The sequence below is a fragment of the Cricetulus griseus genome, chromosome 5 (genome assembly GCF_003668045.3).
Source record: "Cricetulus griseus strain 17A/GY chromosome 5, alternate assembly CriGri-PICRH-1.0, whole genome shotgun sequence".
NCBI classification, from domain to species: domain Eukaryota; kingdom Metazoa; phylum Chordata; class Mammalia; order Rodentia; family Cricetidae; genus Cricetulus; species Cricetulus griseus.
This window is the reverse complement of record NC_048598.1, coordinates 88,576,760-88,720,938: the sequence shown is the minus strand read 5'-3', so window position 1 is coordinate 88,720,938 and position 144,179 is coordinate 88,576,760. Positions and strand designations below refer to the sequence as shown.

At 43.5% G+C, this 144,179-nt stretch overlaps 4 protein-coding genes and 1 long non-coding RNA gene across 11 annotated transcripts; 3 read left to right on the top strand and 2 right to left on the bottom strand.

The window, feature by feature from the left end:
* Positions 1-45,224: 45,224 nt before the first annotated feature.
* Positions 45,225-54,040, bottom strand: Cript (CXXC repeat containing interactor of PDZ3 domain). Its single transcript, XM_027417981.2, has 5 exons — positions 53,907-54,040; positions 51,047-51,112; positions 50,126-50,180; positions 46,727-46,830; positions 45,225-46,128 (listed from the first exon to the last, which is right to left on the bottom strand). Exons 1-5 carry the CDS (start codon positions 53,920-53,922, stop codon positions 46,064-46,066), a joined length of 306 nt encoding a protein of 101 aa, XP_027273782.1. The 5' UTR covers positions 53,923-54,040; the 3' UTR covers positions 45,225-46,063.
* Positions 54,041-54,109: 69 nt separating this feature from the next.
* On the top strand, positions 54,110-83,054 carry Pigf (phosphatidylinositol glycan anchor biosynthesis class F). 7 transcript variants are annotated; one of them, XR_004770292.1, is made up of 7 exons: positions 54,110-54,249; positions 55,859-56,107; positions 58,285-58,376; positions 59,696-59,812; positions 71,255-71,363; positions 80,822-80,909; positions 82,742-83,054. XR_004770292.1 is itself a non-coding variant. In XM_027417977.2 (6 exons), exons 2-6 carry the CDS (start codon positions 55,880-55,882, stop codon positions 82,853-82,855), a joined length of 660 nt encoding a protein of 219 aa, XP_027273778.1. In that variant the 5' UTR covers positions 54,110-54,249; positions 55,859-55,879; the 3' UTR covers positions 82,856-83,054. The 7 variants fall into 7 exon arrangements, 6 of the variants coding, with proteins under 6 accessions (XP_027273778.1, XP_035301489.1, XP_027273774.1 ...); XM_027417977.2 differs by lacking the exon at positions 80,822-80,909; XM_035445598.1 differs by having other exon boundaries at positions 80,822-83,054.
* Rhoq (ras homolog family member Q) lies at positions 80,209-117,628 on the bottom strand. Its single transcript, XM_027417980.2, has 5 exons — positions 117,288-117,628; positions 116,686-116,744; positions 85,705-85,869; positions 85,332-85,427; positions 80,209-83,409 (listed from the first exon to the last, which is right to left on the bottom strand). The coding sequence occupies exons 1-5, from the start codon at positions 117,427-117,429 to the stop codon at positions 83,254-83,256; spliced, it is 618 nt and encodes a 205-aa protein (XP_027273781.1). The 5' UTR covers positions 117,430-117,628; the 3' UTR covers positions 80,209-83,253.
* Positions 111,804-117,070, top strand: LOC118238894. Its single transcript, XR_004770293.1, has 3 exons — positions 111,804-113,548; positions 113,721-113,885; positions 114,368-117,070. It is a non-coding gene; the product is annotated as an uncharacterized LOC118238894 (long non-coding RNA).
* A 221-nt stretch (positions 117,629-117,849) lies between the features above and the next one.
* Atp6v1e2 (ATPase H+ transporting V1 subunit E2) lies at positions 117,850-135,211 on the top strand. Its single transcript, XM_027417979.2, has 2 exons — positions 117,850-119,667; positions 134,237-135,211. The coding sequence occupies exon 2, from the start codon at positions 134,334-134,336 to the stop codon at positions 135,012-135,014; it is 681 nt and encodes a 226-aa protein (XP_027273780.1). The 5' UTR covers positions 117,850-119,667; positions 134,237-134,333; the 3' UTR covers positions 135,015-135,211.
* Positions 135,212-144,179: the final 8,968 nt, after the last annotated feature.

Below are 144,179 nucleotides of genomic sequence, written 5' to 3'. Positions count from 1 at the left end.
TCCAGGCTTTTGTCCTGAATAAGTCTATGGGGGAGATCTTTATTCTTTACCCAAACTAGAAAAATCTGTCATTCCAAATGACAGAGCATGAGTATTCTCTTACCTCTTAGCAGGACCCCATATACATACATATATACATGTATACATGTATACATGTATACATACATACATACATACATACATACATACATATACATGTATATGTCTCGGGGATTCTGGGTCTTTGCCAGAACCTCTCTTCTCTAGTTATCATCAGAGGGGTGAACACAAAGTGACTGCACAGACTGGAACTTGCCCTGTGATGGGAATCCCACCAAATTTCCCTGTGCTTCTTGAGACATCTAATCCCAGGACTGGGGATGTAGCTCAGTGTTGCTGTAGTTTTCTTGTCCAGCCAGGTTCACCGCTTTAGCCCCAAATGAACACACTGAGAAGCTATATTAATTTTAAAACTATTGGCCAATGGCTAGGGCTTCTTATTGGCTAACTCTGTCTTAAATATTAACCCATTTCTATTAATCTATTTATTTCCATGTGGTCTAGGCTTACCAGAGAATGCCCGGACATGTTATTCCTTTCTGGTCTACATGGTGACTTTTTTTCATGCCTCTCTGCCTACCTTTCCCAGGATTCTCCTCATCTCCTAGCCTTGCCTAACTTCCTGCCTGTATCAGCCAAACAATGTTTTATTCATCAACCAATAAGAGAAACATATATACAGAAAGACATCCCCCATCAGCTCAGGGACAGAACACTTGTCTTGAATGCTCAAAGCCATGAGTTCCATCTCCGCCACCCCCAATCACACCTGCTGGACCACTAGTCGTTCCCAGAGCACTATCTGATGTCAGAGAAACAATTTAAGGTCACACACTCAACAAGAGGCCCAGGTCATAGGTCCCCTCCTGCTCTGGAGCCATGTATCTTTTAAGGTTGCTGATAAAATAAAATGAAATATCCACATTCAAATCTCCCATGTTGCTGCTGCTTTTGCTGATGGGGACAGGGATTTTGTAGCTTTAAGACTGTGCGCAGCAGCCAGGAACGGGCAGATGCTTTCTGAAAAATTCAGCGTCTAGGCCAGGGATGGCCAGCTCCTTTATCTCAGAAAGTGTTCATTTGACATCAGCTCTTTTTTTTTTTTTTTTAAGACATAAATAATCACCACCATGTTCTTCTGAGGCCATTTTTCCGCTGTAGCTTGTTCCATTCCTTAAATATTTTAGGAGGAAGTGTAATGTGCTTTTTATTGTGTTGTCTTTTTTTTTTTTTTTTTTTTTTTGTCCTTTCCTTTGTGGTTCAGAAAACCTGTACTCTTGATTCAGTCAAAAGAATCTTTGGATCATTTTGTTTTTTGTGCCAACACAGAACACCTGGATAACAAAGTAAATTGGTGCACAGAATCTTTCCTTGTCCTCTTTTCCACTGCATAATACTGTTTTTTGGTTTTTCTTTCTTTTTCTTTTTCTTTTTTCTTTTTTTTTTGTGTGGGTCTCCTCTAATTCAATGCCTCCAAAATATGGATTACCTGTAGTTTTCCATCTAACCTGAAATGTCCACAAAAATTATTTTCCAAGTAGAAACTACTATCCCAGTGGTGGTGGTTCATGCCTTTAGTCCCAGCACTTGGGAGGCAGAGGCAGAGGCAGAGGCAGGTGGATCCCTGTGAGTTTGAGGCCAGCTTGGTTAACAGATCGAGTTCTAGGATAGCCAAGGCTACATGGAGAAACAGAAACCCTGTCTCAAAAAAAAAAAAAAAACAAATAAAATTAAGCAAAAACCAAATAGACACTACTAAAAATAGTTACACAATTTATTTCTTAAACAGATTTTACTCATTTTTTTCTCCATCGAATAAGAAATAAAAAAAATGTCATGCAAAACTTTCAGAGCAATAGTTTGAATATAAAAATAGTATTTCTAGTCAGAGACATATACATACATACTGACAGACAGAAAAGGTGGGGGGAGAGAGTTGAAGATGGAAGCCATATGAGGTTTCTCTTATACAACTAGCAGTTTATCCTGCAACCAAAGCTGAAGAGTGAAGAAAATTCTAAAGGAAGGAAAAGGAATGCAGACAATTGAGAAAGGCAAATGACTACAGAAAATAATTATTTGTGTAAAATAACACCAATGTCTAGAATGATTCTTAATGAAATTACTTTCAAATTAAAGTTTTTTTTCAAATCAAATGAGTCTGAAAAAACTCATTACCCAAAAAAAGTTACAAGATTTTTTTTTTAAGTTCATTTTCAGCTAAGATTTCTGGAGCAAAGTTAGATAATTGGAAAGATAAAACAAAGCCAAGTGACACAATACATTCCATCATGGCTTTGCCACATTTGCCCATGTGAGACATAATGCTCCCAAAGGCATTACCTTGTCTTATGTGATCTACTTCCAAAGTGGAATGATTGCCTGGTCAACCGTATTGGTTGCTTGTTGCCAGGTAACAAGCATCCCCAAACTGGAAGCTGAAAACAGCATTCATCATTGTAGTTGGAGGTTCCTGTCCAGCCTGGTCCCACTGCCCAGAGAAAGTCCAGCATCCTATCTTCCCAACAGTTACATGGCATCTCCCTGGTGGCTTTTCTTTGCCTCCTCTCCCCGGAATTCTTAGAATCTCGTAGCCACCTATACTTCTTGCCTAGCGACCAGCCAATCAGTCTTTTATTCATCAACCAATAAGAGAAACATATATACAGAAGGACAGCCTCCTTCACATCATCATTCCTTTCTCCAGGTGCAGCTTGGCTGGCTTCTCTGCTTCACACTGAGGCTCTCTCAAGATTGCAATTCTGGTACTTGCTGGACTTCTGCGGTTATCGAAAGGCCCAGTTGGCTCAGGATCTGTGTCCCAGCACACTTATGCTTCAGTCCTCCACAGGCTTTTGGACCCAGGGCCCCAGTTCCTTGCTGATTGCTGGCCAGAGGTTGCCTCAGTTCCGTGCCATGTGCCACCAAGGCCTCTGTTCAGCCCCTACAATACTGCAGTTGGCATCTCTCCAAGCAAGTTTGGGAGAGAAAGCCAAGGCAGTGTGAAATGACGATGGGAAGTCACATTGGTTTGTAACCTAATCTAAGAATCGATGTCCCATCACCTTTTCGGTGTTTTATCTGTAGAATCAAGCCAGTCACACTCCAAAGGAGGGAGACTTCCAATAGTGTGGATATCAGGAAATAGAATCATTGGGAACCAATTGCAGGGCTCCTGCCACATCAACTTTAATTTCATAACATAGTCATCATAAGCGGATATTTTAAGTTTTAAAAATAATGTTTGGAGAAAAATGCTCCAAAAATCTGTGTGGCTCATAATCTATTATATCCATAGGTAAATTCCTTGTGTGTGTGTTTTTTTAACTTTGTATGATCCATTTGCTACTGAGAAGTCTAAATCATCTTGCCTGCAGGCAAACTATTCTAGTCAGTGAAGAAATAGTTATGTGGTCATCACTCAGAGGACAGGACCTTATCTGTCATGTTCTCTGTTGTACCCCCAGTGTCTACCTTGGGGTTTGGTACAACTGTACATACACTCAACAGAGAGATGATACCTGAGTGGCTTCAACTATATTTATTATATAGTTATTTATTATAGATCTACATCATGTATTGTGTACTTGATGAAACTCCTTTACAAAATGAGAAGCAAAAATATTTGCTTTTGTATCAAGAGCAGAAGGAAGACATCATTAGAACTTGAGGTTTTCAAATGCAGCCCCAAACTTGAATTTACCAGCTTGATAATGACTAGGGGTTTCCAGTAAAAGAAGTGATAACTCCATGTGATGGTTGTACTTGGTTGCCAATTTGACTGTATCTGTAACTAAAACCTAAGCAGCTGGGTACATCTGTGAAGGATTCTTCTTAATTAGGTTATTTGAAGTGGGAAGCTTCACCTTCAGTATCCTGACCGTTTGAGGTGGGAAGACCCACCTTTAATTCATACCGTTTGCTGTCTGCCTGCTTGCCCTTGCTATGGAGTCCATTCCTTCACTGGCATTAGAGCCTACTTCTTCAGGACTCTGGTCTTTACTGAAGGCAATCTGAGTCATCCAGCTCTTATATTCATTCTATCAGTTCTGTTCCTTTAGAGAAGCCTGGATAACACACTCCATTTTCTCATAAAGGCAGAATGGTTGTTTCTTCTGTAATAAATTTCACTTTTTGTGTCCTATCACCCATTCACTGAGATGCTGGTAAATGACCACAAATTTGAATAAAAAACAAAAACTAGAAATCAAAACAACACTGACAATAAAATGGTTGGCTTTTTAAAAACATACAAACAAAATACAGGTATTCTTTTAAAAATATAAAAGCATAGAAAATCCTCCCCGATTGAGTCCTTCCCCAGTCCTACATCACCTTCAAAGGTAACGAGTTTAGCAGTTTCTTAGGTAGCTTTCCGAATATTTTCACATGTAGATGTTGTCTTTTTCTTTTCACATTTGGTATGTAATAATGTGATACTTTACTCCTTTTATCTTTAATATGTTAGGAGGGCTGGGAATGCAACTTAGTGGTAGAATGCTTACCTAGCATATTCAAAGCCCAGGGGTCAGTCTCCATTACCACACACATAAATGGTATGTTTGCATAGCCGTGTAGACCTGCTCCAATTTCCATGGTGCCATAATATTCCATTGTATGGCGGTACCATAACTATTCAGTCCTCATCTAATAGCCATTGCCTCTACTCCCTCTGAATTCCTTAGCAATTATAATGGACACACTCACCTTTGTGCATTTGAATAGTCTTATCTTATTTTTTAATATTTTATGTGTACAGATGTTTTTGCTGCATTTGTGTGTGCACCACATGTGTCCCTGGTGCCCATGGAGGCCAGAAGAGGACACAAAACATCCTAGAACTTGAGTTACAGATGGTTGTGAACCTCCATTCAGGTGCTGGGAATCAAACCCTGATCCTCTAGAGGAGCAGCCAGTGCTCTTAACTGCTGATCCATCTCTCTAGCCCCTGGGTTTGTTTTATAGACAGATCCTTAGTCACAGACATGCTAGGCTAATGGATGTGTGTATTTAAAAGCCTCTTGGTGAATGAAATGAAGTATAAATGTATAAAAACCAAACACAGAGTTTAATGGGTTGTGAAGCAGCCCTAGCTCGAGAAACAGAACTGTCAACTGCACCCAAAGCTTTCTTTGTGGTCTGTGGTGATTATAACTATTTTCCTCGGCTCCAAAGTCACTATTTACTGGCTTTGGGAATCACTTCCTTCTATTGATTTTGTGGCTTTCCTGTCCAACTAACATTTTGAAAAAGGTTAGTTTCACTTTGCCAATTTAAAAAACAACAAAACAAAACAAAACAAAAAAAACCAACTTTGACGTCTTTAGAATCTTTTGGTGCCCACAGTTTCCCCTACAAACTTTCCCAAACAGTTGATCTGCTGAAGCCCCCAGAAACCAGAGTCAGAGCTACAGCTTCCTGCAGTCAGTATTAGCCTGTTCACTGGTCCTTGGTGTGGTTTAACATGCTTCCCTGTCCTCTGTATTTACTGCAAATTGAAAGCTTGATGAGATTCAGGTGTGATCCCATGGCATTGCCACGATGGCGGTCCACCAGGAAGCACATGGCAGCTGGTTGTCTCTCTGTGACTTAAGTAGATGTTGATGCTAACCTCCTAGGTCTGTTAATTCACTGTGCACCATGGACTATTCTCATCTGTTACTTTCTTAATTTATTTGCTAGAAGAATTCTGTAAGACGATGCATCTCTTCCGCTGTTGTTTGTTTAATCAGTGGTGCAGTTCTGCTAGGAAAGGCAAGGTAAATGCCCCGTTCGTTTACCGTATTTACAAGTTAACAGTGAATGAATGTCTCCTTTCACCACTTAAAGCTAACTTGGTCTATTATATCTTGAACTTTACATATATGCAAGTGTGAACCATGTGTTTGACGTATTTTATGGGTTGCAAACCACTTCCAGTTTGGTGTGTCTCGTGTGACTTCTGGTAGCCGCTTCCATGGGCTCTTGAATCCTTTTGAGATGACCCAGCATTCTTGACAGCTTCCTTACTATCTGATGTGACCCGGTTCAGGATCACCTTTCACATTTCACACCACAGACCTGGAATCTGTCATTTTCCCAACACTCCCTGGTTTCTTATGTGGGAAAACCTAGGTATTTCAAAACCTAAATTCAGACACAAAGTATGTAAATCCTGTTTTTAAAGATCAAATAACTCATCTAGGAGCGGTGGTGCATACCTTTAATTTTAGCATTTGGGAGGCAGGGGCAGGTGGAGCTCTGAATTCAAGGACAGCCTGATCTACAGAATGAGTTCCAGGATGCCCAGGACTGTTACACAGAGAAACTCTGTCACAAAAACAAACAAACAAAAAATAAAATAATTTGTTAGTTCATTCTGATATCCAATTCAAATTAAAACTACTAGGTTTTCACAAGTGGTTATATATTAAATGTTCCCTGTTAAATACTAAGTGTAGCCTTAGCGTTGCTATGTCTGGTTATTTTGGCTTTGTTTCTGACATGTCTGCAGAAAGATTCATGGGAACTCCCTGAATCTTACAAGTTGATAAGAGTCATTGTCCTTGTGCCTGACAGGTTTTCTGCATATAAAACTCTCAGCTCATGGTGTTTTCTTAAGACCCTGAAAACCGTTCCTCCTACTTATCTCAAACATTCTGAAACACCTGGAGCTGAGCTAATTTTCTTTCCCTGGCCCCAAGGTTCAGTCTTCGCAAGCGCCCCTAAAAGTTGCCAGCCATGTGAGCATGTCACAATTCATCATTCTAAGTCAATATCCTAGATGCAGGTTCTGTGTGCTTCCCGTTGCTTGTTTAGTTTTGATGCCAATGACTGAACTTGGGCCTTGCATATGTTCCGTAAGCAGATGCTCTTCCACTCAGCTACACCCCCAGCCCCCAAATATCTAATTTTTTTCACTTTAAAGTTTTTGTGTGTGGGTGTTTTGCCTGCACATTCTGTGCACCATGTGCATGCCTGGTGCCTTTGGAGGCCAGAAGAGAGCCAGATACCGTGGGACTGGAGCTATAGACAGCTGTGAGCTGCCACATAGGTGCTGGTAATTAAACCAATGTCCTCTGGAAGAACAGCTAGTGATGTTGACCACTGAGCCATATCTCCACCCGCCCTTCTCCATTCTTATTTTTGATTCAGTAAAGGTTCTTAGGTATTTTTAAAGAAATAGTGTGAACCCATACATAAAGGTTCATACCTATAATCTCAGCACCCTTAAGGCTGAAGCAGGAATATCGAAGCTTGGGCTACATAGTGAATTACAGGCTAGAGTGAGAGACCCTGCCTCAAAACAGCCAAGCATGAAAAGTGAGAAAGAGAGAGAGGAGAGAGAGAGGGAGGAGAGGAGAGAGAGGGAGGAGAGGAGAGAAAGGGAGGAAGAGAGAGAGAGTGGGAGAGAGAATATTTGTACTGCACTCTTTCTGTGTTTTTATTTTTTAGGGACTCCCATAGCTGTATATTAGATTTTCTCTTCTCATCAATAGTTGGTACTTTAAAAATAGATTTTTTAAAACTTATTTTTTGTTTATGTGTGTGATCCACCGGCAAGGGAGGACACCAATGGAAGGTGTCCGATAAGATGTCTTATAAAATATATAGATTTATGATAATTAAGACTGAGTTAGCAGATGAGAAATCCTAATCATTGGCCAAGCAGCATTTGTACATAATAGAAGTCTGTGTATTATTTTGTCCATCCACGCGGTGGGCAGAACTCAGGCGGATGGTGGAGACCGCCCATGTGGCGGTAGGGCTCGGGCGGTTTTTGGCAGAAAGATATATAGTAACATATGTGTATGTGTGAGTCTGCAGAGGGTAATATCATATGTGTTCAGAGACCTGAAGAGGGGATGCGATCACCCCTGGAGCTGAAGTTAACCAATAGTTGTTGTAAGCTGCCTAATGCAGGTACTGGGAATGGAATTTGGGTCCTCTGGAAGAGCAGCCAGTGCTCTTAACCTCAAAGTTACCTTTCCAGCCCTCTCTTGAATCTCTATTTTAATTTTTAAAAATTTCCTTTTCTTTTGCTTTATATGTACCTAACATGTTAGTTGTTGTGTTTATTTGCTCTTGTGTTCCTTCTTAGTTTTATTTCCTCCAATTCTTGAGTTCTTTCCCATCCTTCCTCATCCTTGGTAAGTTTTAAAATTGTGTTTATATTCTCCTTTTATGTGTGTGTGTGTAACTTCCCTAATGGTTTTCACTTCTATTTTGAAATGTTGGTTACAGTTTTGATCTTGTGTGAGGACTTCACCTTATTTAGTCCCCCATTCTCATCCCCAGTCTCTCTCTCTCTCTCTCTCTCTCTCTCTCTCTCTCTCTCAGATTTATTTATTATGTATACAGTGTTATGTCTGTATGTTTGCCTGAAGGCTAGAAGAGAGTGTCAGATCACTATAGATGGTTGTGAGTGACCATGTGGTTGCTGGGAATTGAACTCAGATCCTCTGGAAGAGCAGCCAGTGCTCTTAACCTCTGAGCCATCTCTCCAGCCCCCACATTCTCTTTTTATGAATGAGCTTTTATGCAACTCGACCCCCATCCTTTTCTTCTGTCTATTTCTATGTGAAACTCATTGTCTTGAACCTTTAGCAGAAGACATACTTTAGTTGAAAGGCTCTGAAGTCAGAAAAACTGACTTCAGAGGCTCCCTGCCCTGTCGTGTGTGTGTGTGTGTGTGTGTGTGTGTGTGTGTGTGTGTGTGTGTGTGTGTGTGTGTGTGTGTGCTTGAAGGCCTGAGGTTTCCTGGCTCTATTCTTTGCCCTGACTTCTCTTCCTTCATCTCTGCTGCCATAATCCAGTTTGGTTTTACTTCTGCTTCCCTAATGTGGAACGCTGGCCTCTGTTTCAGGAGTTCTTAGAGACTAGAGGTGGCTTCACCCCTCCATCATGCCTGTGGGCTCCATGCACTCACCACTAGAAAAACATCAACCCCCCTCCCCATCCAGCTACTGTTATCAAGTTGGTCCCCATGCTTCCCAGAGGCTGCCTTGGCCACTTGGGGGCTTTCCTGTTCCTGGTTCCATTAGACCCATCCTTCTTCCACTTTGCTTCTTCCTGCCAGGTGCAGATAATAGGCAGCTCTGTAAAGCTCCCCTTCTGCTAATGTTCATAAAGTATATATGTATATATGTGATTTATTTTTTTATTATTTGTGTATCTCTGTGCATGTATATGTACATGTGTGTGGGTGTCCATGGAGGCCCAAAGGTATCAGATTCCCCCTGAGCTGGAGTCACAGGTGGCCATGATCCCCTCTCCCCAACATGGGTGCTGGGAACTGAACTTGGGTCCTCTGCAAGAGCAGCAAATGCTCTCAGCTGCTAAACCATCTCTCCAGCCCCATGGGCTATATTTTTTATCATAAATTGTACCAAGAATTTTGGTCTTTCTTATTTAATTACTCTTTTTGTGAAGGACGCTAGGCAAATTTCAAATAATGCTTCCTCCTCTGCTGCCTTTCCAGAACATTCTTGGACTTTAAGAAGTTCATAGATGTTGCTAAATTTCTTGGAGGATGATATGTGCCTTGGTTACTGATCTATTGCTGTGAAGAGACATCATGACCAAAGCAACTTATAACCGGTTCCGGAATAACCACTCAGAGGCTTAATTTTAATCACTGTTTGACCTATTAGCTCAGACTTATTATTAACTAGTTCTTAAATCTAAATTAACCCATTTCTATAAGTCTATATTTTACCACGAGACTCATGGCTTGTTACCTCACACCTTGCTTCCCCAATGTCTGCTGGCATCTTTCTGACTCTGCTCTTCTTCCCCCTATATCTCTGCTTGAATTTCCTGCCTGGCTCTATTCTGCCTGGCTATTGGCCAAATCAGCTTCTTTATTAACCAATGGTAATAAAACAGTCACATGTACAGAATGACATCCCATATCTGGGGCTTGCTTCCAGTTCAGAATGTTAGTCCATTATCATCATAGCAGGGAACATGGCAGCAGGCAGGGGGCATGGTGCTGGAGTAGTAGTAATGGGCTTTGAATCCTCATAGCCCACCCTCAGTGACACACCTCTTCTAACAAGGCCACACCTCCTAATCCTTCCTAAACAGTCTATCACCTGGAAACCCAACATTCAAATATATGAACCAATGAGGGGCATTTTCAGTTTAATTTCAATTTAACAATATGCTACATGTGGACATTTTACTTAAACGAGTAAAGACTTTATTTCTAAACAGCAAAGGGAAATCGCTGAGCATTCCTGGAAGAAGTTATATAGCCTATGCATTCTGCTTTTGAACCAAAGTCTGGGAACAAGTATCCAAAGAGCGTGGTGAGTAAGGATGGTGGACTTTGGCAAACTCCAACAGGCTGCCCTGAGACAGTGCAGCTGGAGGACAGGGAGCATGCTGACTTTTGGAAACTCAGGCGGGAGACAGATGCCTATGAATCTTTCCATAAGCCATATTTGCAGCAGAAACTGCAGATTGCCGTAGGCCAAGTTTGAATCCAAACATGTTGGAGAAGTTTATTTGGGCATTTCTCAAACCACAGGTCACATGTCTGTGTTTTTTCAGACTCCTTAAGAAATCAAGTCATCTGAGAAGGACAATTGTTTGTATTTATCCCTCTATTCCAACAGGCTTCTCGCTAACAGTAAAGAACTTTGGACGTTTTTAGACTTTATATTTACTTTATCTGTATGCCATACAAATAAACCCAAGTCCTCTGAAACTAGCAATTGATTCAGAATCATCTTGTAGAAAAACAAAGCAGTCTGTATTTGACTTTTTCTTCCCAACTGGGGTGTGAATCAAGCCTAGTTGTTGACTAATTACATGCTTTAGAATATTAGATTCAACAGGCTTGTATGTTTGTGTTGACAGTGTTCTTGTGAATTTCATATTTCCTCCCAGCACACTGAATGTGATGCATGGCCGGATCATGTTGGAGTGGCTACCTACCTCTCCATACAGCCCTGTGTGCTGTGCCGGTCACTAGGAGCCCTAAGACAAACACTCAGGAAGTTGTCTTCTGGGACTTCTAGGCCAATGATGAACCTCCATACTAGATTAAGGTTCTGTAGAATTGATCAATTCAGTGGAAGATCAAAGGTCCTGTTGAGCACCCACTACCAGTTTTCCATATTAAGATTTTCTTAATGGAAATGTTGTATTTTACAAAGACCCACTAAAGAATAATGGAAATAGCTATTTCTAGAAATCAATAACTTAACTAAATCTATACCACTGTTAAAATTTATATGAATTTTACAAAATACTAGCCCGGAGACCATCTAAATTATTAATAATCCTCAAAGACTATTATTGCCTAAAAATCATACACTGTCCTATTCCTTCTAAGTCCATCACATGGTTTCTATCCCTTCATTTAAAAAAAATCCATAAAATTATCCAAGCTTCCACCTATCAGGCATCTACATGAAGTATGACCCAGAAGATGGTGGGCTGTTTCTCATGGAGTTATCAGAGTAAAGACCCCGGGCAATTACCATGTACTTTCTGTTCACAAGTACCATGGCAACTCATATAAAATACTGAAAGGTCTAGTTTCAGAGCAATTAATCCCTATGAAATACAAATCTCTCAACTGGCCTTTGTGAAGTAGGAAGTGTCACAAGGTGTATATATAAGTTCTTCACATAAAGACATTGTAATTGCCAGAATTTATTTAGCTTAAGAGACCTATCTGTTTCTCCATTGCATTGGTCATGCTTTAGCTGGGAAGGAGCAGGTGTTTTCTCTTTGCTGCATTTAAACATATGCAATGTGGAGGTGGGTGGGAAAGAACTTTAACAGGCTATAGTAAAAACTGGGATCTAGTGACGTAGTTGAACTAGGTTAAAGAAATGACTTCAGGGGAATGAGGAGAGAGTTTATTGTTTACTTCTTTGTAGGAAAAAGTGGATGACATGTTTTGGTTTGCTTGTTTTTATTTCAAGATGAGCAAGTGGAGTGTATACAGGAAACTGAACTCAGGGACGAGAAGGAAGCCGTAGACAAGGCTTCTTGAAGGAATGTGCCAGTTAGATGTTTGTTCAGTATTATATTTTGGTTTTGAAATAAGAAGCATCACATGGTATAAGAATATCTGGATAAAAACACAGACTGATAACAAAAGGTTGTGTGAGGTACTGAGGTCTAGAGATTTATGTCGACATTAAAATAAAGACATGGTAGCCTACATCGTAATGCTTATTACCTACTTTTCTAGCAACAAAACATCATTGAAATCATAAAAATCTAGAAATGGTCCAGAAAAGCCTCAGAAATGACCTGGGAACGAGATAGTTGCTGTAGGAGAAAGCATTATATGAGGAAGACCAAACACGAGAACTGTTCCATTCTTGGAAAATGTGCTGCTTATGTACTGTGCTATCAGGAATGGTTTACCAGATTACCCAGTGTGAAAACTGAAGGAAAGAGCCCTTGAACTTTGAAAGAAGTAATTTTAGAACACATAAAGACCTTCTACTTTACTCTTAAGTTATAAATACATGCTGCAGAGTTATAAATACACCTACCAACAAGCATCAGAGGCAAACAAAATACATGCTGTAGGGATGCGCTCTTAGAGGAATTAGAACTGGTTAGCATAGGTCTATGCTTTGTAGAGCTGACCATCTGATGGCCATGTTTATCTTCCCACCAGACATTTCTTCGTTTGTCTTTTCAGAGCAATCCTCTAAATGAACAAACCATTTAAGACATCATACAGGGGCACCCAAGCACAGCATTGATGGGAGATAGGCTTGGGGGCTTTGTTTGGTTTGTTGCATCCTTTTTTTATACTTTAGAGAAATACCGCCTTCCAAATATTGCTGTTGATCTAACCTCCTACTGCTTAAATTTGGATGAGTAAGGTATTTGAGGAATGCAAACAATTGTCATTAATAAATAAACACATGAGATGTTCTGCTATTAGCAATATGATGTTAACGCACGGGGTATGAGACTGGGTTGAAACTTCTGGGTTTTACTGCAGTTTGTGTTCCTGACCAGGAAGTGGCTCTTATTTTGTGTATGTGTGTGGGGTGGGTGGGTGGAGGTAAACATTCACAGATAAACAAGGCTGGACCAAGACAGCTGTCTTCCTAGGTGGATAAGGTATTGCTTCAAACTTTTGAAGTATATATTTATTATTTATTTAGAGTTAACTTGCTAAGTACAGGGAATGAAGATAGGATCGGTGTCTCCTCTGTTGGTTTGAACAGCTTGGGACTGCAGTTAACCACACGTTTAGCCTTCTTTGAAAGCAGGTGCCTGAAATTTCCTTGCTACTGAGAAGCTCACCGGGTTCCTCAGATGCCTCCTTTGACCACCCCGAGAAACCATGTGAGAGGTACCTAGAATGCTTACTTACCTCTACTTTATTAGCTTTAGCCTACAGGTTGATTTACTATGTGGTACACAGAATCAGTGGCTAGTATTTTTATAGAATGACAGCATAGTACCCCTCCCCTTCATTTAACTCTTACGCTAAAACAAAAAGGACAGTGAGAAAAATTAGTCTGTAAATTTGGGACCTGTTTTACTTACATTATTTGCAGAGCCCATGAATGGCCAGTCACTACATTGGTGCTCCATGAGGGTATGGCGGTATTTCTGTAACCACACCATCTAATCCAGTGAGGGCAGGTAGTGCTTGTAAAAAGGGCACCGAGGAAACTTAAAGACTATAATGCTGGTCCACTCTCTCATTATGTTCTTAGTGTTGTCCTTGAAGGTACTTTATGACCATTATATGCAATAAGCTCACACTCAATTCAAGCTCACACTCCTCAAGCTCACACTCAATTCAAGCTCACATTCCTCAAGCTCATACCCTTCAAGCTCACAGTCTTTCAGGCTCACAAAAGGAGAAAGCAACATCAGAAGGAGCTACTCATATCATGGCAGCCAACAACACAGGAAGTTCAGCTGTTCAAGCCCAACCATTCCAACTCCCCCTTCGGCACAGTTACATTGGATTAAGTTGTGCCATGTAAACTAGCCTGTGCTCAGCTGTTCCGGGTCTCTGGGGGAGACTAATTGTAGCAGCAACTGCATTATTGACAGTGTGCCTTGGAAGAAATAGTGTGGAGGTCAGTTCTGGAGTTGTAAATTCAAGTTTCAATGCTGTGTGCTTTTGAAGGAGCCATTTATCTTCCATATGTTTGATTTATTATTTCAAAATATTAAGTTCTTATCATATGCAAGATTATAGGGGACTGTAAGATACAGAAAACACTTATGTCTTCCTCGGGCTCACAGTTTACTCAGGAAGATAGAATTCACCTGCAGAACTCTAATCTGCAAGGCAGAACACAAAGAAGTCACAGTTGCTCATATATACTGTATCCTGAGCAAGATAAATGACTTCCTGCTGCAATAATCAGGAAGGCACTATAGAAGCCAGTTGAGCTCAGGATTAAAGGGTGATTAAATTTCATTAAGCAGAGGACTCGGGGAGGGTGACTCAAACAAGCGCCGGGCAGGGGCGAAGGTGCAGAGCTGGAGACTACAGTGCTATTCTGGTATGCTTAGACAGATGGCTTGTGTGGGTGGCCTGCTTCGTCCGTGTCATGGAGTGGGAACTTTACATCTTAGTTCTGGCACTAGAGGGCTAGAATAATGAAGATGCCGCAAAAGAACCCTAGAACGGAAATGAGGAGTCTAGACCTCGGCTTTGTCACCAGTTCTCTGGACTGTCTTGGTCCTATCACGAGGAAGCCAAATTGTCCTCCTCAGTGGTCTAGTGGAGGAAACTGACTGTCCCTACATGGTTTTAAGAGTTACGGGGACCGGTGAGCAACAAGAAGGAAAGGCAAAGGGGAAATGGCTGTGCTCTTCTACAGCCGGAAGCAGCTATAGAATGGTTATGCTGAGTCCCTGGATAGCCGCAGACAGGAACGTCTTTCTCTGGTGCTTAGTGATCAATTATGTAATGCTTCTTCAGAATGGGGCAGGGAAGCTTGGGGGAAGTGCAAATTATGATCGCCTGGGTTGACCATGCATCTGCCAGTCTCTGAGATGAAGGCATGCAAGCCAAGAGTCCAATAGCAAAGGGAAGACTCACTGTAGCGTCCTTAGAAAAGCCAGGGTTAAAAGCATCCTGAAAGTAAGAGATTGGGTAGGATCTGAGCCCCAGGGATATCCTCAGATAGCAAAGCCTTCTGGTGTGCCTGCAGTTCATCAGCTGGCCGGCCCTGCTGCTCTAGGGAACAGGAAGAAGCAGATCTTTCCTTGCCAGTAACTTACCTGGAGCCAAGCAACTTTGGCATCCAGTCTCCAGGCAGGATGGGTGTGCCTTCACCACAGCTTCCTGGATGAATGAATCTTGCTCTTTTCAACCTATTTCCTTTGCTCTTAGATTCCAGTGAGGAGTCTACCAGAACAAGCCCCATGTTTCCCAGACAAGACTTGGTAGCAATTTCTCCCTTGCCTACTCAGGCCAGGTTAGATGCCTGTTGAGACATTTCAAGTCCAGATCTCAGAGACAGTGGCTTCTTTTAGTATTTAAGCTCTGTGGCTAGGATCAGGCTACGAGGTGGGCAGATCCATCCATGTGGCACTGTCCCCCAGACCACAAGGATGAGCATCAGCTTTGGGGGGAGTTTTCCTTTACACTCCTCATCAAAATTATAATGTCTGTCAGCTCAGTGATGGGACGGAATGAGCCTGTTACCTCTAGCACAGTGAGCCTGTTACCCAGAAAATGTGGGCCAAATCCCTGGGACACAGGGCCTTCAGGACCCCACTTTCTGTCCTGAGTATGTGCCCAGGTATCTTCTTTATAAGCAAACACTTGACTCATCTAAGGTAGAGCTCTTGGGAAGATGTGGGGAAATGGAGATGGTGGCTATGGAACCTGGAGCTGGGCAGAGATATGTTTTTGAGACTGCAGATACCTATAGTCTCTGCTCATTAGGCAACATGATATGGTAATGATCTCAGGGGTCTGTTTGGTGATGATCTCAGGTGTCCATGGATCTTGAGCTCCTTCATCCAGCCTTGCAGGGGAAAGAGAGAAGGTGGGGAGTGAGGGATAGAAAGAATTAAAGCAAGAGAACATTCATCTGAGTCCCTTGAAAAAATTCAGGTGACACTGGGCCGTGATGGCGCATGCCTTTAATCCCAGCACTCAAGAGGCAGAGACAAGTGGATCTCTGTGAGTTTGTGACCAGCCTGGTCTACAAGAGGCTTTCCAGGACAGCCTCCAAAGCCACAGAGAAACCCTGTCTTGAAAAACCACACACACACACACACACACACACACACACACACACACACAATTCAGGTGATAAAAGGGACATCAGCTCAGGAAAATTATTATCTATATCAGTCTCCTGCTCTGCAAAGTAATATGAAGATGTCCTCCTTTAGATCTAAATGGGGAGAAACACCTGTTATGCCTTTGTGTACTTGCCACAACATTATTTCAGAAGGACTGGTGGGTGCTGGTGATGTGTTTCTGCTACCGCAAGTGGATGATTTTCAGAAGAGTACTGTGTGTAGTGTGTGAGAGTCTGTCCATGCTCTGTCATAGTAAAGGAAGATACAGGTTAGACGTTGGTTCTGACTGCAAGTAAACAGAAGCAGAGTTCAGCGTGGAACTTGACTGGTACTTCACATCACATCTGCTGTGATGGGCTAAGGGTTGGTTACAGCAGTGAATTGAAGAAGTTATTTGGAAGCCTAGTAGAGCCTTTGCCAAACCAGGTGAGGGGATGAGCCTCAAGGTTATAGATTTGTGTGGTGAGACATCCAGGAAGATTGGGGTAATAACTAGTTCTCTTGAGTAATAAGAGTACCCATGCTTTTGTGTGACTTCTGTACACATAGATTGAGGAATGTGTATATATGCCACCTAGATATGTCACTACATGTTTGCATGAGTTTGTTTACTTATGAGCTCTTTTGTATAATAATGTGTACAGTACACATCTATGCTAAATATTATTTGTTCTCAACATTGACTAAGATTTTAGGGAGCATGTTTTTGAGATTGGGGTCTTACCATATAGCCCAGGCTAGCCTCAAACTCACGAGTCGCCACTTCCAGCTTCCTGTTCATTGGGAGTGCAGGTGCACACCACCAAGCTCAGCTAGGAAACACACTGTGTTCTATCATTTGTAGGTCATAAGGCTCTGAGATACACAGTTGTCTGCCTTTATCTTTGGGGTATGTATTCCAATATCCCGAGTGGATACTTAAAACTGAAGGGAATATATATATATATATTCATAGTATGGAATGGGTGGAGTTGGCAATACATTTTATCACACTACTACGAACAATCCCAAGTGTAAGACAGTGTTTCTGGAAATTTCCATTTAATATTTCCAGGCCTCAGCTAACTATTGGTAACTGAACCATAGAAAGCAAAATGAAGGAAGGGGGAGACTGATAGTGTATAAGCCATCTCCATTCCTCAGCAAGTCAATTTTGGGGGAGTAATTAGATGTGTAATATTTTAATTCTCCACTATGCGTCTTTTTAAGATATGTCCAATGTCAATTCACAAAAACAGAGTTCAAAGGGGAGCAGAATGGAAATTAGGACGCTTGGGTACATCTGTTCCTGGATTTACCTTGTATTTGGCTACTAGATCAGATGGAATAATCTCTTTTAACAACTTTTCTCTTTCTAGATGACCCCAACCTGCTCTGTTCACTGGTTCAGCCTGTTTCCAACATGTATGGACTCCTTTCTTTGAAATTGCTGGCACATGGTGCTCTGTGATTGATTGTCTGCATTCTGATAAGATAGGCACTTTAGCATCAGGCCCTGTTGCTTCATACGCCAGGACTTATTTATGGGAGCAGGGAAGGTTTCTGTGCTAGCCCACCATAGTCACACAAGAGCAGAAGCTCTTCCTGCTTGCCTAGACCAGGTTCCTTGGAGAAGCTGCTATTAACTGAATGAAATTCAGTACTAGCCAGCCAAGCAGTGGTAAGAGGACCTTAGGCAAAATGGTCTTGGGCTACACAGTAGAGAATTCCACCACAGCTAGGGGACGCACAGGGCAGAAGGTACCTTGTTTCATTCATCTGCTCCTTCTCTTTGCTCTGTCACATACTCTCCCTGTACCCTCTTTCTGCCTCCTGCTTATTCCCTATAGCCTAGTCAGCAAGCCTTCATATCTGCCTTATATGTTTTACACAAGGCAGAACAAAACTAAACTAAACACTAAAAGGTATTGCAAAGTCCTGGCATTGCCCTGTAGTCTCTGTCGTTGACAGTGTCATTGTTAGATGATAAAGTTGGGAGGTTTGGGGGATAGTGATAAGCTGTCTATTAGAGAGTTTTGGAGTCCGATCTCTGAGTGTCACCATGTTATATAGTCCCAAAACACACACACACACACACACACACACACACACACACACACACACACACACAAGAAAAAAACAAAAAACAAAAAAAACCCCAAACCAAACCCCAAACCAAATTGGCTACATGTAGTAAAGAAGAGTTACTGTTTTTAATAGCTTGAAAAATGATATCCAGATGCTGAACACAAAGGAGGAGGCCCTTCCCTCTAGTTCTGAGTTGGCCACAGCGATCCTTAGCCTGGTCCCTCCCATCCTGACAGCTGCTCTGGGCCCTCTGGGAGGCTACCTTGGGAGACCGCCCGTGAGCTCCAACTGGCCCCAAACCCAAAGAAGGCAGGCAAACCATCTGGAATGCATTGTTCAGATGAGCCCTGCATTGCCCAGGCACCCTGACAGCTTCTTGGGTCCGTGTGAGGCTTGGATCTAATCCATCAAGCGCTCTCCAGACAGAGGCTTCCAGACATCTCTTTGACTCCTTTGAGAATCTGGGTTCCAACAGAGGTACAATTAGACCTGCTAGTCACTTCCAAGTTTGGCTTTCTCAGGGAAAGGACCAAGGTGTGCTCTGAGAGACACTCTCCAGCAGCTCTTGGCCTAGTAACAAATAAAGAAGGGGAATGGTTTTGGCAGGAGGCCTCTCTCCATTTCCTTTGTATTCCCACTGCAATATGCCAACCATCCATCCAGCTCTGACAACTGACACTTATTTGGAAAGAATAAAGAAAATAATCCTATTCCATGACACCTTGGGGAGCCTTTTAGAAGTGGCAGCCTGTCTTTCCACACCCTCTCTACACCATGCAAAGCCTGCTTGGAAGAAATGATGGGATAAAATCAGGGGTGGGGGAGCAGGGAAGGGCTGGGAAGGCATTTGGAATTATAGTTTTTTTTCTAGCACAAAAGATACTTTGTTGGTGTGGGGACAGTATTGAATTGCGCCTTTACCAAGCCCCCACTTTTCCCCTTTCCCTTGTTTCTACTCCTTATTCATGCCTTTGTTGGTAAGGAAAATGCATAGTTTCTCCTACATCTCTCATCAGTGAGCAGATTGCAAGGTAAGTGGGCTCAAGTTGAAGAGAACTTGTGTCTCAGGTCAGACCAGTTCCCTCAAATGGCCAGAGCGACAGTGTAGGCAGTCTTTCCCTGTGTGCTGGCAGGTGCTCCCCAAATAACCACACAGAGACTTAATATTAATTATAAATGCTTGGCTGATATGTTAGGTATAGATGGAGGTTTCTGTTCCATCTGGTCCTGCAGCCATTTAGCCCCAAATAAACACAGAGACTTACATTACTTATAAACTGTTTGGCCAATGGCTCAGGCTTCTCATTGGCTAGCTCTCACTTAACTATTAACCCATTTCTATTAACCTATGTATTTCCATGTGCTTACTGGAACATCCTATCTTTCCAGTAACTACATGGCATCTCCCTGGTGACTCTCTGCCCGCCTTTCTTTTCCCAGCATTCTCCTCATCTGGTAGCCCCACCTACACTTCCTGCCTGGCTACTGGCCAATCAGAGTTTTATTCATCAACTAATAAGAGAAACATATATTAACAGCATATAGAAGGACATCTCCCACCACTTAGTCTTGTATTTTAGCTAGCTCTTATAACTTAAAATTACCCATTTCTATTCATCTATGTGCTGACTTGAGGCTCATTTACCTCACCTATGGACTTCCCATATTGCTTTTGTGTCTGGCTCATGACTCCTGAGATTCTGCCCTTCTTCTCCCCAGCATTCTCTCTGCCCCCAAATCCTGCCCAGCTACGGGCAGTGTAAAGGAATATTCACACAGTGTAAAGGAATATTCCACATGACGGTGAATCTCAGAATTATCAGCATCATCTCAAAAGTTGCTTTTGAAGCTTCCAGTATGTTTTGCAAGCAGGGCATTGTTTCATGTCCTGGCCTGTAACATGCACCTATCAGTGCTCTCTTCCTGTGTCTCCCAGCACCACTGTTAAGTACTGCCCATCTTCTGATGTCCACCACCTGGCAGCACATGCCAGCCTAGAGCTGGGATGGAATGTTGTGAGCTGCATACAGCTCTCAGCAGATGTGAGTTGGAGCAGGTCACACTTCAGTATATTGTCCTGCTCTTCCACCTGCATGTCACCAACACAACAGCTGCATGGGAATATCAATATTTGGAGCAAGGTGGGAAGGTCAAGTTGTCTCACAGCAGACAAACTGAGCAGGGAAGTCCTCTAACTACCTTGGGGAAGGAGTCTCTTTGTGGCTACTTTCCCACCTCTGTGCCACTCAGACTACTCAAAACTTCCCCAGGACCCTCGCTTGTATTTTCTCCATCACCTCTAGTCATTAACCTGTTCTTTCTTTAAATTTTTAAGTATTCTTATTCTTATGAGGTGTGTGTGTGTGTGTGTGTGTGTGTGTGTGTGTGTGTGTGTGTGTACTTGCGGGTGTGTGCGATGTGTGTAAATGAGTGCAGGCATACATGTGCCAGAATGTGTGTGTGGAAGTCGGAGAGGGGGGTGTCTGAAACTTTCTCGAGTTGGTTCTTCCCTTCCACTGTAGTATTGAACTCAAATCATCAGGCTCAAGTGGCAAGCTCTTTTGTCTGCTAATCCATATTGCCAGCCCAACCATTTCTTAATACAGAATGATTTAGCTGTCTCTGTCTTGTTCTGGATCACTGTTTTCCAAATCAAGGGAGACATGCAAGGCATCACTGTCAATAGAGCTCGTTTACTCCTTTTCCACACCAAGGGGACCCACTTGAAGCTTTTGCCCTCTGTAGGAAGCCTTTGTGCCAGATCTTCCGGGCACAAAGAAATGGAGAATGTGGTGGTGATAAGGTTTGGAACCACTCCACTGCAGAAACCATTCCTGGAAGTGACAGTGACAGGTCGGCAGGCAGCTTAAGGCCAGTATCACCTTGGATGTCATGCCAGGTTGAGTCTGAGCTTTCCAGTTTGGTTGGCAGAGCATAGCCCAAGGGAATTAAGAGGCAGTTAGAGGCTCAGAAACCCTCTAGGCAGACAGATATCATGTAGAAGTTTGCTTGCCAGATGCAGAGCATAGCCAACAGGTTTGAGCGTAGGTGAATGTTCACCATCACCAGCCACTCCCCAGCCCCCTTCATCCAGCCCCCACATCATTCAGCCACCTCCCACCCCCACGGATGACCACTGGGAGTAGAATTCTAGCATCAAGAAAAGTGGTGCAATGAAGTGAAATGTCAGACACCAAGGGCAAAGCTTTCAGTGAACATGGGGGGGGTGTAGGAAGAGTTATAGCACTGGGCTTATGCGTGTCACTTGGCAGTCAATGCAGAGCCCTCAGATCTCCAGTTCACTAACTAACAAGGACAGCAGGGCAGTAAAATGGACACAAGGCTCTTCAGAGTGGACACACAGCTATGGCAACACTCTCGGCCTCTCAGCCCCGAGATAGTGGATAGTGAATGACGGACCAGAGTGGGCTATTTATGTGCTGAGCCACCAGAGCCAGCTATGTTGGACTAGGGCAGGCACAGGAAGAGGAGCCAACATATGAGACTGGCCATCCTCAGTCATAAAGGGTAACATTTATGATTAAAATAGCACCTGGCTATTTTGATTCTGGTCCGGTGCCAGCTTGAAGTGGTAGAAGAAATACCACAAGAGTCCAGGTGCTCTGAGCCGGGCTGGCTGAAGCCAGTTACCAGTTTGGGACCCCTAGGGGTCCATTTTCCTGTTAAACTCAGGAAGTTAAGCTAAACTGAAGGCTTTCAAAGCATCCTCCTGAAACTGGCAGTATTGTTGTCTCCTGGTGGCTTATGAGAAATGTAAGTTCTGAGTTCCATCAGATCAGAAACACTGAGAGTAAACCCCTGAAAACTGTGCTTCCACAAATCTGAAGGTGGCTGCGAGCCCAGCAATATCTGAGATGCAATGGCCTAACTAATTCTCAATCTGCATGCCCAGATGCCTCTGCATCTGCTAGAAGAGATGAAAGGCACCCACCCCGGCTCTTGCTCACACAGACGCCCCCAGAGCAGGCCTCAGCATACAGCCTTTCTCTTCAGTCTGTTGCTAAGTCAAGGCTGCCTCTGCAAGGGATGGATTGGTGCTCCAGCCAGCCAGTTAGAGAGGATACGACGTTCTTGTCTCCTTTACCTCCTGCCCAATTAGCCAAGGGTAAGTTAGGAAGATTTACTCTTTTCCACAAGCAAGGTCACAACCTGAGGTTGTCATAGAAGCTAGTTTCCATCCTGGCTTTCCTGAGGCTGGAACAGCGGATTGGCTAGCAGGCAGATGGCTCTGCCTGGTAGCAGGGATTTAATAGGCAAGGCAATGCAGGGAGGGAGGAGAACCAAAGGGGAAGAGTAGCTCTGCTAAGCCTGTTGCCTTCTGCTTAAAAAAAAATTATAGGTCTATTTATAACCTGTGTTGTTCCACAAAGGATTTCAGGCAGCTGCCTTCCTTGTTGGAAAATCCTTGATGCCAATACTTGGCATCTGATACCAAGGACTTCCTGGTCCTAATCAGGGGGCCAAGTCTTTGTTCATGCGGTCTCAACAGAGCACATAATGGGTACCCTAGGCTGTGTGTTTTAGGATATCCATCTTCCTGCACCTCCTTGCTTCCTGCCTGTCTCCATGGAGGATACAGCCAGCAGCATCTTGTCTGCCCTTGTTTCCAGTGGGCATATAACCTGCTCCTGTTTCCAGTGGGCATATCATTTGCAACCTGATAACTCCTGGTTTGCATCTTTTCCATCTGGGTTAAATAAGTTTAAGACTGTTTTGAGACTTGATTGTCAGAGCCCTGTAAATGAAGGGGATCCTCCAACTTTCCCCAGCTATCTCCATCAAAGGAAAATGCTACCTGCTCCATTTTGATTGGACTCAGCCCTGGAGATAGTTTGGATTTTGAGGGTTCCTTAAAATTAGATATATAAGCAACATGCCTGGTTCATAGTAAATGCCTAATAATCATTGCCTTAAATAAACAAAATAAACTCCAGTGACATGGAGTGATCTTGGGAAGTGATGGGCGGGGGAGGGGGAGCATTGATTCAATTAGGTTTGTCCCCTCACAGGGAAAATTGATGCCTTTGAGTATGAACTTCGAATTCTGATCTTGTTTTTTCCTTTTCACGGATCTCCTTAGCCTGGAGCTAAATTAAACAATTGAATTATTTGGGTTTTTTTCTCTTTCACAGTCAGTGATTTTAGTTCCTTGACAAATCTCCCCATAGGAGGCTTATATGAAAGGCTTATTGCCTTTATGGAGATGGCCACATGCATTGACACTGGCAGAGTATCTCTGTAAAGGGATGCCATATTCTGGCTCCCAGAGTCCTTGGTCCCTGGATTTCAGACACGCCAGGTATCTGACACATAATCTGTCCTCTTCGTGGTTTCACAGTCATTGCTTTGTCGATAGGTGCTCATCCCTGCCCTTGCTGCTTAACACAATATTCTTTTTTGGAATATGACTAACCATGACAAAAATGGACAGGCAAGAGCCAAGAGCAAAGGGTAGACAAGATGCTTCTGAAGATGGGAGGCTTAGCCTGCTAAGTGTCAAGACTCATTATTAGTAGCATTTGTGTGGTTTTTCTTCTGTTGAGCAGGTGGACAAAGACTTAAAAGGCAGGTGTAAACAAATACTGTTTTGTAAGCCAGGATTCATTGTTCTCTGTGTGTGATCTGGTACAGGCAAGAAGGAATACGATGATGAAAAGAACTGTATTAAGCAATGAAAATTATAACTTTGTTGTCAGTGCAGGGATAGACTAGCACACAGTAGAACAGAAGAGAGAATGTAGAATAAATTGCACTTGAACACTGGACACTAGAAATGGCTATAGGGGATGGTGGCTATAGGGGATGGTGGTTATTTTGAATGGTCCTAGAAAGCTAGTTTCCTTGAACATGGAAAACATAAAATGGATCTCTACCATATACAAAGAGGAAAGAGTATGAGAAAGTGTGTGTGTGTGTGTGTGTGTGTGTGTGTGTGTGTGTGTGTGTGTGTGTACATATATATGGCAAATTTGAAACTATTATTAAAACCTTTGTATGTTTATTCATTTATTGTTGGGAGGCATATGGTATGGCATGCATTTAATTGGGGGCTTGTTCCATTTTCAGAAGATCAGTCCATCATGATCATGGCAGGGAGAATGGCATTGGAGCAGTAGCTGAGAACTACATTCTATATTCCTGTTCATAAGCAGAGAGACTGGGCCCAGCATGGGCTTTTGAAACCTCAAAGCCCACCCCCAGTGACACTTCTCCAAGAAGGTCACAGCTCCTAATCCTTTTAATCCTTTCTAACCATTCCAGTCCCTGGTGACTAAGCCTTCAAATATATAAGCCTACAAGAGCCATTCTTACTCAAACCACCAGAAACATTATAAAGGATAAAGGAGACATCACATATTTCACTACTGTAGTCACCTCTAAGGGTAGAAAGGGTGAGGACCGAGACAGGGAGGTACCCATGGGGCTTCAGTTAACAGTAGAAACATTCTGTCCCTTCAGCTGGGTGGGATGGATTCAGAGGCGTTTAATTTTCTTCTGAGCTATGTATGTTAAATGTATATACATGTGCATATATAATCCATTTCATGCAGTATTTTTTTTTTTTGAAAATTTGTAAGGTAGTAACTAGAAAAGTGAGGTAAAATGAGAAGAGCACTTCCTGGCCTGGAGACCAACGGCTGGGGAGGACGGATGGGCTGGGGAGGAGCCATGGCCTCCGCTTCACCTTGCTACACTTGCTGCATTTTTTCATACCTGCTTCTCACCTGAATATCTAGGAAATAATGTCCTGCTTCCAAAGTTGTTAAAATTAAATACAGTTATATATAGTCTGTGGAGTCATGTGGTCTGCCAACAAATGCCTAGCAGTTATTCTCTTCTCTTCTCTATCTTGCCATTTAATTCAGTGCCTTATGGCTTATGCCTTTATAAGTCTGTGTACCGACCTCCTTGAAGTCCCTGACTCTAACTCTAGCTGACTGGGTCCTGCATAAAGACTTGGGGCCTATATTCTTCCACATGTCACCCTGCCTGGCCCCAGAATGCTTAGCTCATACTGTCTCCACAGTTCCTTACAAACTAGATGTTAATAAAAATAGAAATTAAGTTGCTATCATGGGATCTCTCATCAAATGCAACTGGGACTACACTAGCCCTACCTTGTCCAGTATCCCTAGAAGATACCAAAGATCAGAGACCTGTAAATAGTGCTTTCCCCAGTCAGTTCATGTGCATGATGGAGCTTAATCTTTACATTAGATACAATAAACTATTAATAACAATAAATAAATGAAAATAATTGTGATGTACTAGAATACAAGTTATAAATTTGCTTTTGAAATTTGTCCTCTAGCTGTTCAGGTTACAGCTGACAGTTGGGAACTAAAGTGAAGGAACCTAAGCCATAGATAAAGAGAGTTATGGTGATTGGAAAAGTCATTTGGAACAGTCATCGCTGCTAAAGACACCCCCTTCTCAAGGAGTAAAATGAAAACCAGACATACCTGCCTTCAAAGCTGCAGGCTGTGGCGATGCCTGCCCATAATCCCAGAACTCAAAGCTGAGGCAGGAACATCAAGAGTTTAAGACCTGCCCAGCCTGCACAGTACATCCCAGTGTGGACAGACAGACAAGCTGGTCCTTGACAGTCCCAGTGCAGAGGTTTCGGCCATTTGAGCCAGTGCATTTCCCTGCCGTGGTTTCTGTGAGTGAGATGGTGCAGTAACACAGTCCCTCTAGAAACTCAAGGTTGAAGAGCTTGCAACAGACATATTACCAGAATGACTTTGTCTTTCTGAGCATAGAGCCAAGCTGCATAGTGCTCTATAAATTTAGGGGAATCGCAGAGCTGCTTGGCTGGCTGCCGGAGGAGGCTTGGGGTGGGAACAAAGAGGCTAAGCAGTGAGATGCAGGATGCCAAAGAAAACTTGACCTAAGTTGTAACAGTGTCTCTAGGCATGCTTCATACATAAAAGCCTTCAACTGGGCTTGTCCTTTTTTGGTGTGTAGGGTGCAGGGGGGGGGGAGTATGGAGTGTGGAGTGGGGAGGCTCCGCAATAAGGGAGGGGCTCTCTGAAGTTGAGGACAGCAGATTTTTAGCTCCCCTCCTTAACCAGCTTCCCTGGATTCTCCCTCATCTGGTCCATGTTCTGAGGTCAGAAGCTAGTTCATGGCTATTTAAAAATCTTAACTTCCCTCTGCAGTGCTGGTGGGTACTTTTGGAATTAGAGTTTGAGTGTGATTTCCTAGGGCTGGTGAAAGCTTTACAAGTCCCTAGGAGATTCCATACATGTGTGTATGTGCATCTCTACATAAGTATGCATGTATGCATGCATGTGTTCAAAGATCTTTGACTTTCCAAGCCAGGCAAGCACATGCACAGGCACTGAAGTAAGCCAACGTCCCCACAATGTACGGTCCCTATAATATCAAGGTACTTACATGGTGCTGAGATTGTTTTATTTTTCACAAATATCTGGTATTCCCCATGCAGATCTCAGAGCATTCAGGGGAGGCCATGCAAGTCCAGTCTGCTTGTCACAGCAGGACCTGGGGACAACTCCTAACAAGTGTGGGCGCTTGCTGGAGTGCTGGCAGCCCTTGCTGAGGGAGTTCACAGGCTACACAGTGTGCAGGCATGCCATCCTCTGCTTATCCACAGCCTGGATTAGGAGAGCCGCTGCCCAACAGAAAAGCAAGGCACTGCTCTCTGGATGCCTGGCCAGCACCCACCATTTATTGCCTGTGGTGTTATTTGGGTTCTGAAGACATTTGGACTGGGCAGAAGGGAGTTTCTTCTTTTTCTTTTTTTCCTCTATTGGCACAGAATTGGTAGAACGCTCTAGAATATTTTCCAAGATGTTCAAATTATAGCCCAGCGAAGTTCTTGACTTTCCCCAAGTCATTTTGACCATTGCACAGGCTGCTACTTGCAGCTTATCTTTTTCCTTTTTAAGAACTGAAATATTAAAACTTTCTCATTAATTTTTACGCTAAATGAATACTAGCATCTTGCATCTCCGTTGTGTAGTTTAGAGACTTTGTTCAAGTTAGTTAATCTGTTTTTTTTTTTTAAATCTGTAAAACAGGGTAAATAACACCTTCCAGGATAACTGTGAGGGTAAGTAATGTGTGTGATACTCAAAAATAAAATAAAATAAAATAACCCACTTGGTCCTTACTTCTTCCTGCCCTCCCACCCCCACGCCTGGGTTTTTGAGACAGTGTTTCTCTGAGTAACTAGCTGTCCTTTGCAGACCAGGCACACCTCAGTCAGTGATCCACCTGCCCCTGCCTCCAGAGTGCTGGGATTAAAGGTGTGTACCATCATGCCCTGCTCCTTCCTGCCTTTTTAAGATCATCACAAACAAAAGAAAATTCCTGTTCCACTGACAAGCTAAGCTCAGATTCACATTGCAAAGCAGTGTAAATAGGAATGTCCTAGGCAGTTCAGGTAAAACAAGGACATTGCACAAGGTGTTGTGGGCAGGGCAGGACCCTGGAATGGGCATGAGGTTGGGAAGGGGTGTGAACTGACTGAAAGAAAAAGTCTCCAAAGAGGAGTTAAAAACTTTCCTCCCAGCTTAGAAAACAGTGCTGAGGGGCTGGAGAGATGGCTCAGAGGTTAAGAGCATTAACTGCTCTTCCAGGGGTCTTGAGTTCAATTCCCAGCAACTACATGATGGCTCACAACCATCTGTAATGGGATCTGGTGCCCTGTTCTGACATGCAAGCCAACATGCATATACATAATAAATAGAATAAATCTTTAAAACAAAAAACAGTGCTGAAGGAGAGGCCGGCAGAGACGGGGTTGACAGCGACTACTGAGAAGAGCAGCTCTCAGGTATGTAGTCAGGAGTCTCAGTAAGCAAGAATGACTGGCAACTTCCCAGTAGCCCAGAGATCCTGAAGGAGGACAAATGGGGCATTCAGCTTCAGGTCTCCATGGTAAGCGTGCCATAGCAGAAAGTCGTGTGGGTAGCATGTCTGCAGAGACAGTCTGCCCCTCTGCAGCCACACGAAGTAAGGAAGAACCCAAGAGTTCCAGAAGCCCCCTGGGAAGAAGGACTTGAGCAGTGATTTAAAACTGTCCTGGGCTCACTGCCCTTTTGGTTATAGCCCTGTGGCCAAAGGTGTTTGCAATGCAAAGAGGGCCTCTTGACTTGCTTTTTCACATACAGAGAACAGCAAAAGACAGTTTCAAGACATTTCCACATGGGGACTGGGGAGATGTCCCCATTGGGTAAGACTGTCTATTGTGCAGGCACGAAGACCTGAACTTGACACCCGGGGACCCATATAAAGGCCAGGTGCGACCCTGAATACCTATAGCCCCAGCACTGTTTCTACTGGCGGGGAGAAACAGGAGTTTCGCTAGGGCTCAGTGACCATCCAGTCTTGCCCCAGATGGCAAGCTCCAGGTTTAGTAAGAGACCCTGTCTCCAGAGGGTAAGGCAGAGGGTGAGAGAGTCCCCACATTGGCAGTAAGGGGATGTGCACTCCCACATACATGTGTATACACCCACATACATGTTTATACACTCACATACATGTGTATACACCCACATACAGCATAACACAGATGTTCAGTCTGGTGCTTTTGTAACAGTGATGGGCAGTAGGAAGGTCTCGTGACTATGGCTGCCCCACAGGTCCTATAGAACAAAATGGAATCTTACTTGAAAGGAATAGGTGTGAAGCTGGCTCAAGAGACAGACTGGAGTGGAAGCAGCCCTCAACTGCAAGGCTAACAGAACATACTCAGGCTCAGTTGTAGCCCTCTGTCTCTTCAGGCTCCCCTAGCAGAACCCAGAGGTCACACGGTGAGGATTCCTGGCTCTTCCGAGGCCACACTGGCCTGGAGAGACAATCCAGTTGGCATTTGGAGGGCTACACAACAATCTATCCCCTCACCTCCAAGGTGAGCTCCCTGCTTGTTTGGATGTATACCAGGCAGCTGCCATTCTGTAACTCTGAGATCCAAAAACCAAGCACTGAAATGCAAGGAACGCAGGCTGCAACCATCCCCCAGGTCCTCTACACAGATCAGGGGTCACCAGGCTTAGGCCAAAGCAGGAAGCGATACCCAGGTGGGGAGAAAATATTTGCCAGATACTGGCTGCTAGTGGTTTAAGGCAGAGAGCATCTAGGGATGACACACATATGAAATAAAAATTAAACCATGCAAGCTAGCCACCTAGCTGACCAGCTTAGGAGAGATAGTCTTTCTGAAGGCACAGCACCTCTGAGGTGAATTCCCTGGACCTGAGAGCACAGCCCCATCTCCAAAGAGGAAGGTGATTATAGATTGGCTGGACAATCATGGCAGAACTGATGTCCTTGTTCTGAAAGGGGGACTTTACTGTTTCTTCTTGGTAGCTAAAGTCCTGCTTGTACTTTCCAAAACGACAGACCAGCACCTACTCCCACCATGAAGAGTGTGGGGTGACTTCGCCAGGACCCCAGAGCTTTTGGAGACTAGCTTAACCACATCTCTTTTTTAAAAAAAATTAAATATTTGCTTATTAGTGTGCATGTATGTGTGTCCATAAAGGTCAGGGGAGGGTATTGCATGGATCTCCTGGAACTGGAACTACAAATGGTTGTGAGTGCCATGTGGATGCTGGGAATTGAACCTAGGTCCTCTGGAAGAGCAACCAGTGCTCAAAAACACTAAGCCATCTCTCCAGCCCCTTAATGGAATCTCTTATCAGGGAAAATCTGTCTTATCTAGCTTCATCTCTTATCTGGCCTCAAAGAGTCTGGCCAGTCCTCTTTGTTGGGGAGGCACCCTAGCTTAGGGTGGATGGGATGTCTTGAATAGTGGGGGCACAATCAGAAGTGGATCAGTTGAAGGCTTTGGTTGGTGAGCCTGGAGATAACAGTGTTTCAACTGGCATTAGGGGGTGCCATAGCAGAAACATGGCTCTAACTCAAACTCTCGAAGCTTCCTTAGGCAGCCCAGGCCTGGCCAGGCACAGTAGCTCTCCTATCTGGACTTGAAAGTGAGGAAGATGGCATGTGTCTTCTCTCCTATTCAAGCCCTGTCAATGAGCAACTAATCAACACTTAAAACCTCCTTCAGGCTTTCCCTTTAAAGGTCTACAAGGTCATGTATGTGAATGAGAAAAAAATGTTTCTTGCTTTTTGTGTTTTTATGATCTTTTGGTCTTTTCTAAAACCTTTCCCCAATTTCTCTGTCTCTCTGTGTCTGTCTGTCTCTGTGTGTCTCTGTCTCTGTCTCTCTCAGTCCTGACAGGCCTTGAACTCACTATCCTCTTGTCTCAATTCCTGAGTGCTGGGATTACAGCACCTGGCCTGGCCTCCCATACCTAAGTTCCTATGGTATTTCACATACCCAGCCCCATAAGACATTGCTAATTTGGTCATTTTATCGAACATCTGTGTATATATGTATGTGTATGGCACGCATACAAACCCAACATGCACTTACATTGTTAACATGTATATGAGGGTGTGTGTATGCTTATACATCTGTGTAGAGGCAAAAGTCTTTGAGACAGGGTCTCTTGCTGAACTTGGAGCTAGGCTGGTGGCCAGCAAGCTCCAGCAATCCACTTGTCTTTATCACCTGTGCTGGAGCTACAGGAATGCACATGCTCACTGTAAGCCTCTTGAGTCACACAAGTAGCTGGCCAGGCCTCTCCCTTGAGGATCTCTAACAGGTTCCACCTGCAGAATACTGGAACTCCCTATCTGCTGGACCCTGCCCCCACCTGGTAAAAAGCCCAATTTCTGGACATGAAATCCCACTCATCTTCACCCTGGAAAGCTCCAGCCTGAACAGTTCCACACACTTCCCAAGAAACTCTATAAGCTATGTATCCTGTTCAGTTTGCTGCTGTTTCTCACCCGAGTAGAGGCAACCACCATCTGGGTCCCCTCCCCCCCAATAAACCTCTTGTGTGAGGTTTGTTGTCCATTGTCACTTTGTGGTATTCCTTGACTCCCGGCTGCCAGGAGACCTTTCCATCCAAGCTGGAATGCTTACATTCATGCCTGGCTCTTTACACAGCTGCTGGGATCTGAACTCCGGTCTTCATGCTTGTACCGAAAGTGTCCTTACCCTCTAAGTCATCTTGCCACACTCACACACCCTTTTATTCAGAGACAGGGATTTGCCATAGCCCAGGCTGGCCTTGAACTTGTGGTCCACTTTCTTCAGTTTCCCAAATGCTGAGATTACAGGTCAGCCTGCTTCTGTACTGTCAGTTTTGTTTTTGATAGTTTTCAGATGCGTGTATTATCCCAATTGTGCAGTAGGTTACTTTGGATTTAAACACATTCCTAAGCACTTTGTGTACACTAGTTCATCTCATCTTCATAGCGGGTCTCTGGGGCAGATGCCATAATGTATGGTCCCTATTTTGCAGAGGGGAAGAGAAACATTAACAAATTCTCTTAAGATCTTGTAGGAGATGAGAGAGTTGTAGTTTCTCATCTATAAAATGGAATAACTAACAGCACCTGCTTCATAAGAGTGCCATAAGGAACACATGAGCTAATGTGTAGCATGAATAATAAAAACCCAGAGACAGATACTGAAGTTCAAACTGAAGATCAGAAAGGCAAAGCAACTGGCCACTAGTTCTTAACCTCTACCTCATACTGAAAGGGTGATCTTGTCTCCAGGAATCCTCAGAGTGCAATTCCTCCAGTTCCTGTCTCCTCCCACTTTATATTCCTCTCTCCACCCAGCCATCTCACTCTACCTTCCTAGTGCTGGGATTAAAGGCACAAGCTCTGTTTCTCTTTTAGACTGATTCACTCCCATGTAACCCAGGGTGACCTTGGACTCAGAGAGATCCATCTGCCTTTGTCTCCTGAGTCCTGGGATTAAAGGTGTGTGTGCCACCACTGCCCAGCTTCTATGGCTGTCTAGTGTGGCTGGCTCTGCATTCTGATCTCCAGTGGCTGTATTAGATCATAAACAATACATCAAAGCATAATGTGTATGAAGCACTCACATTGGTGACTGGAACACAAGCACTTCCTTAAATGACATTAGTGAATAAATGAATGAACACAAGCACTTCCTTAAATGACATTAGTGAATAAATGAATGAACACAAGCACTTCCTTAAATGACATTAGCGAATAAATGAATGAACACAAGCACTTCCTTAAATGACATTAGTGAATAAATGAATGGAACTCTTCATGGATAGAACCCCAGAGTAAATTCCCCGTTTTCTGCATCTCCTCTGCCAACTGTTCTGCTCTTTTTCTTCTGAGGTAAACTTGGTCAGGGATGGGGAGACTGACCTACAGAGGTCGTGGTCCAGCCAGGGCCACAATTAGTTTTCGTCTTGAGAATTCCATAGTGATATATCCTATATTCCACAGCCACTCTGCCGGTGTTGACTGATACAGTGAACATACTGTCTTAGGCATAGGGGATACTCCTCATCTATTACACGGATGAGGAAGAACAGGTGCAGAGTGGCCCAACCCTTCTCTATCTGAGCCTGCTGGGGCCTGAGACCAGTCAGTTCTGCCCACAAGGCCCAGAGTGGTAACTGGTATGCTAATTTAGAAAACTATTTTTTTTTAAAAAGAAAGAAACTCAGACACTGAATATAAACACACTCTTACTGAGAGACCTGTACCAACCTTGCTCCACCTGCTTTGAAGTGGTCTATGACTAAACCTTTGGATGGACCCCAGATCTCAGAGTCTGCCATGGCTTGACTTCAATAGGCCAGGTTGACCAGTTGTCTAGTTTGGCTGGGACCAAACTTTTGGAAGTCCTGTGTAACAGGAAACCCCTCAATCCTGCATTCTGCACAGAGATACTTCTATGCTGGGTGCTCAGCACACTTTGCATTTTCCTATAGATTTCCAGACAAACACTTTTTTTTTTTCAAATGGTCCCCATATCATAATAATTTTGGAAGCAACTCCAACACATTTTCAATTACAGGAACATAAGGAGGATCATGTGGGATATTTTCTGTTCTGGTGGGCAGAGCCCCAGGGATTATTCTCTGGAATCATGCCAGAGTTGTGTAACTAGTCACATCATCCGTTCTCCTCCCCGAGATGTGACCCACAGAGCTATGACTTCCCCCTTCACATTCTCCCTAAGCACCTTTTAAGGTCTGTTTTCTGCAGCATCATTCAGGAGAGAGAGAGAGAGAGAGAGAGAGAGAGAGAGAGAGAGAGAGAGAGAGAGAGATGTGTGTGGCCCTGAATGGTGGTGGGGGAGCAGTGTATGCAGAGGACAGAGCAAGGATGTCACAGGGAGAAAGATCCACAGTGACTCTTGTCTCTGATGGGTCATTTTAGGACCTTGTGCAAGTTTGTCTGCAAGACGATAACACTCTGCAAACTGAGCAATGACACGTGTGAAGCATTGTATGGAGAGGGGTGTGAGCAACATTAAATGACTACCCGAGGGGCCCAGCTCAAGACTCAGGTACCCCAGGACAGGCAGGGGCCTGAGCTCAAGGGGAGTTGGTATGTATGCCCAGAGAGATGCTGTTGAGTGGCTGCTGCATGTCTCACGTGGCCACTCTCTCCTCTTCCCACTCTCGACGTCACTCCCCGAGGCAAGCTTTATTATAGACCCACAGGCTCCCGCAAGCTTTATGTTTCTTTTTACAAGATGAATTTATTTTGGCAGTTATTTAAATTCAGTCTTCCTCATCTGATGACAATCTTTCTAAAGGCAGGAGACATGTCTATCTTGTTCACTCTGGAAGCTTCAGTGACCAAATGAAGGTCTGGTGCACAGCAGGCATTCACAAATGCTTTCTGAATGAAATAAACCAATCAAATGACCATTCATAGACACGGAGACCATAACGAACGCCTCGGCAGTGGTCAGCCACTAGATGGCGCAAATGCCCCAAACTATGCAGCAGGCTTTCTCAAACCCGAGTGATGGGTGGCAATGGTTCAGTTCCAAATCTGGAAGGGATTCTGCCGAATTGCTATCATTTGTCTTTACTGAGCGCCATGCTAGGCCGTTTTCAATGCTTACTATAGCTCTTACAGCCGCCACTGGGAAAGTTATCCCACTTTACAGGGAAGAAACAGATGTCCGGCAGTTTGAAGTAACTTGAGATACAGAGCCCGCAAGAGAGTAACACTACAAACCAGAATCTGTCAGCCTCCACATCCAAGTTCTTTCTAGTGTATGCTAGTGCTTCTAGTACGGTGGTCTCATAAAACAATAAAGTACTTCTCTCTATTAAAAAAAATTCTTCCAGACATTGGTGGAGCATGTCTTTAATCCCAGCACTTGGGAAGCAGAGGCAGGCTATTCTCTGTGAGTTGGAGGCTAGCCTGGTCTACATAGTGAGTTGCAGGACAGCTAGGGACCACACAGAGAAACCCTGTCTCAATAAATAAATAAATAAATAAATAAATAAATAAATAATCACAGGTGATTGTTGTTTTATCACAGACCCAATGTGAAGTCTCTGCATGGCCATTCGTTTCTAAAATGAGCATATAAGAGAGTGGAATTCAAGCCTGAAGAGACTCGTATCTCTTAGGCCAGACCTTTAAGTCTTGTGCTTGTGGGTGAGCTAAGCATAGTACTTGGAGAAAGGAGAAAAATAACCCTCCATGTATCAACCAACCATGAAGAGCTAGCTTGTAACTAAGCTTGTAACTAAGAAACTAAGCTTGTAACTGGTCTGACAGAAACGAAGATAACCTAAAGAGATACCGAGTCTCTCAATTCATCCGACTATTGAAACAGCAGATCCCAAGGCAATAGGAATTTGTTCAGGAATCTCATGGAATTTGCCCAGGACATCTCCAGAAGGGGACTATGACACAGTATGATGAGACTGATGATGGATCCGTGGTGGGTAGGGCCACTGGGGCTGCTTAAATATGCACATCTTTGGCCCTCTATTTAAACTTAGATCTCTTCAGACCCCCAAAGACAGACTTAAAGGACTCAATGGATTTCTTTGTCCCTCTTCCCAGGTGGCCACACTGAATAATTCCTTTTTCTGCTTTCCACTTATAATTTGGCTATGATAATTGGCTCACCGAGGACCTGACTTGGGGCACAAGGTGTGACACCCAAATTTTGAGAACAAGCTGACACACAGGGTTGAACAACCACGGAGCAGACCTCCTGAACAAAATCTGCCTTTTAACCAGCTCAGAGTGAGCCACACGTGTTTAAAGACTTCCAAGGACCTGTATTTCTATCTCCTTAACAACACTTTAAACTCATTTTGCTTTTGGATTTTTGCCTTGCTTCTAAAGGAGTTGTACTGTGTACCCTGGGCTCCTGCTCTTCTTCTCAAGGAACCCCATGGACACAGCTAATAGCTAAGTTCTCCATGGGCTGGCAAGCTATTAGCTAGAAGGAAAGCTGTTGCCCTGAAGTATTTTTGTATACTTTTATCTGAAAAAAAAAAGTTCAGGAAGCTGGGCCTTGAAAACTATCCAAAGTACTAACTTTTAATCACTAAAGGGACTTTCATATAGTCATTTTAATTGTGGAATACTGTAATTCCTTGGAGATAAATAAAAATATATGTTTTTTGACTCCTCAAGTCATCCCCTAGCTCCTATACTCCTCTTATTCATCATTCTGAATTCATAAAAGTCAAACCATGGAGTCCATGTTTACTGTGATGGAGGCAGATCTCCTAAGAAACAAGCACATCCAATGGAGCTGATTTGATGTCTCAATGAGAACAGACACTGCCTTTATGCCTACCTGTGGTTCATTTCTCCTTATCTACCTATGAACATTGTGTCAGCCCATTTGGATAGGCAGTGTGATCTAAGTTTAAAAAGCATCAAAAAACTCCAAACAGAAGAACACAATCTCTTAGCCAACAGGTCCCTGTGTTGCATCACTTCTCAGAGACTCAGTTTGCTATGTCTAAATAGGTGGATTTAGATGGTTGCTAAGGTCCCTTCTCTGGTCTAGTATCATATGTGCCTGGTTACCCAGGAGTAGGAGCATGGGTTGTTATTCATTATACCCAGAATATATATTCCCAAATAGAAATGGCCCACGCTTTCCACATTCCCAGATATAAAAGCTGAGAACTATGGTTACCATAGCAACTCACCTTCATGGAGTCATTTAGAAATTCAATTCTGGAAAGTAACAATATTATGTACCAGCACCTGCAAAGTTCCATAACATTTCCTCTACTTCCCTTCTTGCCCTGGGCTATGGTGCCAAGAATTGTCATAATCTGGAGAAGCAATCAAGAGTTCTCAAGCTGCTTTCTGGGCTGCTGGGACAGAAGGAGCTGACGGGGGTGGAAGGGAGGCCTCATCTTGGTTTACTAATTCTGCAGCCACCCTTCACAAACTCCAGCAAATATTTTGTGATGTTGCAAGGTGTTACGAGGAGTGAAAAGCAAGCTGTGATTCGGCTGGCGTGAAGACTTTGCAAACACGAAAGGGTGATGTGTTGCAAAGCAGACACTGTTACTTCTGGAGTCCACAAGAGCAGAACACTTCTAGAGCGGTTCTGACAGATGCCGCTGTCATGCACAGTGGATATTTTAACACAAGACCTATTTAAAATTATTTGGCCTAGTAGGTCTCACCCTATGGACCCTGGACCCTTGGAAGCTCTGGAGTTACTGCAAGGAATCTGCAAACTCTATGTGTGTTCTCTGTGCAGAGGGAATGAAAAATGTGCTTATTTATAAGAACTAGTTTTCAAATGTGCATGAGTATTAAAATGTCCAATATGCATAAATTAAAATAAACTCATTTGCAGTGTTACTATGTCTTAGCTGTATTTTTCAGTCAACTGATCATAAAGGCAGGGTCAACGTCATTGTTGAGCTTAAGGAAAAGATGTTATTTTGGGTGGAGTTGGCTTGAAATCTTTTTTTAAAAATAATTTATTTAACTTTATTTTATGTACATTGGTATGAAGGTGTTGGATGTCCTGGAGCTGGAGTTACAGTTCTGTAACTCCTGGAAAGGTAGGTGCTGGGAATTGAACCCTGGTTCTCTGGAAGAGCAGCCAGTGCTCTTAACCACTGAGCCATCTCTCCAACCCCATGCTGTTGACATCTTGATTGAGGGCAGACAAAAGGATTCCTTACCGTTAGGTGGGAACCTCTTCCTCAGCTATTGGCTTCATTTTCATGGCCTAAGTTGAAGAGTTTATTTACCACCGTCTTATAGAACATTAGCACCTCTTAGGAGGCCCTCAGTTGGCCAGTTGAGCACTTTTCCTCCATGGGAAATGTTATATCTGAACATAAGCTGTGAACAATGGATGCAATTCTTAGTCCACACATGCTTATGACAAACACAACTGAGGGACTAGGAGTTAGATAGCAGGCACCTTGAGAGGCAGACAGATAGGGAGAAGGACAATGACTAGGTAACAGAGAGCATGAACTTCCAAGGTGGCTGGCTTCTTCCTCATGACTCAAGACAAATCTAGCAGCATAAAACAAAAGACTCCTGCTTAAAATCAGGACCCCTGCTGATCAGCTGGCTCAACAAATTCAAGGCCTGATCAGGACATGTTCCATAACAGTTGTGAGCCAATCAGCCACCTTGTCTTTCTTCAAACTGACCAACCCTAAATTGGGGGAGGAAAACCCTTCAAAGACTTAAAAACAAACAAAGGAAAAAAAAACCCACCAAACTCATCTTTTCTTCCAAATATTGTGTCTGTGCCACTGGTTTGTTTGTCCCCTCCCAAGGGAGCTCCTAAAAACTAAAGCCAGGAAGACTTTTGTTACTGTTGCTGCTTCTCTGCTTCTTGCTGTTACATGTCTACTCCAGGCTCAGAGCCCAGAACCTTAACATCTTCTACAAAAGGGAGTGGACTTCCAGAACCCAGTGCCTGAGCTTTGGGACACAACATTAAATTACAATTCTTTTCTCAGGGTTGGTGAATGATGGACGCTGCTGCATATGGCAGCCCCTCAGCCTAAGTCTTGGCAGGAAATGGGGGGAGAAAAAGCAGCTATTCACTGCCATGGCTGCCCATTTAAGATGTCTCTCTCTATGTTTTCCCTTCTGTTTCTGGGAAGTCCCTAACCCTCAGACTCTTGGAAACCAGAACCCAAATAATTAATAAATAAATATAACCTTATTGACTTATATAACTAAATTAATAGTTTAATGATTTACTAATAATCACTAATTTATTTGAAACATTATTAAAGACCACTGAATTCCTGTTGTGGGCTATGAAGTGGTAACAGGCAGTCCTGTCTTCCTCTTGGTGACTGAAGCGGTCTGCTGAAAAAAAAATATATCATATTTGGATGTATGAATCTCCTGGTTTAGTTGGGGGATGGAAGGGCTCATGTAAATGTGAGTGGAGTGACCTCAATATTATGATGGGGAAATGCAGGCTGTAGGGCGCAGAGCTACAGGATACCTAGCAAGGCCTTTGGGTGGCAAAGAAGGCTTTGTGGGTAGATTAAGCAGGAACAGGTGGAAACTTGAGAGAGGCCAGAGGCTCTGGGTGCAAGGCAAGCTTTAACAGGCCAGCTGCAGGTAGACTGCCCTGGAAGCAGGAGGGGAACGGAGAACAGCTGGCATGGCTCTGTCTCAGCCCCAAGTTCCTAGGAGCAGTGAAGGGCAGCATGTTTTAGTTGGTGGTCGTGAACACACTTTTTCTTCTACTCAAAATATCGAGTGAGCTGCTGCATGCCTAGGCAAGAAGATTCCATTCCCATTTATCCACATGTGCTGAGGGAATCGAGAGCCTATGAGGGTCCTACCAAATGCAAAGCCACTGGCTCTCTTCTCCCTTGCCCCTTGGAGAGAAGGAAACAGTGCCTCATGGGATCTATGTACCAGGTACAAGAGTTTTTAAGTATGTGTGAGGTGTTAGATGCTGGACCAGACCTTTTGCAAGCAATGCATTTTTATGACTAAACCTTTGGGTAAAGTTCATTTGTTCCAAATGGGCTTTAGCTGAGTGTGTTCATCTGAGCGTGGGGTAAATACCTTAAAACACAGGCTGGTTGCAAATAATCTGAAGAGAAACTGAGTTAGGATTCACTTCATAAAATAAGGACTGCCTGGGTTGTAGGAGACTTTCTGGCCCACTGCCTCCAGAGAAAGAATTATGTTTCTGCAGCTGTGAAAAAGTAACATCCTGTCTGGGGAACCCAACAGCATCACCCAAAGGCCAATTTCAGGTCATGGAATTAGACCAAAGGGCTGAATCTGGAGAAAGTCCATAAATTCTAGATCACACAGGAAATAATCACACACTATTAATACTGAGTGAATGTGGCAAAAATTATGATCCTTGAGTAAATAACCAGAAAAGTCTAAGTACATTTGTGCTAAGCTGCAAACAGTCATGTGGATCAAATTACTGATAGTTTAGTTCATGAATGTACAAGAATATGTGCTTCAACTCATGCCAGTAGATAATCTTCAGAGATGGCTGATCGACTTCTGGCTCTAACATTAATCCACGAAGTCATTAGGGAATTTAAAAAACAGTAAGAACTGCCTGGGAAAATGTTCAATCACTGTTGGGTAGCCACTAACCTTTCCTATCTATTCGGTTTCCCAAATAAACTGATCATTTCTAACTAAGATAGAAGGCAGGACAGCAAACTTATTTTAAGAAACAAGTAGTACATATTTTAGGCTTTGCAATTCTGTCATCTTACAAGAAGGGAGCCAGTAAATGTCCTAATGACTATGTCCACACTAGTGAATGTGTGTGACTATGTTCCAGTACAACTTTATCTGTCAAAATAGTTACTTGGCCCTTGGGCTGTAATTTCCTCATGCCTGACCCTGAACAATTGCATCAATGCAGAAAGATTTGAAATTCTTTGAGAAAAATTAGGAGCTCTTTGGAGGCCCACAGCAGACTTCTGTGAAACCGTTCTTTGAAGGTATATTAGTCATTGGCCAGTAGACAGTGTCCTTTAATATTTATAAGTGTTGCATGAAAAAGCCAGGTGAGGGCTACTTGCTTTTGTCAGATGCCAGATGCCTCATTAGGAAGCAGACTTGGTGCTGGGATCAGGGAGAGCTGCTAATTGGAGGTGTAATACACTTAGATGAAAGGAATAACTATACTAAGGCATTATCTTACGCATACTCCCTTCTCTTTATATACATTGTCTTTACACATTCAACTTCAGCTAGGTTAATCTCTCATATCCCCATTAACATCTCTCTCTCCATTCCCTGCCAGCAGCCTTTGTTTTGTCTCCACCATTTCTCTCATTAGAGGATTGATTTTTTTTTTGTCAGAATCTAATTATTAGGTTGGTTGGTTGTCTATCTCAAACTAGATAAGATAGATGGTTGGCTAGACAGATAGATAGCAAGACAGCCAGACAGATATAAGTGTATCTGGTGAACATTAGGAAGATGATGAAACTATAAAAATATATGATACTAAAATTTCTGCGAAAAGTTAACAAAATAAAATATCTAATTTTGATCCTCAACTTTCCCCTCTAAAACTACATTATTGGTATTTTGAGGGGAAATGGCATGAACCCCAAAGATAGTGAAAGAAGGTATCAAAGGACCCAACTTTGAGTGGGTAGAGAAACAAATGGTAATAGACCTGATACACTTGAAAAGCCAAACTGCAAATGACATTAAGTAAATAAAGGAACAAGTTGAGCACACACTTGAGTGCTAACAGGCTCAATAATGTGTGACACCTCTAGAAGGGGGCTGGAGAACTGACTTAAACAACACTGGTGGGACGAGGGACAAGTGAGTCATGTGAACTCCTGACCACACCCCATAACCCCCTATGCATGTGACTGGTAGAGGAGTATTGTCCCTATCACACTATGTCCAAAATCTAGAGGCACAGGTTCCAGAGAGGGGGAAACATTCTGCTGCACACAGTTAACAGTGGGCACAGACCCTTAAAAACAGGAGGAGCCTGTGACTGAACACTGACTACATAGGCTCTTTCCCTCCACTTTAACGTCCAGATGAGAGAAATTAGAGTGTGATTCACTCCCTTCCCAGTCAAAAACATCATTCAGTAACACTGTCGGAAAAGCTGGCCTTCCATTACATGTGGTCAGCAGGCCTACCAACAGAAGCAGAGTTGCTGAACAACCTAATAGTCTCTCCACTGTTGAGTCTGCATGGCCACAAATGACCAGAAAGGTGAGGGAAAACTCTAATCAGAAATAGGGAGGTAGAAACGAGAAAAGCAACCTGAAAGGGCAGTCTATAGGGAGAAAAAAACTTTTAAGAAACTTTGCAAGACATGCCAGGCATGGAGGTGCACACCTTGTTCAGCCCAGCATTTGAGAGACTGAGGCAGATTCAAGAATTCTAGGCCAGCCTGGAATACACAATAATGCTAACCCTGCCCCCCAAATAAACCCACACAGATAGTCCTTTACTTATGATAGCTTGACTTCGAATCTTCAAAAATTAGGATGGCTAGGAAGCATGATGTATTTGACTTGGAATGTTGAGCTTCCCCCAGACTAGTACATACTTTTTGAAGACACCAGGCAGCAGCATGAAACTGCAGGTCTCAGCCAGCCCCACCGTCATGGTGTGGTGTGTGTGTGTGGGGGGGTACTGACACACTAGTATAAGTTGTGATGTTCAATTGCTGGGTCTATAAAGTGTATATATAACATTTGCAGCATATAATGAATTTACTGGGATGGGAACCATATCAAACATCTTAGCCTGTCTGTAATGAACTTCCACTTGTGACCATGGCAAACTGCCACGGGTCATATTTACCTTTCTGCTCTAGTCAATTTAAAAACTTGGGGAAAACTGAGAAAACTGGTTTTGGATACTGGCAAATAGGCAGCACCCTCCTGAGAGGGTGCCCCATCCATACCAAAGCCAATCCTATTTACCTTGTTTAATGAGGAAAGAGATCAGAGTTAAGGCAGTTAAAAGATGCATGGCAGAGTTCTAAAGAGGATGCCCCTACACAGAAAAAGTTCCAGAAATCCTTCATAGGCCTCCTTCTGTGTCTTTGTCAGATAGTATGGTGCACACGTGCAGTGTGCAAGCCCATGATAGGGAAAAGCAAGAATGGGCTGGGAGTTGGAGTTCCCAGATTTCATACAGGACATGTAACTCCAAAATTCCAGCATTCAGAGATCTGGATATGGTGGTTTATGCCTGTAATCCCAGCATGCTGGAGGCTGAAGCAGGATGATAGGCAGCTTGGGGACAGCCTGGGCAACATAGACCCTGTTTCGGACTATTTGTTTACACTATAAAGGGGTGTCTCTGCTTGAGGCACCTTCTGATTATGGTTGATAGTGAAGCAGGAAAGAATAGGTGGGATTTGTGGGTGCACACAGACAGAAACGGGGAGGAGGAAATCTAAACACTCATTTCTTGGATACCTTATTAAGAAGAGCTGAGCCACGTGGCAAAATGTAGAGTTAAACAAATATGGGTCAATTAAGTTATAAGAGCTAGTTGGGAAAAAGCTAAGGCCAAGTCCTCATAATTAATATTAAGTCTCTGTGTCATTATTGGGAAGCTGGCAGTTCCACAAAAGAGAAGTCCGATTGTATTTGAGAAAGCTTGTTATAAGACCCTGTCCAAATACCTAGCATAGAGTGGAGGAGCCTCACTGACAATACGGCCTTAGAAGTAATCCTGGAAGGATCACACCTTCATTCTGGAGCCAAACTATCCTTAGAGTGAGGGTTACTGTGCATCCTTCCCAACAGAGCTAAGGAAAATATGTCAAACAGCAAGCTAAACCTAACACAGTTCCTCATGAGAACAAAGCCTAACACATCCCTTTCAAGAAATACATTTAACATTTGCCAGATTTATTGTAGGCCTTTTGTTACTTTAGTATGCTAAGGAATTTCTTTCTGTTCCAATTCAACAGCAATTTTCATTATAATGGAATTTTAAAAAATACATCATTATTTACATATCTGTGTATTCATGTGGTGTGCGCTTACATTTGTATAAGCAGAGGTCAGAAGAGGGCATTGGTATTGCCTCCACCATTTTGCTCTGTTCCTCTGAGGCAGGGTTTCTTCTTGAACCTGGGGCTTGAGTCTCTGCTAGGTTGGAAGTGCTTCAGGGGCCCTCCTATTTTGCCCTTTGTGATCCTGGGATTATAGACATTTGCGGGGGAACACCTAGGTTATTTAGTGGGTGTTAGAATCTGAATTCTTTCCTGTACAACTGTGGAGCAAGTGTTATTAAGTGCTGGGTCTGGCCCCCAACCACTGAAATCAAATAGTTTTTTACACTTTGAGATCATCATGTAGCCTTAATTTTCTAATGTATGTACCTTTAATAGGTTTTAAAAATGTCAGCCAACGTTGAATTTCTAGAATAAGCCCTCACTGGTCACAAAACATTGTCTTGTGTTGCTGGATTAGTTTTCTAATATTTTCCATCTTTGGTCTGGAGATTGCCTGTTTAATAACATTTTAAATATTCTTTCAGAAATAAAGATTTATTTTTATTTATGTCTGTGTGAGTCTGCATGTGTGTGAAGGAGGCTGTGGAAGCCAGAGGTAAGGCTGAGTCACCACATACTTGCTGAGAAGCAAAACCAGTCCTGGGTAAGAGCGGTATGAACTCTTAAATGTTAGTCAAGGCTAACCTTTTAGTCTCTAATCCTCCTGCAACTACCTTGGAAATGCTGAATTAGTACATCAAATGTATATGGTACTAGTAACCAAACCCAGAGCTTCATGTACCCAGCCAAGTGCCTTATCAACTATTGTTATTTCCCAGATTTTAAATGTTTTATGATAAACTTCTCTGGCTTCTTCACATTGGGAACTCAAGGTCACATATTTAGTCTTTGGGTCACTTTAACTACAAGCATTTTAACAAGCAGAGCATCACTGCCATCTGGTGGAAATGCCTACTGTTAGCACACTGAAAAAGGTTCACTGTGCTCCAGCCTTGCCACTAAGGAAATCAGCCCTGAAATTTCTCACTGCAACTCTCAAATTCGTATCTTTATTTCCCTTCACTCACTACTATCTTAGTTCAGCTTTAACTTTATTATTGGTTAAAATCACTACTTTGAAGCAGGCCCAGATTCTACTTTATATGCAGATAGTCTGGAATGAGCAGTATGCCTGGAAGTAAGAATAAAACAGAAATCCAATGACTGTTAATTTTAAAAGCACTCCATTCCCTAAAGTTACCTAGGAAAAAGCAAAAGCATACCACTTGCTACACTTTCTACATATGAACAGACTGATAAATGACTATCACACACATTAATTTGTCTTGTGGGTTTGCCCAGAAAGCTTAACACTTAAACCAATGACATTGGGAGAATAACCACAGGGCTAGGAGTGGGAGGGCAAAAATAAACAAACCCAAGATCAAAACAGCTCATCCCATACTGAAGAGTAATTGTTCTAAGGGTCCAGAATGCCAGCAGATGTGCCTGGGTGGGTCCTGCTATGACTTCTTTCTCTGTGTTAAGATTTGGTTTAAGAATACCAATGGTCAGAGAGGTCAGCTTGGTCTACAGGACAGCCAAGGCTATGCAGAGTGACCCTGTCTCAAAACACCAAACTGATTACAATATGGGAGGTTATTTTTTTTTGTCCTGCTAGATATTATTTGTATTTTGCATTATTCTGTAATCTTCCTGATAAACACAAATAACAAAGCACCCTTGAAAAATCTTGTGGATAAAATGAAGAATTGGTCTTCACAGTAATTTTAAAACAATAGGCAATGTCTACTTTTTCATTATTTATAGTGGCTCCCACACATAAATAAGTACACAGTGATACTTACTTAAGATACTACAGTCGAAACAGAATATCCTTTTGGTCTCCTGATAGGCTAGGGGTTTTAAAGATAGGAAGCCTAAATCTAAGAAGGCAATAGAAGAAAAGCCTTCATTTGGAACCCCAGAACAGTCTCCTGGCAGTCTACAGTAACATCATTAACACACACAGAGCCAAATGCTTGTTTTATTGATTTCCTGAGTGGGGCAAGGTAGGGTGGTGAAGAGGGTTAAAAAGGTTTGTTTCCAGCTTCAAAGGACACTCATTCCCAAACAGACCTTCATCCTGACTACGTGTGAACAGACACTGTTCCTTCTGCTTTCAGGACACTTGAATTTAAGATGCTGTGGACAGAATGCTTCTCTCTGAAATGCAGTGCACCCATCTAGACAGATGGGCACTCCATGGGCTTTGTTCACAGGAGACAGGGACTGGCACTTTAGCTTCAACAACATTTACAATAAAAAATCGCAACTTGTTTGACTTGTGGCAGGACTGGTTACTAAGGGACCATTCAGCAATAATTTTCTTGAATATCTATAGCTAATGAAAATGCATTTAACCAAGGGACTGCTGATCCTAAGAACTGTGACATTTGTGAGTAAGGAAGGAATTCTAAGTCTGGATATCAAATTCAGAGCAAAGTATCAGTAATTTCAGATTGCAATATCTATAAATAAAATACATGGATCAGATAAGAATTATATGAATAATGTTAAATAGAAAGTGCATATGGAACTCAGGAATACCTTTTCCGTTAATTTTGTCACTTATTCTAGTTCAGTAAAATGCTCACAAGGAATAACCTCTTAAGGCAGAAGCCTGGTTATAACACTGCTGTTCAGAGCTTCATGATAGCAAATGCATGGATATTGATCAATTTCCCTGCTTTAGACTGACACTCATCTTGAAGCAGGTTATTTTGTAAGATGGAACATCCATGTTATACCTTGAGAAGTCAAGGCAGAAAGTACAACTACAGAAGGTCAGAGGGTTCACCAGAGCATCTAGACAGAGGTCTGTTTGTAGTTTTTGGTGTCCAGAACCTTTTTTCCACACATGGCACAGATGCCTGAAACAAAAAGAAAACATATAAGCAACCAAGTAGTACCAGCTTTTGGTTTCCTTATGTTAATATAAACTTAAAACCACTTGGCGGGTGTGGAGAGAAGGCTCAATGGTTAAGAGCACCTACATTGCAATCATATAAACTAGAGTTTGGAGTTCAACATTTACATATCCTCGAAAATGCCCACAATTCCAGATCCAAGTGGGGTGGAGACAGGAGGATCCCTGGGGTCTGTCTGCTGGTTTCCCCAGAAAACAGGAGCCACTGGTTCAGGGAGAGACCCCACCTCAAGAAAGAGGAGGTAAAAAGCACAGAGGAAGAAGACATATGGCGCCCTCTTTTGGCTTCTGCATGAATGCCTAAGTGTGTCTCACGCACATGTGTACACACACATACACACACAAGTAGAATCTTTAAGAACTTCACAGCAAAGAAAAAAAAGAAACATCCATTGACTACAAGTATATTTTAAACTATCTTGTTTTAGGAAAAAGAATATTTGACTAACAATTTATGAAAGGCTACTCCTTTCTGTTATCCAAGTCAACATCAAATTGAATAGATCTGATATAAATAGAAAAATTAACTTAAAGAAACTTACCTTTTTTGTAGGCACAGCCTTGACAGTAATGAGAACCAGGCTGGTGTACAGAGCTTTTACAAATTCTGCAAGTGGAGAACTTATTCTTTCCATATGGATCAAACCTATAAAGTTTAAAAAAGAAGAAAGATATTGGTACTACAAACTCTTAACTCGTGGTAAGCAACACCTATGACTAATGTATACACCATCATTTCTCCCATCAAATTCTGTGACTGACAGAGCCCTTCTCTGTAATATGCCTGCATTCCTCTGCCCTTCCATGTAAGCTGTATATTTATGAAGCCCCAGTTGTATTTATTTTCAGACCCGTTCCTATGTCTTGTAGGTGTCATTCTATTTATGTGACAAATACAAAAATTGATGAAATGTCAGTACAAGAAATGACTAAGTCTACCAAAAAACCCAAGTATCTGCTTTAGGGTGACTAATTATGAACTGTTTTAACTACTGTTGAATCAGGTATGGGTAAGCCAACTACTAAACATTACAAATATTTTGTGAGTGTTTGTGTATGTAAGTATGCCACATGTGTGCAGTAGCTGTGGGGGCCAGAGGGTTTGGGTCCTGCCGAGCTTGGGTTACAGGTGGTTTTGAGCTGCCTAAGGTAGGTGCTGAGAACTGAGCTCAGGTAATCTCTCCCAGGACCAATTCCTTTCCTTGCCTTTCTTTTGAAAACCCAGGCTGGATGACCCTGAACTCCTGATTCTTTTATCACCAGGACCTGAGCACTGGGATCATGGGCACGTGCCATCCATCACACCTGGCTTAGTTCTTGGTTCACTGAGGTGTAGAATATATACTCTGGTGATGGTTTATGTGAGGAAAATGATATAAAATTCCCGTCAGGCTTTACCTCTATACCAAATGACAGATGAATGCATCCACAGTTTATGTGTTAAGATAAAATACGGTATGTACATGCATTTTTAACTGATGGGCCTAATCCCTTCGAATGAAGGGTTTCTGCTATGTGAACATGGTATCCTATAGGAACCATAGGGCAAATAACTTTAGAAGAAACAGTTCTCTCAAAACTGGCAATAATTCTCTAACTTAAAACTGTTTGCCCAGCTCCAAAATGACTACTTATATTTTCTCTGTGTAGCATCATAGTCCTGGTATGCTGTCTGGGGTATAGTTCAGGAGCTCCTTTTTTTTTTTTTTTTTTTTTTTTGGTTTTTCGAGACAGGGTTTCTCTGTGTAGCGTTGGAGCCTATCCTGGCACTCACTCTGGAGACCAGGCTGGCCTCGAACTCACAGAGATCCGCCTGCCTCTGCCTCCCGAGTGCTGGGATTAAAGGTGTGTGCCACCAATGCCTGGCCAGGAGCTCCTTTTTTTTGTTTTGTTTTGGAAACCTTTTGCCTTCATTTATTTTTATTTTATGTGTACGGGTATCTTGTCTGCATGTATGTCTGTGTACCATGTGTGCAGTGCCTGTGGAAGCCAGAAGAGCACCGGATATCCTACTGGAGTTACAGACCCCTGTGAGCCACCACATAGGTGCTGGGAATTGAACCCAGATCCCCCGGAAGAGCAGTCAGTGCTCTTAACCACTGAGCCCTCTCTCCAGCCCCATTATTTTCTATATTAAACAGACCCCCTTTGCTTGCTTGTTTTTATTTTAAGATGAATCTGGTTACATAACCCAGCAGGTCATGGGATTTACCGTCTTCCTATCCCATTCCCCACATGCTGGGATTACTAGCATGCACCGCCACTGCCAGGCAACAGGTCACCTTTAAAGGTTAACTTTCCTAAACTCAAGACCAGGACTCTGCTCCCACAGAGTAAACGTGTGGAGTCCTTCTCTCAAACCATACTTTTATTGTTCTAAGACGACACTTTAATTCCTGAACTCTCATGATTAATTGGCAGAGTTTTTCTCTTCTTCCTTTCTCTTTAAGATTCCATTAATTTTTAAAATTCTGTCAGTGTGCATGTTTGTATGGGGGTGGTGATTGTGCTGCTATGGTCAGAAGATGGCAGTGGATGCCCTGGAACTGTAGTTAGAGTGGTCGTTGGATGCCCAAACTGAACTCAGGTCCTCTGGAAAACAGTGCTCTTAACCACTGAGCCATCTCTCCAGCCTCCCAGTTTCTTGCTTCTTAGAAATAATGGCATTGGAAATTCAATGCGATACAGTAGTGTAATTTCTCAAATAAGCTAGCTAGAGCACTCAAAAGTAACAGCCACACTTCAGAAATAAGGAACTGAAGGTATATGAAGTTGCAAAATTCATATAAATCACCAGTGAAAAACTGAATGGTCTTAGGAAACACCAAGTCAATTGACAATACAGAGCATGATGCTATGCCGAACATTAGGCCTATTATGCTGTTTTGTCAATTTTTTAGTAAGTACCTACTATGCAGGAGCCACTTTATATATAAAGTAAACACTTTATTATTATTATTTCTTTTAATCATTGGGATGATGCCACACAATGGCTACTTATTCATTTAACAAATATCTACCAACTACTTACTGTATCCAAATACTGTTCTAAATACCAAAGAAGAACATTACAAATTCCCGCCCTCAAGAAACTCATAGAAAAAATAAAGACAATCCAATAAAACAAGTTTTTCGGATAAGCAGTGAGTGTTACAAAAAGAATCCCAGCTGAAAGGTGTAGGGGAGCAGAGATAAATACTGGTTAAGGAGCCCTCACTGAAAAGCTCACATCTCAGCTTCAGCCAAGTAACAAGCAGTCAGGCGGAAGCTAGGAGCAGCAAACATAACCCACTTCAGGTGAAAGCGGGATTGGCAAATCTAATGAGGATGTTACATGGAGAACTTGGATTCTATTCTACAATGGAGGGCTTTAAGCAAAGGAATTCTATGACCTTCTAAATGATCACTCTGGCTAACAACCAGTCAGAGTGGTAAAAGGAAGCAAGCAAATGGGATAGCAATGGGAAGGGTTCATGCAAAAATGTAAACTGTATATGATGAGGTATGGTGTCAAAATCTTATTTTTAAGACGGGAGACATTTTGTCCTCATTCTCAAATGACAAGATACAATTCATAAAGGGTAAGAACCTGCAGTAGCATGCTCCAGGTCATGTGACTACAGAGATACAGAGTCCAGTTTTAAATTCAGGTCCAACTCCAAAGCTTATGACTTTCCCACATTTCCTTGGTGCCTTTGATTTGTAGGCAAATTAACACGTAGATCAAATAGAAATCATGTTTTCTGGTAAACTAATACAAAGCAGCACTAGTATCTTCATATACTGGCAGAGGGTGGAGGAATAGCTCATAGCAAACAGGCTGCTGTTGTATGCCAACATCGCCTAACTCGACCACAATGGGATCAGGCAAAAGTTCAGATCAGTAGCCTTGCTATTTAAAAAGTCACCTTTAGGACTGCCCTAGGGATGTTTCCACCTACCTTGCTTTTTTCGAAGTCAAAGCTTTGTTTTCATTCAGCTTCCTTCCACCACTTTCTATATATTAAAAAAAAAAAAAAATGCAGACATATAAATTTACTTCTATGCATCTAACATATAATGTTAAGTATGCATACACACACACACACACACACACACACACACACTAAATGCTCAGGAATTAGCTTTAAAGTTCACTTTTTGACTTTCTACTAATAAATTACCCTTTATCTGATTTTTTTAAAAAAACCCTCCTATAATAGCTCAGTTCTTAGTAAACACTTGTATGAAATATAATTGCTTTATTACTTAGTCCCAAAGTAGTGTTTTGGCAATAGCCTACATTTTCTTTGGATCTGTAACATCTTTCTACTTTGATAGTATAGACTGAACACAGAAAAACATTGGGCTTCCCCCACTTTTGAATATATTCTTTGCTATATGTGTTTTTTTGTTTGTTTGTTTTTCAGAGACAGGATTTCTCTTGTAACACTGGCTGTCCTGGAACTTGAAGTGCATGCAGACCAGGCTGGCCTTGAACTCAAGAGATCTGCCTGCTTCTGCCTCCCAAGTGCTGGGATTAAAGGTGTGCATCAACATGCCTAGTTCAAATTTGTTCAAGAACATAAAATTTAGATGTGGGAAGGAAATTTAAATACAGACCTTATTAAGCTGAATCAAATAGACACACACTGAAATAATTTAATAATTTTACTACGTGTGGACTACATTAGGAATCCATATATGTCACTAAGATGATGAAAAAGAAAGAAGATATAAAATCACAGGGGAAACCCAGTACTCCTTATTGTTTAATCGATGAGATAAACTGCACTTAACATTTTATTTTGCTAATAGTGAAACACTAAAGCAGTGTCCATAAGTAATTGATCCAGTTGCTATTTCCGAATAGGGAACAATACCTGTGGTGTTCCGTGCACCATCTTTCCATGTATCTGGAGTGATAACTGTGCCGAGTTTCTTTTCACCTGTTGTAGGAAGATAGCAAAAGGGAAGTAGAATTATCATCTAATAAACATACTATGTGGAAATTAAATAATGAGCCCATTTCTAACTTTAAAATAATAATTTAAAATAATAAATATCATGCCTGTGGTTCATAATGATATCAAGTCAGATTACAGTAGGAACCTACTAACTGGGGTGGAAACGAGTGAATGAAGACTTAAGATAGTAACTGTGGGCAATGGATAACTGATTCTGAATAAGATGCTTTCACTGTTTATACTTTGAACAATTCTGACAAACTTATTCACTCCTTCAACATTTCCTAATCACCTAGTATGTACAAAACACTATGAAAGATAATGATGAAAATAAAACCATGAATCCAGATTTTAGGGGGTTTATATCCAAATTCACTAGTTTCCTAAGAGCTTATAGACAGATCATAGGAAATAAATGAACCAGATAGAACTGCACACAAATCTAATATGTGTGTTTCTATTTTTTCCTTAAATATATATATACATATATACACACATATGTATACATATATACTCACATATGAATATATATATATTTATCAGTATTCATCAGATTTTCAAAGTGATCAGAGACTTTAAAAAAAGTGAAGAACCCTTCAGTAAAAACATAAGCTGGAAAAGAAAGTATAATAATAGTGAGCCAATTGAGACAGTTTAAGCATCTAGCAATGCAAATATGAAGAAGATGAAGTCAAACTACACAGACAAAGACATATCCTGAAGAAAGGAATGGGAAGTTCAGGGTGTACATCAGACCTAAGGTAATCTGGCTAACTCAAGTGTGAAAGGGATAAACACTGGTGAAAATGAGGTTGGAAGGGTAAGCCAGGGTCTTATCTGTAAAGGGTCTCAAACATCCAAAATAGGCAGAGTTATTTTTTATTGTTTAAGTAAGGAAAAGGTCAGGGTGGAGAATCGAATTTGATTCTCAATGGTATAGATGTGTTAGCTGAGGCAAACACTCCCCAAAGACTTAATGGAGCCAGAGAAATAAAGTAGACCAAAAAACAAAACAAAACAAAACAACCCAAAAAGAACAAAAAACCCAAAACAACAACAGCAAAACAAATATAAAAAAAACAACAAAAAACTGCAAAATAAAAACAATAAAAAAAAAAACTTCCTGTAACTTGGTAAATGGAAGACTACTGGTATAAGTTTAAAAGTTCTTTTAGTAGTATGGAAAATCAGTTTGTACTTCTAAAGTTATAAGAAGTAACTCCAAAAATCTGGAGAAAAACAAGGTTTTTGAACAATTTATGACACAAGGAAAGACAGAACTGTGGTGGTCGCCTGACATTATAGCTTTTGTATGAGCAAGATTTCAGCTTACGTGCAGGGTGAGTATGATGAGCAGACCAGGAGGTTAAAAATAAGAAAACCTTAGGGGACCCCCCCACCCCCGAAAAGCAGAGAAGTAAATAGTAGGAGGGGGAGAGATGACTTTTTACCAAACACATTAAAGTCCAAAATATGTGCATTTTACGTTAACACCACAATGGATCTTGGATTCTCAAAATTTTTATGTTCCTTGGAGATATTAACTGACAATTTCCTACTATCCTCAATGTCTGCTGGGACAAAGCACTTAAAATATAAAGGGAATTACAAACAAGTGCAAGTAGACAGAACTTTTGTCATCTATTATTAAATGTACAAAACTGACAAAAATTACAAAGAAGACCCATATTACACAGCATAAAAGGGTAGGTACACAATATAAATACATTTAAGCCACAGTTAATCAAACATCTCCCCCACTTTCAAAATGAATTAAGAAAATGCTGCTTAAAGATGGAGGCTAGGCCTGATGGCAGAGGCCTGTAATTTTTGCTACTTGGGGTTGTCTGTGCCCAGAGTTTTATCAGGGGCTATAAACAAAACGGATCACGTACATTAGACAATAATTGGGATACAGAATTAGAATCTTGTGTCTAGCCCGAGGAAAAGAGAGTGAGACAGGAAAGCTTTTTTTTTTGGTTTTTCGAGACAGGGTTTCTCTGTGGCTTTGGAGGCTGACCTGGAACTAGCTCTTGTAGACCAGGCTGGCCTCGAACTCACAGAGATCCTCCTGCCTCTGCCTCCTGAGTGCTGGGATTAAAGGCGTGCGCCACCACCTCCCGGTTCAGGAAAGCTATTTTTAAACCAACCAACAGTTTTTGCGGTTAAAAAAATCAAATATTTTCAACAAACCTCACAGGTTTCATTACAATTATTGAATGGTAACTAAAAGGTTTTAAGGTAACTAAAAAGTCAGAGGTGACTACGATGATGAGACTTTCTTCTTCCCCTGACCCAATGCTGAGGGTATTAATGAAAAGAATGGACGGGATGGTACAAAATATCCAGTTAAACTTAACATGTATTAAATGTTGCATGGCTTTTTTTTAATGTCAAGATTCAAACACTTCAGGGACATATTAATAGCACTAGAAATGATTCCTTGTTTATAGTCTTAAAACGTTAACTGAGAGCCTGCTACCGGAAAGATTTCGAAGATCCGTTTTAAGCCTCCGGGAACCAAGTCAAGAAGCTGCAATTGAAGAGACGCAGGAGAAGAGCAACAGAAACAAACACAGAGGTGCAGGCCTGGCCTGACACCGTTCTGAACACTATGTATGGAACTACATAGTCCCTGGGACAGACCAGAGTGACGGAGGGAAGACAGAGGTCACAGCCAGAGACCCAGGCAGAAGCAGCGAGGGCCGAGATCGCGTGGGAATTTCGTCAGGCTCCCCCGGCATCCTCCTCCCACAGCAGCGGCCCCTTGACTTACATTTTTCGCACACCATCCTTCCACGAACCGTCTCCTCCAAAAGACATCAACAACACAGCCTGAGAACGCTTCCCCTTCCGGCTACGTCAGCTCGCTTCCGATCTCCCCGCTTCCGGCTCCTGCCTATCCTGCCCCGGGAAAGTCGCGGGAGGGACCAACGAGGGCTGGTGGGCGGGGCTTCCATCTCTGTCCCGCCCCGCCTCTCTAAGGATTGGCTGTGGGCTTGGGAGTCCCCACCTTCCTGGGTCTGCGCCTGCGCGTGGGCCATGGCAGCCGGGCGCACCTGAGGAGGGTAGGAGGCGGTGGTGTCCCCTTCCTTCCCTGCGGCGGGCGGGAGAGTTAGGTAAGCCGGCGGCATGTACCTCACGCTCGCCCGGGGCGGGTGCAGGTCCTCTTTCGACTGCCGCGGTGGCCTCCGGAGCGCCACGCTTCCTGCGGACCAGAAGATGTCCGTGCGCGGGACGTACCCTCTGGGATCCCGGCATCGGTCCGTCACTGCGTCCGGTCAGCGCCCTCTCTCTCTCTCTCTCTCTCTCTCTCTCTCTCTCTCTCTCTCTCTCTCTCTCTCTCTCTGTCTGTCTGTCTGTCTGTCTCTGTCTCTCTCCCTCTCCCTCTCTCTGTCTCTCTCCCTCTCTCCTCCTCTCCCCTTCTCTCCTCTCCTCTCTTCTCACTCACTCTCTCTTTCCTCTCTCCTCTCCTCTCCTTCTCTCTCTCTCTGATGACGCCCCTCACTGCCCACACTCCCCGCCTCCCTGTTGGGGCAGCATCCCGAGCCAGCCTGGGGTGGGGTTGAGCTGCGCTCCACACCTGGGCAAAGGAGGGCTTGGGAGCAGCCGCACCTTCTGACCGGCTTGCGTCGGATCGCGACTCCAGTTGGTGACTTCCATAGGTCTGGAGTGCTGGGGGACCTCGGGACCCGCCAGTGTCGGCCATAGCACCATCCAGCAAGCCTTGGCGTTTGGGTACCGCTCGCTGTGCGAGATCAGCATCTGTAGGTGGTCCAGAAGCGCTCTCTGCTCAGAGGATGGATTCCCTATCTCCCCCCTCCTCCCACCTGCCTGACCCTGGCACTGGAGGGAAGAATCCAAGCTTTGCCATTTATCCCTTCCTCTCCGGACCCCTGCAGGATGTCTTCATGTTGAGGAGGCTATGCTTGAAATGGCTATAGTGTGTGTAACCTTGGCCATGTCTGCTAACTTGTTCCTCCAGTTTGCTTAATCAGTAGTATCGTATTTGCCTTTGAAAACGATTGTGTGAATTAAACAAGGGTTGATAGAACGATGCCCACACTTGGACTTTTACTTTTCAGGCCAGTTCCTCTTCCCTGCTGTGTGGATGTTTCTGTTTGGGCGGGATTTTTACCACTATGTAACTTGTATTACTTTTTTAGTTCTTTCTTAATTTTAACCAATATAACCTATAATTAGGTCAAAGATATTATATAGAGACCGTAAACGTTTGTTTCTCCTCCCACCCATGTGCTTTTTGACTAGAACATAGCGTCTGTGACAGTGTTATTTTGTTTTTCCAGGAGCTTTCCCTAGTTTAACATAATGACCATGTAAATATTGTTCTCAACACCATTTATATATCCAAGTGTGTATTTGGTTGGGCATTTAAGAACTAGAATGATTTCATCTTCCTGATCTTGGCCAAAATAAAGGGAAAAAAAAGTAAAATTAGTTGCTTCTTCGTCTCTAATGCATGCCCCCGTTGCAGAAATCAGTCATGAATATTTAAATTTTTTACCGAATTTTTTAAGGCTCTGAAAGATATTTGTATCATATTAGAAAAAATCTAAAATGACAGAATATAAACTCTGTCTTCTGTTCTTTGAAAAAATATATTGTCCATAGAAAATTATTAGTACAAGGCTTATTTTTAGAGTATCCAAGTGTTTGGGACATGGAAAAAAAATCATTACATGTTTTTCTTAATTTCTTTTCTACTAGATAGCTACTCAAGAAAACACCATGAAAGATACTGACATCAAGAGACTGCTGTATTCCAATCTTTTGTGTATATTTTCAGTTTTCTTAAGCATTTTTATTCCATCCCTCTTCCTGGATAACTTCTCAATACTGGAAACTCACCTGACTTGGCTGTGTACGTGTTCTGCTTCTGTGACTGGTGTCAATCTCCTGTTACATTTAGTAGTGAAACCAAATGTGTCTTCTAGAAGAAGTTCCTTATCACACAAGGTAAGGCTTACTTATTAATAACCAGTTTTGAGATGGAAGTAATAGCGTAAGAATGAAGCATTGTGCTGGGCCTTGGTGGTGCATGTGTTTAATCCCAGCACTCAGGAACCAGAGGCAGGTGGATCTCTCTGAGTTCCAGGCTAACCTGATCTACAGAGCTAGTTCCAGGATAGCCAAGGCTACATAGGGAAACCCTGCCCTGAAGGAACAAAACAAAGAATTAAGTATTGTTATATCCTTATTGAGTTATTTACAGCATATAAAGAGAACCAAATCCACCCCAAAGCAGTAGCCTGTCACCTACAATGTTTAATAGATCTTTGTTATGCATTAATTGTGGAATTATGATACCTTCAGTGCATCACAATATAAATAACACCTTGTATAGTCATTGTTTACCTTGGATAGTCATTGTTTTATATCATCACTGAAGATAACGTATAAGACACTGCAGTTTATTTTTTAGTTTTTTAGTTTTTCGAGACAGGGTTTCTCTGTATTGCTTTGGAGCCTATCCTGGAACTGGTTCTGTAGGCCAGGCTGGCCTCGAACTCAGAGATCTGCCTGCCTCTGCCTCCAGAGTACTGGGATTAAAGGCATACGCCACCAATGCCTGGCCTATTTTTGTACTTTTTAGTGTGTTGAGTAGGTGGGTGGGTTACACTGTGTGCAAATGCATGGGGAGGCTGGGGAACAACTTCATCTTTAGAAACACTGCCCACCTGCTCCACACAGTGTCATTCATTGTCCTGGAGCTTACCAATTAGGCTAGACTGGCTGGCCAATGAGCACCAGAGATCCTTCCATCTCTCCCCAGTGCTGGGATAAGTGTGCCCTCAACTCAGGTCCTTTTTGCTTATTGACAGGTGTCTCCAGCCTGTGTATATTTTAAAAATTTATTTTTTAATTCTTTGATAGCTTTATACAGGTGCACAAAGTTTTTTTGATCATATCCATCCCCTACTCTACTCCTAATCTCTGCCCAACTTCATATCCTTTTTGTTGTTGTTCTTGTTATAACCTCCAGAGTCCCATATCTGCACAGATGTGAGGCCATCCACTGGAGCATGGCCAACCCACCAGGGACCGCACTTCTAAAGAAAACTGACTTTCTTTGCCTTAGTAGTCATCAGCTGTCAATAACTCCCTCAGCTAGGGGTTGAGGCCTTCCTTAAACAAGAAGTGAGTTTTCCAGAAATTGCAAATTAAGTCATCGTAACTGTTATTCCACATGTGGCTTTCCTTGACTAAACAGTTAAAAGTTTTCAGATATTAGAATCCATATTTTTTCCAGAATAATCACTGTTCTATGACATTTGACAATTAACATTCAGTTAAAATCCTCACTGAACATTCAATACTACATATAACTCCCTCTTAGAGTGTTTTAGACTGACTTACAGTTTAAAACATTAATATGTGTTTTATAATCATATCATCTTGAGTTTCAGATCAAGTGTGTTCCAGGCATGGACCTATTTGTAGATCTTTAAGTCTTTTTTTTTTTAAAATACTATTTATACAGCAATAGGAATATGATTTTGGAAATTATTTACTATTTTGCTTTTTTGATGTAAATTCCTCAGTTTTGTTTTAAAATGAAAGAAAAGTATAGTATTCAGTATTTTCTGTAGGTAATTCATGTGTCTTTACATAATAAGGTCACTGTGGTTTTTGTATCCTAACACTCTATTATTAACATTTCTTAAGTATTAAAAATATTATAATCATACTACATAAACAGAAATCAATTTTGGCTTTTATGCAGGTGTGGGATAGAGTATATTTGTATGATACTTGTTTTTTAAATTAAAAAAAATATTTAGTGTGTGTGTGTGTGTGTGTGTGTATGCATGCAACACAGCTTCCATATTAAGGTCAGAGTGTGTTCCCTACTTCCATCATGTGGGTCCCAACAGTTGAACTCAGGTCATCAGGCTTGGAGGCAAGGGCCTTCACCCGCTGAACCATCTTGCTGGCCCTGTCTTTGAAGTTTTTTGCAGTCTGTTTTGAGGACTGTTTATTCGATAAGATGTGATCGGATTTGAAGTTATCCAACAAAGAATGTCCAGCTGTTTCTGAAGTTATGGGAACAAGTTATATTTGTATGTAAAACGGCAGAATTTGTAGCTTTTTAAGTAGTTTCTTGAGTCTTCAACTTCTTCCTTCTCTTTTAGGTGACCAGAGTTTTGAAATGCTGCATCTACTTTCTTCTGTCTTGTTTTTTCCTTCATATCATTTTTGTTCTATATGGAGCACCACTAATAGAGTGAGTTCTGAATGCTTATGTTTTCATGTATTAATTTACTAAATGATATGCTAACTTTTTTTTGATATGCTAACTCTTAGCAACTCTAGTATAACCATAGTGGGTTTGATTAATGGATCAAGGTAGAAAGCTCTATTATTGTCCTATTTTTAGTACTGTTAAAAACATCGAGACAACTTAATTCTTCACATATTTCTGTTTTTTAGCTTTCTGAAACCTAACTGTACTTCATAAACACTATATATATAATAGTAATTAATGTATGGCTATGAAAAACCTCTAGATGTCCAACCTTTTGACATTACAACACAATATGGTCATCTGCAAAATTGTATTTAAGAACCCTGTGATGATCATATTACCAAAATCTGACAGTGTTATAAGTTTATGATTTGGAATATATCCATAGCTATCCTTGGATGAAGGACACAGGCTAGACATGCCTTGATTTATGCAGGCAACTCACTATTGTGATATGTGTAAATTGGTTATAAATAGTATTTCAGTGACTCAAATATGACTAGAGAGTGTCTGAATTTATTTTCTTCAGGGACATAGATTCCTTTATCAAATATCAACGTTTATATTAAAATTTAACAGTCTTTAAAACTGGACAAATTTCAAATTAGTGGGACCTAAATTCACAAATGTTTGTTACATGATACATTTCATTTTAGCAGTGATTAAATGATCATGGTGAAGTGAGTGATTATACATTCTCACACACACACACATAAAGCTACAGATGCAGACACACAGACACAGTTGTACACACACAGTAAACTAACAGATCATTCTATTTTAGACAGGACAGAAAAGTCTTTGTCATAGAAAATGGTTTTGTCTAATCCATCTTAAGAGAATCAGTGAAAAGACAATGTGTTTCATAGTTCAAAATTTTATCAAAACACAAATTGTTAGACTTCAATCAGAAACTCTTGAGGTGTAACTATCTTTAGTTTTAGTCGCTTCATAAAAAGAAGCAGTTCAACTGTAGGAGTTCTGGAGATTGTTAAGGACGAAAACTTATTATCTAAAACTGAGTGTTTTGGTTATTTTGTTTTGCAAGAAGGCCTCAGTATGGATCTTTAGATTTTTAACATTTTTGAAATTTATGATTAAAAGCAGGTAATTTGCTAGGACGTTTCTGAAGCTTGTCGAATAATTTAGTCTTATTTAGTGGCTCTTAGGTAGTTTTCCCAACTAAAGTATAAGAAGATATTCGTATAGAGAACACACTTAGAAAGATGACTCATGCCTGTGAATACATGTACCTCTAATACTTCTGAAACATGAACAGATTTTCTTTTTGATCCTAGGTTGGTGTTGGAAACATTTTTATTTGCAGTTATCTTGTCTACTTTTACTACAATTCCTTGTTTGTGTTTGCTAGGACCAAATCTCAAAGCATGGCTGAGAGTTTTCAGTAGAAATGGGTAAGTTTAACATTCATACTTTAGTGACATTCAAGACCTAAAGAAGCATTTTCTATTTGTGTTGGTGTAGTCATCCTCTCAGTGTCTCGAGGCACTGTCCAGCTCTCAGATGTCAAAAGGGCCAGTGCTCTTGGAGAATAGAGGCTGGAGGCAGACAGTGTGAGAGAACCCCAGACAGAGAGAACTACAGCCCCTGCCTCCACATTAGCAAGATAAAGTACTACAAGTATAACTGCTTCTGTGCATTTCCTAATGTAGAAATGAAGTCCATAATCTAAAAATATTTTGTCTAAGCATCCCTTGGTTGGTCTTTTTGTGGCAAGATCTGAGAGTACAGGCTTTACCAGATTTCATTTCTGTAGCTGCCATTCATATATTTGCAGCATAACTAAGTTGAAGTCTTAGCTTCCTTAAAGCCATTGAGATGATACATACGAAAAATGGTTAATTTTTAACTAAGAAAACCAGGTGAGTTAGTTAGTTCTCAACGGCTTTGTCCTATTTATAACCCAGCGGCAAAACTTCTTGAGCATTTCCTCTGTGTTGTACCTTCTGCTAGCTCTTTGTGGATTACAGAATGCCCAGATTTCCCCAAAGAGCCATGTGTTCAAGGGCTATGAATGAAAAGAGCAGATGAATGGCTAACGTGCAATAATCCCACAATCAGCGCTGTAGGAGTAGGGGAGTAGCAAAGAACGGGGCTAAGGGGGCTGATCTGTGGTGGATTGGATCAGAAATACAGGCTTTGATGAAACCAAAAGAGGTATATCTTGTGCAGGGTGCTGGAGGGAGCATAGAAACTGAAGTAAGCTTGGTGTTTGTGTAAACAGCAGCTGAAGGAGAGCAGAGGACAGGCTCTGGGCAGCCTATCTCTGTAAGTTACATTTTTCTTTGATAATGAATAGTTGTTATTTTATATATGTAGGTATAGCTTTGGCTTCACTGTGTTTTATTTCTTTTTTTTTTTTTTTTCTGTAATGGCTGTCTACTCGTAAAGTTCTTAGGAACAAAAGCATATCAACTGAATATCCCCCTGCATTATTATCGTCATATCTCCAATGGAATTAGTTTATTTCAGTTTGAGAATTTTAAATATGGAAACTGGCTGAAACTTTAATGGTTGATAATGATCAGTGTGGCTTTAAATTGTGTGTCAAAGTTAGATATGTAAGGGACCCATTGTAATCTGTTTATATAGATGGTTCTTCTGTCACTTGACCTATGTGTTCTAAAACTTACTGTACTTTGCAAAAATTGGCCAGTATGGGAAGGATGGAGTTATAGACATAATGCTTGGAGACTTCATATATGACAGGAGAAAGGCTAGGAACTTAATAAAAATGGTAGCACAGTTTTATACTGAAATCGTTCAGAAACATAAATATTACGTTAAATAATATTCTTTTCCTAGGAAAAGGTTTGACATTTGTTTCTTGTCAGTTATTGTGAAGTAGTGAAAGATGGGTATTGGAAATCTGACCAAGAATTAACACCAGATGTGGATGAACATAGCTCATGATATATTAAGTAAACTGATATAGTTGGGAAATATGTTTACATATATTTTCTAAATTTATTTATTTGTGTGTGTATGCACATGTGTGCATATATGTGTGGGTGCTGTGTGGATGTCAGAGAATAACTGCAGAGGTTGTTTCTTTCCTTTCATTACATGGGTCCCAGTGATTGCACTCTGGTTGACAGGTTTGGCAGAAAGTGTCTTCACCTGCTGTGTTAGTTAGGTTTCTTTTGCTGCAATAAAACATTATGACCAAAAGCAGCTGGGGAAGGAAAGGGTTTATTCAGCTTACCTGTTCCAGTCATAGTTTATCATTGAGGGAAGTCAGGGCAAGAACTCAAGATAGGAATTGAAGCAGAGCCATGGAAGAATGCTGCTTACTGGCTTTCTCTTCGTGGCTTGCTCAGTTTGCTCTCCTGTACACCTTCTTGCCCAGGGATGGCACTACCCACAGTGGCTAGGCCCTCGAAAATCAATCATTTATCAAGAAAATGTCCTCGAGTCTTGCATACAGGCCAGTCTGATGGAGGCGTTTTCTCAATTGAGGTTCCCTCTTGATATGATGTAAACTCGTATCAAGTTGACAAAAAACTAGCCAGCACATCTGCTGAGCCATCTTGCAAGTTCATGGGAGATACATTTTTAAAAACAATATTGAGATAAGATTCACACCCTGTTTCTGTCTCTAAGCAACCGTGAATCTTGTTGGTCTCTCAGTAGGGTTGCCTGTTTCGGGCATTTCATTTGAATGAGTCATACAATTTGTGATCTTTTGTAACTGATTTCTCTTACTTAGCATAGTGTTTTCAAGGTTCATTCATGTTACAACATGAATACAGCATGTATTGATACTTAATTTCTTTCTGTAGTAGTATTAGGGGTTAAACCCTGGGCCTCATGTGCAGGAGGCAAGCAATCTACCAACTGAGCTACATCCCTAGCACCATTTAGGTTAAGAAGAAAACCCACAAAGCTTAAAGCTGTTGTACTGATGAAACAGTTATGTCTGAAGGTGGAAGGGGGGAAGAGGTAGACCCGTGGATCTCTGAAGAATGCACAAATTGATGATGTAATGGTTATCTCGAGGAAAACATCTGAGAAGCTAGTTCATAAGCTGAAGAGACTTTTCATTGAAACCTTTTAGCTAGCTTGTGAAATTTGAGCCCTATTCAGAATACGAACAATGATTAAATACTGAATTGATCTCTTGATTATTAGACCTGTAGGAGGAAGCTGCTAGGTTTCTCAGATGACACTGAAAAATCACTGGACTATAAAAGCTACCTTTCCAAAATTTCCAATGTACAATTGGTTGAAGAACAGGCAATTGGTAAACTGCTAGAAGACCTTGACTAAAAAGAATCAGTTTGTAATACAAACCACTCCATTTACTATCGTTTAGGATATGACATGAAATAATAATGAAGTAAAAATCAAACAAAACCAGCTTTTAGTAACATAAAGCATGTTCATGAACTTTGTATTAGTCCACAGAGACATTTCACCATGTTCTTTATGAAGATACTGGGGATCTAAGCAGGGTGAACTTGCTCAAGTTCCACAGTCAGTAAGCAATGGAGCTGGAGCTTGAATTCAGAAATAAGATGCCAGCAGTTCAAGTCAGAAAGCAGATTCGTGCCCTTTCTTACATAGTGGCCATCTCAGACAAGCCTCTTAGCTCCATGAATTCTCCTATGTAATATGATCAAAATAAAGTGAATATGTCCTCTTCAGGCTTATTGCTGGAGTGAGTAAGACAATGAGTAAAATCAAAGAGCAAGTGCTCAAGGAATGTTTATCAAGTCATATCTCCAACCCTGACTACAGTTTGTCTCTGTAATTTTGTTTGGCTTTTAAGTAACAGACCGACAAGTGTAGTGCATAGGTAACACAGAGGAGAATACGGCTTTGCCAGTTAGTTCAGTGTGGCGTGCCCATGGACCTGTCAGAGTGGAGCAGAAGTTTTATGTCTCCATATTCATTAGTGTAATTAGAAGCATTGGAATGAACCTAAGATGTTGAGGGTGATCAGGTCTATTTTGAATTGACATCTCACCCCTCTTCAAATCAATTAAACAGTTTATACTACTTTTAAGAGAAATAGCCAAGTTTTAATTTATTTATTTGTTTTTATGTGTATGGGTGTTTTGCCTTCATATATGTCTGTACACCACATGAATCCCTAGTGTGTGGAAGCCAGAAGGAGGTAGTCAGATCCCCCAGGATCCTAGTAGCATGTGGGTGCTGGGAATCAAACCTGGGTCCTCTGGAAGACCATCAGTGCTCTTAGCCACCGAGTCCCCTCCAGCCCCTAGGTTTAATGTATTTATTTGCAAGTTCATATAAATTCTGTGCTCAGCTGAAAATGTGAACATTTTGAGTTTGAAGATTGAGTCTTATATCCTGAGAATAAAGGATCAATTCTGATACTTTTGAAATTTAGACATACTTAATTTCATTATCTTAACAGGGTTTTTCGGTAAAGTTATTCCAGAATAGTCAATGAAATCACTGCTGAGAGGATGTTCTTGTAAAAAACTGATGGAAAAAAAAGTAACTTGGTTTCTTAAAATATTTTTACCAGCTTCTTGTTGGTAATGCATAATATTGGGTATACTTGATTTGTCAGAGTTTGATTTTGTTTGTTGCCTTGTATTTATCACAATTTGTGTTCTTTTCACTTGCAGATTGTTTTATAAAAGAGAGTAGTAACCTATCATAGGCCTTGTTTTATAGGGAAGTTTGCCTTTTGATTTGTCAGTTTGTTGATGCTGTTGTTTAAGTGTATGAGTTAGAGCTTAGTCACTTCAGCTAAATAAGTTCCTAATTAGGACAGATGCTCAGATCAGTGGTCTTGTCAAGGTGAAAGCACACAGTGACACCTGTCTTCTAGATGCAAGCAGTTCTCTTTTTGTCATCTTTATATTGATAAAGATTTTATATTGAGAAAACTACCATGGACATCAAGAGCCAAAGATTTACTCGTATGAAATTAGGTAACTTAGTCTGAATGTAGTCACATAAACTTAACAAAGATTTTAATATCTTATTAAAATTTTATTTGGTGGGGAACATTTATGCCGAAAATTGTGTAAAATAGTTTTAGCCACCAGGAGGAGTTGTACCCTCCTTTCCTTAGATCAAATCCTTAAATATATTTTGATGAGACCCTATCTAAGACACACATGCTTACTGTTCATTGACATACACAGGAGGCACTCAAAGTGGCATATTTCAGTTGATATTTCACATAATGAATTTCAGTGAAATCAAATAATATGGGCAGGTACGTAGGCCTTATTGTCATGAAGAGTGACCTATAACATTTCTTTAGTTACCTTAAAATTTTATTCAGAGCATAACAATAGGCCATTTAGTCTGTTCTCAGCCCTACTGATTATGTGCAAATATTTTATAATTATGACAGTACTTGCAGTGATAACATACTTTAGACAAGTTTATTATGGAAACCTATGGAATGAAAATAAGCTAGTGTCAGGCTGCAAGAAGTTAATGGGAATTTACCTGTTTCCATTGTTTTCTCATTTCTTTGTTACTAAAGAATGCATGTGTGGACCTATTTTTTTAGTTTAAGTAGTAAAATATATAGATTTTGTAGTAAAATCATATGATTTCAAATAAAGTTAAAGATTTAAATATGAAACAGAAAAGTTAAAGAACTAATAATACTATTAAAGGGGCAATAATTACAGATTTTATCTACTCTAATTTTGTTTCTTCATATAATGTGCAATTTTGAAACAAAAGCAGTTACTGTAGTCACTGCCTTATTATTTACTTTATTCCACTATTATGAACATTTTCATCTGAGTGTATGTGTAAAATGTACCACTTTTTGCCTAGCACCCTCAGTTATCGTATCTTTTATTTTTTTAGATTCATTTATTATGTACAGTGTTCTGCCTGCATGTGTGCCTATGCACCAGAAGAGGGCACCAGATCTCATTGTAGATGGTTGTGAGTCACCCACCATGTGGTTGCTGGGGATTGAACTCAGGACCTCTGGAAGAGCAGCTAGTACTCTTAACCTCTGAGCCATCTTGCCAGCCCCAGTTATCATATCTTTAAATGAAATGAAACCTCAGCCTGTGTTGTTTTAACCATGGAAGAATATGGTGATGCTGGAATACAGATGCCATTGCTTCTGGATACAGATAGGACATGGCTGTGCTTCTTAAGAATTCTTCCAGTGCTTGTCCTTGTTCTAGGAGGGAGAAGACAGTAGCTTCTTTTTCCTGTGCCTTCCTATCCTAACTACTGAGAAGGAGAATATGTCACTGTGATGGAATTAGTCTAAATCATCATATCATTAAAATTGTTCTGTGATTAATTTGCTACTGAAAGTTTATCACAATTTTCAGAGTTGTAAGTAAGGTGATATACGTCTTCGTTTCAAACTTGAGAAGGAGCTTCTTTGAACAGTTATAAGTAATGTGATGTGCATATTTGTTTCAACAAATTTCGGCAAGTGAACTAGATTGCTGGGCTAGAACTCGGGGATCAAAGGCAGCTGATTGAAGCTGTCACACTAATGTGAAGAATAATATACAATGACATAGATTTCCTCACCAGCACAACAGCCTGACTCATTGTCAGGTCTCTGCCTTTTATGAATCTACAGAGCTGCTTTCTCCTGGGACTCTGCCAAGGACACAGACGGTCCCATAATAGCTTCATCTGGTTTCAAAAAAGATGTTTAAGCCTTGGCCAGGATGTTTTAAAGTTTGCATCATGGAGCCACCATTTACTACATTTCAGCTGAGTTTTACTATCGAGTCACAAGGGTAACATCTACCTTGTTCTCCATTCTTTCCCTCTGCCTTAAGATACAAAATAAACAAACAAACAAACAAAAACCCCACAGGTAGGAAATATCATCCAGCATTCAAAATGCAGATCCACAACAGGAAAAACTGGAGCCAGTTAACATGAGAAGGCAGCACCAAAGAGGATTCATTTGTTATGTATCTGAGCAAATAAGTAGCCTAGACAGCTTGCCCATGGGAAGTGTGAGCAAAAGAAATAGAAGGGGCACACAACTGTGAGGGTAGGGGGCATTGAGGAGGGGAGAGACACCTGCACAGGCAGATGTGATCTGGGAAAACATGCCCCTGGACCAAAACCAAACAAATTTCACATAGTTTATTGCAGAAAAATATTATTAATTGTATTAATTTAATAAAAAAAGCAAAGATGAGAAAATGAGCTAAAGTGAAGAAGATCAGATTGCAGAATCCATGCCATAAATTCAGGACCTAAACAACACATATAAAACATATTTTAGAAATATCAAGAAGCAGCTGGGTCTACACAGTGAGTTTCCAGGTTAGCCAGGGCTACATAGAGCGACCCTGTTTCAAAAACAGAACAAAACAATGAAAGAAATATCTAGAAGCATAAAGCATGTTAGAAAATCATATTTTTGTATAAAGGAGAGGTTTAAGCCATTCAAGATGAATGAGGGATAAGGAAGGAGTTAGGAAGCATAAAGTAATTAGAGAACATATGATAGATATGAAGAAGGGACAAGGGAGACTCAAACATAAGACTACTGTGTGCTTCTGTAGTAAAAAGAATTTAAAGATGGCAGTTCTCCCCATTGAAAGAATTCTTCAGTTCTTTGCATGGAAGAGGCTCATTACGTATGCCAAGAGAATATTTGAATGAATTAGGGTTGTAGAGCAGAAGATACTGTAAAAGTAACAAATTGAACAATGGAAGAAGAGGAATGGAGAAATATAATTGTAGCTCTCAAAGCCTCAGCTGTTTGAGCTAACCCTAACATTGAGATTTGTTCAGCTTCCTCAAGGGATAAAGCTTAAATGAACCTCTGCACACCAGTGTATCTACTCTTACTACAACCCTTCCCCTCCTTCAGGAAGCTAGGCGTACACCATCTAGCCTCAATTGGAATCTAGAAACAATAAAGGAAGCCAGTAAAAACAAAGACAATAGAATGGGCAGAAGGTAACCACATGTTTTGTGTGTGTATCTGTAAAGTGTGGCAGACAAAAGAAATACTCAACAGTAAAGCTCAAGAAAATGAAATACTGTAGGAAAACAAAACAGAAGTAGAGATGAAGTCGAACAAAAAACTTATTCAAACAAAAAGATGAAGATAATTTTTCTGCATGAAATGTAAGATAGCCAGGGATAAAGAGATGATTGGAAATTCTTCCATCGTGAGGAAAAAGCATGGTCCTAGTAGAAATTGGGGCAGGTCTAGAATGGCACTGAACCTCCGTGTGGGAACCAGAATCCAAGGGAACAATGCCTTCCAAAAATCCAAGGCAAAATATTTGTAGCAATCATAATAAAATCATTTTCAGACTGAAGACATCTCTTCAAACCCATTTCCGAGAGGGGAAGGAAAAGTGATGGGGGATGGAGGAGAGAGGGGCGATGAGAGAATGAATGAGAACTCACTCAGACCCCAGAGCAGCAGGACGGAGACAAAGAAATTCAATGATGATGGTACAGGATCCTCAGAGGACTGCACTGCCTTCAGCAGGCTGAGAGCAGCCAGGCACCTCAAAAAGAAGGGGGGGGGGATGGGCAGAAAGAGGCAGCAAGCAGCTAGAGTACTTTTTAAATATTTAAAAACGAGTTAGTGACAGGTGGAAGGAGAGGAAAGAGTTCTTAGCACCTGTGGAAAATTAAAATTTATATTTACTAAGAAAAGACACATGGTTGTGGTTTGCGTTTTCATAGTTACTATAAAAAACACTGGTTATCCATTTAACTGAAGGGGGCAATTTTAGTATTGGAAAGATGACAAAGAGGGAGATCTGCCTGTGTTGATACAGAAAGCTTGTAGATAAAAGGAGCTATGTCTTCTACAGCAAAATGCAGAAAGTAATGACTTGAAATACAAGACATAAAAAAGTATATATATATATATATATATATATATTTAATTGGAAACATCTCTATAGTGTATAGAAATCAGGTAGAGGAGGAGACTTTTTTTTTCTTCAGATTTTTATTTGAATTAGAAACAAGATTGTTTTACATGACAATTCCAGTTCTACCTCCCCTCCTCCTCTGCCACCCTCCCAACTAAAACCCTACCTATCACATATCCTTTCTGCTCCCCCTGGATGGTGAGGCCTTCCATAGGGTGTCATCAGAGTCTGTCGTATCCTTTGGGATAGGGCCTAGGCCCACCCCCGTGTGTCTTGGCTCAGGGAGTATTCCTCTATGTGGAATGGGCTCCCAAAGTCCACACCTATGCAAGGAATAAGTACTGAACTACTAAGGAGGTCCCGTAGATTACCGAGGTTTCCTCATTGAAACACATGCGAGGAGGAGACTTTTATTCTAATTGTAGTCTTTGACTTTAAAGATATCACATAAGTTATTTTGATAAATATGTGATGGGGGAAGTCTTTCTGTATATATGTTTGTCTTATTGGTTGATAAAGCACTGTTGGCCAATAGGAAAGCAAGATAGGTGGGGCTAGGAGTCAAGGAGGATTCTGGGAAATGTAGTAAAGACAGAAGTCACCATGTGATCCCTGGGAAGACCACATAAGGTCGGCATCCTCGATAAGATAAGCCTTTTAAAATATATAGATAATGGTTATGGTTGATACTTAACAGAGCAAGCATATAAGAAATCCTAGTCATTGGCCAGCAACACTGTAACTAGTATAAGTCTCTGTATGTTGTTTTGGGTTCCTAACGTGGCAGTGGAAATCAGAGGGGGTTGGCAGAAATAGTTATCTTTACAAAAATGTTCACTTAAAATACAGGCTACAGAATTTTTATAGTTGTATAGTTCTTGGTTCCATTTTTTGATGTTTATTGTATGTAGGATCACAAACATACATGGATACACAAACAAAAGTAAAAGCAACCTCTTGGATTTTGCACTTTTTATTTTAATAAGCAGAAGTTGGTTACAAATGTACTGGAATAATGAAAAAATGTGAAGAGTATGTTTCTTGCTACCAGTGGCTGTGATCACATTATTACTTGATTAAAATCCTTCAGTGGTTTCTATAGCATTCTTTAATGCAATCTTAACCATAAGTCTGCTGCATTGAGATATTTCATACTGGCTAGAATGACTATAACCCACAGATAATTAGGAAGATGTAGAAAAATTGAAACCTTCACATAGGACTTGTGGAAAAATCACATGTTAGCTGCTTTGGGAAACTGTTAGTTCCTCAAATAGCAGGTGACCCAGCTATTTCCTTCTAGGTATAATCCCAAGAGAGATGAGAACCCGTATCCATACAGAGATTTGCACACAAATGTTCCTAGCAGCATTATTTTTAATAAGCCAAAGGCAGAAACAACCCAGATGCTCACCAACTATTGGATGGAGAAATAAAGTCTGCAGTATCCACACAGGGGAGTAGGATCCACTGACATAATGAAGTGTTGATACATGTTACACCATAGATGAACCTTGAAAAGAGTGTTCTGTGTAGAAGAAATCAGTAAAGCAGAGAATAGAGTCTGCTTGAAGCCTCTCCCACACTTTCATCTCCGGCACTATCCTTTCTGTGTTGTGGCATAGATGAACTGTGTGTTAATGTCAGCACTTGTCAGCCACAAACCTGGTCAAAGCTTACCTTTTAAGTTACCTGGACAGTACAAGTCTCTTTTTATATTTAACTCAGCCAGTTTATTTCACCTTCAAAATAGAAATAGCTTTCCATTCTGCCAGGTGCTAGTTGAAACTGGCTAGCATTTACAAGTATTACTCAAAACACAGAGCAGGCAGGCCCAGCAAATGCTACAAACTTGGAAACATGGTGATTGCCTACCACTTCCTCCCAGCCCCAAGTTTTAACAGAAACAAGCGTCTCCTGGATGTGGGGCTGTCAGCTGGACAGAGTGGTTTTCACATGAGTGTCTGTAATTCACTGTATGTTTTGTGGGCCGTAATTGGAGAGTTTCCAATGAAAATGCAGCTGCTGCTTGCCGTTAACTTCACATCAGCCCCACCATGCATTGTAAGCAACTGAAGCTTTGCCTCCACTTACTGCATGGCTGTGGGTCTTCCTTTACCGTAACTAGACACACGTCATAGGCATAGTCAGAGAGCCATACATGAGAACGACTTAAGTATTCACATTATAAGGCTGAAATCAAGCCCTGAACCATGAGAGGAGCAAGAGGTCTATCCTTCCCCTTCGCTCCAATATAGGAATCGCTGGCAGAAATCACTGGGATTTTTTTTCTTTTCTTTTTTATCTCTTGCTTTTTAATCACTACAGAGTCCATTCTGGCTATGAAGTCACTGCTTGAGCACTGTCCTGCCCTGAGCACTAGGTTTATAGATGTGTGCCACCATGTCCACTATCATGGGGTCCTTTGAGGTTCTTGTTCTCCGTCCCTTGTTTGTCAAATAGATGAAGTCATATTGGATGAAATATGACATGAAGAAGATGAGCTGAGGAAACCATTTTACATCCGTACAGTGAATTACTGTTGTAGCTGTTCATGCAGAAAACAAAGCTAAATCAGGCTTACAGTGGCATGCATCTAAATCTTATTTAGAAAAAATGCACATATACACACATTTCATTTATGTAGAGATGTGTTTGCATTTTAAGATAAAGTTGTGTGCATTGTGGACCTGTACCTGCACAGAATCTTTCTGGAGGGGTATATAATTATTTGAAAATGACAGTTGCCTGTGGTGAAGGACTCGGGGGTGTGATAAAAGGACATAGTTGTTACTACAGTGCTCTTTCTATTGTCCGCCTCTCACAGTGCACACGCAGAACCTGTACAATGGAAATAGATTTGTATCTTAATGTTTTTGTCACTTTAAGTCATTTATATTAAATGGATGAAAAAAGTGTAGCATCAATTTGTGCTAGTGCTTGTGTGATTTTCTAGCTATTAAAAGTCGCCAATGACTTGTGTATGGTGTCTTGCAGAGTTACATCCATTTGGGAGAACAGTCTTCAGATCACTACAATTTCCAGTTTTATAGGAGCATGGCTTGGAGCATTTCCTATTCCACTGGATTGGGAAAGACCATGGCAGGTTGGTTTTAAAGACATTACACTAACAAAATGTATGTTGGCACAGCAGGAGGAAAGCCGATGAGGAAAGCTAGTATAGGATGGTGGTATTTGACTGTTCAGTAAAGTAGGGAACACAGTGCTGTCTAGATGCCTGCTTATTGGGCCTGACCCAGTGCCATAGACAGTCATGTTGGCATGGATCTACCTCACAGATCTAAATGTTTCTTTTAAAACTGTGTGTATGTGTGTTGTATACATGTGTAAGCACATGTGTGTACTTATGCATTAATCATGTGTGGAGGCCAGAGGCTGACATCTAGTGTCTTCTTCTGTTGCTCCTCACCTCAGTTTTTGAGACAGGGTCTCACTGAGCCTGGGTACTACTGATTGGCAAGGCTGACTAGCCATCAAGACCCTGGGATCCTCCTGTCTTCCCCTTCCTGCACTAAAGTTACAAATGTGTGTCACCATGCCTGGCTTTTCACATGGGTGCTGGTGATCCAAACTCAGGACTTCATCTTGCAGAGTCCCTGCTTGTAAACTTTAAAAAGCTTATTTTGCCAATACATACAGGAGAATTTTCTTTTCTCTCTCTCTTTATTATATTTCTGATCTTAGAGTCTATTTTCTTAACTAGATTGATTGCTACATGGAATACTTACCTTGAAATATATTATGAAGCATATTTCTAAAGCAAGCTTTGTTACTTTTTTTGAGTTTCAATTAGCATATATACATATATATATATATATATTTATATAAAAAGAGCAATAATGGCAATATGTTATGCATCAATAGCAGCAACAGCTTTTCCAGGTTCTGCAGTCACTTGAACAAAATTGTAGAGACATCCAGCACGCTCCATTTTAAAAGAACAAAAAACAAACAAACAACAACAACAAAAAAGTAAAAAACAAAATCCCAGAAAACAGCACAGTTCTGTTACTCTTGTGGTACTTGGCACCATTTTTTTTTTTTTAATTAGCTTCTCAGTCATCATCTGGGAGGAACCATTCTGAGCAACATCATTAAACAGCTCTGATAAAGCATGGTTACTACTATGTATCATAAAGCAGGTCCACATGTGAGTGAGTACATATCATGTTTGTCTTTTTGTGATTGGGTTACCTCACTCAGAATGGTTTCTTCGAGTTCCATCCATTTTCCTGCAAATTTCAAGATTCCATTGTGTTTTTTTACATTTTTATTTATCTCATGTGCAAGCATGTTAGTGTGAGAGGGAGTCAGAACAGGCTCTCACCTTCCACCAGGTGAGTCTAGGAATCAAACAGGTTGTCAGGTTTGGCAGCAGGTGCCTTTACCCACTGAGATGTCTTGCCAGCCCCCAAGTAATTTTAAAAATAAAGGTAAGTGGTTTGAGAGGAAGCTTGACAATACATGGGATACCACTGAGCCATATTCCCACCCCTTGGTGCTTTGAGACAAGATCTCATTGTGTAGCTCAGGCTGACTTTGAACTTGTTCTGTCATCCCGCTGGTCTGAAACTTATGATCCTTTGCATCTGCTTCCTGATTAGTAGGATTACAGATATGAGTCACTACACCAACCATCATTATCTTATTCTTAAAATATGCATGTTTTGAGACAGGATCTTTTGTAGTCCATGCTGGCCTTGAATTCATTTTGTATGCAAGGATGGCCTTAAATTCCTGATCCTCATACTTTCCCTTTCCTAGTATTGGGATTACAGGTATGTTACCATGTTATAGTATTTTCTGTTGCTATGTTAAACATTGACCAAAAGACACTTAGGGGAGGGAAAGATTTATTTGGCTCATATTTCCAGGTTATATTGGTCAGGAAAAGAGCTCAAGACAAGAACTTGAAGCAAAATCCATGAAGGAACACTGCTTATTTGCTTGTTCCTTCCTAGGTTCATGCTTAGCTAGCTTATGGGATGGTGCCACCACAGTGGATGGGCTCTCCTGCATCAAGTAATAATCAAGATAGCCCCCATAGACATGCCCACAGGCCGGTGTGAGCTGAAAAATCCCTCAGTTGAGGCTTTTCTTCTCAGATGACTCTAGACTTTGTCAAGTTGACAATGAAGATTAACAAGGTCATGCCATACTTTGTCAACTTGACACACAAACACATCACTGTGACACCATAACCTTTACTTTTTTGTCCCCAAGATCTTGTTTCACTAATTTTTGTTTTATACTGTGCTTGTTTATTGTATGGTTATTTTATAATGTGATACTCACTACTGATCATTTAGTTTATTGCCAGTATTTTACTATAATAAACATTGCGTTGACAAACACTTTTGAATCTATAGCATCGTGAATTTTTCCTAAGATATTTTTTCCCAAAAAGAACAATGGTATCAAAAAATAAAAGTCCTTTTTTTTTTTTCCAACATGGAGAGAATATTTTCTGGTCTCAAAGAGAAAATATATTTGCCTTTTAAATTTAAGCTGTATTAAAAATTTTTATAAAAAGTTAAAATTAGCCCTCCCCCATCCACAGAGTACAAACCACCATTTGTACTCTGATGGTAACTTTTGCAGCTCTCTCCATGCTGTTCATAATGTACATATTGTTCTTAATCTGCTTTTTCCCTTTAAACTTTATATTATGGTGTTAGCACATGTTAGGTTAGAATTATATAACTGGGACATTCTATTTTCTTAAAATAATATATCAGGGTTTTTTTTTTTTTTCTTTTTTTCTATTTGGGGTTTTTCAAAACAGAGTTTCTCTGTGTAGCCTTGGCTGCCCTGGAACTCACTCTGTAGACCAGGCTGGCCTCGAACTCAGAGACCCACCTGCCTCTGTCTGGCTAGTGTTAGGATTAAAGGCATGTGCCACCATCACCACCTGGCAATATATCAGTTCTGAATGGGCGTTAGATTGTTTTCAGTTCACTGGTCGTTGCATTAATTTTATTATTGTCATACTTGGGCATAATCTGCATATTTGCCAAGTTTGTAGGGTAAATCCCTAGGAAACAAACAGTTGGGAGTTAAATCTTTCATACATACCTCACTTATAGGACCCAAATTTTCTGTTGAACATAATTGCCTATTTTTAGGTCCATTTTTGTGGTTTTACTTAGATGTTGTCTCTCGGACAGTTGAGTTTCTCTTACACATTCAGTAATTCTGGTGAGCTGTGCCCCCCCCCCATGTTGACTGGTTGTTAAATTGTAGAAATCTCAGGAGGTTGGAGACCATGACAGTAATGATGTCCTTGTGGAGGGTTTAGTCCTCATGAAGCAAAGTCCTACTTCTCACCATATTGGTGACCCAACTGGCATCTCATCTCATTGCTGCCATCAACACTTAGTTTCATTCAACTGAAGAGTGTTAGTGACTTAAGTAGGAGGGCAGAATTATTGAAGAAGGAAGGTATATGAGTTGTTTCAAACTACTAGTTCATGACGTTCTGTTAATATGTTAAAATCTAAATATAGAATATTAATAGCAACTAAAGCATAATGGAACATCAGCTTTAACAAGTTGATAAAATGTCAGTGTGTATATACATTACCTACTTTAGTGTAGACATTTGATCTTACATGTTTAGAACTTCCCTATAAGATTACAGAAGCAGGCTGGGGAGATGGCTCAGAGATTAAGAGCACTGGCTGCTCTTCCAGAGGTCCTGAGTTTAATTCCCAGCAACCACAAGGTGTAGTGAGATCTGGTGCCCTCTTCTGGCAAGCAGGCATGCATGCAGGCAGAATACTGTGTACATAATAAATAATTTTTTAAAAAAAGATTACAGAAGCAGAAGCCAAGCTGTGGAAAGTAGATATGATGATGAAAACATGAGTTTGGGTTTGCTTAGAAGACATTATTTACAGTTCAGTTGTCCATTTTTAGATTAGTTGGGAGGTGTGACTTTGAGACAGGCTCTCACTCTGTAGCCCAGACTTGCCTGGAATTCACGATGTAGCTGCCATGAGCCCTTGACCATCCTTTCACCACATCCCATGCACTGACTGAACTGACTTTTTTAATCTCTGTGAGTGTGCATAAGCACATGTGTACTAGTGCACATGGTGAAGCGTGCTGCTCAGGCCTCATTGTCACTGTGTATGCCACGCTAGCTGGCCCTCCAGCTTCATGTGAGTTCTCTTGCACTTCTGTGACAAGTATTTTACCCACTGAACCATCTTCTGAATTACAGACTTTTGTTGTTGTTGTTGTTGTTTGTTTGTTTTTTGAGGGTTTCTCTGTGTAGCTTTGGAGCCTGTCTTGGCACTCGCTCTGGAGACCAGGCTGGCCTCGAACTCACAGAGATCCACCTGCCTCTGCCTCCCGAGAGCTGGGATTAAAGGCGTGCACCACCAACGCCTGGCCCGAATTAGACTTTTACAAAAGTTTTTTTTAGTTAGCTAATTTGAATATATTCCAAGTTGTTAGTCTTCATTATTGAAAACATTTCATTCAACTGAAATACACTGGGCTTTTTAATTTCATTGTTAGTTTTTAGAGTATTACACAGTAATGGCTGACTTATTTACTATAGCCCTTTTAAAGTGTGGTACATATAAATGGGGTCCCAAAACCTTTTATTCAGTTTCTTACTTACCTTTTCGTAGTTGTTTTCTATAATAAACTAGAGAAGTGATGATGTTTTACTTTTTCTTTCACTTTCACTTTCAGTTTTTGTGGTGCCATTGTTATTCTCCAATAAATCAAATTCTACAGATCAAGACCTCACTGTGGCTCATAATGTTGATAGAATCTGCCAGAAAAGCAGATAAGGGGATGATGGGGTTAGCTAAATGTGGGGACTTTGCTAGAGCAAACTTTGAGAAGATACTACTGTATAAACTCTGCAGTCTAAAATACAGCACTCTATTAAAAGATTTTAGTTCTCCGTTCCTTGCAACCCACTACACACTTGATATGTTTACATTATGTTCAAAGCAAGCATCTCTGGGTTATGTTTTGTTTATATTTTGGAGAAACGGGAGTGTCTGGTTTCTTTAAAAACATACATGAATGAACACAGAGAGACAACAAAGCCTGTCATGTGTGAATGCCATTTTCTCTCCTCTGAATTCAGATTTGATTTTGTATAATGTTTGGATTTTGTATAATGTTGTTGTTTGTATAATAATTGATTGTGTTCTATAATGAGAAATCTCAAGTGTATTTGTAGTTTTCAGATGGATTCTTCATTAAGTGGCAGGGAAGGTCCAGTGAAAATTAATGCCAATGAAAACTTACTTTCCACTTAATGTGAGCCTTCTATGATTTTAGTAGTGATAGGTGATGAAAGCTATCTGCATAGTTGAAGAACGACCTCACTGTGTAGAAGGCAGCAAAAGAAGGTTGTTACAGAAAGTGGGTTAGGAGGTACCTGCCGTGCTTCTGTGACCTTCGAAAGAAGTGTTTTGCTGATAGTGCTTCCAGCAAACACAAATGCCAGCTTCATTATGTACACTGAGCTCTCATTGTCAGCTGTCTTGTTCTTTCTGCCAGCAGTCTTTAGGTGAGTTAGTTTCCTTTTGTTTCTTGGGTATTTTGTTAAACCTGTTTATTGAGTTACTTCAATTTCATATCATGTTCAATTCTGTGTGACATTTCAGACATGAATACAACATGAGTCATTTGTAGGTCTCTATGTACCAGGCATGGGTTCTGGTGCTATGCCAAAGGTAATGTAATCATGGCAACTGTAGTGCAAGGTAGACCTCTTTCCTGTTCTTAACCACAAAGGCAAAACGTAGGAGGGAAGAGTACACACCATGTTCACCCTTATTTGACTGGCAAAAGGAAGATTTAGGATTCGAGCAAAAGCTACACCTACACCATGAATCTTTTCACTGCTGGGGACTGAAACAGTGTTTGTTTCCCTTTTTTTAAAGGCTTTGTTCTCTTTAGAATAGCTTAAGTAGTAAATTGCTTTCATTTCCCACATTGTTTCTTCTAAATGTCCTTATCACTCTGGTGATGTATTTTTAGACCAAAATTTAATACATTTGTAGGAGCATATTTAAAGCTAATTTACAATGTCTTTGTGTCTGAAAAACTCATGCTTTTTCTTTTTTGAGTGTGTGCCCATGTGTAGCATGTAGCAGTAGGAAGGTGTCAGGTGTCACGGCCTATCATTCTCTGACTTGTTCCACTTACTTGTTCTACAGACCTTTTTTGTGTGTTTGTGTGTATCTGTGCACATGTGTGTGCCCATGGGATCCAGGAGAGACACTAGATCCCCCAGCTGGAGTTACAGGTGTTTGTGAGCCTCCAGATATGGGTGCCATCAGAGTTAAATAGGGAGAAACTGATGGATCTTCAGAGGAGGGGTTACTAGCTCTCTCTTCAGATGGAAAGGAAGGTAAAACTTAAGCAAGCCAGTTCTACATCTCACACAAGCTACTTTTCAGTGGGTTCATTGTCCTGAACAAATTCTCATTTGCCAGACTATTAGAATTCATCTGATGAAGCCTGCTAACCTACCATCTTCAAATGATCATTTACATTTCCTTTGAATTCTGTCTTATGTGTGTCATGCTGGATACTCCTAACGCATTTAAATGCTGCAGTCTGGTGAGGGACACACGAGTCTGCTAATTGTAAATGGACACTGGGCTGCACTTACTCTGACCTCTCCTACCACAAAGAGCATAGTTAGTTAGGAAGTTACTGTGCTCTAGTTTGCTAATTGTAAATGAACACTGGCCTGCACTTACCCTGACCTCTCTTGTACTACAAAGAGCATAGTTAGGAAGTTACTTGTAGAGTGGCGAATTCCTGGTCAGGACTCCTGTCAAAAGTGACAGTTCACACTCCCTGACACACACACACATGCATGCACATATGCTGGCCTGACTAGTACCGTCCATCTCTCATGAAAGTCCTGCCTTGGTCCTGTCAGCAGAGCTTACAATGAGCACATCTTCTATTAAGTAATACTTTTCCCAGTCTTGAAATGTGTAAACTATACGTTAACATTCTACTTTAATACAGTATAACCCCTTCAGGAAGGGAAATACCAATTCACCTAAAATTACATACGCCCTCATTTGGTCAAATCAGTGATCTTTGTTTTATCCTCTATGACATTTTGCAATAACCAATTCAGTAACAATCCTATGATTTCTAGTTTCAAGTTATGCAAGAATTTGTGACATTTGTGATTTTTAGAAAAAGTTTCATAAATATGATTTTCTATCCTGGTGAAAAAGAACCATATATATAGAGATAGTATCTTATCCTGTGGCCCAGGCTGGCCTCAAACTCATGGTGATCCACCTTTGTCAGCCACCCTACCAACCTCTGAACTACAAGGTCACAGGCATGCAGCACCATCCCAGGGTGGTTTTTATGAGAGAAGGTCTTGCTTTGCAGGTGTGCTAGCCAGTTTGCTGTCAAGTTGACACCAGCTAGAGTCATCTGTGAGTAGGTAATCTCAGGGAGAAAATACCTTCTTTAGATGAGGCTTTGACAAGCCTGTAGGGCATTTTCTTAATTAGTGACGTGGGAGGGCCAACGCATGGTGGGCAGTGCTGCTCCTGGGCTGGTGGTCTTGAGTGCTACCTGAGCAAGCCAGGAAGCAGTGTCCCTCATGGCCTGTGTACCAACTCCTGCCTGCCCTGTTGAGTTCCTGTGTGGACTTTCTTAGATGATGAAAAGAGATGTGGAAGTGCAAAGCAAATAAATCCTTTCTTTCTTCCCCAAGCTGCTTTTGGATATGGTGATTCATTACAGCATGGTCACCCTAACACAGCATCTCAGGTTGCTTCAAACGAACCATCCTCTTCCTTAGCCTCTGAGTGCTGGGATAAAAGGCAGGTGCACTGTGCATAACTAGGATGCTAACTTTCCACCCAGTAGAGCTGCTCATCTCTAAAAATAAGGCTTTCCTTTGATAACCTTACTTTATCTACTTGCATTGCATTATGTTATGTAACACAAGATGTCTCTTCCATGTAGTGACTTTTAAGAAGCATTTGAAGTGAAAAGAAACTATTAAAATAAATGACTGTCACTTTGGTGGCAAACCCCATGAATGGCTTAATATCAATGCCTTGGTTCTCAATCCGATTTTCCTTACATAAAAACAAATAGTTATATATAGGGATCTCAGATTGGCATAATTTGAAGAAATATTTATATCTCTGCAGCTGAAATAGCTCATAGGTACTACAGATTTTTAAAAAATTACTATTATGTCATAAAGAATGTTAAAACAAGTGTGTCTGTGAAACAAGGAAATAGTTTTAAATGGATCTCATTTAAGATCTCATTAAAATAGAATTAAACCAGGCTGATTTGACAAGTCAGCATGGATTCTGTACTGTGGTGTGGTTTTAAACATTTTAAGGCAATCATAAGAAAGCCGGCAAGAAGCTGATTAGGAGGAAAAGACTGTTAACAGTAAGGACTTATGTGTCTCAGGAGGGTCACACCAGCACTCTTGGAGGCACAAAGCCTGGACCATCACTAGGGAGCCATCTGAAAAGTTGGGACATTTTATTTGCTGATATCATGGTTGTCTTGAGTTTTGCATAACAGTGAATTTCTGAATGTGCCAAGCTTTAACCCCACACAGGAGAAAAAAGTTTAAACCTTCATTTATTTCATTTTTCACGTTCTTTGGAAGTGAAGTATGGCAACTGTCTAGAGAATGTGTACAAATGTATGTGTATGTGTTTGAAAACAATGCACCACACTGAAATCACAGAGTGATTAAAACAGAATTTGGTAACCAAAATCGAAATTTGCCTGGGGCCACAGGGATTGTCACTCTCCCCACACTCTGACTGACAGAGAGCTTTTTAGGGGTGCAAGTGCTCACATATTGCCAGGGGTGAGCAGTGTCAAAGCAGAGGAAAGGGATTAAATAAAAACTACTAAGGTAAGAAGTTCAGTGTTTTACATAAGTAGCAAACTGCATTTCATTTTATTTATGACCCTATACGTGAGGAAGGGACACTGTTGAAGTAACAATCATTTAAAAAGCAACAACCAACAAACCAGTATTTAATTTGGTATTTAAAACCAATAATTAAAATCAAATGGAAGCAGTGTCTAAAGGAACTAAGATAATTCATAACAAATGGCACAACTCAAGCTCTACTTATTGGAAATATGATAATTCATCGCAAGTAAGCTACAATGTACCTGTAAGGATAGAGTAAGGGCACACATTAGCAAAGTTCTATTAGATTTCAAGAGTCCCCAAAAGTGTAAAGGGTTTTAGAACAGATTTTCTGTGCAAACCCTGATCAGTGAGAATTCCCTCTAAGTTCTTTTGTACATGACCTTGTTTGAAGCAGGGTATTCACTGGCACAATTCATGTTAGTAAAAGTTTTGAGAAGCATTTTATTTCCCAGTTATTTCACTAGTTTGAAAGTTTTTCCAGAGATTAGTCTGAATTTCTGTTGCAACCTATGCCTTTAATGAAGATATGCTTCTGAAAATAAGGCAGCTTCTCTATAATCTGCTCATGAATAGAAAACAAATCTTTGGTTTTCTTTTTTTGGTTAAAGTGGCAGAGAAGATTTTGCAAAAAGAAATACTAAATAACCAACACAAAGAGCTCTTAACAAGCAATGGGAAACTCCAAACCCCATCAAGGTAAATAGAGTACCTAAGGCACCTCAGGTTCAGATGATACAATCTTCTGCTTAGAGTTCGAGTGTTCTATATACATGGTTCCTACCACCTGGAGAAGGGGATGCTGAAAAGGTGACGTCCAACTATGACTGCTATGACTCAGAGGAGAGGGAAAAGAGCTCATGAGTGGGAGGGACAGTGGAGAGCACTCTCATGAGGAAACCGTGGTGACACAGTATGCACTTCCAGATTCTTAATCCATTTCTCTCAGAGCATGAAAGTTCTCGACTTCAACTTCATTGCCTTATACACCACGTGTCAAGGGTTTCACAAATGTAGATTTGAAGAAAAAAGAAAAACCAAAACCCATCAAATCTCCAAAGGCAACTTGGAAATGAATAATACTTTACTGTCGGGATTCCTTCATATCATGGGTTTGACAACTTAGCTAGCATGTTAACTCATTATACAATTTCTGTCAATTCTATCTAAAAACAAGACCAAAACTAAATGGGAAAGTTACAGAAATCCCATTTGAGCATACATAAGGCTATGATGCTTAATGTGAATCACCACTGCTTGGAAAAAAAGATATCCCATGTCCCCTTCCAAGAGAAAGCTCTTGTCCAGTAGACCATCCACTACCAAGTGGGGGAGTGTGGTGCTTATACTTCAAAAACTCCTACAAAGCTCACATGCAAGACAGTACATCTAGATTTGTGACTGGTATGAACATTTAAGGCTGTCATTTTCAAGTATCAATGTTTAGTGTTCCATTACCCAATCTGTGCAATAGACAAAGCTGTAAGCACAAACCCTGGAAGATAACAGAAGCTCGATAAAGACCAAGAAATTGTAGTTTAAGCAACAGCGAATTTCAACCTAAGAAAGGCTGGCAACACGATATGGATTAGATTATGCTTCCCTAAACTGCATGAGCTGGTTCGAATGGAAGCTTCTAACAAACACTACTGTCTGTTGCATGGCATTTAGAATAAGGCAGATCTATAGCAGACGGAGGAAGAAAGCCAAATGGTACCAGCCAGTTATGAAGGTGGTTTTGCCTCCAGTACATTTTGAAGGCCAATTCCCCAGAGAAGGGTTAGAAATGGCTCCAGCACTGCAAATAAACTTTACAAAGAAACAAAGTTTGCTTCCAAGATTTTTTACCCAGGGCTTTTAACTTAGGGACCCATATACCCTGTCTGTGGCATAAAATAAATCACCATTACTTAGTTCTGGTTTAATGAAGTGTAGCATGGCTGGAAAAACCATCTTGGGAAGACTGTAATGTTCTGCTTGCCTCGTACTCTAGGTGTGTGCATAAGCTGTGGGCCCTACCCTATGTGGCTATGGCATCTGTAGCTCATGGAAGCAGAGTACCCACACACTCCAAGGAACATGCTCAGATTCTAGGCCTTCCCTCTGACACAACTGAAAATTTCTAAGGTTTGGTCAGCCTACACACTTCTTACTTCATTTGATGCACACAGCCAAAGTGGGAATTAGAAAAATGGCCAACTAGTTACTTCAGAGAGCTTAAACTGAGTTCATGATTATGGCAAACTATGTCCCAATTTTTAAATTTGTACTTTAGCATGTATTTCATGCAATTTGGGGAACATCAAACTAAATCTACAGTTGCTGGAAGCCTCATTACCTTTTAATGCACATTAACTAAAATGTGTAAATTTTTAGTGTTCATAGTAAATGCAGTTATGACCTATTAAACTTTTGGCATTCTTTAAGAAAGCACATTAAGCTTCACTATAGAAATGTTTATGTTACACTTAATTTGTGCTCAAGTAATAATAAAACATCGGTTGGTTTCGATCTCCTAATTCTTTCCTCAGGTGTGGCCCATCTCCTGTACACTCGGAGCGACCTTTGGCTACGTGGCTGGCCTGGTTAGCTCACCACTCTGGATATACTGGAATAGAAAGCAACTTACATACAAGAGCAATTAAGAGGAGAAAGGGGAGAAGACATTTCTTTGTGCAGATTCCGTAAGGGCTGTGCAGAAATGTGTATGGTCAAAGCCAAGCAGTTCCTTTTACAGCACTGTTGTTTTTTTCAATGTCGGTTCAACATGGTGTGATTGTAGCTTTTTAACTATGAAACCCCTGAGAGATTGTACCTTCTAGTTGAAATAAAGTATTTATAGTAGATTGTGGCTTCAGATGCTGTTTGCTGCCGCTTAGACCTTTAAGAAACATTCTCAATGACACTGTAGAATGATGAGGACAGGTTCCCTCCCCCCACCCCCTCAGGTTAAACTTCACTGCAAGAGGTCAGGACATCGCTGTAGCATTTCAGATGCTTTCTGGGAGAAATGGACAGTTCTCTTGGCCACTACAGACTTTTCTCACGTGATCAAACAACAGTTTATACATCTTGATCCTATTCTCTTTTTAACTGCATGTTTCTTTGGAGTTAAAATGGCTATGATAGCCTCATCAAAAACAGTCTTCAAACCCTTCTGGGTCAAAGCTGAACATTCCACATAGCAGCGTGCACCTATCTGGGAAGGAGGAAAAAAAAGCCACAATTATATAAAACAGTCTTATAGAACTCAGCAACAACACATTATGTGGGCAGTTATAAAATATAGCTATGCAAAAGAACCCTAAGACCCATATTTACAATACCCAGAGGGAGACAGTTGTTAAAATACTAGTGTATGGCCTTTATTAGATATTCACTACACATTAAGCAACTGCTTAAGTGCTGGGCACATGTCAGTGACCAAGGTGCCCTACTGTGTGTCGAGAGCAGGCACAGGAAAGTGCTGGGGGGAAAAGGACAGGGAAATGGGAGGATGGTGGTAGTCAGGGAAGCTCCTCAACAGGTCAAGGTTGAGGAGTGCGGGATCCTGAGGGGCCAAGACCCAAAGACCAATGTGGGAAGTTTTTGGCATATGCAAGACACAGTAAAGAAGCCAGAGGTGGGGGAGAGAGACACATGTGACTATTCCCTGTATAGAGTGTCAGTTTCTCAGCATCGCCTGGGATCCCAGAATTTTTTTTTTTTCCAGACTACCCATTCCCTTCTGATGTTCTAGCTCTATGCTTGCTATTTTAGGGCTGGTTTCTCTCAAGTCATCTTCATAAGAGCAGGGTAGGAACTTAATGTTGTTCTGCTGTGTTGTCACCTGCCAAGAAGAATCACAATTTCTATTCATTCTCCTTGGATTGGAAGCGCATGCTCACGTCTTTCGACCTGGTGACTTTGGATGGATGCTCTTAACCCACTTTTCTGCTGGGGTATATGTGCCCTTTTCTGATGAATTCATTAGTCGCAAGGGTTCCTGTGTACTAACACATTAATGCCCTACACATAAACCTGACTTATTTCTGGCACCCGCTATGATAGCACATATTTATGTAGTCAACTTGCCTGCATTTATAACTTTTGCCTTTATGTATTTAGAAATTCCTTCTCTCCCCAGGATTATAAAATCAAATGCAAGGAATTTCTGAAGTGATTTGTTGGTGAAATCCTTTCTCTTTGCTTTGGGAAAAGATGCCCTCCAGAAAGTTCTCTTGCTTCTTTCTATCTCCTAACAGTGTATTTTAAAAGACCTTATTAGACAGTACTTAGACAAAAATCCAAAAATCCTATTAAAGCTAGTGGAAAAAATATGAAGAGGAAGAAAAAGAATCCAATGATCTTATAGTCAGATGGAGGGAAAAAAGAATCTAGCATTGGGGTAAGGGAAAATGTGTGTTAAAAGATATATGGGGGCTGGAGAGATGGCTCAGTGGTTAAGAGCACTGGCTGTTCTTCCACAGGACCTGAGTTCAATTCCCAGCACCCACATGGCAGCTCACAACTACCTGTAACTCCAGTTCCAGGAGGTCTGACATCCTCACATAGGCATGCATGAAGGCAAAACACCAATGCATATGAAATAAAGATAAATAAAATTTTAAAATGTATTATATGTATCTGTAAGTATTCATTTTAGAAATCTAGCCATAATTTTCTTCTTAGTCACAGAATTAAACTGTTACCTGATGTCACTTCAACTGTACCTGCAGGAGTCATAACCAAAAGCAGAGCCCAACTTGGCACAGTAGTAATGTTTCAATAATAAGAAAGTTATGAAGTCTCAGCACCTGCTTCTTGGCTTAAAAAAAAAAATCACCTACCAATGGCTTTAAAGACACCATAGTTGTAAGCATAGCAGAGGTAAACAGACATGTGATCTGTAAGCCCAGCTCTGCCATTTTTTACTGCAAGATCTCCGGCAAGTCTCCCTGACATTTAAAATCCCCCATTCTCTCTCATCTATGGTCAGCGACACAGACCTTCCTCACAGTGTCAGTACTGAAATAATGGAGACAGTGGGAGAGAAAGCCCAGCAGTGTCTGAGCCATGCACAGCACAGCTGGCTCCAACTGTTACTTCACACCCGAGTGAAATCCAGCAAGGACTTGTTACCTCTTTTGCTAGTTTCTGTCCTTGTTCCACACAGACAGGTTTTTCTTTCATGTCATTCAGTCTCGCTAAAGTTTTGGGGTCATCTCGGAGATCAATCTAATTAAGAGAGAACAATAATGTCCCATAATATGTGTTTTTTCAAAAAACAATGCAAATAGTCCCATTTAATCCCCACATATTAAAAAAACCCATTTTTTTAAAGATACTAATATAATTTGGGGGAATTATTTCTATGTAAAGATGAGAGTACTTACCATTGGAAACTTACTAAACCCATCATTTGCTAATCACAGGGTCTTTTATCTGAGGAGCAATCCCCCTCCCCAAACTAGGAGAGCTTATTTTTAGATGAATAAAATCAAAACATACACACCTGAGTTCCTATTAATAAGAAAGGGACATTTGGTGCATATTCCTTAAGTTCCGGTACCCATTCCTCTTTCACATTTTGAAATGAGGCTGGATTTACCACAGAGAAGCATATGAGGAAGACGTCAGTCATGGGGTAAGACAAAGGCCTCAGACGGTCATAGTCTTCCTATGGACAAAGGAAAAGTCATTATTTACACTTCATGTCTACAGATTAGTAGCAATAAACACATTAGATCACATGGTCAAAAAGTAAATCGAGGAATGTATCCATGAAACAAGATGATTCCACTTGGTTTTGATCTTCTTCTCTTTTTAGTAAAAAAATTTAATACAATTAACAAATCAAATAAATACTAGGAAAACGGGTGTGTGGTGGTACACTCCGGTAACTCCAGAATTTGGGAGGCTAAGGAAGGGAGATGGGGAATTCTAGGTCAGCCTGGGCTACAAAGTGAGGTTCCCATCTCAAAACAAACACACACACACACACACACACACACACACACACACACACACACACACACACGAGGGGGAGGCGGAGAGAGAATGCATTGTGATTCCTAAAGCTATCCCTGCAAAGTTTGTACAAAGACCCTAGGCAAGCTCCATGTTAGGTATTCTAACATAACACACACTGAATAGGTACGGCAAATATCATTCCAATAGTACAGGTATGGACCAGCATGGTCTTTCAGGGCTTCATCCTTAAGACTGTAGGATCCACATACAGAGGCACAGAAGGCAGAGAACTTGTAAGGATGGACAGTCATAGTAAGAATGCTGGGCTTTCAACTGGGGGCTTGACTGCGAGCAGTGTTCACAGCAATGAACGAACCTTCACTGTGACTCTTGAGTTTTGCTTTTCTTGTCCTCCTCTCCCATCCCCTTTGTGTATATGGCATATGGATATTAAAGACAAAAATGTTTAAGTCACAACCCCATCCTACTTCCCTTTCCTTTCCCAAATGTTTTCTTGTGTATTGGCCAGGATTTTTCTTTGCATGTATACACCTGGACCTGCACACATCCATAAAGCCACACATTTGATCAAACAATGCATTCCGCTCTGCAACTGCCTTGTCAGCTCTGCCTTGGTAACATCTCCACACCAAAATACACTGGACTATTGCATGGGTTATACATGTTGCTTTAGGGCTTTCCTCCTCATAGGTGTTTTATTTTCTTTCACAAATGCAATGACTATCTCATTTTGCATGGACTATTTTCTGTGACACTAATTTCTACTTATATTCTAGCAAAAGAACGGAGTCCATTTCTGTCACGGCTGGACTCATCTGGTTCCACAGAAACTGGTTGGTGTAGACTTACTTTTTTTTTTTTTTTTTCCCGAGACAGGTTTTCTCTGTGTAGCTTTGTAACCTATCCTGGCACTCGCTCTGGAGACCAGGCTGGCCTCGAACTCACAGAGATCTGCCTGCCTCTGCCTCCCGAGTGCTGGGATTAAAGGCGTGCGCCACAACGCCTGGCTTAGACTTTCTTTCTTTCTTTCTTTTTTTTTTTGTTTTTTTGTTTGTTTGTTTGTTTTTTGTTTTTGTTTTTGTTTTTGTTTTTAGAGACAGGGTTTCTCTGTGGTTTTAGAGGCCGTCCTGAAACTAGCTCTTGTAGACCAGGCTGGTCTTGAACTCACATAGATCTGCCTTAGACTTACTTTCTTAAATACCCACTTTGCCACTAGAACAGTATAAATGTGGAACTAAGAGAACGTTTAAAAAGATCTTCCATTTCTGCAGTATCGTGTCCCTACTGAAGAATTTTTCCTTTCATATCATCTGATATTTTTCTCACTGTAACTTTCAATTCCAGCAACTCTCTCCCTACTTGTGAGAGACAATTTCCAGAATCCCACGATGCCCAAATCTGCAGAACTCTGCAAGTGCTATTCACTTATATGTGACCACGATACACCCTCATGTACATCTTAAATCACTGACACATTGCTTATAGTGCCTAATGCAACACGAAAAGTTATCTTACTGTATTTCTTAGTGTCCTGGCTAGTTTTATGTCAACTGGACGCAAGCAGGAGTCACTGGAGAGATGGGAGCCCCAAATGAAGACAATGCTTCCGTAAAATGGGGCTGCAGACAAGCCTGTAGGCCATTTTCTTAATTAGTGATTGATGGGGGAGGCTCCAGCCCATTGTGGTCCTGGGTTCTACAAGAAAGCAATCTGAGCAAGCCATGGGAGCAAACCAGTAAGCAGCACCGTCCATGGCCTCTGCATCAGCTCCTGCCTCCAGGATCCTGCCCTGCTTAAGTTCCTGTCCTGACTTCCTCTGATGATGGACTATGGTCATCCAAATAAGCCAAATAAATCCTTTCCTCCTCAACTTGCCTTATGGCCATGGTGTTTGTCACAGAGATAGAAACCCCAACTGAGACACTTGGGGGATGATGACAGGAATAAAGATCTGCACATTATGCATACTTCCCTCAAATATTTCCAGTCCATAGTTGGTTGAAATTTCATGGTTGGTATGAAACCTGCAGACATGAAGGGCTGATGTATAACATCTAAGTCCTTGTCTGTGGAAGTTAACTCTTCTTTCTCTTTTTTTTTTTTCCTGAGTCTTTCAAACAATTTATTCTACACAGCTTTCTTCATTTTGATAGCTCACCAAAGGGCATATACTCTACAGTCATAGGCAGTGAAAAACTTTTTGAGGTGACAGGACAATTGGGAAATGCCATCCCCACACGTCTACAATCTTTGTGGGTTTTTTTTTTTATTTAATGTGTACAGGCATTTTGCCTGTGTGTGTGTGTGTGTGTGTGTGTGTGTGTGTGTGTGTGTGTGTACCACATGCATACCTGGTGCCCACAAGGCCGGAAGAGGTGTCGGATGCCCTGGGACTGGAGTTACAGATGGTTGTGAGCTGCCATGTAGATGCTCTACAAGAGCAGCCAGTGCTCTTAACTGCTAAGCCGCCTCTCCTGCCCCCAGTCTTAACATTTCACTAAATCTGTGCCCTGTGTTTAGTAAACCAGTCTAGTTACTGCACAACTTGTTGCACTCTTGTAGTGTACTCAATGAACTACTTTTCCTAGTCTGGCCTAAAAGGGTGAAAAAGAGAGGTGTCAGTAGTGAGGAAATGAGGAGATTTGAAGCATGCTATACCCTGGACAGCCAAGACAAAAAAAAAAATCCAAAAATATAAAACAAACAAATAAAACAATCATACACTTGTCTAAAAAGAAGCCAAATGGGTGGCCAATAAACACCAGAAAAAAATGCTGAACATCTTCTGCAGTCAAGGAAAAGGCAGTCAAAATGACACTAAGATCCCACACCACCCCCATGAGAATGGCTATCTGGAAGGAAGCAAGAAGTAGCCATGCTGCTAAGCATACTGGGGAGACGAAACCTTTAGACTCTGTTGATGAGGATGTAAATTAGGACAGCCTCTAAGAAAAACAGCAAGGAAGTCCTAAGTCACACATACAGAACCCCTGAAAATGGAACTACCATATGAGTCAGGTATACTGCCGCAGAGTATCTATCTACTCAAAAGAATCAGTCAGCATGCAATGGAGATACTGGTCCACCCATGAACACTGTGGCACTATCCATGGTAGCCAAGTTATAGTCCGGCTAGGTGTCCTTCGAAAGGTACATGGATAAAGAAAATGTGGCATATATATTAAACAGACATCCATGCAACAAAATTGTGTCATTTTCAGGAAAATGGATAGAACAGGAAGTGGGTTACGTTAAAGAAAATAAGCCAGACAGAGAAAGACAACTTGTTTTCTCTTATTTGTGGAAAGTAGTGAGGGACTTCTAGAGACCCAAGGAGGGAGGAGAGTAAGAGTATGTGGTTGGAAGGGTGAATACAACCAAAATATAAATATGAATACATGGATACAATGCAGAAAAACATTATATTGGTAATTGGTATGCATTAATAATTATGACTTTAAAATACAACATGTGGGGTGCTGGAGAGCTGGCTCAGGGGATAAAAGCACTTGTTGCTCTTACAGAGGACCCAGGTTCAATTCCCAACACCCACATGGAAGCTCAGAGCCATCTACAGCTCCAGTTCCAGGGGACTAGACACCCTCTTCTGACCTTTGAGGGTATTAGGCACACACGTGGTGCACAAACATACATGAAGGCAAAACAGTCACATACATAAAGTAAATCTAAAATAAATTCCAAAACCCTGATTTTTAGAAAAGCAGCTTGAGTGTTGGGTCATGTAATCAGCTGACCTGAGTATGTCTTTCACAGTCTGCAGCCTCCATCAAACAGCCAGGACACAGGAAGGTAAAAATGATGCCCACACTTTCAGCATTGGAGCTGCTGGGCAAGCCTGCACTTAGCTGTCTCTGAAGGATGGGGTGTTCTCATTAAAAATCATTCTTCTCGAGGAAGTCAGTTTGGAGGTCTGGACAATCTATGGGGCCACTGGTAGTGGATTAGTACTCATCCCTAGTACACAAATGAACTTTGGGAGCCCTCTCCACATAGAGGGATACTCTTGTCAGCCTAGACACACTGGGGAGGGTCTAGGCTCTGTTCCAAATGATAATGGACTTTGAAGATCCCCCATGGAAGCCCTCACTTTCCCTGAGGAGCAGAAAGGGCTTGGGATAGTGTGAGTGGGAGGCAGGGGTGGAGGGGAGGGAGAGGGAACTGAGATTGACATGTAAAAAGAAGCTTGTTTCTAATTTAATTTTAAAAAAAAAAAAACAAAAAAACATTCTTCTCCCACATATAGATTTCCAGTTTTCACAGACACAGAAATACAGGTATTATCCTCCAGGATGAGGAGCAATAAATAAGAAAAGCACTGAAGTGCTCAGTGCTACCCCTGGTGCATGAAAGGCCTTGTGTGGTGTTTTGACAACCCCCCCCCCAACGCACAGGGGAAGCCAACTCTCCAGTGCCTCCACAATCCTAGCAAGGTCCCAAGAGCCCTGTGCTCCTGGCTTTATCGCCCAGCAGCCACAGAGACGTTTCTTAGCTGAGAAATAAAAATTTCTACACTCTCATCAAAACACCAAAACCGAAGTCTCGAGGGCAACATGCTTTTCTGATTAATAGAAGGAAAATGATTTGCTAACGATGTACTAATTGGGCGCCTTGGAATGCAACCTGCTTTAAACTATTGGAAACATCAAAGAAATGTCTGTGGTTTGTTTTTCAGAATGCTTTGTTTTGTTTTGTTTTGTTTTTCAGTCAAGTTTACTCCATCAGGGAAACAGAATTCTATACTCTTTCTTTAGGGGGCTGTGCAAAGAAAAAGTGGTCAGATTCAAAGTTCCCTGGAAATACTTAGTCACATGAATCCAGACCCTGACTGCTTTCATGAATCAGGCTTAAGCTTTTCCAGCGACAGACATGGACATACGGGAGGACAATTAGATTGATCCTTTCTAGTATCTATTAAACTGCATTTTTTTTTTGTTAGAGTACTTATATGTAGGGAGCTATAGCTATAAAAACAGAGTGGGGAAAAAAAGCATGTATTGACATTCTTGGAAGTAAACGAAGCTAAACTACCTAAAACGAACTGTTCTTGCCTGCCATCTTGGGCTAAATAATTGGCAGTTATTTTAAGAAAGAGATCTCTCTTGCTTCCACCCAGTCTGAGTAATTGGAAGGCTAATAATAGAGAACAAATTAAAAAATAAGTTATCCCTCGTGCACACGGTCCCCAGCATCTCCCAAAGCAGTTTCTACCCATTGCACTGTGTTTGCATGGACTTGATGGGAAATGGTGGGTCAGAGAGGGACCACGAAGGGGCCTTTGGAGTCTGTCATCTCAGGCCAGGGACAGAAACACCGTGAGAGTTATGTGCAGAATAAGCATCCTGACTTTTAAAAGACAATTTATCCAAGTCAGGACTTTTCTCAACCAAGTCTCCCGTGTCTTCCTAATTAGTAAACCAATTATACATTTTAGTTCTAATTTTTAAAACAGGCATTTAGACATTTAACTGGGACATTCTCGGGAGCACAGCTACATGTATTAAAGGACAACTACCCAACATCAAAATACTGAATGTCATCAACAGGACTTTTGGACCGCTAACAGAATTCTTTAGCTTCCTACCAACTGGCTATCTCACAGAAGCTCCAGTTTTTAAAAACCCATGTTCTGATAGCTAATTTTGCAGTATTGAAAACCAGAACTGGTAGAAATTATCACATGACAGGAATCCCAGACAAGAGAAGATGTGCTCACAGAGGAAACAACAGATCTTCAGGAGCAACAGAACTAAAGTGGGTGCCCTATCAGAGACTCACGGGGCCCAGCCTGCAGAGGCACAGTCCTTTCCTATTGAGCGTGATGGGTAACCTCTTCCTGCCAACCTGGGCATTCCTTCCACCTGGCTGGACTTTGGATATCTAATTAAAATACACATCCATACAAAATCTCTCGTCAGACACCAACACCAGACAGCCTGCCTCTGCCGTGTGTTGCCAGCAAACATTCCATCACCCTAGCCACTCCAAAGCCATCAGCAAAGACTTGTTGACATTACACTGCATGAGGATGTCCTAAGGATATGCATACACAAATAAAGGACTTAACTGTATCTCCTGGAGCTTCTAATTTAGTTGGATATTCAAGACATATACAGAAAAAGATGATCATATACAACAACGGGACAGACAGAGGTAGAAGCTAGATCCAGTGAATGGAAATGCCATTAAACAGCCCCAAAGTTTGAGAATGCTGCTATAATCAACAAGGACATGAAGAAAGGGCAAGACTCAAAATCCAATTTATAAAATGTATTAGAAACATATGCAGAGTTCTCTCATGAAAGATGTATGTTAAGAATCAGGCAATGAGGGGGCTGGAGAGATAGCTCAGCAGTTAAGAGCCCTGGCTGCTCTTCCAAAGGACCTGCGTTCAATTCCCGGCACCCACATGGCAGCTCACACCTGGCTGTAACTCCAGTTCCTGGGGCGCTCTCTCTCTCTCTCTCTCTCTCTCTCTCTCATACACACACACACACACACACACACACACACACACACACACACACACGTGTAAAACATTGATGCACATTAAATGAATACATAAATCTTGAAGAAAAAACAGGCAGTGAAGTTAAATGAACAAGCAATCCACCATATGCCTTGAAACATATCAGAAATGCATTTGAGTCAGGCCTTACAGCTGGAGAGGTCTGAACACATACTGGGGGCGTGGCCTAGGTCAAGCCTCTTACTTCTGGGACCTTTAGTTTCTCTGTAAAACAGGAGGTTGTCAGTGACAAACACTTGGAAGGCCAGAAAAATGCTGTAGGGATAAACTATACTTCCCAGTCATTCAGGATATAGTCCATTATCAAAATCTACAAGCTCCCCTCTCTGACAGCCTGGAATAAGAGCAAGTGGGGCCACAGAGGACTAATTCTTTCAGGAAAGCCCCAGCCTTCTAAGTCCAAACAGCTGCTGATTATTCTCGGAGACAGAAGAGCTGCCTAACAACCATGAATGCCCTGACAACTGTGGCTCTACAATCCATGGAACAGCAACTGTCATTTACAATGCTCTCCGTACTCTGCTCTATCTGAAACATGTTTCCAATGAGAAGCTCAAAATAAGTACCCTGCCCTTTGCAAACACCCTGGCCCCCAAAGGGTGCATACCCAGGCCACACAGGCTCAGGCTCATGGATGGAGTAATTCATGAAGAGGGAATGGGTCTGTCCTAATGGATCTTACAAACATTCCCAGAGTCCTTTGGGGTAACAAGAGCTTTTGAAACTTTATTTCCTCTGTATAGTTAAGTTGTCACTTTCGAGTTAGTTTCCTATTTAACTTTGTATCATGAAAATAGTATTTTTTTTCCACCTTAATCAGTGGTGGAGGGCTTGCCTAGCATGGATATAGTGCTAGGTAAGAGTCTCCAGCACCACAAACAAAGGGATGGTAACACAGTAACAAGAGAGGGGCTGGGCTCAGCACTTAACACTTATGGCTCTTTCCAAGGACCAGAGTTCAGTTCCCAGAGCCCATGTTAGGCAGTTTACAATGGCTCCAGGGGGCTATGATGCCTCTGTCCTCCGGGGACACCTGCACTCATGTGCACATGCCATCCTACTCCCTGCTGCATGTGCATAATTAAAAATAAAAAATAATCTTAAAAAAATAACTCTAGGGCTGGGTATGTAGCTCAATGGTGGAGTGCCCACCTGTCGTACCTCAGGTGTGGACCCCAGCACTGTAACAGCATCATCAACATCAACTTGCTCTCTTGCTTTTCAAAGCAACTGGGATAAGCCCCCTTCCCTGGTGAGACTGTATTGATGAATATGGTTCAAAGCGCATCACTGGCCAGTTTTCCGAATTCATCTGCTGACTTCCTTCTACCTCCCACTACTGCTAAACTGAAGGAAATTTGGGGAGGAAGAGCCATTTTAGGGTTCTATAAATCCCTACAAAGTGATTGTTTTTCAGCACCTTTTGACATAGTTGGTCTTTTCTCTTGCTATTTTTTTTTCTAATCTTCATTTTAGTTATGAAATTGTATTTGTAAGTCATGGGCCTGATTAGCTCTAGAATTACTCAACTTGAAGGTTTGCTTTCTGAGTTCTAAAATGTCTCGTGTGTGTGTGTGTGTGTGTGTGTGTGTGTGTGTGTGTGTGTGTGTGTGTGTGTGTTTTAACTATGGCCTTCCCATGGATACATTCTCTGTGGCCACTTGACTGATCATAACACCAATTTTAGTTAGCCCCTCAGGACAGGAAATGTATGCGATGAGTTGGGGCAGAGGGACACCCAGTGAGAGGACCTTCATGGGCCAGTACTTCCTCTCTAAAAGGAGGGGACTGAACTAGCCCCAAAGCTCGAGTAGTCCCAAAGCTGGAGTTTCAGGGTTCTGGTTTATCTAAGCTAACCCCGAAAGGCAGAGGATCAAGACTCAGCTAAATATGGCCCTCCGTCCAGCAACCCTCATTTCCCTATCGGTGTAGAGACAGTAAATATAGCATACACATGTTGAGAGGAGGGAGCTGGGTGAGTGCTTTGAGCTCTTCTAGGAGACCAGCCTGACTTTCCAAAAAAAGACAAGCCGCAGCCTCTCTTTGGTACAGGGTGAGGTGACTCCCCTGGTTAGAGAGGTTTGGGGGCTGAAATTCTACACTGTCAGGAGCTATAATTACATGTCGCTTTTACTAAAACAGAGGTCAGCTGGTCTCCAGCACCAGGAAAGGAGTTAAATGCCAGCTCACTCTCCTGGGTATAATATGTCTTGCCTGACTTTTTGGCTGGAATTTCATGTTGTTGGGCTCGTGCTTTCCCTCCCTCCTTCCCTCCCTCCCTCCCTGCAGCATATGTCTGATAACAAGGTGTACACATCAGTGAAAAGCAGGTGTGACTCTTGTCCTCCTACACCTCTGCAGAAAGTGAGGGGGTTATCAAAGGGCTTTCACTTAGGTGGTACAACCCTGTCTGCAGGACAGCCTGGAAACTGAGAGTTGCTTTTGATTGTCAAAGTGAAAGAGGGAGGGCCACAGGCATTCCCAGACTGCTATCCCTATACTGCTGAGTCCAGGCATTCAGAAACATGAAAAGAGCTTAGTAATTACAGGACTCTAGGACCTGGCATGGTTGAATATATAAGCATAAATGATCTATCTTTATTTTAGTATGGTTTAAATACATTTTCTAGGAAGGTGATCTCAGTGCAAATGGAAGGAGAGACAATTGTCCCGAGCATTGAAACATCACAGGGTGACACCACTGCTGAAGGTAATTCTGTGGTAATTCTGCTCTTAGCATCCAAATGGCCGATAAAAACACGATTATGTCAGTCACTCTGGTTACGGAATTGTGATTTCAGGAATATTCCACCCTGGGAATCTAGGAACTTAGTACCGAAATCAGCAATTTCATGACAGATTACTTTCCCATATACCAACTTCGCACATGTGGAATGGTAAAGGTTGACTTACAATTATGAGCCTAGGGCTGTTGAACCATCTATAGATTTCATTTGAGCATAAACAGAAGAGAAACATTTGTTGTAAAATGGGGGTGGGAGCTGAGTCTGGTGAAGTTGAGGTACCGTGCCAGGAAAAGTTGTCCCCAGAGTGATGGCAATCACAGATTGGGGTGGGTGCTAAGAAGGGAAAGGCCCGGGAACTAGGGAAGGGTTTAACTAGGAAGATGGATTCTGATAGGGAAAGAAGTAAAGACCTCAGCCTAAGGTCTGAGAACAGGTTTAGAGGTCAGCCCCAAGGCCCATGATAAATGCTGATGATGACACTGGGAAGGCCAGGGGGACAGGAAGTCAGCCTGAATCATCGAAGCCATGGACTATCATTAATTAAACCTGGAGGCAGGGGGAATCACAGCACCAGACTTTTTCAAAAGACTAGAGTTGAATAGGGACATGAGACAGGCTGTTACTGGAAGCTGGAGGATGAAGACGGTAGCCTGAATCCAGTGAAAGCAGCTGGTCCCCAGAGAACTGGTGGCTTCTCAATCCAGTCAAAAGGCAGACTCGGGCTGGGTGACAAGTTAGACATTGGATTCTTGTTAGTGCTTCTAGAAGGATGGCCAGATGATTTTACAGAGCAGAGGAAAACCAAGGCTGGCAAACACATTAAGGAAGAAACTGGAGACCGGGGTAGACCATGCTGAACTTGAGACATCTTACACATAGCTCCAGACAGACTTCGGTACCTCAGCCCCTTATGACTGAATCAGGACCTCACAAGTTGAGAACCTCTGATTTCAATTAAATTCACTTCTCAAATCTGCAACTCAGGAGTTTGCCACCTCAATAAAAGAAATTGTTACCCACTCAAGCTACCTGAGCTACAAACTCTCAAATCCTCGGTAGCTACTCCAGTAGCTACTCTGAGGCACACATCTCCAACAGACTGACTGCTCCAGGAGGTTCACACTCCTTCCCTCTCCACACTTCCTTACCTGGAGGCATCCACTCACTCTCTAAGCTTTGGCCTATAAATCATTTCATCCGACAGATCTCAGTGGGATGCGGGATCCAGATCCATCACCTCTGCTCTGTACCTCCACAGCATCATTGGGCTGCTCCTGTTTCACACTGTAACCATAGTGCCTCTTCTCTTATCTCTGTCCCCTGCAGACTCCCTCAGAGCAGGTCTGCAAGGCCTGGTGTCAGGTATCTGCTGGTGGGAGGCGAAACCAGGAAGTTTCCTGAAGCCAGCTAGGTCATAGGTAGCTTGCACTATGCTAGCAGGAGCTGGAGAAAGTGTCTGAACTCTCAATCGACATGCTAATTTGTTGGGCCGCTACTGTCACTTTTATGGAGGAATCGAAATGACTCCCAGGACAAGGGCTATTTCTCTGCTGAATAATGTTTGCGCTAAACTTGCTCAGCAGTGACCTCACAGGCCAGGAGCCTCACACTGAGATACTCCCAGCATTTTAGTTCTCAGCGCTGCTTCCACCGCAGCCTTTTATCATCATCTTGACATTTATGGTACCGAGGTGCAGAGGACATTGTCTATCCAGCATCCTTGTACTTTTCCTTCTTTTAAGACCCCTGATTCAGTTCAAGGCCCATCCTCTTCCAGTTAGATACACGGGCCCTGGGAAGCCAGATGCCATCCTGGGCTAGAGAAGGGCCATCCATGCCTGGGTTGGGGAGTTCTACTCTCTACCTTGGTTCTTGCATGGGTACTCGACCTAAGCTGTCCAATCAGAATGAAGCAATACCTGAGCAGTCCTGAGGCACTTGCCTCTCCTGCCACTTTCTTGACCCCTACCCCCTTCTATCACTGTCCCCAAGATGTAAAGATTTAGTTCTCACTGCCCCAGTCTCTGCAGTGCATGGAGTTAGGCCAGGGTGTTCTCAGCAAGGGGTCAGAGCTTCTAACAACGTCTTGTGTCCCTGTTCACCTTCAGTTCTAAAGGAGGCTGCGGAGTCCTTTGGAAAAGTCCAATCCTATATGTGATAACTCAGTCACACCTGTGTCTATCTCCAGTACTTTTTCTCATCATTAACTCTTAATAACAAAGTAGCATAAACATCTATTGTATTAGGTATTGTGAGTAACCTAGAGATAGCATGAAACACACGGGAGGGGGCTGGGGCTGCCGCTCCAGTGGTACAGTGCTTGTTTAGCATTGGAGAAGCCCTGGGTTCAATCACCAAGGCCACAAAAGGCATTTGAGGTGCCTGTGCCTGTGATCCCAGCGCTCAGGAGATAGAGGCAAGGACACCATGATTGTCATATGCACTTCCACACTCTTGAGCATGGCTTCCCCTCCTGGCACATGTGTGATTCCCCCCTCCATGCTGAGTCATTTCCTTTGCCTCTGACCATGTTGTACTCTGAAGATTCCCGTGGAGTTCTGCAGTCCTGGTCTCAGACAGACTACCTGGTTCTTGCTTCCACAGAAGTTCCAAGCATCCCACTGGGCTTCACCATCAGCCCCATTAACAGGGCTGCTCCCTCAAGGAAGTTTACTGCTTACATGAACAGCTGGGCAGAACTCTAACCCAAATGAAGTTCTCTAAACAGCGAGGGTTTGGCAGCATCACCGACCTTCTGAACCTGAGCTGGGCTTGCTAGCTGTGTGGTCTCCAGCAGGCCGCCTTTCCTGTCTCCTTTATCTAGACTACCACAGATCCTCACACCAAGCTGGGGGTAAGATGAAAAGAGCCAGCTGAAAGTGTGAAAGGCTCTTAGCACACGGGGTGGATGCTAGTCTATATCCATCCCACCAGCAGCATTACTTCTCCATTCAGTTTCAGATTTGGGGCAGAGGCATAAGTAGGTGTGTGTGTGTGTGTGTGTGTGTGTGTGTGTGTGTGTGTGTGTGTGTGTGTGAACTGTGGGAGAAGTTGACTTTGAGAAAACACATGGAGATGTTTGATAAATGAGTGTACCTCAAAAAAAGTGCTCTGGGGGCCAGGGAGCCAGTCGGTGAGTAAAGTCTTCAGTGAATAGGTATGGGAATCCGACTCTATCCCGACAGTCCACTTTAAAAAGCTGGGTGGGGTAGTGCTGTTTGTAATCTCAGCACTGGGGGAGAGAGAAGAGGCAGGCAGATCTCTCACTGGCCAGCCAAACCACCCTCCATGGTAAACTCCAGGTCAGTGATAGACCATTCCAAAAAGTAAGGCAGTGTTACCTTGGTAATGACACCTGAGACTGACCTCTGGGTCTCATATACATGTACACAAATGTGAATGTTCACCCACAGAGCCAGTCCAGACTGGATTCCCCGCTGGAAAGAACCTAGTTAGGAAGACACATACGTGACATTGACTGAACACAAGCTAAGAGGCAATGTGACGAAGGCAAAGTGACGTAGCACTACAATGGATGAGTAACCAGCAGCCATCAGAAAAGCAGCAAAGAGTTCCGTGTGTTACTGTGGCTTACACACAGTCTGCTCTCCGAGTATTGTTTTTAGAAATGGTCTCATGTAGCCAGACTGTCCTCAAACACCTCAAATGCACTATATAGCTAAGGATGACCCTGAACTTCTGACCTTCTTGCCTCCACCTCCCTCACTGTTGAAAGTACAGGTTTGCAACATCCAGGCCTTCATGCATGCTAGGCAGGTCTTCTACCAATCCTTCTACAACCTCAGAGGAAGTGTCAGTCTGAGTAGATCATCCCTCATCTCCTGCTCAAGGGGACTGTCCTGCGGAGGCCCACAGAACTGACTCTGTTCCATCTTGACTTAAGGTCAGAGAGTTCCTGACCTTCAAGGTCGAGTCACAGGATGTGTGGCCTCAGGTGTGGCTAATGGATGTCTTACCTAGGCAACAGGATATTTGGTTTAGGATGTGGTTGCTTGATGTTTGGGTATTAAGGAGGTAATTACATTTGTTTGTTCCTTGCATCATGGTAAGGAAGTCTTTTGCCTTCTCCCCTTTTGAATGGGTATATAAGAATTTGGCGCAATAAACTTGGGCTGTTCATGGTATTTACTGGATGCCCTCCCGACTACCTTCTGTTTCTTGTCTAATTTTTTCCTCAATCTACCCTCCTCCTTTCAAGCATGCACAGACAGGATAAGTCAGCTGGACTGGACACTGTCCCAGAAGCAGAGGGTTCCCAGGGGTGGATTCCAAGTTCAAGACCACACCTTGTGACTTGGCTGAATTACATAAGAGCCTTTAGGTTCTCTGGCTCAGGACACAAGCTTGTGATACCCTTCCAGTGAGTCCCATTAGAGCTCATAGTCCATCATGGAGGCTGTATAGTGTGCCGCCTGGAAAACGAAAATGTAGACATCTCCTGTTAACAATCCACTGGATTATTTAAGAAAGCCAGTGAGATCTGGCAGCAAGAGGAAGTCACTGCACAGTGGACTGCAGATCCAGAGTGTAGGGTCTGGACTGAGGACATGGGCTGCCTGAAGCCACATGAGTAACCTTTATTCAGTGTTCTACAGCCTGTCTCTTCATCATTTGTGTGAGAGTGTATGAGTGTGTTCATGTATGTGCTGGTATGCATTGTGTAGTGGCCAGAGGTCAATGGCAGGCATCTTCTTATTGCTCTCTACCTTGTGTTTTGAGACAGGGTCTCTGAACATGGAGCTCACCCATTTGGCTAAACTGGTTAGTCAGTGAGTCCCAGGAAGCCTCCTGACTCTGCCTCCCCAGCACCAGAATTACAGATATGTCCTGTCCCACTCAGCATTTTACGGACATGTGCTAGGGATCTGAACTCAGGTCTCATGCCAATATAGCAAGCATCTAACTGACTGAGCCAACCTACCAGACCATCCACTATTAAAACAAAAGCAAAGGGATAGAGACTTGTTAGACCTAAGTTCACTATTGCGATTAAATAGGACACAGGTCCAAAGAAGACCTTGAATCCTTGGATGCAGGAATAGGCTGATAACAAGAGGCAAGGTGCTGTGTGCCCTGAGAAATTGGAAGAGAGAAAAATCTGTCCCCTCTTGAGGACTTAGAAGAGGCTATGTGGGGAAGCCACCAGGTGTGCCATGTTGCCCCCTCTAGCAGTGCTGATCTTCAGGCAGCACAGGCTCCCAATTGGCTCATGAGCAGAATGTTCCAGACCTGCCACAGCTGACCTCAAGCTCCTTGCCAATCTAAGAATCAAGAGCTCTTTCTGACCAAAATGGATACAGGATACTCCGCAAGCCCTCCACCCACCTCAACCACTACTGCACACCTTTCTCTAAGCCTGGAACACTCCCTCTACACCCCCTCCAGCCCACATGCTCATGCCATCTCCTCATCTAGGAAACTGTTCAGGTCTGTGGATGGGCTAGTTTTGTGTCAGCTTGACATAAGCTACAGTCATCTATGAGGAGGGCACCTCAGCTGAGAAAATGAATCCATATCATAGAGTGCACACCAGCTTGTAGGGCATTTTCCTAATTAGTGATTGATGCGTAAGAGCCCAGTGTATTGTGGGTAGGGCTGCCCCTGGGATGGTGGTCTTGAGTTCTGTAAGAAGGTAGGTTGAGCCAGCCATTAAACAGCACCCTCCATGACCTCCGCATCAGTTCCTGCCTTCAGGTTCCTGCCCTGTTAGAGTGCCTGTCTTGACTCCCTTCAGTAATGAACAGTGATGTGGGAGGGTAAGCCAAATAAACCCTTTCCTACCCAACTTGCTTTTGGTCATAGCAACTAGGACAGTCTGCCCTTGAGCCAAAGCAAGAAGTTCTTTCCTGCCTTCCAATATCAGCAACACTGCTGACAGTTAATGTAGGGGGGACAGGAGGCCATCTGACCACAGGCAATAAGGCTACATGTTGATATTTGAACAAATGGGAATCTGTGTTAATTAGTCATCAGTAGTGCTGGTGACTAAGGCGCCTGGGGAACATGAAAGTACCCAAATCTAATCAGGGTGACTCAATGGCAACCTAAGAAAGCTGCAACCTAAAAGACAGTATTTGGGATGAAAAGACGGCATTTGCATGAAAATGTGTTCATTGGAAAGTCACAGTCTGCATAGACCCCATGGAGTCGAGTCTTATCTGAAATACATGAGTATTCCAGTTGCCAAGAGCAGGATTCTGGACCTCGATGGACACAGATTCTGGTCCTGAGAAAGCTGGATTCTCCTGTGGAAGGAACAGGGCATGATGTGGTCCCAGGACCAAAAGAACAAAACCTCTAAGACATTCTAACTTTTGTTCCAAAGCCCAAATGCCAGGCAAGCCTCTTAAAATCCATCTCCCAGTGTCTTGAGGCAGGCGCTGAAAAGGGGCCGCTGTGGAACATATTTATGTTTCTAATTATAAAGGGGGCCGGCTTCAGCTAGATCCCAGCTGACTGAACACACACATTTATCTCTTATCTCTCCAAAGTCCTCTAAGATGTACTGTGGGCTTTTTTTTTTTTTAAAGGCATATAGCCACATGGAAAAAAACCAATAAGAAAGGAGACAACGGCCACAAAATTTTTAGAATCTAGAGGCAAAAAGAACAAAGTGAACCAGCATAGCAGGCCCAGGGCTGCAGCTCCTGGGCTGACAGAGTGGGACTCGGGAGCAGCTGTCTGCAATACTGACAAGCCTCAGGGGGCTGAAGGTGAGGACTGGAGCAATGTGTTCTTCTAGATATAGGACAAAGGTGAGGGCATGGTTTAATTTCTGGCCCCCTTCTCTTTAACCTTGCAAAAGGCAGACGGTATATGCTTAAAAGTGAGGCCCTTGAGGTGCCTTTTGCAACTGTTTCCTGGGACACAAACAACCTGGTCTGAGCTCTTGGGCTGGAGAATGGATAATTCTTTTCTGGAGAATATGACCCTAGCCCAGGAGGAAAGACAAAAACACTATTGATTTTTATAGCATTCCCAAATGAAAAGGTTTAGACAGAGCACAGTGAAGTCATGATTTCCAACTGGAAGTGGGGTAAGTATGGGTGGCATTGTCCCAAGAGAACATGTGTCAAAGTTTAGAGGCATTTTGATCACTGCAACTGGAGGAAGGTGCTACAGGCTCTATGGAGAAGATAGCAGGGGTTGTTCTACACATCCTAGAGCGCACCAAACAGCCTTTTCCCCAAGGAAGAACAATAGCCCAACATCAATGCTATTGGTCAAGAAGCCCTGACCTACAAGGGAGAGCTGAGTTAAACAGCCCCCCATGTATGACTCTCACATGCTAAGTATGGGAAGCACCTGTGGAGATGCCAAGCTAACCTTCTTGAGTGCTAGGGGTTGTGATGAGAGCAGATAGATACAGAGACAAAAACTTCTAAAGAACAAAGACACAGAAATCAAGGTTCATTCAAAGGACCAAGACATCTCTATAGTGACCACCCTGTAGAAACACAGACATAGGACTCCATGGAATTCCTTAGACTCTGTCATTCCTAATGTATACCCTCCCTGTAGAAACACAGAGATGGGACTCCATGGAAGTCAATGGACTCTGTCATTCCTAATGTATACCCACCCTGCAGAAACACAGACATGGGACTCCATGGAAGTCAATAGACTCGGTCATTCCTAATGTATACCCACAACCACTAGATTCAGTCACTCCCTGATAGACATCAGTATTCACACCGTACTGTATAGTACAGTCCTCCCATAGCTGCAGGATATACAGTCTAAGACTGTCAGGCACTGGGAACTGTGGACACTATTCGAACCCCACATATACTGTATTTTTCCTATATGCACATACCTATGACAACATTTAATTTCTAAATTAGGCACAATAGCCGGGTGTTGGTGGCACACACCTTTAATCCCAGCACTCGGGAGGCAGAGGCAGGCGAATCTCTGTGAGTTCAAAGCCAGTCTGGTCTACAGAGAGAGTGCCAGGACAGGCTCCAAAGCTACACAAAGAAACCCTGTCTTGAAAAACAAAAAAAACAAACAAACTAAATTAGGCACAATAAAAAAAAAACTTCAAGAACAAACAATAAACTAGATCAATATACTGCAGTTAATAAAACTCTAAAGGGATTAGCATTAGTACCTTAGAGAAATTACAGAAGATTATTTCATCAAAAACCAAACCAAATGCTGGATGTAGTGGTGCATACCTTTAGTCCCAGCACTTAGGAGGCAGAGGCTCATAGATCTGAGTGTGAGGACAGCTTGAGCTATATAGTGAGTTCAGGCCAGCCAGGGATACATAGTGAGACCCTGTCTCGAAGAACAAAAAAATAAAAATAAAAATAAAAACCCAAACAAACAAACAAAAACACCTAGAAGAGCAATGTGGGGGGTGGGAGGGTATATCCAGAAAACATGCAAGGCCCTTGAACATTAAAAATAGAATCACATTTAAAAAGCAAAATAGGGATATAGTGGTAAATAATAAAATTGAGGAAATAACCCTAAAATAGAGCAAAATGACACAGAGGCCACACAACATAAGCAAATTAAGAAGACATTTCAAGAACTTCAGCCTTCAAATCTAGGTAACAGACATGATGCAACAGGATGTAGAGAAATCAAAGAAATGAACCAAAAAGTTTCCCAGAAGCAAAACACAAATTTCTAGACTCAGGGATACATACAGTTGCCAGCTGGACCCTATCTGACAGCTGACACCGTAGCATTTCAGGAGGGTGAAGTTGGGGTCCTAAATGTTTCCAGAGACAGGTTCCTGATGACAGATCAAGAACCCAGTTGGCACAAGACTCAAAAAGCAAAACAGAAACTAGAACAGAAATGCTGAAGAAAAAAAGTTTATAATTTTCAAGCTGTCAATCAAGTCTAAAAGAAACAACAATAACAACAAAACCTATTAGGCCAGGGGATGGTGGCACAGCCTTTAATCCCAGTACTGGGAGGCAGAGGCAGGCAGTTCTTAAGGCCAGCTTGGACTGCAGAGCAAGTTGCAGTACAGCCAGAGCTTCACAGTGTCCAAAAACTTGCCCCCAATGAAGCTTCACTTGGGAAACCAATAATGTCCTCCATCAGTAACTAAAGGGGAGGGCAGGATATCCTAAATACAGACAGGGAATTTACTAAAGTGTGGTGACGAGGAAAATCCCAAGTGTGCAGCATCTAAAAGGCACTGGACAACCAGGAGCGGGTAGAAGGCTCAGAAGGGATTCTCCAAGGAGTGTATGACAGAATGCTGGACGTAGGTGATTACATGGAAGGACAGGCTGAAAGTGAAACAGGAGGCCTGCTGTGAAAACTAAGCAAGAGAAGTCAATCCTATATACAGGGCCTACCTAGTCACAAACAAACTCATCACTGGTCTGAAATTACAAACCCGGAAAGGGTACCTGGGAATCATGGCATCATTAGAGAGCAGGAGCATCTTGGTGTGAAGTGAAGACATAATGTTTGTTACTGAAATAAGCAGCTGTGTGTAGACAGTGGCCATCACACGGGAGGGGACACATCCTTGCTGAAGAAGAAGCAGAGAGCTTTAGGTTCTCTTTAATGGGCCCTCTCGGGACTACTGGCTCTTAAACCATCTACATTAAAACTTTGATGAAAATAAAATGACCTTCAAAAAAAAAACTGGGGGAAAACAGAATAATGGGCTAAATTTCTAAAATTATTTACTAGTATCACTTAGAGCCAATCGCTTTGACTATTTTGTTACAATTTCCCCTCTGTTTATTTTACACGTGTATATTTTCAAAGTTGCAATCATTGCTGTTTGTAGCTTTAATTCATGCTTTTTCACCACACCAGCATGCATCATTAGCTGTCTACATTTCTTTCACAATTTTGTGAAAGCAGTTCTTAATGGCTGCTATTATCCTAATATGCACTGTCCTGTGCTCAATAACTGCCTTCTTACTGTTCATCAGTGTGTGTATAACTGGTCACTGCTGTAAGTAATGCAGTGAAGAATACCATTTTATGTAAGTCTATATGTACCCTGAGTGTTGTCTTGTTATAAATTCAGAGAAGCGGATTGCTGCAAATTCACGAGGCTTTGTCAGATATCCTCAAACTAGCTGGGGCAGTTTTTACTCCCAACAACATGGTATGTCCAACCTTTTGATGCATCAACACCACATGGTCCTCTACGAAGTTCACACTCAAGAACTGCGTAATTGAGTTAAACAAAAATCTCTCACACTTACAAAGATCTCAGAATGTTTCAAATAAATTTATAATTTTTTTTCTGGGTCACATTCATAGCTATCTTGGAGCACATGTAGCCCCCAGGCCAAGTTAACCATGCCTAGTAGAATAGTAATTTTCCAGTCTCTTGGATACCAATTTTTTTCCTATCTTATCCAATCCAATAGTTTAAAAACCTTTTATTTGCATATCTTTGCACAGTGAACTTTTATTGGCTACTCACTTTTCTTCTTCTGTGGCTTATTGGTTTATATATTTGTCTTTTTCCTACCATATGCCTGTAGGCACCCTCACTAAGACTCTTGTTTCTTTCTTACAAGACAATACAGATCCATGGATCTGACCATCCATAACTGTCTCCAATAAATCCACTGCGTTAAGGGGATGCTACAGAGACTCTGCCTGCATGGACACATTTGTGATACTTTCTCATTTTCACAGAATTTTCATTTTCTACTTGTGCTTTGGTCAACTGTGTACATGTCCTTCCAATTCTATACACCATTCCTACAAAGAGGAAACCCACGAGATAGGTATTTTTGTTCCTTACCTCATCTGCGTTTTATATATTCATACATTTGATGAATAAAGAAGTTAGGGTAGGGATGGAGGTGAGAGAGACCAGGAACTAAAGTGCAAAAGGAACAAGAATACTGGACAGAAAGCAGGAGGGTGGCCCTGTTCTTTTGGGGGTCAAGGGACAGCTGTGCTTTACATTGGTTTCCCATCCTCTATATGGTCCCCAGAACCTAGAGAATGGCCATGGGAAAAGACAAAAAGAGAGAAATTCCAGCTAAAAGGGAATGAAATACTGACACTTTCTGTAATACAGATGAACTCTGAAAACATGTCAAATGAAGAGAGCCAGACATAAAAGAGCAAATAGCTACACAAAAAGCCCAGAATAGGCAAATCTATGAAACAGAAGTGGATGGATGGATGCTTGGGAAGGGATATGGGGCGTGGCCAACAATAAGTGTGAAGTTCCTTGTGGGGGAGGTGATAAAAAATGTTCTGTGATTTATAATATCTCAGCTTTCAGTACTAAAGCAAGAGTATATACACACATCACCAGTTTGATGCCGTGAATAGCCCACCCACTTGCTAGGTTACTGATACCTCTGTTACCCAAGTGGTAGTGGGAAGACTGTATTGTCTAGGCCCACCTGAAATATACAGCCTTTCTGCTACCTCCCTCTCATCTCCACAGGCCACTCTGGAGGCACACCTGACAGAAGGCATAGATCTGTGGGGCTAGACTCACTGGAGAACAGTTCAAACACACAGCCAGCATTATATCCAAATGGAGCCGGCAGCCTGTCTCCTCCTGAGCCCGGCAGCGAGTGCCATTGTGCTTACATGGGCAATGCATTAAAACCACCACCTACAAGCTGATTTTAAAGCCTTCAATAATGTCTAGACAGGTCAGAATTCTCTCCCAAATGGCAAAGCCACTTATGAAAGTCAGGTTTTCTTTTTCTTTTTCTTTTTTTTTTTCCATAATGACTTGACCAACGGACTCTCTGAGATCCAATCCTCACCTAGTTCCTACGGGGATTTCCTGTGTAAAGTGTTATGTCACACATATTTCCCCACTTAGGGATTTCAACAATCTTCATGGGTAATGAAGATCTACCCAGGAAAGGAGCCAAGTGTCAGGTTGTATCTCAGTCAGTTACTAAGTTAAACTTCAAAAGTGGAGTATAGGTCAACCTCAAAAGGGAGGTGACTGCTGAGTGCACCCCCCTCAGATTTTCTGGATTTCTGGGTGATTTCATCTGTTGGACAGAGTCCGTGATGTGGGGAACAGAGATCTCCACCCCTCCTTCGCCCCTTCTCTATCCTCTCCCCACATCTAGCACCATCCCTATGTTTTCAGGGCCAAGGAAGCTTCTAGAAACACCTTCGGGTAATAAGAGTGGCCAAGCCCTGACCTATCTGGTTGGGGAGGGCAGCCTTTTGCAATTAGGGGCAAATGGAGCTTTAATTGAACTGGAGAGTAAGAATTAAACACTATCAGTTGGCTCAGGCCCCCTCCCAGCCAACTCACTCATAATCCTAACCATTGTGTTATTCAAGGATGGTACTTCTACACTGCAACAAGTTGGTTGTTTTGCTTTGTTTTGTTTTGCTTCTTAAGGAAACGAAAAGATAACATTTGAAAGGAAGGGGGCAGAGAGGAATAGAGAAAGAGGTCACTTCATAGAACACTAAGTCAGCCAAGGAAAAGGCCATTACTGCCAAGGTGGGTGTTAGGCAACACAGCACTTCCTCTGCCTCTAGCCACTGTGATCTGCCTGGGGTTTCAGACCAGAAGGTGTCACAGTCCATCTAAGACAGCACAAAGCCAAGCCACCACCCCGATGGGACACAGGGTCTGATACCACAAACAAACCTCAGCCAAGGACACTAGCCCTCTCAAGCTACTCAGTGTGCAGGAGAGAACATGGCTTGGCCTGTAGACGTCATCAAGGAATACCTGTGGAGTCTACTATTTGCACACCCCTAAGGCAGACAGCCTGCTCATGGAGCCAAGGTTGCCCCATGACATCCTGACTCAGTTTTTCTCCTGTGTCCACAGGCAGGCTGGGAGGGGCCCATTCCTTAAGCAAATGTGGACAGTCCCATGTTTAAAATGAGGAAGGAGGCACGGAGAACGTTAGGAGGGAAGAAGATTAAACAACAAGTTCAGTCATGTTCCCCAGACACTGGAAGGGTGTGTAAGGTAGTAAGTGTGTAAGTGTGTGAGGAACTTGCTGAGAGGAGATGCCAGAACTCACACACAGTGTCTGTGCAACTTTGACGTTTTGGCCCACATCAGAATCGTGTGTCTAGCCTGGACTAACAGCGATTTCCCCAAGCTTGTGATTTAGAAGATGGGGGTAGATTCTAAGATTTGAGATACCTAACAACTTCTCTAGCAACCACACTCTGAGAAGCCAGTACATGTAGGAATTCAATCTGGTGCTTTGTCTACCTGGGACGCCCTGCTTTGACTTATCTCTCACTGGGAATTCACTACTAGAAGAGCAGACACTGGCCTCCTTGGCAACCTCAGAAACAGGCCCCACTGTACTTCTATCACAAGCCCCAGCCCAAATTTGATGCTCGGACCGTTTGCTGGCTGGCTATAGAGGGATGCTCTCATCAGCCAACTACCATGGAAAGCCAGAAGCTGGGAGCCCATGGACAAAGTGGTGGCAATGTGGATGGCCCAAGCAGGCAAACAACATAGGCAGCAAGTGGCAAATGACGATATGGGATGCATTTAGAGGGTATTTAGATAAAAGAGACAATTCCTTTTCAATATACATAATAGGCAAGTTCTTTACTCATGCTACACCCCAAGGCCCAGACACACATTTGTGAAGAGGCAACTTCCCCTAAATAAGAAAACTCTGAAAAGGAATAAAAGAGAGACCTGAGTAGTCACCATGGAGCATCTCCCCAAACACAGGTCAAGTCAAGTGGGCCGAACAGGGCACAGGAAGCAGAAAGGGACATAGAGGGATATTATCCCTTAGGCCTGAGGGAGATCCACTAACAGTTCAGCACAGGACGTAAGGCCAATGGCACCAAGCTTTGTCCACTCACTCATCAGCAGAATGATATGAATGCCACCGCAGACATGCCCTGTGGTGGTATCTTGCCTGAACAAATAAAGCCTCCAGACCTCTATGGTTAGCTAGTGGCAAGCTCCATTCTCTGGCCCCCAGACAGGCTTTATTTGTTCAAACAAGATATCACCACAATGCCCCTTTTAAAGAAGTACAGTGGTTTGTGGGCAAATAGACAAAATAGTCTCAAGAGTGAACAGTTTGTGGAGCAGTTTCAGCACCAGCTCCTGACATCCCACCTACAGAAGCCAGCCTACTAGCTGGCTGGAGAAGCAAGTGGAGTTTTTGCACACAGTCGTCAGCAACCGAGCATGTGCTGTGGAACGAGGAGGCATCTGCTTATGGGCAAGCTGGTTAGTGTCAACTAACATGAAGATCCCAAGTCCTGCCCCAGAAACTCACCCTTTCATATTCGCCAATTACATGGCCTGGAGCAAACCACTTAACCTTCCTGACCCTGAAAAATAAGGCAAACACCACTAGCCTCCATGACTCATAGAGGTGAGAAGACAGGGAAGCCACAAGCTTGCTGTGTGGGAAAACATCACTCAAGGCTGAGCCCCCTAAGTCTACCTTGAGGTTCCATACACACGCACACAAACATACACACACATACATGCACACACGCACACACACACACACACACACACACACACACACACACACACGGGGGGGGAAGAGAGAGAGAGAAAGAGAGAGAGAGAGAGAGAGAGAGAGAGAGAGAGAGAGAGAGAGAAGTGGAGAGGAGGCTGGCTCACTTCCCTGGCCAGTCACCACAAAAGAGCAACAATGGAGGCCTCCTCCTCCGTTTACTTTTCTATTAAAATCAACAAGCAACAAAGCAGCAGATTAATATCTCTCTAATTACTAAGTTGTCAATCAAAAGGAAAAAGGTCCACAATTTAGTTATCGAGCCTACACCTCAAGCTGACAGCGAGAGCAAGGACCCCATGCCCATAAAGTGGGACACCTCCCATGGCTGTCCTCTCTCTACTGCCTCCCACACCCCTGCCAAGATACTAGCTTTCTCTCACACACTCTACCTCATGGCCTCACTCAGCACCATGCTTCTCAAATTTGCACTTAGTGTGCCAGAGAGACTGGAGCTGCTGTGCACACACACACTGGGTGGGGACAAGGAGCATGGGTGAGTGATTGGAAGGGAAAGTTCAACACAAAGCTGTCCCAAGCTGTCCCCCCACACACACACCTGGCCATCCTAGGAGGGAAAGCTTCCTTTGGGATCTAGGAAGCTCTGACTATCGTAACCCCATTGTATGGATGAGGACATTAGTTTCAGGGAGGTGAAGGTTCTTGGTGGAAAGTGGCAGAGCCTGGCCAGGACTCTACAGCCCACCCTGGCTGACGGTGCTCTCCTGCTTTCTACCTTCCCTACATCCTCACCATCCTGCAGCATGGCTCTCATCCAGCCTCCCATTTGCACAATGAACTTTCCAGAAGTTCTCCTACAGAAGGCTGGGACATAGAGCAGGCACCAAATGGATAGAACCAGAACCGAGGCCGGGTGGCACTCCTTTGACTGGGGCAACTACATAGGAAATCCCTAATCCTCAAGGCCACCCTGCAAGGTAGAAACTGTCTCCCCAACCCATACAGAAGGAAAGAGGCTGCGGGGGGGGGGGTGGCAGGGAGCTGGCTGGTGGAGCAGCTACACAAAAGGACGGAGAGAATTTGATTTTGATGTTTATCTGCAGAATCCAAAACCTACCTTCCCACGGCCAAAAACTACCTTCTGTTCAGGAGACCAGGGAGCAAAAGGCCTTGAAGATGCGAAGACCTGAGCCTGGTACCCTACAAGCCTATCGAGCCAGGTCAGAGACAAAATGGGAAGCATGATGCACCATCCACACAGCTGAGTCAGCAGGAAGGGGGCTGTACCTGGTGCTCTTAGCCACAGGTTAGCCAGGTTAGCCATTAGCTGAGCAAGAGGAGGGCTAAATGAGAATGAACTCATTCTAAGATGTTTGTGCCTAGCACCATGGGGCACTGAACTGGGCTCTGGGATGTGGTGAAGGAAGCTACACAGTACCCCTCCAGCCCAGAGCTCAGCTAGAGTATGATGCATCCACAGAGGCCATGGCAGACAGTGGTCCCAGGCCATTCACTGAGGCGTGTGAAGGGCTGGAACAGCTGTCACCTAGCACCTGCTGGCTTTCCTGGGTGCAGAGCAGCTGTAACAGGCACCGAAAGAGGAACAAGAAAGTGCTGAGGGCAAAGAAAGCCACTCCCCAACCAAAGCTGGCTAAATTAGGGCAAAACCAACCCCCCTAGGGTGTAAAAGGAAATCTAGCCTATCACAGTCATAAATCATTGGGTTTTTTGTTTGTTTGTTCGTTTGTTTCTGCATTGTAGTTTTTTCTGCCTCTGCCTTTTTCCTCTTTGCAGCATCACTGCTGTGTCTGGGGCTTGCGGGGGGGGGGGGGGGAGTACCTGCTGCTGCCAACACATGTGTCCTCACTGGAAACTGATACTCCCACAGAGAGCTGCTAGGCTTTGCCATTTGCTCTCATCCCCTGAAACCCCACCTTCCACAATGAAACCACAAAAGTCCAATTCTCCAAAAGGCCCCTGACCTGAGCATGAGGCTACAAGTTCAAACCCCGGTACTGCCCCCACCCCCAAAAAAGTTAGTTCTGTGGCCATATCATGGCCCCCCACCTCCCCAGCTCCCCAACGCTGACAAGGAAACACCTTGGTATGTCCACAGCACTGATGCTTAGCATACCAGCCAGGAAACTTTAAAGTCTGAAAATGTCACGAGACCTCAGGAGAATCATGTTGGAAGTCGATCAAAGGGCCCAGAAAGGTTGAAGCACATCCGAGGCACACTCAGACACTGCCCCCAGCCTAAGGACCTATGCTTGAGCTGGAACAGACCACCAGTGCCCCACGCAGGAAAACACAGTGTATTTTATATAGCAACAACTTATGAATGAACAGAGACCACCTACCTTCTCAATTCAGAGGAAGAAAGCAGCATGCCTGTGTGACACAGTGCAGCCTGGGATATAAATAGCTTCTACAAAGGTTAGCAGAATGCAGACAAGAAATCTACAGTGGGTTACCAAGGGAAACCAGAGGCTCAGTGCCCCATCTTACCTGTTGCAGATCATATCTAGAAAGAGCCTCAAGACGCCTCTCACACTCCACTCCCTCAAGGATGGAATGTGGGGCCAAGGGAACCTGAGGCCTGGGGGGGGGGAGGGGAGGAGTGCCCATTTCCTGTACCCTACCTCTGCACAAACTGAAGTAGGAAAATTATTTTTTTTTCCTGACTCACATATCTCTTTCCCATCAGCACACTTGCCTGCCGTTTCCTCTCTGGGAAAAGTCTACCTGGGAAGGTGTGGTGAACAAGCCCTCCCTAAAGACAGGAGGCACGGGATGTGTTGGCGGCACCTTTGCTTGCCCTACCTCCTCCCATTATGCTAGTTCCTGGGTGCTGTCCCTCCTGTCTGCTGCCTTCAGTGGCTGTTCCCTTTGTTGGAGGAAGTGCCTCCCTGGGTACCCAGAGAGCTCCAGGGGTGGTGATGGTGGTAGTGGTGATGGGGAACTAGCTACAGCTGCTGGGTTATAGCAAGTGTGAAGCAAATCCCATTTGTCATTGAAAGCTACCCCAGGGGACACTGGAGTAAGGATATTTATAGCTCTCATGTATGCAACCCTGAACTCAGATGCTTAAGTTGCCAGATATAGCAATGGTGTACCTAAAGCATACATGTGATCTTGGATACAGAGACATTGGCCAGATCTACAACTTCGGGCATCCCAAACTCACCCCACCACGTACCATCCCTCCTGAGTGTCCATACTCTGAGACCTGGATAAACTGGATTTCAGTGCTTCCCTCCTTGGAGCATCAAGTTCTGCCTTCCTGCCAAGGATTAAGAGATCAGGCCTGGAGCCCGGAGCTGGAGTGCAGCCTGCCAAGCAGATCCCTGCTGGCTCGTTTGGGCAGAGGGAAAGCTCCCCACTTCCTTTCATTCCCAAGAGTAGCAGCAGTGGGGACAACCTCACCTTCTAATCCCTTCCAGAGCAGGCAGAGGGCTAGTGCAGAGCCTATACTGAAGGCCCAAAGCCAGGCACAAAAGGAGAAGTCCCCCCTCCCCCGGAGACCAGAGACAGGCAGAAAGCCAGACCTCCGTGCAACGCCCCCCAGGGTAGAGGAAGGTGCCTCTGTCAACTTCCACTCCAAGACACTTGGCAGTCAAAATGGTAAGCTATCCGAGGACCACCCTGGGGCTCAGCCAAGAAGGGGAAGGAGTTCCCTTCAGGACCAACGCTTGCAAGTGGGAGAGCATTGAGAGATGTCCTACACAAGGCTCATGATGGGGACTGATGTCCAACACACTCTTGTACTCTCATTCTCTCTCTCTGCTAATTGCAGCAAAGGTCAAGTAGACAGCAACCTGCTCAAGAAGGCCAAAGATCATCACCTAACCACCCTCCCCGGACTCGAAGATTCCTAATATGTCAACTGGGCAAATGATGCTTGTGGCTTTGGACTTGACTGGGTCATCAAGAAGACCAAGAGTAAAAAAGTGGACTAGAGGTATGCCAACCTGAGGGAGGAGGCATGGCTGCATTTCTTCAAGTAGGTATGCCAAGCACCCACACACATGAGCAAACAGTTTGGAGAGAAGGCAAGTGCTTCCCAGTGCTACGATCCTCCTCATCCCTCTGTCTCTGAAAAAAACAAAAAACCAACAAAAACCTACACTTGCCCCTTGCTTCTCAATGGCAACACAGAATCTGGAAGGATTTCTCTGTCTCCACACATCTGCTAATACTTCTAGGATTGGGCCCACTAGTAGAATCTATCAACTTTAGGTATAATACATATGTCCTCTCCCACTTGTGATCCCCCCATTACACTGCCCACAGAAGAGCACAGTAATTTTTTGTAATACCGTTTGCACGCCTACTATATACAAAGAACTGTGGATGCCAACTGTTTTTGCAAAGGTTAATGAATTTAAGGCAGCCTACAGCTCTGTGGTGTAGATGCTAATTGTCTACATTTTACTATTACAGAGAAAGTAAATAACTCAGCTAGAACTGCACACAAGGTAGAGATCTGAACTCAAGACGTTCTGGTCCCTATAGACTTTCCTCTGTTGTCTATCTGGCTGAAAATCCTTGACAGGTAAGTATGTGTATGTATGTCTATGTATTTATTTACCACTATTGGTATCATAAGAGGAAACATATCTATTCATAGAGAAATGAAGTCTTAACAATCAACACCGAAATCTATGTAAGATGCACCAGCAATCATTCGATACAGACTCTTACATACATTCACACCAGCAGCGGTGGACCCCTAATTTAAATGTTTTCTTTTGTGCACCCCAGATGCTTAGCATGATACAACAGCCCTACTACATTGTCTGATAATGGCTAAATTTGCTTATTACCAATGGAATGAATTATCGATAACTTTAACCCCAAATCAAAAGTATCAGTGGGTGAAAACCCAGCAGCGTCTACCATCAGGTGGCACGGAACCCTCCTCACCCCCACCCTGTCTACCACCACCAAGAGAATGACTAGGAAACTTCAGGTACTTTATGCACACTAACATCTGGCCAATGTAGGGGAGGATATCTGCACTTCCCAGGACCTCGAATTGGGGTGATGCGAGGGTCTTTATCTCAGCAGCAAACTCTTGTGTGCTGCATGACCTGGTATGTACATACATGGGCATATGGTTAATTGTAACTGGGTCTCTGCATAAAGACTTCTGACATTCACATGTCATGTTAAAAAAAAAAGTGCATGGTTAAAACTCCATCACTGCAACAAAGAAATGAGGTAGTATGAAAAGTTAAAATTAGAACCCCCCCAACTCCCTATCTTCAACTGTTGTTAACATCTTCTCTATCAACAGAACAATTTAAAAGTTGGTGGTATCTAAGTGAGTTCCACTCCTTGCCTTCCGTAATTGATGGGTGAGGGCAATGAAAGAATAGCCAAACTAGGCTATTCCCAAATCTGAGAATCAATCCTGGCTGCACTGGCCTGAACACCTTTGATGACAGGGAATGTCCTCTGGCCCTTTGAATCGCCAGTACTTCTCAGATGTTCCAATAACAGTTTAGAAATCAGGACCACTTCAAGCCCCCCACCCCCCAAAAAAACGCTCAACCCACAAGATATTTCTAGACGTCAATATAGAATCTAAGAGGTACAATTCCAAAAGGCAAATCTAAACCAACAACACATATTTGGTATATAGTATCTGTAGTGGTCTTTCTCTTCTTTTTCTTCTTTTTCTTTTCCTTTCTTTCTTCCTTCCTTCTTTCTTTCTTTCTTTCTTTCTTTCTTTCTTTCTTTCTTTCTTTCTTTCTTTCTTTCTTCTTAAGCCACCCCCACCCCGCTTGGAAAATAAAGAAGAAACTGAATGACTGATCTTCCCCGAGAGCCACCGCAGCCCTTCAGTGGCTCACATCTCCTCAGGGTCCTTAAGTCTGCACAACACAGAAACTTCTTCCCTAGACTTCTGGCCAAATAGCAGAGCTGAATTCTGCAAACTTCATCACCTTAGCCCCAGAGGAAAGAAAGTGGGTCTGGCGAGTCGGTAGTGCTGGGTCAGGGAGAGAGAAAAAAACGCCTTAATCCTTCAGGAGAACAGCCCGGCCCTTCTGGTTTGCAAACACTAGCCAGAGGCTGAAGGAAGAAGCCTTTCTTTCTTTTCTGCACAATAATCTCTCCAGAGAAAACACAGTCACCTGGCCCTCCAGGGGGAAGAAAGACTCATGCTGAACTCTTAACCCTAGCCACTCTGCACCCCAGGGAGTGGCTGAGGGTTGTTGTTTCTTTCCTTTTTCCCTGTGGTTCTCTGGTAACACCACAAATTACGTTTTCAGGGACTGGAGTCCCAGAGTGCAATGATGTTGTAATAAACATAACGAGAACCAAATGCCTTCCCATCATGTTAGATGATGCCATTTCCCACCAATCAGGCTCCTCGGGCAGGCAGACCACTCACCAATGAGGGACCAGACAGAGGCTGTGAGGGGGGAGACCTGGTCACCAGCAACTAAAAATAAGAGCGCTTCACCATTGGCCGCCGCCACTTTGCAACAGGAGTTGGGACCCACACACCAGGCAACGCACATAACGACCCATACAGTCAAAAACTTTAACATCCCGGGGCTTCGCACTGGTCTGCATTTTCTTTTTGGTTTGTTTCCTTAATTTGCTGACTTAAGAAAAGACCTGATCCCGAAGGAGCCCCTGGAAGACACACCCTCCCACCTAGACACCTCAGCTTCCGAAGGCCCTTCGAAGTCACACATAATTGGCGAAAGGTGGGGGTAAAGGAACCGGCCAGAGGCCAAGGCACTTACCTGTCCAGCTGTGTCATAGAGTCCCAGCAGGTACTGCTTGCCCCCGACGGTGACGCTGACTGCAAGGACAGAAGTGGGGGTGGGGAGAGAAGCTCACAATGACCTGAGGTCGAGCAATTTCGTTACCCACGGACCCCCCCTTCCCCAAACACGGGGAGGCGTGTGGGTGATCCCTGGGAATGAACACCACCTTTTTAACGTTCAGCTCGCTGCCAAAGTGGCATGAGATCTAGGCGAAATGTGCACCCCTGCTATCCACCCCTTTTCTCCCAAGTCCCATAGCCACGTCTACCCTAGTATCCCCAGATGTCTCCCCAACAGGGGCTTGGGGCAGTAAGGGAAGCAACCGCGGGAAGGTCAAGGAGGGCGCTCTGGGGACTGAGAAGTGTGGGAGAAGGGGCGAGGGGGGAGACAGGGAGGGGTGGGAGTTGATTTGAGGGGTGACTAGAGGCACAGCCTCGTCTCGGGGGTGGGGCCGCCAGGCAGAGGGCACGGCGGGGGAGGGGAGCACGCTCAGAGGAGGCAGCCAGGGGGCTCAGCCAAAGTTGCTCCAAAGTTCCCGGTCCGGGATCAGCCCCTCAGTCAGCAGGACAGAGGCTTACCTGCGTAGTGGTCGAAGACAGTGGGCACGTACTCCTCGGGGAAGGCGTCGTTGGCATAGCTCATGAGCAGGCACGTCTTGCCCACCGCCCCGTCTCCGACCACCACGCACTTGAGCATCAGCGCGCCGGGCCCGTGAGCCATACTGCGGCCGGCCGGCCTCGGGGCATGGTCTCCCCGGAGCCCCCGCCCCGGCCCCGGGCTCAGCCCCAGCCCGCCTGGGGGGTCCGCCGTCGCCGCCGCTCGGCGCAGCAGGGCGCCCCCCTGGCCCCATGCAGCGGTTCCCCTCACCGGAGGGGAAGGTGCGGCGGGCCCGGGGCGCTGCCGCCGCAGCCGCCGCTGCTTCAATCGCTGCCCCGCTCCCCGCCCTGGCCCCGCTCGCCGCGTCCGCCTGCTGGCCCGGCCGCTCGGCACCCGAACCCGCTCCCCGGCCCGGCCTCCCCAGGAGGATCCGCCGGATCATAAGACTGTCCGGCCCCGGGGGAGTCGGCAACTTTGGGGAGGGCGGCGGAGGGGAGGGGAGGGGGGGCCAGGCGGCTCTGCCCGCCCCGCACCGCCCCGGCCCCCGCCTGCCTGGGTCGGGAGGAGGGCGGTCTCCGCTGCTCCCGAGTGCCGCGCGCCCCGTGCCCCGCGCTCGCACCCGCGCCCGCCGTGGGGGGTCCTACCGCTCACCCTAGCCTGACTCCCCGCAAGGCGGGCGCGGAGGCAGTGGAGGAGGCGCCCGGGAGCCGGGAGGACGGGAGGGGAGCTGGGGGAGGGGCTGTCGGGCAGCGGCTCAGGAGGAGCTCAGGGCTCCTCGCGAAAGTGCGGCCAGAGCCCGGAAGCGTCTGCAGGCCCTGGTGCCGGGAGGAGACGTGGAGGCCTTTCGGGGAACCACGACGACTTCAACGGTGACGCATTTGTGCAAAATGATACAGATGTATCTATTTAAATTCCGTCTGGAAGGCAGGAGCCATCCTATCCTATCCGCCTGCAAGTGCTCCACGCAACTAGAAATCAGGAACAGCAGCCAAGAGGGTTATAAAAATAATTAATAACAATAATTAGAAAGCCGCGCGGAGGCTGGGAAGGTGGTAGGTCTCCTGGCTCATTGCTTCAGCATCACCGCCCCACGCCTTTCTTTCTCAGCACGAGCTTGAGTCATTTTCTATGAAATCGGTGACTAAGAGAGATGCAGCATATTGCACCCCCAAGCTAGCCACAAAGAGGCGAGCCCTCGTCAGGAGACCGCAAATGTTGTTTGTGCTCCCCCTGCAGGCGACATTGTCCGAGGCTTCCTTTCTTTCCCAAAGGTCTCTCCAAAAGTATTCGTTTGTGATCCTTGAGATACGATGATGTGTCCTCATGCTCTGAGATTTGGCCAGGGATCCAGGGCCAACCCTGCGCCTCTGTCTGGCAAGTCCGGAAACACTTGTCTGGCCAGGACCATTCTGTGGCCCACGGCTGCTTAACACTCACGGCACTGGAGCGAAGGCGCAGACTGCGCTGACCCTACACCACACGCCATCCCCAGCTTGCTGACAGGGAAGTCGCTTCCATTCACGGATTCACAGTGGTAGAAATTGCTGTGCTGAGAGGCGCGTGGGGTCATTTAGGCCCTCGCCCTCGGGTTTGGGGCGAGAAAAACTGGTACCTGGGAAGTAGTTACAAAAAGTCTTCCTTTTAATTCCTGGCAGTCAAGGATTTCAGGAGCACTTGAGGAAAATGCTCACTGAGAAGTGCTCATTTCATTTTCATGACACCCCCCCCCCCCGGACCAATTCTCAAATCCTAAACCCGATTCCAAATCTACCAGGAAGATTTCGAGTATCATGTAAAGTTTCTGGTGAAAGTATGGGGAACATCTCTCTATACCCTGCCCACCGTGTTTGAGTAGAGAGGTTCTTGCACTGACTGCGTTGATAAATCTGAAAGTTACTTCGTAAGTTCTCAAAGGCTAAGAAAGGCAATCAATTGCCTTGAAGTCTGATCTTGCCACTTTTTAGTGGCGGGGTGGAAGGGAAGGTTTGCTGCCTGAAAGACGGTTAGCTCAGGCCACCTTTGCAGAGGCTAGTATTCTGAAAGGAGGATCCATGGACGAGGTGAAAGAGCCACGGGAACCAGCTCTGCGGAAAACTGAATTTGGTCCAAGCACCATAAGTTAGCCTTTCTCCGTGCCTCGGTTTTCTGCTCTAAAAATGTGAGCTCATCGCACAGGGACCCCAGGTTCTGGATGGCTGTGGGACGCTCTGGGAATCTCAGAGCACACTCCAAGTTGGGAACTGATGTGCCATGAATCATGCAGTGGTGATTTCATTGGCGACAGTGACCTCATTCCCTTGGCCCACAGTAACGCCAAACAGACTGCCAAGAATATTGGAGCTCTGGGGACCGTCACACCTGGTATGGATATGGATTGAAAAGGGATGGGGGGGTCATCCGGAATGCTGTCTCTGCTCCCTTAAACTGGAAATAATTAGACGGCTGCAAGACCCTCGATTTCCCATGGGTCTTGGGGACCTCGATTTCCCATGGGGGGGAGAGAGAGAGAGGAGAGAGAGAGAGGAGAGAGAGAAGAGAGGAGAGAGAGAGAGAGAGAGAGAGAGAGAGAGAGAGAGAGAGAGAGAGAGAGGAGAATATGCCCAAGTGGTAAAACAGAACAAAAACAAAAACAGTTCTCAAATGTCAAGGACTGAGGGACAGGAAGCAACTTTGTTCCTAAGCATCCCATAGGCCTCTGCCCCCCCCCCCTTTGTCTGAGCTGTGAACACTGAAACAGACGCAGGTCTGTGTGGGAACAGTGAACTTGTCTAGGCAGCCTTCTCTTTTTCCCCTACTCCTTCCTTCCTCCTCCTCATTGATTCATTCAGTATTTTATTTAACAAGCATGAATTGAGGTCGACTAGAAGCCAGGCTTTCTTCCTGGCCAGGAGACTTAGAGCTGGCAAGCCACCATCACTAGAGGGGGAGCGGAAAGGAACCGATGGGCAAACAGATAATTGCTATATAATGTAATCAGTACTGTGGTAGGGGAGAAAGAGCAGGCTTCTGGAGGAGCCCAGGAGGCAGTAGTAGTGCATAGCCGTGGGTGTGCTGAGGAAGGATTTGCGGAAGTGGTATCACTGGCCTGGGGCTCCTGAGGCTAATAGAAGGTCTGGGGGAAGCAGATGGTGTGTACTGGCCAAGGGAGAACAGCACACAATTTTTTAGGAATGGTGTCCATCTGAGGTAGACAGAGGGCAGGCTTAATGGTACATAAGAGCCGATGACACTGCTTGTTTGTCAAACTTTATTTGTGGTAGAATATTATTTTAAGGTGTGTGGCTTTTGTTTATGCTGCATTTGTTCAACTCTGTGAAGCTGTGTTACTGTGCCTGTCTAAAACTCCTGATGGTCTAATAAAGTGCTGAACGGCCAATAACGAGGCAGGAGCAAGGATAGGTGGGGCTGGCAGGCAGAAAGGATAAATAGAAGGAGAAACTAGGAATGAGGAGCAGCAAGAGAACAAGGCAAGGAGGACAGCAGGGACCAGCCACCCAGCCAGCCAGCCAGCCAGCCAGCCAGCCACACAGTAAGAAGGAAAGTAAGAAAGATTCAAGCCCAGAGGGAAAAGGTAAATGGGATAAATTAAGATAAGAAAAGCTGGCTATCAACAAGCCAAGCTAAGGCCAGGCATCCATAAGTAATAATAATCCTCCATGTGTTGGGGGGACTGGGTCCCCCCCCAAGCCAAAAGAGTAAAAAATTAAAACAATACTTATTCCTATAGGGACGCATACAATCAAAGAGGTTCATCTTTATCTACATAGCAAGAGATAAAGGCACTGTCTAGGTGAGCTGTGGCCCTAAAAACAAGATTGGCAAAGCACTGCTGTGGGCGGTACCTGTGTTGTACTGTGTACTCAGATGAAGGTCAGTGAAGATAATCTTGTTTTATCTTTGAAATGACTGCAGGATAAGACTTGTAGACAGCAGCTATTAGTTGGTCTGTCTAGGACAGTACTATTTGCTTCTGATAAATATTCTTTGTAATCTCCTCTCTGTTGTCACCTGGCTTGATGGGAAGCTCTCATCTTACACATCCTGCCCGAACTCCCAAGGACTGGCCTATGTGGGTACCGAATCCAAGGCAAGACAAGACACACATTTCCTGAAACTTTCAAATTTGGGATTCAGAGCAGGACTCTCCTCTTTTACTGCATGGCAGGTTTGTGTGGGTCTGAAAATGGTTAGCGACTCAGGAGCTAGGCGGTGCCAGACAGTGAAGCCAGAGGGCAGAGAGAAGCAACCGTGGAGATGTGCCACCCTGAAGGTGTGCATATACACATCCACACACGTGCACAGAAACTACAAGGCAAAGCTCGTGTAGGTAATCTAAGTTCAGGGTCTATTGTCCTGAGGCCTTGCTGACTCTTCAGACAATCAAACTGAGTTAACACAGCTGTTCCTTTTGCCTAATGTCTTGAAGTTAGTTTTCAGTCACTGGTACCCAAGGAATTCTGACTCTTACAGTGTTCTCTTCATAAGCTGAGGTAAGGAATATGCAAAGATTTAGAAACTTGCTCAGTTACTCAGCCAAGAAGCGGGGCTAAGGTTTGAAATGTCTTCAACCCCATGCTACTGGCTATACGTTCCACGACAGTGCATCAAAGATTGCAAAGAAAAAAAAAATGACAAATTTGGGACTGTCATTTGAGACCACTCTCAAGCATGGATTTGGTGAATAGGAGGAGACTAAGAGGGAGGGAGGAGGGGAGACATCATGTAAGACTGAATGAAGCAGGAGAGATGGCTCAGAGGTTAAGAGCACTGGCTGTTCTCCCAGAGGTCCTGAGTTCAATTCCCAGCAACCACATGGTGGCTCACAACCATCTCTAATGAGATCTGGTGCCCTCTTCTGGCGTGCAGGCAGAACATTGTATACATAGTAAATAAACCTTAAATGAAAGATCGAATGAGGAATTACCATGAACATGAAGAGAGTGAAATTCAAGAATGTTTCTATGACAGAAATCCACAGGGCTTAGTAACACCATGGGGGGGGGTTACCTTCCATTTACTGCTCTGACCAGTGGTTTTCCTTGACTCCCTAATTAAACACAAGCCTTGGACAATCTCTGATTGGATAAATCCAGTTCATCCTTAAGCCAGGCATGGTAGTAGTGAAAGGTTAGATGGCTCTGGCTAGCACCTGGGTTATGCTTTGTCCAAAAAAACAATCATTGTGGGAGGGAGTGGGGCCATTTTGATTGGCTCTACAAGCCAATCAAAATGAGGCATGGGCTTCATCCTGGCTAGATTCTGTGCTTCCCGTGTGATGGGCAGCAGTTATGAAGGAGAATTTCAGCTGGAGAGGCAGCCAGCAACATCGATTCCATCTGGGTTATTGCTCATCAGAGGTCCTAGGCCTCTCAATGCTGCAGTGGAAATGACAGTTTTAAAGGGAGAATGGAAGCATTCGTCAGATCAGGTATAGAGGAAGGTGAGATGGGTCCATCTCACATCCCCAAGTTGGTGCCAATCCCAGTCTGTTGGTTTGTCTCTATAGGAGCCCATGCTCACTCCAAGTCTTGGTGTGTTTCTCCTCCCTCTCTGAAATTCCTTCTGGGAAGTTATCAATAAGGAAGTGAAATGATCATCATGCTTCATGATTCTGCTGTCTCTTACACATTGTCCCTAGGCTCAGATTGAGCCACATAACTGCTGAGGACTCCCCCTACCACTCAGACTCTACTGACTTCGTGTCACCTGGCCATATACCATGCCTATGCTTTTCCTTCCTATTTCCACCTCCCATCTTCATTGCTTTCTTTAGTAACAGACATTGCATGGTATTTTGAGTGGGGGGTACTAACGGCTTAAACACTGTAGTGAGTTCTTTTTTTTTTTTTTTTTTTTGGTTTTTCAAGACAGAATTTCTCTGTGTAACTTTGTAGATCAGGCTGGCACAGAGATCCACCTGCCTCTGCCTGCCTCCTGAGTGCTGTAATTAAAGGTGTGTGCCACCACCACCCGGCCTCTGTAGTGAGTTCTTAAAAGTCATTGGGTCTTAATGATTGGAACGATAAAAAGCAAATCTAATAAAATTGCCTCACCTGGTTTTCATTTCCAAGTTAATGGAACTAGATCCCCCTTTCCAGTTCAGTGCCTCCCAGAAATTCAGGACTGTACCCCAGACACTGAGGATTTGAGCTGAAGGTACCACTCATAATGTTTTGCCATCCTCTGCCTTCCTCTACACCCTGGGTTTAGGAAAGCTGTCATTGTGACTGGCAGCATCACCACCCATTGCTGTAGGAAAGAACACGTCCTTAGAGGTTGCTACAATAGAAAACTCATATAACTTGGCAATTGTCCCCTTCCATAGCGTCAAAGAAGACTGGGTCACAGATTTCTCTTTGAGAAACAAAGTCACCATTTTATCCCATGCTTCAGTACTGAGAGTGGTATAATTGAGTTCCTGGTTCAGAAGTTGTTTAGATATAGGGGCCAGCCAAACTCATTTGTAGCTATTCTTTCATAGTGGATGTTTTGGTCAGTGAACATCAGGACCACATTTTGAATGTGCAGCATCTTCTAGTTCAGTGATTCTTATCCTGTGATTTGTGACCCCCTTTGGGGTCATACATCATCATACCCTACACATCAGCTATTTACATTACGATTCCTAACAGTAACAACATTACAGTGATGAAGCAGCAATGAAAATAATTTTATGGTTGGGGGTCACCACAACATGAGGAACTGTATTAAAGAGTCTCGGCATCAGGAAGGTTGAGGACCACGGGTCTAGTTTGTAAGTCTCAGTGGAAGGGAAGAGCTAACCTTAAAGTAAAGATAGACGTTGCAGATGTTCAATCCTTGCCAAATTCGTGAGTTAGTGAAACTTGGGTTGAATATAAGCCACATACTCTCTGGAGGTCCAGCTTCAGTGGTGGGTAAGCCAGTCAGTTTCTGACACGGGAAGTGGCACCTCCGGAAGGCAGTGGTTGTAGATGTGGCATGATTGAGTTCCTGCTTCAAAAGTGGCAGGTGTACACATGGGTTGTTGAAAGTTAGGTGACAGGAATGGTGCTGGAAGTGGTTTTCTTACCAGAAAAGCTCCCTGGGTGTGTACTGGACTCCATACCTATCTTCAACAGTTTCTCTAGCCCTTCCACAACCCTGCATGCCATTTATGATTCTCTTAAGGTTCTCCATGCCTTTTCTGTTTAATCAGACATCATTTCTGTCACTTGCAACCCAGCCTCCTGAGAAAGGAGTGGACAAGCAGATGTATTTCATGTAATCAGCGTAGCAGTGTTCACTTCTACCACAGCAAGCAACAGTACCAGATCGATCTTCCTGATGTAAGGAATTTGAAAATGGCACCAAACGCAAAAAGCCACTGTGTGGTAGTTTGAATGTAACTGGCCCCCATAATCTCATAGGGAGTGACCCTATTAGGAGGTGTGGCTTTGTTGAAGTGGTTATGGCTTTGTTGGAGGAAGTGTGTCACTATGGGGGCGGGCTTTGAGGTTTCCTATGCTCAGAATACCACCCAGCATCTCAGTCAACTTCCTGTTGCCTCCAAGATGTAGGACGCTCAGCAGCTTCTCCAGCACCAGGTCTGCCTGCCTGCACACCACCGTGCTCCCTATCATGAAGATAATGAACTGAACCTCTGAACTGTAAGCTGCCACCACAATTAACTGTTTTCCTTTCTGAGAGCTACCGTGGTCATGGTGTCTCTTCATAGCAATAGAAACCCTAACTAAGGCACATTGTTTTCCAGAGCTAACTTATAGCTTATAACATCCCATGTTCTATGGCTAAACTGCTTCAAAGGCACTGAAATAATTTTGCCTTACTTGCTAAACACTCTCTGCCTTGACCTCTCCCTAGAAAGTTATCCCAACATAGATAATTTATTGTCTGGTCCTTTACAGAAAAAGTTCACCTGCATTAGATGATTCCAGCCCCTGCTCTGTGAGCCACCCAACTAAGGTCTAGTGGAGCACAGGGAAGCTGTCCCTACCAAGGCCAGCCTCTATCTTAGATTTGTGAGACAAATATTGCTTTCCCTGGCTTTCTCTGATCTCTTTACTCAGTAAATGGAGGGCTAATAAATGCCTGGCTAAGCAGAGGCTTTGGGATGAAGTTCCAAGGGGCAGGGCCTCTCTGGTTGGTCTCATCTTTTACTCAAGTATAAGTTAGAATCATGACAGCCTTATAGTCACCTCTTTGAGTAGAATAGTCTCCAAGGCCTCCAGACCAATCCAGATAACTTCCTGTGGAGCCCTGTGTCCCAGCAACGTGAGCTGTATGGGAGTTCCTCTAGATCAGGCCTCTGTCACCTCCTCTCACCATCACATTTGGGCTTCTCTCATTCTGACAAAGGGCTGAAAACACCCAAGGTTGTAGGCAAAGTTTGTAGGGGGCCTATGTCTTCACCACCCAACCATTCGTGTGTGGGCTCAGTGAGCAACTTTGATGACATTGCTGCATCCTCCTGCCTCCACTGGAAGCACTGAGATGAGTAAGGAAGAGGAAAATAGCTCTCTTCCTGAAGAAGAGCTGGACATGGTGAGGGAAAATGTAGGATAGACATTTACATGCTCTTCCTTGCAAACCAGAGCTTTCCCTGTGCCAGGGGTTGAGCTGTGTCTCCAGACGAGTTGAGGCCAGGACTGTCGTGATGAGAGTGAATTTGGTACCAGAGCCATGCTTGCACCGAATGTGTCACTTAAGGCTGAGGACTAATAGCAGACATGGCTGCTGTATGTCTCTGGGGTTGAACTTTTGTATTCTTTCTCAGCTTACAGCCTGAAATCCTGGATAGATAGCTCTCTCTAAGGAGATATATTCCAGGGCTATTCATTCACCTTCACCCTTAGGCTTAGTCCTCTGGAGGCTTCCTGGGACCTCTGACTTAGGTCTGCTTCCCCACAGGTGGTTAGAGGAGTCTGATCTATGAAAGGTCAGAGGGGAGAGATCTTGGAGGCGAGGCCAGGGAAGTTACCCTTTGTAATAACAAACTCATCAAGAACTTTCCAAAGCTTGTTCAACCTTCACATCCTTTGGCCTTTTCATTTCCATTGTGAGAGTAATAGCATCTCTCTTTCTACAGATGTGACTTCTTTGTGTTGAAATCAGATCATCTGACCCTATGTTGGTTATTTTTTGTCAGTTTGAAACAAACTGGAGATACCCAGAAAGGGGCAATCTCAATTAAGAAAATATCCCTATCAGGCTGGCCTATGAACACATCTGTTGAGCATTTTCTTGATTAATGGTTAATGTAGGATGGCCCAGCCCACTGTGGGTGGTGACATCACCTGGACAGGTGGGAGTGTATATAACACATCTCCTGGGTTCTATAAGAAAGCAGGGAAGCCCTGATGGTGGTGCATGCCTTTAATCTCAGCACTTGGGAAGCAGAGGCAGGTGGATCTCTGTGAGTTCAAGACCAGCCTGGTCTACAAGAGCTAGTTCCAGGACAGGCTTCAAAGCTACACAGAGAAACCCTGTTTTGAAAAACCAGAGAGAGAGGAGAGAGAGAGAGAGAGAGAGAGAGAGAGAGAGAGAGAGAGAGAGAGAGAGAGAAGAAAAAGAAAGGCAGACTGAGCAAGCCCTGGGTCAGCATTCTGCCATGTCCTCTTCAGTCCCTGCCTCCAGGTTCCTGCCCTGACTTCCCTTCATGATGGACTGTAAGTTCCAAGTTGGATTTGGTCAGTGTTTTTTCATAGCAATGGCAAGTAAAATAGGACAGAAGTAGGGTTATTAGGGCAGGATTCTGGAAGTATTTGTAAGTTTGGTCTGGAAATGCCATCAAGTGCTTGGCACTTAATGAGCTGTTCTGTGGGATAAAGCCGAGGGCAATGCAGATGGTGGACACCTGGCTTGTGAAATTTCAGAGGGAAGCAGACTCTCAGGGCTGTTGATATTTTGAATTGGGAATCTGTGGGTCTTGGTTAGCTGAGGCTCTTGGTTAACAAGAGACTGATAGCCCAAAGTGAAATCTTTGCCTTACTGGGACAATCAGTGCTGCTCAGTTAGGGCTGAAAAACTCATCTGTGATTAAGAAGAGACCGCCATCATTAAGATAAGATCCGGGAAGCATTTCCTCAGGGTCAGGACACAGAAGCTATGGTCCAGAGGGGCCAAGGCTGTGTCTCAAGCAAATTAACTTGGTGATGTGTAAAGGTAACCCATGCAGGACGGTATGGTTGGTGTGGAAGTTGCAGGGCTGAAGGGGCCATGAGGAAAAGCTGAGGCATGGTACTGTAAGGTGCCAGGAGAGGTCACTGGTGAAGGGACAGCAGCATGTGCCGTGGAAACCCAGAGGTGCTGAAGCTAGGCACCACGTGGCAGGGATGGAGTCCCTGAAGAAGCCAGGAGAGGCCATTGGTGAAGGGGCAGCCTCATTGTCACAGAGAGCTTTGGTTTTTGCAAAGTGGTTTGGGTTGTGTCACCTGGAAGTGAGACAGAACCGGAGGGCTTTTCTTGCGGAGGGCACTGTCCCTGGAAACAGAGCTATGCTAATTTGAAGCAAACTGCTCCTAGGGAGAGCCCGGCTTCTCTGAAGTACTGCTTTCTAACGCCTGACCCACAGATGTTTTAGAAGAGGCAAAGTTGTAGCTTCTTAAAATGCAAATGATTTTGGAAGAAAATTTTCCTTGCCTTGCCTTGCCTGGCTCATTCTTCCCTTTTTCTGCCTGGCCCCTACAGGCATTTCATGTTCTGAAGCCAGGACCAGAAATTGCTTAGCCACAGGGATGGAATCTCTAAGACTGGCAATGGTCCTCACTGTCATCGCTGAAGTAGTCTGTGCTTTTCTGACACTGGATTTTCTCTCTGGGAGTGGGCTTTTACTTCTGGAGCAAATGAGTGCTTTGTTCTTGTTTGCCCTCCTCCAGCTTGATCCCAAGAGCAGAGCACATAGTTCCCACCATCTCACAGCCATACCCACAGCCCAGCTGCTCTTCCCTGTGTGGGCTGCATCCAAGAGCCACACCTCATAGTTTTTATGCCCCTCCTCCCCTTTCATTACTGACAGCCTGTCTCTCATCCTCAACCTCACCAGTGCACAGTCCCTATCTGCTTTATAGTTAGGTCTCTTCTGCCTCTGCCACCACATGGTGAGTCTCCCTAGACCAGTGTTTGGTCAAGTTATAACCCTATTTGGAAGCCACAGGATCTGTCACCCAACTGAAACCTACAGCCACCGGATCTGTGCCTTTTCTTTTTCCTTTATCCTTTCTCACCTTGAGCTGCAGGTACCTTTCCACACATCTTAGCCAGAGGCCTTTCTGGGCAGCCCAAGTCCCTGCTAAGAATTGGATCTCCACGAAGTCTTTACTCCTTCCTGTCAAATTGGATACATTCCCAATTGTGAATTCAACCAGTGTCTTGTCTTTTCCAGATGACTTGCTCCATGTTAAGGCGCTGGACTGGATCTCCCTGAAACCTCATTTTGTCTGAGTGCCTCTAAGTTTCTGCATACCCTTCCATTTATCCTCATCCCCTCGCTCCCCCATTTGCCTTTTATTGTCAGCCCCCAGACATTTGAAACCACCTACTTGTAAGATTGAACTGTCTGCAGGGCAATACACCATAACAGCCAATGATGAACCTGGTAAGGACAGCAGGGCTAGATCCCTTCGTTCATGGAGCTTTATTGACATTGTCTGGTCTATTTCCTGCTTACAAGCCATGTCACCCATCACACCAAGGGCTTGGGAGCCAGGACGGGCATCAGCCTTATTCTCACTCTGTTGGCAGTACCTGCACAATGCCTCACACACTGCTCAGCCAATATTTGCTAAAAGACAGAGAAGTCGATGCCTCCTCCCACATAGTTAATTCTGAACTCCCCTAAAGGACTTCCTAAATTTCTTCACCTACTTCCTGGGCCCTACACATTGCCCCATGCTTCAAGCCCTGGAAAACCCCTTCTTCTTGTTACTTGGCAATCCCTCAGTGTCTAGAGGCCCGAGTCTGATGCTGCTTCCTTTTTGATGGGGCAGTGAGACCATGCCACACACATCTGACTTCAGACACGCTTACAGACACAGCTGGAATGAAGGCTGGTGGTTTCAGGGCATGGGCAAGGTTCCTGACTGACAGACTCGTGACTTCCTTTCGGCTACAGGATTCCTCAACTTTTCTGGGATGCACAGGGCTTCACGTAGGGGAGGGCATGAAGAAATAGAGCCTTCATGATTCCTCAGATACAAAATCACCAGCTCTGAAATGTCCTATCCACAGTCACAGTAGGGGCGTCTGGGAGATGATCAACATTTCTCTTTGAAAAAATTAATTAACTTATTTTGTGTATTAGTGTGAACATGCCATACACATATTTGGAGGTCAGTGGACAACCTGTGGGAGTCTGTTCACTCTTTATCATGCATGTCTCAAGTATCGAACTTAGGTCATAAGGCCTGGTGACAGCACACCTTTACCCACTGAGATATCTCACGGGCCCTTGACATTTCCTTTCTTGGCATGGGTAGTAGGTAGTTAACCAAGTATTTGCTTGGGAGCCAGGGCTCCCAAGTTATAGTTCATTAGCTGCATATTTGCATTCTGGGTACTTTTCTCAATGTGTGTTGTATTTTACAATGTAAAAACACAAAAAAGAAAGCACGAAACCAGAAGAAAAAGGGATGGGCATTCTTTCCTGACTCCAAGCCCTCGGTCCAGTCAATCACATTGAAAGAGCGTGCCACAAGCACCTGTGTCCGCTGGAGTGCTGAGGGCCCACAGGCCCAGGTCTGAATTGTCATTTTGATGATGAGCCCAGAGGCCCAAGAGGCAGTGTGACTCACCCTGGGTCTGAAAGTAAGGGTGGGACTTAGACGAGCTGGACATTTTACTTGAGGGGACGGTGTGAGCAGTGTGCTGAGCAGAACTGGGCTCCTGTGCTTGGGGCCTGAAGTAATAAGGATGCCCTGCTTCTGAATCCAGGGTAGATTCTGGGAGGTATATCTGTCTGGCTGAGAGGCCCTGACTCGCTGTCACAGCCCCAAATGTCAGCAGGACAAATGCCACTTTCAGGAAGTAGAATAGAGGACTCTGGGCCTTAGTGCCAAAGCAGACATGAGATTTTTCTCAGTTTGGTTTGTTGTTTTGCTTAAACCACAGGCCCATGTGAGCTCACAATTTCTATCCCAGACAGGCAGGAAGTTAATCTGCACCCCAGTTCCTGCAGACACATGGCACGGACACCCGAGTTCCTGTAGACACCTTTGCTCTAGCCCTGAATTTCAGCCCACCCCACCCTGCTGCTACTCCTAAGGCCAGCATTAATGAACACAGTGGAAGCTGGTACACAGGAAGGCCACAAGAACTGTGCACTGCAGCACCTGGTAGGGGGCTTGTGATGGCCTATGAACTGATCACTCCCACTCCCAGCCTGAGACCTTGGAATTCAGAACTTTACCCACCATCACCAAGGGAGGGTGTGTCTGTGTCTGGACTACGAATGAGGGCGCTGTGAAATGTTCAAGGAGTTCCTGAATCCAGCCAGGGCTGCTAAGCTTAAAAAAGAGGTTAATGATTGAAAGCCAATTCAGATCTACCTCATTTATGCCCAAAGAGGGACTGTGACGAGTGACTCCCAAATCCAAGAAGCGGTCATGGCAACAGCATACAGATGGCAATCACCATCCAGGAAGACTGACTCCACCCACCACTGTTCCCAATCTTCCCCTCTTTCATTTAGGGAGGCTGTTCTATTCCCACTATAGCCATGATGAAACAGGGTTGGGAGGGGGCCTGAGCAGCTTCAGAGAAATCACATGCGTGGCCAGTGCAGAGCTGGGCATTCAGGCAGCTCCACTGTGGAGTCTGCACCGTAGAAGCTGGCACTGTCCGGGCACAGAGATGTACCTCTATCGTGAAAAGGAGCCCCATCTGGTGAATTCTGATTGGACTGCTTCCTCGTTAAACTGCCTTCAGATTTGGCTCCATAGTCAACAGGCCTTCAAGAAAAGAGACCATGACCCACCAATGTGGCTGCTGTATTTTCATTAGTAAATTAATAAACCAGCTGCCCAGCTCTATACACATGTCTGTTAAGGGGAGCCCATCTCAGAGTGGGGCCCACTCTGTAGCAACTTAATTGAGATTCTGAGTGTGCAAGGTAAGCGCCAGCTATGGCCCTGTGCCAAGGAGCCCGCTCTTGGACTCTTCTTGGCAGAACTGGCCAGGCTTCCTAAGGGGTGGCCTAGCTGTGAATCTGAGCTGCTTGGTCAGATGTCCTGGGTCATCTGTACAGAAGGGTATGACAGTGCCAGGGTCCAGTGCGTGTTCCAAGTTCCACATTCTGTATCAGACTCCAGGCGCCAGACCAAAGGCGGCTCCTGGCAGGCAACTGGTAAGGTCTCGCCTGGTGTGTTTGTTCCTCCGCACACATGCCCGGGGTGTCCTACATCTCGAACTCCTTTGCCTTTCATCCATACTGACTCCAAAAGCTGGTGACTAGCAGGGTCATTTGGGGAGCCTTTTAAAACCGATTTAATCAACATGTCTCCTGTAGGATTAGAGAATGTTTTGCACCATTGACAAAGCAAAACAAAACAACCCTTAGTTTTCAAAAGTATACCTCAAAATCACATGAGACAAGTTCAATAATCTTCCTTTTGGATGAAAGTTATTTTAGATAGGAACTTGCTATGTAGCTCTGGCTGGCCTGGAACTTACTACTAGACCAAGCTAGCCTCAGGGTCACAGAGCTCCGCCTGCCTCTGGATCCCAAGTGCTGGGTTGGAGGCATGTGCCACCATGCCCAGCCTTCTCAAAAATTTAAAATTACATGAATATCAGGGCACGAGTGTAGAGGTCAAAGGACAACTAACTAGAATTGATTCTTTTCTTCTACTGAGTGGGTCCTAGGGACCACACCCAGGTTTTCAGGCTTGGTGGTAAGTACCATTACCCACTGGGCCATCTCACCAGTCCTGATTATGCCTTTGTTATCTTTCTAATTCAATTATCCTTTAGTTCCAAAATTTATTTAGTTCCTTGTACATTTTCTCTCTTGAATAGTCTCATTTTGTTCAGACATTTTCCTGAGGTTGATGAGATTTTTTTGAATTTTTTTTTAAATTAATTTATTAGACAATTTTTTGTTGTTGTTGGTTTTTTTTTGTTTTGTTTTTGAGACAGGGTTTCTCTGTGTAGCTTTGGAGCCTGTCCTGTCACTCGCTCTGGAGACCAGGCTGGCCTCAAACTCACAGAGATCCGCCTGCCTCTGTCTCCCGAGTGCTGGGATTAAAGGCGTGCGCCACCAATGCCCGGCCTATTCTTAGACAATCTCATTTGTGTGTATAATCCATTCTGGTCACACAGATCCCTCCGCCATCCCTTCTCCTCCTCCCACAATCCCCCTTTCCATGCTTCCTCTCTTCCCACCAAATCTCCACCATGCTTTGTCTTTTTGTTTTGTTTTTTGCTGTTACCCACTGGGTTTAACCAGGTCACTCAAGTGGACATGGGCATGGAGCAATGGTACATTAGTGACTGATGGATGTCTATGTTACTGAAGAAAATGACTTTCTCCCCTCCAGCAACTCAAGACTGCCATTAGCTTTCCTGGGTGGGGCAGGAACCCCACTAACCCCTCATCCATCTATGACTGAAGGTTTATGGGTTCAGTCTTTTGTGGGTCCTATGCAGGCAACCACAGCTGCTGTAAGCTCATGACTGTCATGCCATGTCATGCCCATAGTACAGCATCTTATAGCCCTAGTAGGGATGGTGTCTTTGTTTTCTTCTGTTTTTATTTTTTTGTTTGTTTGTTTTATTTCCATGGCACTAGAACCCATGTTAGGCAAATGCTCTACCACTGAGTCATAGCCCCAGTCTGAGGATTTTCTCCTCCTCCTCCTCTTCTTTACAATTACTACTGGAGGACGTTGTGTGTGTGTGTGTGTGTGTGTGTGTGTGTGTGTGTGTGTGTGTGATGAGTTTTTGAGCGTGGATGTACACATACTGTGGTATGTTCATGGAGGTCAGAGGCATAGAGTTGGGTCTGTGCTTCTGACTTTACTTGGGGCCTAGGGACCAAACACAGATCATCCGGGGCTGTTTGGCAGGCACTCTAGTCCAACACTCTTTTTCAGATCCCATTCCCAGATGATACTGGCAGAGGTTTTGATGACAGCAGGTGTAGGATGAGCAATAGATTTGGAATGAGTCTTTCAAAGATGGATTCCTTAAAGGTCCTCCATGCAATCCAAATATCTCCACAAGCTTGGAAACCATTCTTGGTGAAAGAATGGTTTCATTCTTGCCTTCGGCCTCTTCAGCCCCATGCCTCTCCCCAGAGTGACTTCATCTGCCTCGCCATACTCCAATTCTTCATTAGAGGTTTTGTGAAGCCTCCTGACTCTGAGAAGTCTTCCTGGATTGAACCCTGCCTTACCAGGTTCTCAGCTTCTCCTCAGTCCTCCCCACCCTATAATGTGTCTGTTTTTTTTTTTTTTTAACTTTTAAAAAAAAATTGTGTATGGGTGTTTTGTTTGCATATGTTGTATGTCTGTATAGCACATATGTACAGTACCTGAAGAGGCCATAAGGTGGCAGATACCCTAGGACCTGAGTTACAGGTAGTTGTGAGCTACCATGTGAATGCTGGGAATTGAACTCAGGTCTTAATGACTGGGCCATCTCTCTAGCTCCATGTGGAGACATTCTTTATGTTTATGTATTGATTTGGTATTTCTACTCCAATGACTTCTTATCTGAGTCTTAGGTCATCACTGCCTAGAGAATTCCTGGCCCCAACTTCCAGCTATTGGGTGATAATGAGCGGAAGAGGAATGGAATGGAGGCTGAAGCCTCTGTTACTAGGGAACAAACAGCTTCTTCCAAATCACTTTCTGACCCTGGACTTGCATTTACTTATCTGTGAACTGAGGGCTATAGAGATGGTCTCCAGGGTCCTTCCCTTTAGACTCGAATTTCCCTTTTGTGTACCCCACAGGGAGGAAGTAGAACTTTAGCAGCCCCCTGGACACTGTCAAAATTGGAGACACTAAGGGTCCACAGATTCTCCCTCTACCCACTTCCTGAGAGCAGCCATGGCCCTGACCGACCTCGATGTGCAGAAACAGATCAAACACATGATGGCTTTTATCGAGCAAGAAGCCAATGAGAAGGCAGAGGAGATCGACGCCAAGGCAGAGGAAGAGTTCAACATCGAGAAAGGCCGCCTGGTGCAGACCCAGCGGCTGAAGATCATGGATTACTACGAGAAGAAGGAGAAGCAGATCGAGCAGCAGAAAAAAATCCAGCTGTCCACCATGAGAAATCAGGCACGGCTCACGGTCCTGAGAGCCCGAGACAATCTCATCTTGGAACTGCTCAAGGAAGCGAAGGTAAGGCTCAGTAAAATTGTGTTGGATCTAGATATTTATCAGGAGCTGCTGGATAAACTCGTGCTCCAAGCCTTGATCCGGCTGCTGGAGCCTGTGATGATCGTCCGATGCAGGCAACAGGACCTCCACCTGGTGGAGGCTGCGGTGCAAAGAGCCATCCCTCACTACATGATCCTCTGCCAGAAGCATTCAGAAGTCCAGGTTGACCGAGAGGCATACTTGTCTTCGAATGCCGCTGGAGGGGTGGAGGTCTATAGTAACGATCAGAGAATAAAGGTTTCCAATACCCTGGAAAGTCGACTGAATCTCGCAGCCCTGGAAAAGATGCCAGAGATACGAAAGACTTTGTTTGGGGTCAATGCCAACAGAAAGTTCTTTACATAGGCGCTGGAAAGGGAAGCTTGTGTTGAACTGCAAAGTCTTTAAAAAAAAAGTCTTGAGTCATTGGGACAAAGGGAACGGGGCGGGGGAGGGGGGAACGAGTCTTACTCTTTGGAAGCTCTGGTGTTGGTTCCTAGCTTTGAGTAGCTACAAGAATTACACATGGATAACTTTGGAATAAAGCCCAAATGATGCCCAGAAATCAAACTCTAGTTCATCCGTGTTTATGACCGTTGCTGGGGCATTTTCAAGTCTGGGATGAAGGAAGTGAAGATGGTTTCACCTTAGGGTGAGATCTGAATTGCACCGTTGACCTGTGAGCCCCAGGCTCTAAGCATATTCAAAAATGAAGTGTCTGGTACAGCTTCCCCCCCCTCCCCCGGGCTCATAGTCAGAAAAGCCTTGGGCAATCAGAAACTAAACCTCCGGTTTCATGTCCCTGTAGCCACTGCCTTGACATTCTTGATGGTATCTTTGGAGACTCGTAGAAGCTGCAGTGGGACATTGGGGTGTGTACCATGGGTTTGGATTCTTGGCTTATTCATGCTACTGATTGATTCCAGAAGCGCAGCTGTATTCCTGAAGTTCCTCTTGGCCTGTCTCTCCCATTTCCCTTCTGCTCCGAGGCCCAGCCTTCTGCTACCAGCTAACATCACCACCTCTCTGCCCCGTATGCATGCTGTGTCAGAGTGGGGTATAGAAGCCCTGTGGGTTCAGGGTCAAGCACAATGATAGACATCTGTTGTCACAGCTCAGACACAGTGTGTTGTTCTTGAGGCTGATGGGAAAGAGAGGCCAGCAGCTGTCAAACTTTCTGGGCCCAAGTATAATGGCAGGCCAAGGCAAGGGTATGCCTGTGGCCTGCAGGAGTTGTCCCTCAGATAGTTGAATGCCTATGGGTATTTGGGGCTGTCTCTCCCAGATAGCTTGAAGTAATTTCTGGGCGAAGGCAAAAAAAAAAAAAAAAAAAAAAAAAAAAAAAAAAAAAAAAAAAAAAAGCACAAGTTGTGTTTTTTGTTTGTTTGTTTTTGTTTTTTGAGACAGGGTTTCTCTGTGCAAAAGCCCTACCAGTCCTGGAACTTGCTCTGTAGACCAGGCTGGCCTTGAACTCACAGAGATCTGCCTGCCTTGGCTCGATTGTGGTCATTTTTGTTCACATATGGGTACTGCATATTGTCAAATGAATAGTGGGGTTGGGGATACAGCTCACTATTTAAGAGCACTTGTTGCTTTTTCAGGGGACCCAGTTCATTTCCAGCCCCCCCCCATGGTGGCTTATAGCCACCTATCTCTAACTCTGGTTCCAGTGGACTCAACTCATTGTGACCTTCACAGGTACCAGGCACACATGTAGTACACACACACACACACACACACACACACACACACACACACACACGGCAAACAAAGTGAATAATGAAATCTGTGCTAATCTTGCTTTACTTAGGAAGACATTAACTAATAAACAAACATGAAAAGCGGAGCAACTGCAAAAGAAAGCATTTCCTGCATCATCACACTTCCCTTACTTTTAAACAAAGCATCCTTCATTTTTATTTTACACTGGACCCCACATATCCCATCCTGTGTAGGTGTGCATGCCTTTGAGTTAAACCTGTGAGTATGTACCATTCATTGAACAGAAGAAACTCGGAGCAACTCTCCAGAGCAAATGCTATCCCCTGTCTGGTTAGGACCATATACTGAACAGAAGCCCCACGGGACTCAAGCACAAAGTTGGCGAGGGGTTGGGGGGGCAGGTTATTAGTAAGTTAGGGCCTGAGGAAGGGGCTCAATTGAGACACAGAAAAGACACTTGGTGTAATGAGAGCTTTCTGTCCCGGCTGGTCCCAAGGCCCTTGAGCCCCAAAGAAACACATGGAAGCTATATTAGTTATAAAATTGTTGGCCGATGACTAGGGCTTCTTCTGTCTTAATTATTTACCCATTTCTATTATTAGAAGGGGTCTGGACCTCTAACTCCTTTGACGGCTCACATGGCAACTGTTGTGGCGGGCCCTCTCTGCCTACCTTTCCCAGAATTCTCCTTGTCCTAGTCTTGCCTATCTTCCTGCCTCACTGGCCACAGTGTTTTATTCATCAACCAATAAGAGAAACATATATACAGAAGGACTTCCCCCATCAACTTAGAATCTTCCTTCTCCTAAGTCTCATCTCCATGGTTTGCCAAATTCTCCTCACAGAGTTGCCACACCACATATTACTTGTTCTTGCTCCTCCCCCTTCTTCTCTCTCCCTATGGTTCCAGTGTACCCCTTTGCCATGTCCCTTCAGCAAAACCAAAAGGGATGTTCAACAAAGTCCTGATGTTTCCCCAGTTCCTGGTCACAAGGACCAAGTCCCCTTGAGAGTTCAACATGACAGCCTTTATTTCCTGGTGCCACTGTCCCACCTGTCTCATCTCCCACACACTGCCTTCCAGACAGGGGTCATCTTCCTTCTTCTTTGTAGTCCTGTTGCCTGTGACTTCTGCATCTGTTGTTGGGTAACACAGAGGCCCTGGGTGAGCATTTATGGACATTGTGAATGGAGGACTCCTGGGTCTCTCTATTCTGGCTTGTAAGAAGGAAGAGGGATGTGACACAAGAGTCTGGGGAAAAGGTATCTCCACAGTATTTCAGCTTGACAAGAGAACCCTTCTCTACTGCTCTGGGGAAAATGGACGGTAATAAAGCTGCTGAAGTTGAGGAACACTATGTCTCCTGTTACGATAAATCTTTCTGCCAAATGCCGCCTGAGCCCCACTGCCACGTGTGAGCTTTACGCCAACCGCCTGCCTGAGTTAGGCCCAAATGAATACACAGAAACTTGTATTAGGTTCAAAGCTGTTTGGCCAATGACTAGGATTCTCATCTGTTAGCTCAGTCTTAACTATCATAAACCTATATATTTTATAAGACTTATCTTATCGGATGCCTTATTGGCGTCCCTCCTTGCCAGTGGATCACATTGTGCCGCTGGAGCAGGAGCGGAGGGGAAAAAAAGGGACCCTTCCTGTTTCTCCTTCGCTTAAATATGAGTCTCCTTGCTATGTCACTTCCTGCCTGGATCACCACTTCTCTACTACATTTCCCAGAATCCTCTTTGACTCCTAGTCCCGTCTACTTGCTGTCTCATTGGCCAAACAGTATTTTATTTAACAATCAATAAGATAAACATACACAGTACATTTCCCATCAGTCTCCCACCTTGCTTCTTGTCTGGATGCGTCTGGGTTTTCTGCACTTTCTTCCTTCCATGGGCAGGGCCTTGCTTTGCACCTGTGTGCCCCAACTGGGATGCTCCAGAGGGTGTGTGCCTGACCAGTGCCCTCCACAGGTGCCATGGGAAATGCACATTCCTGTCTTCGAATCTGCATGGCCCCAGCACTAACTTGGCATGGGTGGTGGACCCATGCTCATCATGCTGTGGAGTTGGTAGCTGTATGTGCCCTACCCAGTGGTCTTTGCTTTAGAGGTGCTTGCCTAGGCATTTGGTTAGTAGGTACACACTCTATTAGTACTCTCACCCTACCCCAAAGAAGGTGTGCTCTTGGAACAAATGTGAGAACCCCCAAGCAGGCATAGCCCTTCCCTGTGTCTTCTCATTAGCACTCCCTCCTGAGGTGTGAGGCAAGCTGTTGGCTGCAAGGCAGAGCGCTGTGCTTAAAGTGGCATAGATGCTGTGGAGACTCCCCCCATGGAGGGGAGCTGGGGGATAGGAACCCTCTCCACCAGTCTCACTGCCCCACCCCACCACCACATTACACAGGTGAGTGCTTCATCAAGAGTTAGGTCTGTCAGCAGGTGGAGGAAGAAGATAGATTTAGCTCTGACTCTGAGCTTCCTGGGGAGAAGCAGGTGGAGATGACATGGATGCTTTGGTCACGTGTCCAGTCCCAGAGAAAGCTATGAGACCAGACCTGCAACAGTGAAAACACAGCAGCGCTCTGGTGTTAGGAGCTGTTACAAAGTTACCTAGTGCGCATGCTCACAGCTTGTAACGGCTCCTTACATACGCACCAGCTTGTAACGGCTCCAGATGTCCCGCCCGTCTCGCCAGCAAAAACGACACGGGGACACTCCTCAGGATCCTTCTGCAGTAAAGCTTTACTGCGTCTTGAGAGAGAGAGCATCAGCTTATAGAGCAGAGACTCTGAACTCCCCAAAACCCCTCCTTATATAGGCTGGCAACCGTCGCCTCAGACTGTTACTCTCTGACTGGCTGAAGCTCGTCGGACCATATGACATAAGCTGATCGGACCATATGACGTCACGGGAGGGGCGGAGACTAAGGGCTGGAAAGTTACAAAGTTACCTAGTGCGCATGCTCACAGCTTGTAACGGCTCCTAACACTCTGGTGCTGACCCTGAGGTCCTAGGGGGTCTTAGAAATAATTAATCCCAGCACTTGGGAGGCACAGGCAGGTGAATCTCAGTGAGTTCAAGACCAGCCTAGTCTACAGAGTGAGTTCCAGGACAGCCAGGACTACTACACAGAAAAAAACCCTGTCTTAAGAAAAAAAGAGAAAGAAATGGGCCACCAGATTGTGGCCCTACGCAAACCTCTAGAGAACAGACAGCTTGGAGACACTGCTCTTTGCCCACTTTCCATGCTTTCTTCCATATACACCTTACCCCTTCCAACTCAGATCACATCCCTGAAGTCGCCCGCACTACTGACAGAATGGGAAAGGAAGCTCAGCATCCCCTCCCACCATCACCACCTCTAACCTCTATCGTAAAACAAAAGAAGCCCCTGCTTTCCTGAGTGAGCTCATAGCTCCTGGAGCTTATCCGGCAGGGTGGCCCTCTTTTACAAGGAGATGGAGTACTTCTGTCTGAAAACACAGTAAAAGGGCCTCCCATCACTAAGAGTCAGGATTTAGGACTCTTTGCCCACATCTTCAGCTATCTCCTGAGAGTAATGAATGAGAACTTTTTCATCACTGGGTGATGAGCCTGTGGAGGGTGATGCTGGATTCATCCTGGGTGCCCCAGCCTAGCACTGACTCCTGTCCTGGAGTTTACAGGAGGCTCAGAAGTCCAGGACACCCAAAGATCCAATGTCTGCTTGAATCCGAAGTCCTGAGGGAGCAGTCCAGCTAGGGCCTGACCTGTTAATAAGACTCCTGGGATTGAAAACAAGGCAGAAAAGCCTGAAGTTGTCACCATTCAATTTTATAAAACAAACACACATAGCTGGCCAGCTATGACAATAAGTGCATGGCCACAGCTGGGGCCTCGGGAAAGCCTTCACTCTCAGGATGTCCTGAGCTCAGGGCTTAGTCACAGAAGGTTACCCACAGACCAGTGGTGCCTGTGCAAGAGCAGTGCCTGGAGGGGCCCAGGGAAGGATTGGGCCCTGTACAATGTCAGAGTACTAACAGCACCCTAAGGAACAGAGTGGATAGGAAGGAGGACCCAGCCTATAGCACCCGGCTTAGGGCTGTCTCTTAGTGGTTACTAACCACTCTCTGAAAAAGAAGGAAACAGAAAGGAGGACAGGGAGAGAAGAAACAGAAAAATATAGATGGGTGGGAAGAGAGAGGGATTGAGGGAAGAAGAGTGGAAGCCAGATTCTGTGGGACTCAATTGCTGGGAGGAAAACAATGGGAGGTATTTGAAGGTTGTCTTTGGCTCTTGGGAATCTGAGCCCTGGCTTTTCACTTAGTGAAATTTCACACCAACAGACTTCTTATTATTCATGCATTCTGAGAATATCTGTTTTGTCCTATCACATCATTACTAAGTGGCCTTTGCACTGAACAGGACAATTTAGGCTCCAGGATGGTAAGAGCACAGATGAGTCACCAGGGGCACTAAATAGATAACCAGTGAATGGTTTTAAGTGGGTCTGAGAAAAATTAAAGAGTTATAGCTCAAAAAGTCTTCCCTAACCCCTGGTCAGGCAGGGGTGGGGGGTAGGGTGGAAAGGTGGGGGAGGTAGGGGTTCCTAACTGCCCCTTGGTATCCCAGGAGAAACAGCCACATTAGCAGATGAGTGGAGGGTAGGGGTGAGGTCGAGTGCATACTGGGGTGGGGAGCTGTGAGGTGTTACTTGTCTTGGTCTGTACCTGAATGCCTTAGATAAGATTATTTCTAAGCATTTGTTACTCATGGTCTGGGACCTGGGAAGTCAAGGTCAAGGTCCCAGAGACTCATTCAAAATGGTATCTTCAACAGAACTCCACATGGTAGAGGGGATCAGTAAGCACTTATCTCATTCATGAAGGCTTTTTCCTAATTATGACTGGAACCCCCCCCCAAAAAAAATAAGCTCTATTTTGTTGTTATTGTTTTGTGCTGGGGATGGGACCCAGGCTTCTCCCTCCATCCAAGGACAGGGGATGTTCCCAGGAAATCTGCTTTTGGGTACAAAGGTTGCTGATAGGGGATGTTCTTCTGTGTATATGTTTCTCTTATTGGTTGACTAATAAAACACTGATTGGCCAGGCAGGAAGTATAGGTGGGGCTAGGAAACTAGGAGAATTCTGGGAAAGGCAGGAAGAAAGAGTCGCCATGTAGACCACAAAGGAGTAGCAGGTCCGGACCCTTCTCCAGTAAGATAAGACCACGTGGAAATACTTAGATTTATAGAAATGGGTTAATAATTAAGACAGAGCTAGCCAATAAGAAGCTCTAGTCATCGACCAACAGTTTTATAATTAATATAGCATCAGTGTGTTTATTTGGAGCTGAGAAAGGCGGCTGCAGGACGTGGCAGGACAAGAAAACAATCATCACAGGTTGCAATGTATCTAAGGGGCTGGGAGAAAGGCAGGAGAATGCTTCAGACCTTGGTGTCCCCCAGAGAGTATGAATAGTGCATGTTTTGTGCCTACAGGCTTGCCCACTGGAAAAAACCCACAGTGGGAACTTAGATCTTAGGGATCTTCATAATAGCGGCTTGTATTCTCCAGTAACCCTTTACATAAGGAAATCAGTATATTAGAGGCTGGAGCACTGGGAGGGAGTGCTAGTACAGGTTCTTGTTGCAGAGTTGTTAGCCATTTGCTGGAATAACCGAGTAACTCATTCACTCTCTACCCTTACTTTCCTTTTGGTAAAGCAGAGAGAAAGAGGGGCTTATTCTCACTAGGGAGTTCTGACAGTGAAATGAGACAAAATAGAAGGCACTCTAAAAAAAGCCAACGAGAGTTCCATGTGTTCCATGCTAATTTTGAAACCGAACCCTAACTCCATGGAATTATTTTTATTACTAGATTATACAAGAAATAAGAAAACATTGTGGAAGTCCAGAACATTTAAATAATCTTAAAACATTGAAAGTTTAGCATTCAAAATTTAAAATTTGACCATCCTTCTGAGGTTACTGCATACTCCCTTGCCCTGCGGAATAACGAAATGATGTCTCTAAAACATTATGCACAATTACTTATCATTTTATACCCAGGTTTTCCACATAGCAGGATTGTGGGGCTTTGTAATTTCATTTTCAATGTCCATAAGCTATTGAAAACATTTCATGCTGGGCGGTGATGGTGCACAGGAGGCAGAGGCAGATGGATCTCTGTGAGTTCGAGGCCCGTCTGGTCTACAAAGCTACACAGAGAAACCCTGTCACAGAGAGAGAGATAGAAGAGAGAGAGAGAGAGAGAGAGAGAGAGAGAGAGAGAGAGAGGACATCATTTCATAATTGAATGAATCCAGTAATCATTGACAGCTGAGCCGCTTTCAAGGTCTCACTACAGTAAATAATGCTGTGAGTAACACCTTTTTTTGTAGTAAAATTGATTTGTGTGTAATGTTTTGTCTAATTGTGTTACTGAGAGATACTATACTAAAGATATGGGAATATGCTTTTTGAGAGAGGGAGAGAGAGAGAGGAGAGAGGACACACACAGAGAGAGAGGGGGGGAGAGGGAAGGGGAGAGAGAGAGAGTCTCATAGCTCAGGTTGGCTTCAAACTCACTGTGTAATCAAGGCTGACCTTCAATTCCCGATGCTAGTGCCTCTGTTTCCAAAATGCTGGGGACACAGGCACTGGCCACACCACATCCAGCTCCCTAAGAGTACTGTGTGTTGGGACTTCTGTGTTTGTGCAGTGTTATAATGCAATTTTTAATTATTTTATTTAATTCACTCACTACTATTGTGGTAAGCAGTTAGGAGCATGAGGGTTAGGAGGTTGGAGTCTAGACTACTATAAACTTAATTCAAATCCAGGCCCTGCTGCTTTTACCCTTTGGATAAACTCTGAGTCTCTATATTTATGCATTAGCAATCTAGTTAGCCTCGGGCAACTTCCTTCTCCCAGTCACACTTTTAGAAGAATAAGCACAATACTTGCCTCTTGGAGGTGTAGGAATCCTTCCCAGATCTTGGAGGTGTAGGAAAGCCTTCACCAGAGCTGGCACACAGTGAGTGTTGCATAAATACCAGTCATTGACATTTTCCATGTGTGTTCCATGTCATGAAGCATTCTCAGAGATGATTTTTTATTGTTCTCTTACGTTTTGTTTTATGCATTTGAGTGTATGTATATGGACTATGTGGGTGCCTGGTACTCCCAGATGCCAGAAGAGAACATTTGATCTTCTGGAATGGGAATTACAATGGTCAGCCACCACTGGTGCTTAGAATCTTCAGTGCCCTCTGGAAGAGCACCCAATGGGATTTCAGTCCTGAGATCATCATTTTCAGTGACTTGCTGGCACTGTGTTGTTTCATATACCTTAATTTATCCAATGACATCCTGTATCTTGTTTATCTTAATAATAAGGCAGTGATTTGGGGTTACCTAAAGTTCTGCCCCAGTTGGAATTATTTCCACACTAGACTTGTGTTAAATGGGTTAAAGAATATCATAATTTGTTTTGTTTTGTTTTGTTGTTTTTCCAGACAGGGTTTCTCTCTGTAGCCTTGGCTGTCTTGGAACTCACTTTGTAGACCAGGCTGGCTTTGAACTCATAGAGATCAGATTGTCTCTGCCTCCAGAGTACTGGTACCACCACCCAGATAAGAGTATCATAATTTTTTAAATAATTTATTTTATGTGCATTGGTGTTTTGTCTGCATGTATGTCTGTGTGAGGGCGTCAGATCCTGGCATTACAGACTGTTGTGAGCTGCCATGTAGGTGCTGGTAATTGAACTCCTGTCCTCTGGAAGGTAGTCGGTGCTCTAAGCCACTGACCCATCTTTCC

What these genes read in the sequence shown, in the direction of transcription:
- Cript (XM_027417981.2), bottom strand. An exon ending in TTGACTTCGAAAAAAGCAAG is followed by an intron (nt 46,831 to 50,125) that starts GTAGGTGGAAAC and finishes TAAACTTTATAG; the next exon opens with GTTTGATCCATATGGAAAGA. An exon ending in AGGCTGTGCCTACAAAAAAG is followed by an intron (nt 46,129 to 46,726) that starts GTAAGTTTCTTT and finishes TTTTTGTTTCAG; the next exon opens with GCATCTGTGCCATGTGTGGA.
- Pigf (XM_027417973.2), top strand. Translation starts at nt 55,880, where the DNA reads ATGAAAGATACTGACATCAAGAGACTGCTGTATTCCAATCTTTTGTGT. An exon ending in GAAGTTCCTTATCACACAAG is followed by an intron (nt 56,108 to 58,284) that starts GTAAGGCTTACT and finishes CTTCTCTTTTAG; the next exon opens with GTGACCAGAGTTTTGAAATG. An exon ending in ATTGGGAAAGACCATGGCAG is followed by an intron (nt 71,364 to 75,982) that starts GTTGGTTTTAAA and finishes TTTCACTTTCAG; the next exon opens with TTTTTGTGGTGCCATTGTTA.
- Rhoq (XM_027417980.2), bottom strand. Translation starts at nt 117,429, where the DNA reads ATGGCTCACGGGCCCGGCGCGCTGATGCTCAAGTGCGTGGTGGTCGGA. An exon ending in TGTCTTCGACCACTACGCAG is followed by an intron (nt 116,745 to 117,287) that starts GTAAGCCTCTGT and finishes CTGTCCTTGCAG; the next exon opens with TCAGCGTCACCGTCGGGGGC. An exon ending in GACAGAAACTAGCAAAAGAG is followed by an intron (nt 83,410 to 85,331) that starts GTAACAAGTCCT and finishes CCTCCTTCCCAG; the next exon opens with ATAGGTGCACGCTGCTATGT.
- Atp6v1e2 (XM_027417979.2), top strand. Translation starts at nt 134,334, where the DNA reads ATGGCCCTGACCGACCTCGATGTGCAGAAACAGATCAAACACATGATG.